Source organism: Hemiscyllium ocellatum, chromosome 4 (genome assembly GCF_020745735.1).
Source record: "Hemiscyllium ocellatum isolate sHemOce1 chromosome 4, sHemOce1.pat.X.cur, whole genome shotgun sequence".
Classification (NCBI taxonomy): Eukaryota; Metazoa; Chordata; class Chondrichthyes; order Orectolobiformes; family Hemiscylliidae; genus Hemiscyllium; species Hemiscyllium ocellatum.
The window spans coordinates 38552431-38661351 of record NC_083404.1 but is presented as its reverse complement, the minus strand read 5'-3'; the positions used below and the strand labels follow the sequence as shown (position 1 = coordinate 38661351).

The following is a 108921-nucleotide window of genomic DNA, read 5'->3' as shown; positions in this document are numbered from 1 at the left end:
AACTTTTAAAAAAAGTTTTGTGATGTACATACAAAAGAACTGAAACCAACATGGTCATTCTAAAAGATGAGAGACTTAACAAACAATCCAGGTCTTTTTCAATATATAATTTCACTTACATCACATTGTAAACTTTTGCTATACATTCTGTCTTACAATCTTATTCCTACAACCACCTGATGAAGGAGCAGCGCTCAGAAAGCTGGTGCTTCCAAATAAACCTGTTGGACTATAACCTAGTGTTGTGTGATTTTTAACTTCGTACACCCCAGTTCAACACCATAGTAAGCAAGGATTACTGCAGGTGCTGGAATCTGAAGTGAATACAAGAAATCCTGGAAATCCCAGCGGCTCAGGCAGCATCCATGGAGAGAAAACAAGCGTTTCGACATTCGTTGACTCTCCATTCCGTTTGCGATCTTAAGTGGGGTTCTCCAATAGTGAGAGTGACGTCACGGGGACCCCCGCTGTGGCGGTCTGAATGATAACATTGGGTCGAGCCGGATCAGCTGACCGTGCATTGTGACGTGCTGCGCGCGATCGTCTCTTCACGGGAGCGTGCACGCACGAATACTCGTCACCGTGGAGATTGGGCAGGGCCTACAACTTGAGGCCGGGGATCGAGGCCTAGCAGCTGTTTGAAAAGCAGTCAAGAGCGAGAAGGCTCTGCCGGGGATGTGAGGGCAGTGATGTTGCGGTCCCGGGAGTGAAGCAGCAAGTGCTGAGCCGAGGGTTGGGTTTGCCAGGGCTGGTGGACTGGACCGGGATCTGTCTGTAACAAGCATCACACGGAGTATGAGCTATGGAGCCGAGCTCCGCCGACAACCCGGTCACTCTGGTCATCAAAACTCCAAACCAGAAATATGATGATCAGACCGTCAGCTGCTTCCTCAACTGGACAGTGGAGAAGCTCAAGAGCCACTTGTCTCGGGTTTACCCAAGTCGGCCGGTAAGTGAAGCCCTATAACTAGAAGAGAAAGGAGTTGGGAAAATCCGGATTCAAAACACTCTTATCCCTACTCTCCGTTACCCCGTTATCAATCTTCTCATCGTCCCACGCGCGGGGACTCCTCTGCCCAGTCCTCTTTAGTGCTCTCCTTTTCCCCCTGTCCCAAGGTGCAACCTCTAACCTGCCTGCATGTGCTCCCCCACCGAGATGATTGTGCCTGATGAAGGAGCGTCGCTCCGAAAGCTAGTGTGCTTCCAATTAAACTTGTTGGACTATAACCTGGTGTTGTGTGATATTTTAACTAAGAATTGATTGGGTTGGGTGAGTATGTGGAATTAAGGCTACAATCAGATCAAGCTTGAGGGTCTGAATTGCCAATGCTTCCTTTATAATTTGTATGTTCATACCATGTTCTTCCATAAAGTTGAATTTTATGAACACTCAACTTTGTTCTTGAACTCTGGTGAGCCTCCCAGTATTATGTATGAAACACTATTGTAGTTATAATTTTTTTTCTGACACATTGAAACCAGTGCTGGTATATTTAGCAAAAGTGCTCACAAATACAAGTAACTGGACAAGGTGTAGTTGATGACCTTGATGTTTTCAGTCAAGTTTTGATATATTGAAGTCTTTGACCTGTGTAATAGTTATTTTGATCTTTGCTTGGAATTGAGTCAGGTAGTATGACCTTGAATGACTTTTGGGTTAGATCACTTAAAAACTTGTCACGGAAGATTGACTGTATATAAGAAACTAGGTCTTCAATAGCGAGTAGGATGTCCACAGACACCTGATTCAAAACTCTAGCAAGTTTTCCAAATAGTTGAATTTGACAGACCTTGTTCAGTTTTGACACTCTTTTGTTCTAGAATTTGATGAGTAATCTTTGATTTATACAGGTATGTTTCAAATTTCATAATTGGAAGGGTTCACAATTCTCACGTTAGTGGTTCTACTCTGCAGTGCTGTCAAGACCTTTGTGCAGAAAATATATTTATCATTGGAGTCAGTTCCTGAGGATTTGTTAAAATCATTTCTAGATTTATATGCAGTCTTAATATTTGCTTGGCTGTGAATATTATTAACTCTTTGAAAGCAAACCTTTAGTCGTTGGCTGTGTTTTCAACACAGCCCTATCTGTGAACATGTCCAGTACCGTGTAGTTACCAAGTTGCACAACTTTCAACAAATTGTTAGCACATATCCATTGAAAGAGAATTAATTTCTTCACTGCTTATGGTATAGGAGGATCTCAATATTTGAATAAGAGGGGGTGAAGATTGTTGTGACTGGACAGTTGTTGGCTAGGCTAATCATGTGGATATTTTAACAGTGGTTAACACTACTCCCTCACAGAACCAAGGACCCAGGTTCGATTCCAGCCCAGGACGACTGTGCAAACTCCACACAGACGTTCTCCCATGTCTGCATGGGTTTCCTTTGGATGCTCTGGCTTCCTCCCACACTCCAAAGGTGTGCAGATTATGGGGGTGTTGGCCATGCTAGATTGCCCAGAGTGTCCAGGATGTGCAGGCTGGGTGATTAGCCATGGGAAATACAGGATTACAAGAATATGGTCGGGGGTTGGATTCTGATGGGAGGCTGTTTGATGGGTCAGTGTGGACTCAATGGGCTGAATAGCTTGCTTCTGCACTGTAGGGATTTTGATTCTGTGATGATCTGATATTTCATCTGTTACAATTACCTCCAATAAAACATTGGGAAGCAATGAAGTTTTTGTTTTCTACAAACTCCATACTCTCATCATTTATTATGCCCTCCTCTCCAACTACTGTCTTACACTGAACCAAATTGTTCACAGCCTCATTATTTAATATGACCTGAGCATCCAACCCTAAATATTCTTCTTCACAAATGCCATCTACTCCTTTGCATAATATAATCCAGCTTCTACCCTATTATGAACCCACCTGTCCCTAAAATCCTTACTTAGCGTACCTGATGGGGGTTGACATTGACTCTTAGATACTCCAGCATCTCATTTGAAATTTTCACCTATTAGCTGCACATTGCATTAGAAACATCTTGGGTCCAGTGCTGATTCCTAGGATTGGGAAATAGGAATATTGAATGATAAAATGGTTCTGCTTTTATTACTATGATGTATTATGGCATGATATCACGGAAGCATTTCGTATTATGAAAGGATAAGCAGGGTTACTAAGTTTCCAGTACCGAAGATTCAAAACTGAGGATCTGTCATTATAAAATGTAATAGTTAGAGTACAAAGGAGATTTGTGAAGTTCAAAATCACAAATGGTTGAGGTACTTACAGCTTGATTGAATAGCTGGCTGAAAAAAATACCAAAACATTTCCTCAACCTTGCCACTGCTGTCCTTGAGATGCTCCTTCAAAATCATCTTGTTGACTAAGACTTTTACTTAAAAAGTTCCAAAATTAAATTTTTCAGTATAGCACCTGTGAAATGTCTTGTGATGCTAGTCCAGTCCTTCCAGATGAGGATTACTGCATCTCATTTGGGAAATTTCACTGATTTTTGAGCCTAAACTATTCCTCGACAAAAGTTAATGATTTAATCCAGGTTTGCAAACGTCCCCAGTTGACCTGTCCAGAGTTCGGGTAATAGAAAACACTGAGGTTGCTCTATTAATCAAGAACTACCGTTTGTATGAATAAACAAGGTCTAGCCACAAGTCAAGCAAAGTAGGAACAACCTATATATATAACTCTACTAGTTAAATCTCTGAACCCCTTACTGAACACCTACACAGACATAGGAATACAGTCACATTTTTTTAAAATGTTGACATGCAAGGGGAAAATATTGAAACAAAGTTCAATAACATCAGTCCCTTGGATTCAGTGTCATGTACCTTTTTGTTTTCCAAGATCACCTGTTTACCAATCTCCTTACCCAGATTTTTTTTCACTTTGCAGGAGGAACGAGACAATTGGTAGATTAACCCCATCTGAGCTTCCCCCCATCCCCCCCTCCCGGCTCCCATGCCCAGCATACAGTATCCTTGCTCTCTTCCTTCCCATCTGTAGACTGTCATTTTCCCCCATGCTCCCACGCTGCTGCGTACCGTTCTCCTCCTCACCCACATCCTCTCGCACCAGGTTGCTATGTAAAGAAATTGTTGATCTAGTTTAGTCGATTAACCTATTTTTCAGCTGTAATATCAGTAAGAAATTTTATATAAACTACCTTTTGGAAAAAAATTAATATGAATCAGTGCTTTGTTGCTGAAAATTGAATTGCTATTGGGTGTGTCAATGTTATAGCGAATTGTAAGTTTGATCAGAAGACATGACAATCTAAAGATTTTAGATTTTTATTGTGATGAAGTGACTATAATTTTATTCCAAAGTAGGTTGTACTATGAGATGATAGAGTATGGAATCCAAATTGCTTTGCAGTCTTTTGTGAATGAATGCTTAAAAGATCAAACTTCAAGTTCCTTTTCTTTGGTCTGGCCAATTTAACATGGTAATAACATTGTCAGAGTCTGTGCACAGACTTGAGGATACTCCTGATTCTAAATGTTCTGCTAATTTGCAAAGTCTAATTCTGTTGAACTTTAGTTATGTTCTGCCATCATTTGGGCAAAAATGAGATTTCATTACAGCCCAGTCTGAGAGCCCCATTCCTTACTGTGAAGCTGGTATTTTTAGTGCTGATTTTCATCTTTTACTCTTACTGACAGTTACTATGTTGTTCAGTCATATCTTGATAGTTAAATCTGAGAGAATAAGGTCCTGGAGACTGGGAAGGGAACATGGTATGTGGAAACCCCAGGGCTATCCCATCCTGCTGTAGGTAATTCCACAACCAATACCCCAGCAAGAAAGGAGGTCCTGACATCAATGTAAAAGTCTGTTTATTGCTTTGTTTCAAAATGGTCAGATTTCAACTGGTTAAACTCTTTACAAGTCTACATTTCAGATTTTGGGCAAATAAACTATATCCCCATGGAAGATCCTGTAGGTGGAATATGATTTTGTAACTGTTTGATTTGGTGACTTGTTGATAGATATTCTGAGTATCCGAGTAATTGGCTGTCCAAACAAAGGACTTTGAAATTAGTGTGTTGTATGCTGCTTTATGCAGCAGTACATTTAAATAACTGATTGTACAAAGGTACTTTACCATGCATACTACTGCACAGCTTTCTGGTTACTACTACATAATTACATACCTGAATTTGCCGAGGAACATTGGTGGTCTCTCTGCTAATTGAAGAATGATCTCTGCCTCATTTATGGACTTTTTTGTAATTAATGACTACAGTGCATCAGCAAGAGTGACTATAGTGGATTCTCATTGCTTCAGAATTGTGAATATGAGAGAACATGGTGAGTCTCTTGACCATGCAATACTTGATTTCCTTTGTGCTTACCAACTTGATTATTTACATCAAAGGAATGTTGTCAATTCTACAACAAAAATATGAAGTAATGAGATAAGTTAGTGTATTTGCACAGTTGGCTTAATTTCTTTTGGTTTTTTTTCTTCTTTCTCCACTCCACAGATGAGAACAGTTTATATTTTCTAAAGTATCACATCAAAACTGAAAATACGGTTAAGACTCAATTAAGACCATGGGAAGAGAAACTGTTTCCGCTGGTGAATGTTTTATCAGAGACCGGAAAAGAATGAAAGGGAAGTTTGGAAGGCACGAGAGATTAAGCTAAAGCAAAATGGTTCAAGGAAAAGGGGGTGAAAAATGGAACATATCAAACAAAAGATGTGTGGAGGAATTGGAAATAAGAACAGCTGTTGTTGTGAAGAATTAAGCATTAGCATTATATAGGAGTTGGTGAATGCCATGTGGTGTGTGTGTGTGTGTAAACAGAATGGTGTTCCTTGAGTTAATATTTATGTTGAATTTCATTGGCATAGTAAGAGATCAAAGAGAAAGTCAGAGTTGGAATTGTGGTAGAGACATCAAAATGGCATGCAGTTGAGAGCTCAAGGTCATGCTGATTGAATGGAAAGCAATCACCCCACCTGCATTTGGAAAAAAACCCTTTTGTAAGCAGCAAATGTAGTCATGGTAAAGTCACCATAGTCTTACTGAGCTATAAGGATGCTGTCTTGTTAAAGAGATGACTGGTCATTTCATCTGAGAGTCTTACACAAAGGGAGACGTTGAGAAGGAGAGTCCTTCGTGATAACCTCAGCTGGTGCAGGAATTGAACACATGCTGTTGGCACCACTCTGCATTGCAAATTAGTTGTCCAACCACCTGCAGCATACTAAATTGCCAGAAGTATAACTAAAGCAGTGTCTTACTTGGAAACTGTGTTGGGACCTTGGATGCCGAGAAAGGAAAAAAGTAAAAGGTTTGTACTCCTGTACTTAATTAAGAAGTTGCTGTGCAAAATGCATTAGATGTTGCAATGACCAATGAACAGACGAATGCGACACAGTAAGCAGTCAATCTTGGATATTGAAAATAGGAGAATAAAAGTGTTTGATGCTGGTAGTGGTAGAGGATGATTCCATTCAAAAATGGAAAAATTGGTTTGTGAGAAGAGCAACACTTTCATGGCTCAGTCTAGGAGGAAGGGGAATGGGTGTAATGATGCAATGGCTTCAAACGGTTATTTTGTTCTGATTTTTTTTGAGCGGGTTTAAGACAGAGGTGCAAAGCTGTTTGGTTGGAAAGCCAGTGAAGTAAACAGCTTGTGAGATCTTGAGGGTTTTTGTTTTGCGTTACAACAACAGAAGCAGCCTGAATGTGTGGTCAAGCTCCCAACCACACAATTTGGGTTTTTAGTTTTCATATTCAGCTATTGTTGCTGGGGTCTGAGCAGGTTGGAAGACAGTGAATCTCTCCGAGCTCTCCACTTCGTGTCTGAGTTTTCTCTGGATGTTTTTCCTTCTGGGCTGCTGGAATTGCATGTGAGACAGTTCTGTTTTATGAATTTGCCTGTTAGTAAGGATGTGTTTATGGGATGTTACTATATTGGAATAGTTACTGTTTAGGAGTAAAATCTATTGTTCTGTTAAGCTTTCCATGGAGTTAAGTTATTTCAAGTTCCTCCTTCATTTATATTTATGCTAAAGTGTTTAAATAAATTGTGTTCTGCTTAATTGTTTTATTGAGGATATGTCTCTTCATTAAACTTAAGAAAGTAAGGCAGGAGTTTTGTAGAGGAATACGACGGTGCTATTTTCTGGGTCTGTAGATTGGAAGAAGCAGCGAGATAGTAAGGAAAGAGATCAATCTGAGACTGGTACAGTTGAGAAAACGAACAAGTCAAACAGGGCAGACAGGGGCAGGGTAGGACTGATAAATTAAACTACACTTATTTCAATGTAAGAGGCTGAACAGGGAAGGCAGATGAACTCGGGGCATGGTTAGGAACATGTGACTGGGATATCGTAGCACTTATAGAAACTGGCTTAAGAGTGGACAGAACTGGCAGTTTAATGTTCCAGGATACAAATGCTACAGGAAGGACAGAAAGGGAGGCCAGAGAGGAGGGGGAATGGCGTTTTTGATCAGGGGTAGCATTACAGCTTTACTGAGGGAGGATATTTCTGGAGATACATCTAGGGAAGTTATTTGGTTTGAACTGAGAAATAAGAAAGGGGTGGTCACCTTATTGGGATTGTATTTTAGACTCCCTAATAGTTAGAGGGAAATTGGGAAACAAATTTGTAATGAGATCTCAGTTATCTGTAAGAATAATGGGGTGGTTATGGTGGGGGATTTTAACTTTCCAAACATAGACTGGGACAACCATAGCGTTAAGGGTTTAGATGGAGAGGAATTTAAGTGTGAACGAGAAATTTTTCTGATTCAGTATGTGGATGTACCTACTAGAGAAGGTGCAAAATTTGACCTACTCTTGGGAAGTAAGGCAGGGCAGGTGACTGAGGTGTCAGTGGGAGAGCACTTTGGGGCCAGTGACCATAATTCTATTAGTTTTAAAATAGTGACAGAAAAGGATAGACCAGATCTAAAAGTTGATGTTCTAGATTGAAGGAAGGCTAACTTTGACTGTTAGGCAAGAACTTTCTAAAGCTGATTTGGGGGCAGATGTTATCAGGTAAAGGGATGGCTGGAAAATGGGAAGCCATCAGAAATGAGATAACAAGAGTCCAGAGATAGTATATTCCTATTGGTGGGAAAGGAAAGACTGGTAGGTGTGGGGAATGCTGGATGACTAGTGAAATTGAGGGTTTGGTTAAGAAAAAGAGGGAAGCATATGCCAGGTATGGACAGCTCAGACTGAGTAAGTTCTCAGAAGAGTATAAAGGAAGTAGGAGTATACTTAAGAGGGAAGTCAGGAGGGCAAAAGGGGGACATGAGATAGCTTTGGCAAATAGAGTTAAGGACAATCCAAAGGGTTTTTACAAATACATTAAGGACAAAAGGGTAACTAGGGAGAGAATAAGGCCCCTCGAAGATCAGCAGGATGGCCTTTATATGGAGCCACAGGACATGGGGGAGATACTAAATGAGTATTTTGCATCAGTATTTACTGTGGAAAAGGCATGGAAGATATAGAATGTGGGGAGATAGATGGTGACATCTTGAAAAATGTCCATATTACAGAGGAGGAAGTGCTGGATGTCTTGAAATGGTTAAAAGTGGATAAATCCCCAGGACCTGATCAGTTGTACCCTAGAATTCGTGGGAAGCTAGAGAAGTGATTGCTTGGCCCCTTGCTAAGATATTTGTATCATCGATAGTCGCAGGTGAGGTGTCGGAAGACTGGAGGTTGGATAACATGGACAAGTGACAAGTGGAGTGCCACAAGTATCGGTGCTAGGTCCTCTACTTTTCTTCATTTACGCTCATGTCCAAATCGTTTATATATGAGGTATAGTTAGTAAGTTTGCTGATGACACCAAAATTGCAGATGTGATGGATAGCAAAGAAGGTTACCTCAGATTACAACAGGATTTTGATCAAATGGGCCGAGGAATGGCAGATGGAATTTAATTGAGATAAATGTGAGGTACTGCATTTTGGGAAAGCAAATCTTAGCAGGACGTATACACTTAATGGTAAGGTCCTAGGGAGTGTTGCTGAGCAAAGAGACCGTGGGGTGCAGGTTCATAGCTCCTTGAAAGTGGAGTCGCAGGTAGATAGGATAGCGAGGAAGGCATTTGGTATGTTTTCCTTTATTGGTCAGAGTATTGACTACAGGAGTTGGGAGGTCATGTTGTGTCTGTACAGGTCATTGGTTAGGCCATTGTTGGAGTATTGCGTGCAGTTTTGGTTTCCTTCCTATTGGAAAGTTGTTGTGAAACTTGGAAGGGTTTAGAAAAGATTTACAAGGATGTTGCCAGGGTTGGAGGATTTGAGCTATAAGTAGAGGTTTAATCGGCTGGGGCTGTTTTCCCTGGAGCGTCGGAGCTGAGGGATGACCTTACTGAAGTTTATAAAATTATGAGGGGCATGAATATGATTAATAGACAAAGCCTTTTCCCAGGAGTGGGGGAGTCCAAACTAGAGAGCATAGGTTAGGGTGAGAGGGGAAATATATTTTAAAAAAAAGGGACCGAAGGGGCAACTTTTTCACGCAGAGCATGGTGAGTGTATGGAATGAGCTGCCAGTGGAGGCTAGTACAATTGCAACATTTAAAAGGCATCTGGATGGGTATATGAATAGGAAGGGTTTGGAGGAATATGGGCCAGGGTGCTGGCAAGTGAGACTAGATTGGGTTGAGATAACTGGTCGGCACGGACAGGTTGGACCAAAGGGTCTGCTTCCATGCTGTACATCTCTATGACTCTAATGTCAAATAGTTTGACTAAATTGCACATGGAATACAGCACCTCACATTTACCTTTATTAAATAAGAAAATATTAGGATCCACGCTACCTTCTGATATACTTTGATGGCACCTGGTCTGACCCATAAACAGTGGTGGCAGCAGCTCTGTGAAAAATGGAACAAATATGTTCATGGGTCATGTCAGCCATGATGGAGCAATGAAGGAAGATAAATGGAAGGACTGGCTTGCACAATGGCATGATCACAATATGAGAAACTGGACAATTGGAATAGAATTCTCCCAAGAAATGACTAGAGACAATGTCATAGGGGCTATAGAAGTTTGATGGCTTGTATCTTCCACTTGGCACCCTATCTTGCCCTGGTTTCCAGCACTTTGTTCTGTGATTTCTTAGTGATAAGACAAATGGCCTTTTGAACCATTAAATCTTTAACTGTTTTAGAAGTGGTTTGTCAACAGAACTAATTTTACATAAATTTCATGAGGTGTAGTATAAAAATTGAACTGATAGAGATTACTGCTTCCAGTAATAATTCCCACAAAATTTCATGTTGCCTCCAATCTTCCAGTTGTTGGCAGCAATATTGCTCTAAATTTCTGAAGTAATTGTAAGGGATACTTGACTTTGAAATTACAGTAAGTCTTCAGGGTTGTTTTATTATTTATTTTATTATCATTCACTTTCAGGACTGCATTTTAAATTTCAAAATTCTCTACTTCTAACTGAACTTAATATCATTATATTGTCACTAAGTTTTATGTTAATGAGCTGTTTGTTTTTGCCCATATAAATATTGCTATGTAGCACCCATTGGTCATCAATAAGCATGCTACTAATAGACTACTTGCAGTCTTTTCACCTTTCCTCAGGGATGTGGCATCAGCTGAAAATTTGATTTGAAGTGCCCTTAATGCGGTAAAGCATCCCAAGGCACTTTGCAGGACCAATATTAAACAAAATGTGACTAAATTAGGTTTTAGCTCAGGTGACCTGAAGAAGGGCTTATGCCCGAAACGTTGATTCTCCTGCTTCTTGGCTGCTGCCTGACCTGCTGCACTTTTCCAGCAACACCTTTTTAAGCTCTGATCTCCAGCATCTGCAGTCCTCACTTTGTCCTGACCAAATGTTGAGTCTAGAAGCAAGATATTGAAGAGTATCTTAAAGGAGGGAAGAGGTATTCAGAGATTTGGAGTGAAAACTCCAGAATTTAAAGCATTTCCTGATGAAACAGCATATGCTGTTGAAAACGGAATGCTTTCCTGTGCAGACCAGCTTGTTTTAAATTGTAATTCCCAGGTTGAAAATAAGTTATTTGGGTGTATAGTAGATGTTTTATATAGAACTATAGAATCATAAAATTTTACAGTATACAAGAAGGCCATTCAGCCTGCATTGTCTGTACCAGCTCCTAAAAGAGTCACTCAGCTTCTCCTATTCTCCTACCCTATCTCCGTAGCCCTCAAAAGTCTTCACTTTCAAACATCCATCCATCTCTTTTTAGAAATTTCCTATGGAGTCCACCTCTGCTATTCTTCCAGGAAGTGCATGCCAAATCCTAAAAAACTCATTGTGTAAAGAGGTTTCTCCTCATCTCATGCCTAACTCTCCAGCTGGCAGTCATGAAATTGTGACAAGTGATTGGTATTCCAAATAGTGGAAACAGAATATCTTCCTTTACTCTGTCAAAATTGTACATAGATTTGAGCACCTCAGTAAGCCATCTCTTCATCTTCCCTGCTCCAAGACAGGAAGCCCGATTTCACTAATCTTCCCTTGTATCTAAAACTCCCCGTTCCTGATATAATTCTATTAGACATCCTTCCTTAACTGAAGTGCCAGAATTAAACACAGTACTTGGTAGTGTGGTCTCTGTATGGACCACTCAAAACATTCTGGAACAGGCACTCCAGACCACAACTTTGCAATTTGTTTCCGTAAGTGTACAGAGAAAATTACCCAGAGTAAGCTACTAGGTTTTAAAACAGAAATTTATTCACAAAATTACACAATAAAACACAAAGAACAGAATAAAGAATGCCTACGGAGCTCAGTCTATCCAAACCCAACTTAATTATGCTGTTCTGAATATACCCAACAGTCATAATAAACAACCCCCCTAAAACATAGTTTAAAAATGAACAGATGCTTACAGGTTGAAGTTAAGGGCAGAAAGGGAGAGAGTGAGTTTCCACACAGCTCACTGTCGAACTCCTAACTAGTTTTGGACTGAACTACTCAGCCAGAGAGCTGACCACTCCCTTTCCATTATACAGGTCACTTCTAAAACCTGACCACTTTGGCTTGAAGTCTCATCTGTTTACATATAAACAAAAAGCCTCTCAAAATCCTTTTCATCTCTGTGCCAAACTAGTCTAATCGGAACCTGGCCCATTTACGACTCCTCTGAAAAAAAATCAAGGACACAGTATCCTTGCGTAAAGGAACAGCTTTTAGGAAAAAGGGACTCGCTTTGTGACAGCTGACCAATAATATCAGAGGCATAGCATCGCATTCTTGCTTTTACACTATGAAAGTTTATTGATTTAAGATATATAAATATCATGTATATGTATCAATGAATCCTTTGGAACAACTGTTTCAACTTGCCTGGCTACCCTCAGAATTATGCACTTGAACCCAGAGGTGTCTCTATTCCTGTACTCTCCTCCAAGGTTGTACCAGTGAGCCTAAATGTTTCTTCTACCAAAATGTATCATCATTCATTCATCTACATTGAAATTTATCTGCTAGCTGTCTACCCATTTGGCTAACATGTCTGTGTCTCTCTGAAGTCACTCAGCATCATTCTCACAATTCACCATTGTCCCTAACTTAATATCTACTGCAAATTTAGAGATTCTGCCTTCCATACCCATTTATATAAATTGAAAAGGCAAGAGACTTAACACTAATCCCTGAGGAACTTTCAACTTGCCTCGAGTCTGAGGATTGCCCTTCATACCTATCCTGTTTTCTTTTTCTCTTTTTAGCTAACTTCTAATCTCTGCTGTCAAGGATCATAAATCTCAACTTTTTCAAACCAATCTGCCATGTAGCACAGTATCAAATGCTTTCTGAATGTCCAAATATTCAACATTCATAGCGTTACCCTCATCCACTACCTATGTCACCTCATCAAAGAACTCAATTAAATTTGAGACATGACCCCCTGGCCTTGACAAAGCCATATTGACTATCTAGTATTAATTTCTTTTCCTCCAAATAAATATTTATCTTATCCTGTATTATTATCTCCATCAGTTTTCCCAGTATTGATGTCAAACTGGTAGGTCTGTAGTTTCATGGGTTATCCTTTGCCACTTTCTTAAACAACGGAGTCACATTTGCAATTCTGCAGTCCCCAGAACTAATCCTGTGTTCAGAGACCTGGAAAATTTCTGTCAACTGCTCTGTGATCTGCTCCCATACATGTCTTAGCAATTTAGGATGTATCCCTACTCAATTGGCAACTTCTCTACCAAGAGTGCTCCCAGTCTTTTTGGCATCTCTTCTTTATCTATCTCTGTACCTCTAAGTTGCTCAACACCTGCAGTTTTAACTGGACCATTTTGGGAAGATTTGTACTTCAAATTTGATACAGTCAGAAATAAGGTATTCTTTTAATACCTTTGCAATACTCTTTGATTTAGTTAGCAGTTTAGCCTGCTTGTTCCATATGACCCCCACTCTATCTTTGACTAATCTTTAATGATTCATATAGAGTCATAGAGATGTACAGCATGGAAGTAGACCCTTCAGTCCAACCTGTCCATGCCGACCAGATATCCCAATCCAATCTGGTCCCATCTGCCAGCACCCAGCCCATATCCCTCCAAACCCTTCCTATTCATATGTCTATCCAAATGCCTCTTGAATGTTGCAATTGTCCCAGCTTCCACCACGTCCTCTGGTAGCTCATTCCATACACGTACCACCCTCTGCGTGAAAAGGTTGCCCCTTAGGTCTCTTTTATATCTTTCCCCTCTCACCCTAAACCTATGCCCTCTAGTGTGGACTCCCCGACCCCAGGGAAAAGACTTTGTCTATTTATCCTACCCATGCCCCTCATGATTTTGTAAACCTCTCTAAGTTCACCCCTCAGCCTCCGACGCTCCAGGGAAAACAGCCCCAGCCTGTTCAGCATCTCCCTTTGGCTCAAATCTCCAACCCTGGCAACATCCTTGTAAATCTTTCCTGAACCCTTTCAAGTTTCACAACATCCTTCCGATAGGAAGGAGACCAGAATTGCACGCAATGTTCCAACAGTGGCCTTACCAATGTCCTATACAGCCACAATATGACCTCCCAACTCCTGTCGTCAATATTCTGACCAATAAACGAAAGCATATCAAACGCCTTCCTCACTATCCTATCTACCTGCGACTCCACTTTCAAGGAGCTATGAACCTGCACTACAAAGTCTCTTTGTTCAGCAACACTCCCTAGGACCTTACCATTAAGTGTATAAGTCATGCTAAGATTTGCTTTCCCAAAATGCAGCACCTCACATTTATCTGAATTAAATTCCATCTGCCACTTCTCAGCCCATTGGCCCATCTGGTCCAGATCTTGTTGTAATCTGAGGTAACCCTCTTCACTGTGCACTACACCTGTAATTTTGGTGTCATCTGCAAACTTACTAATTTATGCTCGCATCCAAATCATTTATGTAAATGACAAAAAGTAGAGCACCCAGCACTGATCCTTGTGGCACTCCACTGGTCACAGGCCTCCAGTCTGAAAAACAACCCTCCACCACCACCCTCTGACTTCTACCTTTTGAGCCAGTTCTGTTTCCAAGTGGCTAGTTCTCCCCGTATTCCATGACATGAATAACTACCATTTTACTATTTTAAATGCAGTTTGCTGTCTTTTCCTCATGCTTCATCTTAGCTTCCTTATCTCAGCCTTTGCCTTTCTCCTGCATTTGAGATGCTCTTCCAGAGTTCTATTGTTATTATTCTGGTATGATGTCATCGATATCCCCAGTCATCCAGGGTACTCTAGGAGTTTGATACCGTTATATTTATTTCTCATGGGCATGGATGTAGCTTGCAGCCTGTTCATTTGTCTTTTGGAAATCTCCTATTTTCCCATCCACTATTTTATCTACGAAAATAGGTTTTTAATCAACTTGCACTCGTTCAATTAGATCCACAAAATCGGCCCTTTTCTGGTCTAGGATCATAATCCTTGCAAATTAATATTGAATGTTCTTATATTATGATTACTAATTCCCAAATATCCACTCTAATGTTCTCCTATTAGTCAGCAAACCAGTAAATGTTGGTCCTTGAATTCCATTGCCCATACAATAGGGTACAATACACAGTGAGGAGACAGTGAGTTCTGTAGATACTGGAGATCAAAGTTGAGTGGGTGTTGCTGGAAAAGCACAGCAGGTCAGGCAACATCCGAGGAGCCGGAAAATCGATGTTTCGGGCCGGAGCCTTAAATTACAGTTTATTTCTAGCAAATACTAATGAATTAGTACACCAGCACACTGTCAGCTTCTGTTTGCATTATGCAATGGGACAACTTCATAGAGGACACTTATGAGGCACAGATGATTTGTATTCCAGTAAATGAAAGGACCAATAAAGGCAGCTCGCTAGATGGCAAAAAAAATAGAAATTAAGATGAATATTTTAAAAGTAGAATAGGTATTCTTTGGACAGATGGCAGATAGAAAGTAAACTTAAGAACCAGGTTGAAAATAGAAGTTTCAGAGGAGAGGCACGAATGCAAATAAGAGGAGCATGAAAAGAGGCTTGCAACCAAAATAAAATGGATGTCTTCTACAGGAATATTAATTGTAAAAGGATACTGATTTGAGAAGAAAAAGTGGATTTACACATGGAGGCAGTGCATATGATACAAGTATTAATGGGGGATACATTACATCAGTCTTTACCAATGAAGAAAACATTGTCAATTTCGTTGTTCAAGAGAAGTTAGTTCAGACATTCAGGATTTAGTTGGTTAAGTGCAGGCATTGGTTAGGTTTACAGTACTTCGTGGTTAAGGCACCACGACTGAATGAGATGCATCCAGGGGTTCTGAGGAAAGTGACCAGTAGAGATTACGGAAACACTGGCCATAACTTTTCAGTCTCTCTTAGATTCTGGGGTGGAGGACTAGAGAATTGCAAATAATAATAAAGCCTTGGATACTGTATGCTTTATTAACCATGTTGTCAACTCGTTTTGCCACTTTTGTCAACCTATTCATATATACGTTCTTTCTTGAACAAAAATGGAAAGCAAGGTAAGCCCAAGAACAGCAGGGCAGTCAGTTGAACTTCAGTGATGGAGCAACCTCTATAATTTCAATACAAATTAACAGTCACACTGGAAAATGTAGGTTATTTAAATCAAGTCAGCATGGATTTCTTGAGGGAAAGTCCCCTTTAATTAGCTTACCTCTTCCAAAAAAAAAATAAGATGAGGATAATGCAGTTGATGTTGTTTATGTAGATTTACAAAAGGTGTTTGAAGTAGTGCCTTTTAACAAAGATCTGCACAAAATTCTAGCTCATGAAATATAGGAAATTGTAGCAGCAACATGAATCTTGAATTGGCTTGTTGATCGTAACCAGAACTTTGTGATTAATGGACATTTTTCACACTGGAGAAAAGTGCGTAGCAGAGTTCCCCAAGGTCGATGTTAGCACCCTTTCTTTTTCTGATCTATATTAATGATTGAGAGTTTGGTGCACTGAGCACGGTGTTGAAGTTTTGAGGATGGTAACATTGTAAATGTGAGGAGGATAGTGCAGAGCTTTTGAAATAGACAATGGTCATACAGGTAGCAAAATAAGCTCAATGTCGAGAAGTGAGGAGATTCATTATACCTGGAAGAACATGGAGAAATAAATAAAATTGAAGGAACAATTCTAAAGGAGGTGTGGGGTAGAGGAACCTCTCTATTTACTTGAAAGTGACAGGCAGGTCAGAGAGTTTGGTTAACAAAGGGTATATTTTGCTTGGCTTTATTAATAGGGGCACATAGCAAGAACTAAGAGGTTATGTTGAATTTGTAGAAAACATAGTTTCAACCTCAGCTGAAGTATTGAATCCATTCCTGTATGTCACACTTCAAAAGAATATGAAGATATTGGAGAAAAAGAGTTGCCCCTTCGGGTCCCCTTTAAACCTTTCCCCTCTCATGCTAAACCTATGCCCTCGAGTTCTGGACTCCTCCACCCCAAGGAAAATAGCATGTCTATTTACCCTATCCATGCCCCTCATGATCTGAGGTCACCCCTCAGCCTCCAACACTCCAGGGAAAATAGCCCCAGTTTATTCGGCCTCTCCCTGTAGGTCAAACCCTCCAAACCTGGCAATATCCTTGCGAATCTTTTCTGAACCCTTTTCAAGTTTCGATTTCTCAACTTTAGTCAGCAAACTCTGCCATTTGATTAGAGAAAACAAATACATTTTCAAGTTGTCTTCTGTATTTGCTGCTAAACTGCGATCACACTTCCTGTTCTAAATTTCTGAGTATCTACTTTTGTTAAGGATATATCCAAGGAAATGAAAATCTACACTTAACAGTCTGCACATTCTGATGAGCACTTTAGTGCCATAAGATGTCCCAAATAGCTTCACAGGCATTTTTTAAAAATTGCCATCACCCCATGAGAGGTATGATCAAGCGCTTCATGAAGTGGAAGGTCGTAAAGAGGGTCTCAAAGGAGAATACTGAGAAAGAGATGCAGGTGGGTATTAGGAGGATATTCCAGTGTTTGTGGCTGAGACAACTGAAGGTATGATCACCACTCATGAATTGGTTAAAATCAGGGAAGTTATGGAGGCCAGAATTAGAACCAATCACTGATAATTTTTAGGTTTTTCAGCTGAAGTAGATTATAGAGAAATTTGGGGGTAAAAATTAAGAGAAATTAAAAATTATTGTTTGATTAGGAGCCACGGTGGCACAGTGGTTAGCGCTGCTGCCTCACAGCGCCTGTAGACCTGGGTTCAATTCCCGACTCAGGCAACTGACTGTGTGGAGTTTGCACGTTCTCCCCGTGTCTGCGTGGGTTTCCTCCGGGTGCTCCGGTTTCCTCCCACAGTCACAAAGATGTGCGGGTCAGGTGAATTGGCCATGCTAAATTGCCCGTAGTGTTAGGTAAGGGGTAAATGTAGGGGTATGGGTGGGTTGTGCTTCGGCGGGTCGGTGTGGACTTGTTGGGCCGAAGGGCCTGTTTCCACACTGTAAGTCTAATCTAATCTAATCAATGTAGGTCAGCAAACACTGGAGATGGTTGAACTCGTCAACTGTAATTTTATGATCTTGCTATGGTTTCAATGGGACATAGTGGAAATTTGCAAGTAAGGACAAATTTTGACTTGAAAAGTTTGCCTGACTTGATCTTTGTTCCTTGCTCTAATTACTATCATACCTCTGACATCACCTAAAGTTGGTTTTGACTCTGTGTGCACTGCCTCAGGATATTGTGTTCGAAGTGAGTACGTTCTCTTTGAGTAGGTTTCTTGGTCAATTGGCTTTGGGATCAATATATTTACGGATTGTAAATGGTTTTCAGGAAGCTTTCAGGGTATTGTTTGTAAAAGTGAATTTGCCGAACATTGAATTAATATTAGAAAGTGCCTGGTTGCCGTAATAATTAAAGGTAGATAAAATATTTCATTTCCTTTGGACTTCCTGAAGCACTTCATGACCTAAAAATAATTTGTGAAGCCTGGTTACAGTTTTTTGTGAAAATTCAGTGGCTGATTTGTGCACAACAGTTCTTGCAGGCTGCAATGTGATCAGTAAGTGGAGTTTTAGCATCATGGTTGAGGAATAACTTAGAACTCGACACTGAGCTCCCTGCACATATTCAGATAGTACCATGGAATCTTTCATGGTGACCTTGTTGCCACATTTCCCCCCTCAGTGGAAGCAAAATGCTCAGAGACATGGCATCATTTTACCTCCTTCATCCTTGTTCCAGGCCTGGGCGGAGAGAGAATGATCGCCCATGTGCACAGAGACATGAGTTCACAGTGTTCTTTTGAACAACAGTTTCTCAATGTACTATATAGTCATTTTACAAGGAGGAGCATCCAGAGAAGGCAAAATACATATTAATTGGTTGACCATTACAATCGATGAGTATCAATAGCAGAGACCAAGCCTTTTACTGTTATACAATGAATGATCTTAACCTTGTTACAATGCATACTTTTCCCCTTGTTAGTTGACCTTGCATACTAAATGCTTCCATTGTTAAATGGCTGTACATGATGACTGCTTTTCCACCTTGTTAGCCCATTACACTTGCCTCCAGCACCCCATTGCTAACTGTAAGTTCTTATCTGATCTGAGTCATGTTCAGCCAAACCTCTTGTTTCACAAAACTGAGAACCTAACTCTTTCCCTGCCTGCCTACACTCTATATACATTCTCAACATGATCAGACAAACCTGGTTTCATGTGCCATCTGAAATGTGGACCCTCAGTGCAGTATCTTTGTAGTATTGAAATGTTACCCCACTTTTATTTAAGGGGTGTGGACTTTTGGTCGCATTTATTTCTCAGCCTTATTTGCCCTTGAAAAGGTTATGGTAAGCTACCACCTGGAACTGTTGCAATCCATTTGGTGGAGGTACATTCAGTGCTGTTCAGAATAGAGTTCCAAGATTTAGTGGTGATATTTCCAAGTATCTGATGCCCTTTTCCTTGTAGATTCTAACAGCTGTGAATTTGGAACATGGTGAGGGTCCTTTTGAGTTTCTGCAGTGCATCTCATAGATGGTGCATACTGCTGCTACTAAGTATCGCTGAAGGAAGGAGTGAATATATGTAAGTGTAGTTCATAATTTTTTAGTGAACATCTCCACTGCTAACCTTATGGTGGAAGGCATTGATGAAGCAGCAAAAGGTGGTTGGGCTTAGGGTATTACTCTGAGGGGTGACCCTGGGTTAGCAATGTGGCACAGTGGTTAGTAATGCTGCTTCACAGTTCCAGGGACCCAGGTTCAATTCCCCCTCTAGCGACTGTCTGTGTGGAAGTGTCTTGTTCTCTCCGTGTCTGCGTGGGTTTCCTCCCACAGTCCAAAGATAGGCAGGTTAGGTGGATTGGCCAAGTTTTAAAACAAAAATGTCCAAGGATGGGCAGGTTGAGTGGGTTAACCATGATAAAAACCCCATGGGGATAAGATGGGAGGGTGGATCATCGTGGGATGCTCTTTGAATCCTTATGGACAGAAGGAGACCATTTAGTGCATTAGGTCTGCACTGACTGTCCTGTGATTCTGACTACTGTAGTGATGCTCTAGAGTTGAGATGTCTGACCTGCAACACCCACAACCAAAATATAATTTTGCAACAAGGGTTGAACATCCGTTCTTCTGATGGGGCTGAACTCTTTCAGTCTCGGAATATTGTCACTTTGTAGTGGTTCTGTTCGCCGAGTCAGCGAACAGAACCACTACAACAAGCACCCGAGCTACAAATCTTCGCACAAACTTTGAATATTATCACTTTTTTTCCAGTTAATTTGTAGATCTTTAAGATGTTGTTCAGTTGCATTCCAATCCCCAAGTTGTACCACCATCCTGGAGATGGGGTTCCCATTGCTGATAAACTGAACTTAACTCGTCATATAATTACTAGAAGAGCAAGTTAGAGGCTTGAAATTCAGTGGTCAGCAACTCACTTGGTGTATCCCCAAATTCTACCATCCACAAGGCACACATCAGGAGCTTGATGGAATACTCTGCACATGCCTGGATGAGTGCAGCTGCAGCAACACTCAAGAAGCTCAACACCAGCCTGCCCAAAAGAATCCAGTTTGAAAGGCATCACACTTACCCCTACCTTAAATGTGCACTCCCTCCACTGCTGATGCACAATGACAGCAGCGTGTACAGTATACAGGATGCATTGCAGTAACTCACCGAGGCTTCTTTGACAGCATATAATCCACTCTAGCTGCAGAATCACTATGAAACAGACTGAATTATTTCTCTCTGCAGTAATGATGTCACAATGGGTAATTCTGGATTGTGAATGACACTGACACAGTGCACTGGGGCTAGGCACTCATTTGGTACCAGCACAAAAATTGAATGATCGTGAGTATTTTTCCACGCATGTTACAACTGCCCTTTTTAATGAGTGCAGATCTTAGGGTCGTAATTGAATCTCCGTGTTCAGGTGATAGTAATGGCTTTTCTGAGCTGTTGTATTTTTTATTCTTAAATGTTTTATTCCTTCCACTGTCCTGAAAAATATACAAGTTTATTATTTTGGTGTAATGCTACTGCAAAGGTGTTATGCCATGAAAAGTGTGTTGATGGAAATCATGTGGGTGATTGATTTTTCTCAGTTAGTTACAGACCAGGTATGTTGCTGTGTATGAGCAGGTCATGTAGCCAGTTGCCAAAGCCTTAGAACTATCTAGTCCAATCTTCCCAGCAGACTAAACAGTATTTTTTAAGTTGTGCCAATCTCTCTGATACAATTGATAGGTGCCACAGAGTATTTCATTTAACTCAGCTCGCCTTGATCCATTTGACAAGTTCAGTTGCAAAGCTACGCAGAGGCTCATATAAAATCCAGGCATTTGCATAGACCAGTTGGACCAAATGGTTTGTTTCAATGTTGTCGTCATTATTATTATGTTTGTTCTGCCGAAGGCAGGTTCTTGGCAGATGATAATCTTTCTGCACTTCATTGACTTATGCCAGTCTTTTAATTTAGCAATTACTTCTTTCAATTTTCTAGCTTTACACTATTGATATTCTCCTCTTTCCTCTCTAACTTTGAATCCTCCCTCTATTATCTCTTAGTATTTTTCTCTAAAGATGTGCCCTACCCAGATTCTGTGCCTTCTAATTATATTCAATAAATATCTTTATTCATTCACTCCCCACAACACTTTCTTTCATTTGTTACTTCTTGTATCAGCAGATTCTTTCCATTTGAGCCTCAACCCACATTTCAAAGCAATTTCAAAGGCCAGTCTCTCTCTTTATGCAATAAACATGTTTTGTATCCATACCAGCAACATTGCAATCAAAGTGTTGGCAAGTCTATTTTTGGGTTGTTTATTCTGTTATCCAGTTGAGAACAGCTTTTTAAGTCTCCCTTTCCATTGCTGTCCTTATTCTTATTTATTTGTTGCATCTTTCATCTGCAGATATTGCATTTGATGAATTTTTGTACCTGATATTCAGTTTCTCTTCCTCCTAAAAATGTTTCTGGGTGATTTTGAAATATGCATCATTTATTTAGGTTTTGTCAATGTTCATTTTTATTGACAAATTTATGTCTGCTGTTGAGTATTTTATCTTGTACACCACTGTAAGTGCTTTTATCAATTTAACTGAAGTTGTCATTTGTTTCCCTCGTACCTATACACCTTCAAATATTTCTTCAATCATTGTTTCTGCAGAGACATTGAAGAGGGCTGATGACAAACAACACCCTTGCTGAACTCCTTTAACTTTTTTAGTGTTATTTTGCTCATGTACAGGTTTCTCTCCAAACTACAGCGAAGTCTTTCAGACCTACCAGGATTTTGATCAAGTCAATCAGATCAGATGCTGTATGTTGTACATAAGCCACTGGTTTAAAACCTGTGTTGGAGTACCAGGGTTGATGATAGTCCTATTCCTGCTCTCACTGGTCTGTTCTAATTCAGTCTTGTTCTCTCAAATAACCAAGTAGACAAAATTGTGAACTAAGTACAAGTAAAGCTTTTTAAAAATCCATCTCTACATGATTGTTGTGTATGTGAAATAATGACAGAGATGTCGTCTCCCACCCTCCCTTTCATCTCCACCCCAGCAGTTTCAGTATCGAATATGGAAAACTCTATGGTGGGCTTTGAGAGAGATTTGGTGTTTGGTTCTTTGTCAAATGATTTGAAAATTTGCAGTCTTGCATTTTTTTGACATGTACAATATTCTAGAAGTTTTTCAATGGAATCATTTAGTGCCCTGAGTATACACCTGATTACAGCATGTATGTATTCTTTAAGAAGCTCTGCTTTTGCAGTTTGACTATCCAAGGGTTCAAATTGGCTTTGAACCCAATAATATGAAGATGCTGCAATTTTGATTCTCTGATAGGGCTGGCAACTGATTACTGATTTTAAAAAACACACACTAAAGAATTTTACGAACGCTATTGGTGTTACTAACATAACCCCCAGGTTGGAATCTCTTTCATTTAACAACACATTGGTCTTTGCTAATTTGGCAATGCCCATTTGAGTTGGGGGATTATAAACACTTGGTTGCAAAGAATGCAGACACTTTTACGCATTGGGTGTGCTGCAAGACCTTTATATTGCATGCTTTTGTTAGTCTAGCTTAAAATTCATAAACAATGTTATAAACCATGGTGTTCAGTTGTTCAAATCTCAAAAGCTCTCAGATGTATTGTTCAGTTGTTCTGCTTGTGTCAGTGTGAACACCGTGAAGGATGTTTAAAGTTCCATTTGCTTCTTTCTGTACTTGGTAGCATAAAAGTAATTCGTAGCTGCTTTCAAAGCCTGACTTTGAGTTAAGGAGGGGTAAGAGCACATTGTGAATACAATATTTAAAAAATATAACTTCAAAGAGCTGTTGGTCTTGCACTCAAGCTAATCAATTGGAAATGCAATGATAATTTTTTTCAATCATTTTGTATAAAACTTTAATTAGTGTAAAAAATGAGGTCTGCAGATGCTGGAGATCACAGCTGAAAATGTGTTGCTGGTTAAAGCACAGCAGGTTAGGCAGCATCTCAGGAATAGGGAATTCGACGTTTCGAGCATAAGCCCTTCATCAGGAAACTTTAATGCACACTTTACTTCCAGCCCATATGTAATACCTTGCAACTAACTGGTTTGAAGTAGAAAGGTTTAAAAAAGTGGTTTCAGCTTTTGAGATTTGACCTTGTCCTACTTTACTAGTGTTTAGAATAATTTAGAAGGTGAATCTAGCCCCCACAGCACAATTGCTTCCTTTAGAATGCATGTGTGTGTAATTGGCAACATCATTAAAGCTGTTTGCAAATCTGCAATGAAATGAGTCTGAAATAAAGTTCTTGCTAATTAATATACATGTATGACAACAGATTGATATGTTTAGCATTGTAATTAAATTACAACTTTGCTGTTATTTGTAGATTCGTTTTTCCTCTCCTTGTCTTGCTGTAGCCTATCTTCTCAGAAGGTGGTGTTATTAGGGACTATTGTCAGTCAATACTCAGAGGGGAGGTATCGTTGAAAGTCTTGGTGTGTGATGCTGTATTAAATGAGGTCTAGTAGCTACTTTGAGTGCCTCTATAACTTTGCATTCCTGCTCGTGAGCATCAAATTGCTCAATTTGATCAGATCTATTGTAGCTGAAAATGTGTTGCTGGAAAAGCGCAGCAGGTCAGGCAGCATCCAAGGAGCAGGAGAATCGACGTTTCGGGCATGAGCCCTTCTTCAGGAATGAGGAGGATGTGCCAAGCAGGCAAAGATAAAAGGTTGGGAGGAGGGACTTGGGGGAGGGGCGTTGGAAATGCGCTAGGTAGAAGGAGGTCAAGGTGAGGGTGATAGGCCAGAGTGGGGGTGGGGGCGGAGAGGTTAGGAAGAAGATTGCAGGTTAGGAAGGTGGTGCTGAGTTTGAGGGTTGGGACTGAGACAAGGTGGGGGGAGGGGAAATGAGGAAACTGGAGAAATCTGAGTTCATCCCTTGTGGTTGGAGGGTTCCTAGGTGGAAGATAAAGCGCTCTTCCTCCAGCCGTCGTGTTGCTATGGTCTGGCGATGGAGGAGTCCAAGGACCTACATGTCCTTGGTGGAGTGGGAGGGGGAGTTGAAGTGTTAAGCCACGGGGTGGTTGGGTTGGTTGGTCCGGGGTCCCAGAGGTGTTCTCTGAAACGTTCCGCAAGTAGGCGGCCTGTCTCCCCAGTATAGAGGAGGCCACATCGGGTGCAGCAGATGCAGTAAATGATGTGTGTGGAGGTGCAAGTGAATTTGTGGCGGATATGGAAAGATCCATTGGGGCCTTGGAGGGAAGTAAAGGGGGAGGTGTGAGTGCAAGTTTTGCATTTCTTGCGGTTGCAGGTGAAGGTGCCGGGAGTGGAGGTTGGGTTGGTGGGGGGTGTGGACCTGACGAGGGAGTGGTCTTTTGCCCAGAGTGCACACCCCAGGTCATCTCCTCTGCCCAGAAAGAAGCTCTCAGATCTATTGTAATCAAAATAAATTAAGTGCACGTAACTTTGAGATGTCAAAGAGAAATAGTCATATGGATGTACGGGGTTGAGACTGTGGCGCTGGAAAAGCACAGCAGGTCAGGCAGCATCCAAGGAGCTGGAGAATCGACATTTCGGACATAAACCCTTCATCACTCCAGCATCTGCAATCCTCACTTTCTCCTCAAGAGATACACAGCATGGAAACAGATCCTTCAGTCCAACTTGTCCATGCTGACTAGATATCCTAAATTTAATCCAGTCCCATTTACTAGCACTTGGCCCATATCACTGTCAACCCTCCCTATTCATATACCCAGCCAGATGCCTTTTAAATGTTGTAATTGTACCAGCCGCCTCCACTTCCTCTGGAAGCTCATTCCATACACGCACTACCCTTTGTGTGAAGAGGTTGCCCCTGAGCTCCCTTTTATATCATTCCCCTCTCACCCTAAACCTAAGCTGTCTTATTCTGGACTCCTCCACCCCAGGGAAATTTACCCCTATCCATGCCCCTCTTGATTTTATAAACCTCTACAAGGTCACCCCTCAGCCTCCAACACTGCAGGAAGAACAGCCCCAGCCTAGTCAGCCTCTCCCAATAGATCAAACCTCCCCCAACCCTGGCAATATCCTTGTAAATCTTTTCTGAACCGTTTCAAGATCCACAGCATCTTCTCTATTAGAGGGGGACCAGAATTGCACACAATATTCCAAAAATAACCTAACCAATGTCCTGTATAGCTGGAACATGACCTCCCAACTCGTATACTCAATTCTCTGACCAATAAAGGAAAATATACTGAACACCACCTTCACTATCTTATCTACCTGAGACTCCACTTCCAAGGACCTATGGACCTGTATTCCAAGATCTCTTTGTTCAGCAACACTTCCCAGCACCTTACTATTAAGTGTATAAATCCTGCTCTGATTTTCTTTTCCAAAATGCAGCACCTCACATTTATCTAAATTAAGCCCCATCTGCCACCTCTCAACCCATTGGTCAATCTGACCAAGATCCCATTGTACTCTGAGGTAACCTTCTTGGCTATCCACTACACCTCCAATTTTAGTTGCATCTGCAAATTTGTGAACTTTGCCTCCTAGGCTCATATCCAAATCATTTATATAAATAATAAAAAGTAGTGGACCCAGCACCAATGCTTATTGTACACCACTGATCATTGGCCTCAAATCTGAAAAGCAAGCCTCCATACCCACCCTCTGTCTTCTGCCTTCGAGCCAATTCTGTATCCAAATGGCGAGTTCTCACGCCTGTCTACTTGGATCTGCAGGGATTTTTTTTGTCTCTTCAGTGTGATCTAACCTTGCGAACCAGGAGAAAGGTGAGGATTGTAGATGCTGGAAATGAAAGTCAAAAAGTGTGGCGTTGGAAAAGCACAGCAGGTTAGGAGCAGGAGGCTCGACATTTCAGGCATAAGCCAGCCTACCATGAGGAACCTTGTCAAACGCCTTACTAATCCGTATCAATCATGTCCACTGCTCTGCTCTCATCAATCCTCTTTACTACTTCAAAAAACTCAAGTTAGTGAAGCATGACTTTCCACAAACAAAGCCATGTTGACTATCCCTAATCATTCCTTACCTGTCCAAACACCTGTCCATCAGGATTCCCTCCAACAAATTGCACACTACTGATATCATGCTCACCAGTCTATAGTTCCCTGGCTTGTCCTTACTGCCTTTCTTAAATAGTGGCACTACGTTTAGCCAACTTCCAGTCTTCCAGCACCTCACCTGTAACCATTGATCGAAATATCCCTGCAAGGGGCCCAGCAATCACTTCCTTAGCTTTCCACAGAGCTCTCGGGTACACCTGATCAAATTGTGGGGATTTATTCACTTTTATGCTTTTTAAGAAATCCACACCACTACCTCCTCTGTAACATTGACATTTTTCAAGATGTCACCGTGTATTTCCCCACATTCTGTGTCTTGCATATCCTACTCCACAGTAAACACTGATGTAAAATACTCATTTAGTATATACCCAATCTCCTGTGATTCCACACATAGGCTGCATTGCTAACCTTAAGGAATCTTGTTCTTTCCCTAGTTACCCTTTTGTCTCTCATGTATTTATAAAATCCCTTTGGATTCTCCTTAACCCTATTTGCCTAAGCTATCTCATGTCCCCTTTTTGCCCTCCAGATTTCCATCTCAAGTATACCCCTATCGCGTTTATACTTTTTTGAGAATTCACTTGATCTGTCCTGTTTATACCTGAGGTTTTTTTTTAACCAAAGCCTCAGTTTCTCTATGGTAGTCATGATTTGGAGACACTGGTGTTGGTCTTGGGTATGCAAAGTTAAAAATCATGCAACACCAGGTTATTGTCCAACAGGTGTATTTGAAAGCACCACAATCACCTGATGAAGGAGCAGCACTCCAAAAGCTAGTGCTTCCAAATACACCTGTTGGACTATAACCTGGTGTGATTTTTAACTTAATTTCTCTACGCATCCAGCATTCCCGACACCTACCAGCCTTGCTTTTCACTCTGACAGGAACATATTGTCTTTGAACTCTCGTTATCTCATTTTTGAAGGCTTCCTGTTTTCCAGCCATCCCTTTTCCTGCAAACATCTGCCGCCCAATCAGGTTTTGGAAGTTCTTGCCTAACACCGTCAAAATTGGCCTTTCAATTTAGCATTTTTGACTTTCCGGTCTAGTCTATACTTTTTCATCACTATTTTAAAACTAATAGAATTATGGTTGCTAGCCCCAGAGTGTTCCCCCAGTGATACCTCAGTCACTTGCCCTGCCTTATTTCCCAAGAGTAGGTCAAGCTTTGAACCTTCTCTAGTAGATACATCCATATACTGACTCAGAAAATTTTCTCTTGCACACTTAACAAATTCCTCTCCATCTAAACCCTTAACATGATGGCAGTCCCAGTCTATGCTTGGAAATCCCCTACCATTACCATCCTATTATTCTTACAGATAATCTCATGAATTTCTTTCTCAATTTCTTGCTTGCTACAGGGGGTCCATAGTACAATCCCAATAAGGTGATCGTGCCTTCCTTATTTCTCAGTTCCACCCAAATAACTTCCCTGGACGAATTCCCAGGAACATCTTCCTTCGGTATAGCCGTAATGTTATCCCTTATCAAAATTGTTACACCCCACTCCTCTTTTGCCCTACCTTTCTATCCTTCCAATAACATTTGTATCCTGGAAAATGAAGCTGCCAGTCCTATAGTAACAGTAAAAAATGAGGTCTGCAGATGCTGGAGATCACAGCTGAAAATGTGTTGCTGGTCAAAGCACAGCAGGCCAGGCAGCATCTCAGGAATAGAGAATTCGACGTTTTGAGCATAAGCCCTTCATCATTCCTGATGAAGGGCTTATGCTCGAAACGTCGAATTCTCTATTCCTGAGATGCTGCCTGGCCTGCTGTGCTTTGACCAGCAACACATTTTCAGCTCAGTCCTATAGTAACTCCAAGATATCCCAGTCCCATGTTCCTAGCCATGCCCTGAGTTCACCTCCTTCCCTGTTCGGCTTCTTGCATTGAAATAAATGCAGTTTGATTTATCAGTCCTACCTTCATTCTCTTCTTTGTTTCTGCCTGCCCTGACTGTTTGACTGCTCCTTTTCCCAATTGTACTGTGAGAAACAGAACTAACTCACAAATCAGCCTGAGTCAAAGCCTTGGAAACAAGAACAATTTATTATGGCCTTGCAAATACCGGACGCCTCTGCAATCGAGCAAAAATGCGCGCGTAACAAAACATGTAAACTTTCTTTGTTCAGTTTGCAAGTTGCTGAATCACGCCTCCCTTTGCTCATTAGTCTAATCTCATCCTATCATAAGCCGGTTACCTCACTGTTTTTTTTTCTCTCTAGTTATATTCTTATCTGGCCATCCTGCTGTCCTTGTATGTCTGCGTTCTTTGTTCCTTGTTTGTTACAGCTTGTTCTTTTATCCAGTTTCTCTTATCATATTAGAAGCTTTATTGTGAAATGCCTCTGCTGCTTCTTTTGTGGTCAGGTACAACCCTTCATAGTTATTTCCTAGCTTAAAACTATTTTCTTTAAAAGACCCTCTATATTCATTCAAGTCTTTAGCTTTAAGTATGCTACATGCTACAAGAATTCTGCGACCGTTTGTATAATGTCCCATCCCCACACCCCCTCACCTGCAGAAACTACATTTCTAACCTCCCACAGTACCAGTCTCAGACTGATTTCTTTCTTCACTATCTCCCTGGGTCCCACCCCTACACCTTAACTAGTGCAATTCTTCACGAGCAGCTCTAGCAAACCTCGCTGCCTGTATATTAGCCCCCAGCAATCCGCCCTTCTTGCACAGATCACATCTACCCCAGAACAGATTCTAATGATCCAAAAATATGAACCCTTCTTCATTGCGCCTGCTCCTCATCCATGCATTCATTTGCTCTGTCTTCCTATTCCTACCCTCATTAGTTCATAGCCTCAGGAGTAATCCAGATATTACTCGTTGATCTCCTTCTTAAATTCCTGCCTAACTTTCTACATTTTCCCCTCAGAATCTCATCATTTTTCCTTCCTATGTCATTAGTTCCAATGTGTGCAACAACCTCCTGCTGGTCACACTCTCCTTTTGAGAATATTCTGCACTCTACTCTGAGATATCCTTGATACTGCCAGCAGGGAGGCAACACATCATTCTGATATCTCACTGTCAGCTGCAGAAATATCTGTCTGTGCCTCTGACTAGAGTCCCCTATCACAATCGATCGCTTGGAACCTGATATATCCCTCATTAAATTAGAGCCAATCTCGGTATCAGAAACTTGCTGTTCGTGCTACATTCCCCTGAAAGTCCATTACCCCCTACATTTTCGAAAACAGCATACTCGTTTGAGATGGGGATAGCCACAAGGAGACTCCTGCAGTACTTCCCTCCCTCTCCTACCTTTCCTGGAGGTAACCCATCTACCTGAGTGGATCTGCGGTTTTTCTCCCTTCCTGTATTAGCTATGCATCACACCCCCTAGCTCTTGTAAATTGTTATTTCCTCTAACTGCTGCTCCAACTGATCCATGAAATCTGATGGGATTTGTAACCAAATGCATTTCCTGCAGACATAATCATCAGCAACATGGAAATTCTCACCCAGATCGACAAACGGAGCACATAACTCTAAGATTGATTTAGTATTTAGATAGCCCCTTCAGCCATGTTTTGAGGGAAGGTGTAAAGGAAGCTAATGCGTTCTTGTCTGGTTCTTATGTGAAACCTGACATCAATAAAATCCTTAGAATTGAAAGGCAGCTTCTGATCTGTGTTAAACAGTGAAATTAGGAACACACTGACTCACCAGCATTTGCAGTAAGTTGCTTTTACTTGAGGGTTTAGAAACGTTCTTGTTGAAGCTGCATGTAGCAATTTAGGTTAGTTATGGGAAAGGTCGAAGTAAACCCAATTATTTGGGTTCACGCTATTCTAGGTACAAGGACGCAGAAATTGTATTAAAATCCTGAAGGTATCAAGTTGAGTGAACATGCAACTACATTTTGTTTTATTGAGCTACAGGACAAATATTGGGAGTCAGGACACCAAGAACATCTTTGATCATATTCAAAATAGTACTGTGAGATGCATTTGAGAAAACAAGTTAAGTTTAATATTTACAAAAGAACTAAGTGCAGAACTCCGTCTCAGCTTTGCACTATATTGTTTGCTTTTGTTGGCAGGATGCAGTGCACAAATCACAGGGCTAAAAGAATAAATCTATTTTTGGAAAGACTGGTGTAGAGGATAGAAAAAATAATTGAACAGGTGATGTATTAATGCTTTTTGTGCAAATCCTCACCTTTAATATAATATTATTCCATATATGATACTTCGAAATTCCTTCAAGGTTTTGTTCTCTAAGAGCTGGGACTTCACCTTTCACTAGAACTGAAGGGAGATTGAAAGGAGATACTTTGTTGGCAAAGAGAGCATTGTTTACTTCCAAATCAACTCTTGACCTTCCATCTGTTAAGGTAGAAGGTTAATCTTTCTTCCAGCTGAAGAACTGAAAATTATTAACGAAAACAGATTGCTAGGAGAAACTCCGCAAGTGTGAAGAGAAAACGAAGTTAACAATTTGAGTCCAGTGACCATCTTCAGAACTGATAGTAGCAAGGAAAATATGCGAAATAAGTTCAAGGAGCTGAGGATTGACTAAATAGGGAAAGATGGAGCTCAGAGAGAAAGAGAGAGAATGACAAAGGGATGCTTAATAAAAATGCCAGAAGCTGATGGTGGATCCATCAAATAAGTGAAAAAGAGTTTGCAGTGCTGAAAGCAGGGTTTGACTGGGTAATGGACATGGAAGGTGGTATTCAAGCTCTAAAATTATCAAACTGTGTTGAATCCTGAAGGCTGCAGGGGCCCCAAATTGAAAATGTGCTTCCAGCTTGTGCTGAGCTTTGCCAAACTTATTGTTCTGCTCAAGGAAATCGATGCAGATATTAAAAGTCATTGATTTTGCACATGTGTGTTTGGTTCGTTAAGGCAGCAATATTCCTGGTGTCAAGTGATCATACAGGCATTGGGTGTACTAACTCCCAGGCCTAGATCTCAAGGCATACAAAGGCTTTGCGACACAAAGCTGTAGGTGAAGTCCAGAAGAATGTAAACAAAATATTTAACCTTTTTAAAATTATCATTGATCAAAAATTGGTGTATAATGGGAAATCCTCTTTTAAAGATTCTCTTTTAAAGATATATTTCCCTTGCTCACCAAATCCCCCTCATTCACCTTGACTGACCGATTGTAAATTGTTTAAATGATGACCACCGTGTGTGTATTCCCATTAAAAATTTATCTATCACTGTTTGTAATCGGAGGTGACTTTTTAAAAAAAGTTAACCTTTTTTTTTCTAATCAACCTGTTCAGAGATGTTTATATGCTTCTGGAGCAGCTGAGACTTGAACCCAAGTCTCTCAGTTCAGAGGTAAGGACAGGACCACTGCACCACAAGACGTCCAGTTCACAGGTGATGTTTGGGTGAGACATTTAACAGATTCCTGAAGAAAGGTTTATACCCGAAACGTCGATTCTCCTGCTCCTTGGATGCTGCCTGACCTGCTACGGTTTTCCAGCAACACATTTTTCAGCTCTGATCTCCAGCATCTGCAGTCCTCACTTTCTCCTGAGACATTTAACAAGCTTTGCCTATCTGTTCAGATGAGGATCATGTTCCATTATTCAACGAGGAAAGGGGTGTTTTCTTGATGTCCTAACTGATACTTGTTGGTTACACAAATTCTTTGTTTTTATTTTGTGAAGCCTGCAAAGAACTTAATTTTTTTATTATTTCTTCCACAGTCCACCAAGGATCAGAGACTTGTGTATTCTGGCAAACTTCTCCCTGACCACTTGCAGCTCAAGGACATTTTTAGAAAGGTAATTTAAAATTCCCTTAAATCTTGTCTGGTTACTGTTGCATGAATTAAAATAAATTTGCAATGGGATTGAAATTCAGATATGTCTTGTTTCTGTGCTCTTTCAAATGTGCTCCAGCACTTATACTCCTCTTGACTCCAAGTTGTTTTAAATTGAACTTCCGTATTAGAATCATTAACATGCTTGTCATATAGTATTCGCAGGTCTAAGTATTGTGATGTCTGATCATAATTGGGTAGTAATATGCATGGATGAGGATGTTGTCAAGTTCTGTCAGTGAGTTGGGGAATGGAATATATTTTCTGGGATCTAGTCAGGGTGAGTTGGAATGATTTGGGCTTGTGTATTTTAGCTGACAATTTTTTTTTTAAATCGCAGCAAGAGGGATTGTTGCTGGGCAATGTAACTCAGTACCCAGAGATGCTCAGAGTGTAATTATGAACACTCTGACAAACATCAATAACTGAAGATGAAGGGTCTAACAGAGAAGACTGTAAAGTAAAACTTACTCCATCTTGTTGCAATCTTGAAGGTTGACAGCTTTTTAAAATGTTTTGAACATGTCCACTCCCTTCACAGACCATGCCTGTATTGGCAATGAAAGTACTATCAGAGGCTTGCAAATCCTACACAAAGCTAATATCATAGTTCTGTCCTTGAGGATGTACTCAAAGTTTTTGGTCTTTTTTGAATTGACGTTGGTTAGGAGTCTCTTCTTCCTGTATTTAAGATGCTTAAGAGTTTACATTTTCCAAGTGCACCAAATCATCGTAGAGCACCTGAGTGGCACGGTGGCACAGTGGTTAGCACTGCTGCCTCACAGCGCCAGGGACCTGGGTTCAATTCCCGCCTCAGGCGACTGACTGTGTGGAGTTTGCACATTCTCCCCGTGTCTGCGTGGGTTTCCTCCGGGTGCTCCGGTTTCCTCCCACAGTCACAAAGATGTGCGGGTCAGGTGAATTGGCCATGCTAAATTGCCTGTAGTGTTGGGTAAGGGGTAGGTGTAGGGGTATGGGTGGGTTGCGCTTTGGCGGGTCGGTGTGGACTTGTTGGGCCGAAGGGCCTGTTTCCATACTGTAAGTAATCTAATATCCTTCTGAGTGATTAATTGTTTCCATATTCTTAGGGCCTATTCACTATTTATTTGCATGAAAATTTGTCTTTCCTTTGTGCATACAATCAATATTTATTATTAATTAATATTAATTACTAAAGTACTTATAGAACAATTAGAGAGTTTAATTTTTTTTTCCGATTTTGGAGGGGAGTGGCAATCTGGAGTTCCTTAACTGCAAGAGTCGTGGAGGATGAAACCTTACATTTAAAATGCACTTGGGTAATCATTTGAAGTGTTGCAGGTTACAAGACTAGAAACTGATAAGTGAGCTGAGGGTGGATAATTCATAATGGGCTGCATGATGTCCTCTGTACTATGAATTTCTGACACTTAAGATTCAATTAAATCTGTCACAAGGCCTCTTCCATGGGGAATTTGAGCTTCAGGAAACTTTCAGTTGGGCACTTGTGACAAGTGTGATGTAGCTTAAACTCATCATTTATCTCCCTGTTTTACCTCCTGACTTAGTCTGTCGTATTCCAAATTCATCAAATATGATCCTTGTCCTTGTTGTATAACTCAACTGGAGCTGTAGGTGCCTGAGTCAGAAGAGAACATTGGCCATATACTTTAGTGTCAAGGTTATTTAAAGTCTGGCTTACTTACCTGTGTTAAAGTAATACATGTCTTTTAATTGTTTTAAATTAGTATTCACAGATTTTTGCCATCAAAATAAAATAAGATTTGTCAATACCACTTTTACTTGTGAATTTCCTTCACTCTGTTCTGATATTGGTCCTCAAACGTGGTCATGGACCAGATGGACTGCAGGCTGATGCAAAAGACCAGTCATTTGGACTGGTCTTCGCTGCGAAAGGTTTGACACATGTTTAACTCCATGCATTGTTTCAAACCTGACTTCATTGATGAAGTACTTCCTGCCATTCATAACAGCATTAAAACCCAAATTTTCAACAGAAAGACAGAGGGATGGAAAAACTGAACACTGAGCCTGAACTCAGCTTGGAACCAATTCATCGTCTCATTGACAGCAGTGCCAGTTTTCACATTTGATTCTGATGCAAAGTTTTTTTTTTGCGATGATGTGCAAAAATGGGTTCGGTGGGATGTGGTGTCCATCAACTAAAATGTTTGAGAGTCAATGATCTGTAGAAATAATTGTGTCTTCGTTTGAAGTTTGGAGATTTTTTTGGGTAGTATTCATAAATACCTGTAGTATGTTTGAATTCCTTTCTTTTGTTTTTGTGTTCTAGTTTACTCTAAATTAGTTAATGTTTGTGTTAACTCATGCACAGCGATGTCTTGCAACAATTTTTGTCTCAAGTGCCACTGAGTAATTTCAGCATTACAGTGTGGTAGTGAGTACTGAATTTAGCTTTGGTATATCTGTGAATACAGTAGAATTGGAGTGAACCACAAAGTTAACTTTCAAACCAGGCAAATCAGAAAGATTGGACCAGATCATGGTGAGAATAATGAAGAAACCTGCCATGGTTGGGCCAAATTGAGTCACTATTCGGATATGTAGAATTCTGGGTAATCCAAGATGGAGGACGGGAAAAATTTCTGGCTGTAAGGGCTGGTTCCTTTTTTTTTTTGAGGTGATTTCCTCGATTTCCAGAAGCAGCAATTACTGTTTTATATGCTGATGCATTTTTTTTGGAACTTTGGAAAAAAAAAGTCAAAACAACAGCAGTTTAAAAGGGAGAAGAGCAGACAAAGAAAGCACATGGTGAGGACAGTGCAGGAGAGATAGAGAGAAAACCTGCACAGTTACCGCCTTTGCTGTTTGAATTCATGTATTGTTGGACATCGGAGTGCATCTGGGAAAATTAACAAACAGCAAAATTCACAACTAATCTTGGAGGAACTGTTGGGCGAAGTTCAAAGCACAGAATCAGATAAGTTAATTGTTGTTTTAAGTCTGTCCAAGAGAGAGGCTGCAGTAGTGGGTACAGTGGATTCTTGATTACATGTTTTTGGCGATAAGTCTCTTGATTAAACTTGAATTAATAGTTATGGCTTATATTTTAAACTGGGGCAATGTTTGTAGAGGAATAAGACGGGTGTTATTTTCTGGGTCTGTAGATTGTGAAGGAGCAAAAATGGCCTTTACGGTAATATTAACTTCTTGTCAGATGTGGGAGTTTAAAGAGAGTTCAAGGGTTACTGCGGAATATATCTGCCATAAATGCTGTTGGATGCGAATTAGATTAGATTACTTAGTGTGGAAACAGGCCCTTCGGCCCAACAAGTCCACACCGACCCGCCGAAGTGCAACCCACCCATACCCCTACATTTACCCCTTACCTAACACTATGGGCAATTTAGCATGGCCAATTCACCTGACCCGCACATCTTTGGACTGTGGGAGGAAACCGGAGCACCCGGAGGAAACCCACGCAGACACGGGGAGAACGTTCAAACTCCACACAGTCGCCTGAGGCGGGAATTGAACCCGGGTCTCTGGCGCTGTGAGGCAGCAGTGCTAACCACTGCCACCGTGCCTCCCGTTATCTTATCAGATCAAGTGGATTGGTTGGAGAGACAATAGAAGCGATGAGGAATTTGCACCAGCAACAGTATGTGATGGATGGCAGTTATAGGAAGGTGGGGGGAAATCTCAGATACAGTCACATAGATGGGTTAACTCCAGGGAAGGGTAAGAGAGGTGGGCAACTAGAGCAGAAATCTTTTGTGGATATACCCGTTTCAAACAGGTATGCTGTTTTGGAAAATGTAGGGGGTGGTGGATTCTCAGGGGTACGTAGCACAAACAGCCAAGTTTCTGGTATTGAGACTGGCTTGAATGCAACGAGGGTACGTCGGCTTCCAAGAGATTGATTGTGTCAGGGGATTCTGTAGTCAGAGGTACAAACAGACGTTTCTGTGGCTAGCAGAGAAAAAGCAGAATGGTGTGTTGTTTCCCTGGTGCCAGGATCAAGGATGTCTCAGAGACGGTGCAGAATGTTCTCACGGGGGAGAGGGGCCAGCAGGAGGTCATTGTCCACATTGGAACCAACAACATTGGAAGGGAAAAGGTTGAGACTCTGAAGGGAGATTACAGAGAGTTAGGTAGAAATTTATAAAGAACGTCCTCAAGGGTAGTAATATCTGGATTACTCCCGGTGCTTTGAGCGAATGAGGGCAGGAATAGGAGGATAGAGCAGATGAATGGCTGAGGAGCTGGTGTATGGGAGAAGGATTTACATTTTTGGATCATTGGAATCTCTTTTGGGGTAGAAGTGACCTGTACAAGAAGGACGGATTGCACCTAAATTGGAAGGGGACTAATATACTAGCAGGGAAATATGCTACAATTGCTTGGGAGGATTTGAACTAGTAAGGTGGGGGGGTGGGACCCAGGGAGATAGGAAAGAGATCGATTTGAGACGGGTACAGCTGAGAACAGAAGTGAGTCAGACAGTCAAGGCAGGCAGGGACAAGGTAGGACTAATAAATTAAACCGCATTTATTTCAATGCAAGGGGCCTAACAGGGAAGGCAGATGAACTCAGGGCATGGTTTGGAACATGGGATTGGGATATCATAGCAATTACGGAAACATGGCTCAGGGATGGGCAGGACTGGCAGCTGAATGTTCCAGGATACAAATGATACAGGAAGGATAGAAAAGGAGGCAAGAGGAGGGGGAGTGGCATTTTTGCCATTACAGCTGTGCTCAAGGAGGATATTCCTGGAAATACATCGAGGGAAGTTATTTCGGTGGAACTGAGAAATAAGAAAGGTATGATCACCTTATTGGTATTGTATTATGGACACACACACACACACACACACACACACACACACACACACACACACACACACACCCCCACCCAATAGTCAGAGGGAAATTGAGAAACAAATTTGTCAGGAGATCTCCGCTATCTGTAAGAATAATAGGGTGGTTATGGTAGGGAATTTTAACTTTCCAAACGTCGACTGGGACTGTCATAATGTTAAAGGTTTAGATGGAGAGGAATTTGTTAAGTGTGTACAAGACAATTTTCTGATTCAGTATGTGGATGTACTTACTAGAGAAGGTGCAAAACTTGACCTATTCTTGGGAAATAAGGCAGGGGCGGTGACTGAGGTGCAGTGGGGGAGCACTTTGGGGCCAGCGACCATAATTCTATTCGTTTTAAAATAGTGATGGAAAAGGATAGACCAGATTGAAAAGTTGAACTTCTAACTTGGAGAAAGGCCAATTTTGACTGTATATGGCAAAAACTTTCAAAAGCTGATTGGGGCGCAGATCTTTGCAGGTAAAGGGATGGCTGGAAAATGGGAAGCCTTCAGAAATGAGATAGCAAGAATCCAGAGAAAGGTATGATCACCTTATTCCTGTCAGGGTGAAAGGAAAGGCTGGTAGCTATAGGGAATGCTGGATGACTAAAGAAATTGAGGGTTTGGTTAAGAAAAAGAAGGAAGCATATGTCAGGCACAGACAGGATAGATCGAGTGAATCCTTAGAGTATAAAGAAAGTAGGAGTGTACTTAAGAAGGAAATCAGGAGGGCAAAATGGGGACATGAGATAGCTTTGGCAAATAGAATTAAGGAGAATCCAAAGACGTTTTACAAATATATTAAGGACAAAAGGGTACCTAGGGAGAGAATAGGGCCCCTCAAAGATCAGCAAGGCAGCCTTTGTGTGGAGCCACAGAAAATGGAGGAGATACTAAATGAATATTTTGCATCAGTATTTACTGTGGAAAAGGATATGGGAGATATAGACTGTAGGGAAATAGATGGTGACATCTTGCAAAATGTCCAGATTACAGAGGAGGAAGTGCTGGATGTCTTGAAACGGTTAAAGGTGGATAAATCCCCAAGACCTGATCAGCTGTACCTGAGAATTCTATGGGAAGCTAGAGAAGTGATTGCTGGGCCTCTTGCTTAGATATTTGTATCATCGATAGTCACAGGTGAGGTGCCGGAAGACTGGAGGTTGGCAAACGTTGTGCCACTGTTTAAGAAGGGTGGTAAGGACAAGCCAGGGAACTATAGACCGGTGAGCCTGACCTCGGTGTTGGGCAAGTTGTTGGAAGGAAAGCTGAGGGACAGGATGTACATGTATTTGGAAAGGCAAGGACTGATTAGGATAGTCATCATGGCTTTGTGCATGGGAAATCATGTCTCACAAACTTGATTGAGTTTTTTGAAGAAGTAACAAAGAAGATTGATGAGGACAGAGCAGTAGATGTGATCCATATGGAGTCCAGTAAGGCGTTCGACAAGGTTCCCCATGGGACACTGATTAGCAAGGTTAGATCTCATGGAATACAGGGAGAACTAGCCATTTGGATACAGACCTGCCTCAAAGGTAGAAGACAGAGGATGGTGGCGGAGGGTTGTTTTTCAGACTGGAGGCCTGTGACCAGTGGAGTGCCACAAGGATCGGTGCTGGGCCCTCTACTTTTTGTCATTTACATAAATGATTTGGATGCGAGCATAAGAGGTACAGTTAGTAAGTTTGCAGATGACACCAAAATTGGAGGTGTAGTGGACAGCGAAGAGGGTTACCTCCAGATTACAACAGGATCTGGACCAGATGGGCCAATGGGCTGAGAAGTGGCAGATGGAATTTAATTCGGATACATGTGAGGTGCTGTGTTTTGGGAAAGCAAATCTTAGCATGACTTATACACTTAATGGTATGGTCCAAGGGAGTGTTGCTGAACAAAGGGACCTTGGAGTGCAGGTTCATAGCTCCTTGAAAGTGGAATCACAGGTAGATAGGATAGTGAAGAAGGCGTTTGGTATGCTTTCCTTTATTGATCAGAGTATTGAGTACAGGAGTTGGGAGGTCATGTTGCGGCTGTACAGGACATTGGTTAGGCCACTGTTAGAATATTGCGTGCAATTCTGGTCTCCTTCCTATCGGAAAGATGTTGTGAAACTTGAAAGGGTTCAGAAAAGATTTATAAGGATGTTGCCAGGGTTGGAGGATCTGAGCTACAGGGAGAGGCTGAACAGGCTGGGGCTGTTTTCCCTGGAGCGTCGGAGGCTGAGGGGTGACATTGTAGAGGTTTACAAAGTTATGAGGGGCATGGATAGGATAAATAGGCAAAGTCTTTTCGCTGGGGTCGGGGATTCCAAAACTAGAGGGCATAGGTTTAGGGTGAGAGGGGAAAGATATAAAAGAGACCTAAGGGGCAACGTTTTCACGCAGAGGGTGGTAAGTGTATGGAATAAGCTGCCAGAGGATGTGGTGGAGGCTGGTACAATTGCAACATTTAAGAGGCATTTGGATAAGTATATGAATAGGAAGGGCTTGGAGGGATATGGGCCAGGTGCTGGCAGGTGGGACTAGATTAGGTTGGGATATCTGGTCAGCACTGACAGATTAGACTGAAAGGTCTGTTTCCATGCTGTACATCTCTATGACTCTACCCATCACTATTTCTTCTGGGAACATGGTAATAATCTTCCCCTACTGTAATTCTTAGATTGGTAGTACTTGTGAGGTGGTTCTATGCAGGGAATATTGAATGCAAACCAAGATAGTGTGCACATGTTCCCCAAACATTTTAGCCTGCCCTTTTCTTGAGATGAGATGGGAGTCTGGAGCTTATTCTTTGACAAATGTTTGTGCCAGCTCCCTGCCAAGCCTTTTTACATAATATTATTCAGTTGGTAATGTTACTTCTTCAAAAATGGTAAAGTCCTAGGGAGTGTTAGGGGCTGAACAAAGAAACCTTGGAGTGCAGGTTTATAGCACCTTGAAAGTGGAGTCACCGGTAGATAGGATAGTGAACATTTGGTATGTTTTCCTTTGTTGGTCAGAGTATTGAATACAAGATTTGGGAGGTCATGTTGCAGCTGTACAGGACATTGGTTAGGCCTCAGCTGGAATACTGCATGCAATTCTGGTCTCCTTCCTATCAGAAAGATGTTATAAAACTTGAAAGGGTTCAGAAAAGGTTTACAAGGGTAGGAGAATTTGAGTTGGAGGCTGAGGGGTGACCTGATAGAGGTATATAAAATTATGAGGGGCATGGATAGGATAAATAGGCAAAGTCTTTTCCCTGGAGTGGGGAGTGCAGAACTAGATTAGATAGATTAGATTTTTTTTTAGATTACTTACAGTATGGAAACAGGCCCTTCGGCCCAACAAGTCCACACCGACCCGCCGAAGCGCAACCCACCCATACCCCTACATTTACCCCTTACCTAACACTACGGGCAATTTAGCATGGCCAATTCACCTGACCCGCACATCTTTGTGACAGTGGGAGGAAACCGGAGCACCTGGAGGAAACCCACGCAAACACTGGGAGAATGTGCAAACTCCACACAGTCAGTCGCCTGAGGCGGGAATTGAACCCAGGTCTCTGGCGCTGTGAGGCAGCAGTGCTAACCACTGTGCCGCCGTGCCACCCCAAACTAGAGGGCATAGGTTTAGGGTGAGATGGGGAAAGATATAAAAGAGACCTAAGGGGCAACTTTTTCACGCAGAGAGTGGTACGTGTCTGGAATGAGCTACCAGAGGAAGTGGTGGAAGCTAGTACAATTGCAACATTTTAAAAGGTATCTGGATGGATGTATGAATATGAAAAGGTTTGGAGGGATATGGGCTAGGTCCTGGCAGGTGAGACTAGATTGGGTTGGGCTATCTGGGATATCGGGTCAGCATGGACAAGTTGGACCGAAGGGTCTGTTCCGTGCTGTACATCTCTATGACTCTGTGTGAGTTTCTTTTTAGCTTTCCTACAGTGTGGAAACAATCTCTTCGACCCAACAAGTCCACACGAACCCTCCGAAGAGCAGCCCACCCAGACCTACTACCCTACATTCACACCTGACTAACGCATCTAACACTACAGGCAATTTAGCATGGCCAATTCACCTCACCTGCGTATCTTTGAATTGTGGGAGAAAACTGGAGCACATGGAGGAAACCCACGCAAACACTGGGAGAATGTGCAAATTCCACACAGACAGTTGCTCAAGGTGGGAATTGAACCTGGGTCCCCGGTGCTGTGAGGCCGCAGTGCTAACCACTGAGCCACCGTGCCGCCCCAAATGTAACTGGAAGTTTTAACCGTACCATAAGAGCAAGGGAAAGCTATTCCACCTTCAAGCCTGCTCAGCTATTTGGTGAGTCTGTAGCTGACTTGCTTGTTACTTCAACTTCACTCTTATGCCTGCTGTGGAACGTTTCAGGGAACATCTCTAGGACACACACACCAAATAATCCCACCACCCTGTGGCCGACCACTTCAATTCCTCCTCCCACTCTGCCAAGGACGTGTAAGTCCTGGTCCATCTCCACTGCCAAATCTGAGCCACCCAATGCCTGGAGGAAGAACTCTTATTCTGCTTTGGGGCCCTCCAATCACACGGCATCAATGTCAATTTCACCAGTCTCCTCATCTCCCCTCCCTTTACCTCATCCTAGATCCAACATTCCAACTCGGCACCGCCCTCTTGAACTTTCTTACCATCCATCGTCCTTCACACCTATCCACTCCACCCTCACTCCAATGTATCACCATCACCTCCCACCTGCATCTATTGAGTTTCCAGCTACCTTCCACACCCGCACCCTCCTATTTATCCTCTCCATATTCCTGATGAAGAACTCATGTTCGAAACATCGATCCTCCTGGTCCTTGGATGTTGCCTGACTTGCTGTGTTTTTCCAGTGCCATACTTTTCGACTCTGATTTCCAGTATTTGCAGTCCTCCCTTTCTCCCTGCCTCCTATAACACAAACTCTCAGTTGATCGAACATCTCTGATTCATTGTTCAATATATTCAGTGGTCCAGTCAGCACTTTTCTCTGGAATATAGAATTTCATAAACTATCAATCCTCTTAAAGAAGGAATTCCTTGTATCCATCTTAAATGGGAGGCCCCTAGTCTATAACAGTATCTTCTCTTTCTAGATTTCTCCACTGTGGGGAAACATTCTCTCAGCACCTATCGTGTCAAATGCCCTCAGTGTCTTGCATGTTTCTGTCATTTCACCTCTTTCTTCTAAACCCCAATGTAGTTGCAGGGAGACATATGGAATGTTACTTTCAGGGGGATGTAATATAAAAATAGGGAGGTCACGCTAAAGATGTACAAGATACCACTTAGACCATGCATAACATACTGGGAACAGTTTAAAAATAGACTGATGGTTACAAGCAGTCCAGAGACTGCTTGGTTTATTCTGGCTATGAAGGGATTTTCCTGTGCGAAGAGGTTGAGTAGATTTGGAATGTAGAAGAATGAGAAGTGACCTTAATGAAAGGGTAGATGCAGAGAAGTTGTTTCCCCCGGAAGGTGAATCAAGGATCGGATGGGATGATCTCAGAGTAAGTGATTACCCACTTTGGATGAAGATGAGGAATTTCTTCTGTATATTCATTCAATATATTCAAGACTATATTAGGTCTTTAATCAGACAGGGGATAGAGGGTTATAGGCTCAATACAGGAAATTAAAGTTGAGGATTAACATGAGGCACGTTCTCATTGAATGCTGGTGCAGACTTGATGGGCTGTATGGCTTAAGGTTAGTAATGGTCCCATAAAGTTGTCATTGATTGTCATTAAAAAGCAAAGTTTTTTTCCGGATGCCACTGAAAGTTCTCAATATGCAGTACTCCTGCCAGTACATAGTGACTTCAGTGTGCGCTGATCGCTAATAAATATTGTGCTTACATGGTCACTCTCATTTTGTTTTTACTTGTGATCTTAAGTTCTTTTTCTTGAGATCCTTACACACTTGATGCAATCACAATACGCCAACTTCTGTGAACACCCAAAATTTTATTAAGCAAGCTCAAGCTTTCTGGAGGAACCCTTAATACACTTAACAGGGCTTGCAGAACCATGTCGAGAGGATTTGATTTACTGTCACTTGTACCTTGGTACAATGAAAAGTTTTGTTTTGCACACAGTACAAGCAGATCATACCATACAAGGTGCATAAGGTTAATATTGTAATTCATGTATAAAGGCATCCGAATCTGTCTCCACCTCTGTTTTCTGTTGTGTCTTGCATTTTCCTACACCATCATGATGTCACGGTGTTGGGACATGACTATATTTTAACATTTTTCACCTCCCTACAAACTAATGAATGGAAATCAATTATTTTTCATTGTATGGTTTGAAAAGCACAAATTCTTAATTACTTTTACATGAATTGTTTACAGAGCCATGTTTCCTTAATTTAGTTTTATATTTTGACTTTTTAAAAGCTAAATGATTTGTATGGAACTAATCTTTCTAGCACATTTTGTCTGATATGTACAATGAGCAAAAACAGTAGGTTAGGTTTAAAATGAAATTGTATATCTTAAGCTGTAGCTTAGTTATAGCAGTCACTACTTTTGCTTTCTTCTCTTTTGTTTATTCTCTCCATCACTCTCATTTGTTACACAGCAAGACGAGTATCATATGGTTCACTTAGTCTGCTCTTCAAGGACTCCTCCAGGATCACCCAAATCTGGTTATAAGAACAATGGAACTCTGGCAACCAACAATGGAACCATGGTAAATTTCTTTCTGTTTAAAGCTATTGCACCCATCATTTTTAAAAACATTTATTGATCAATGTTGCTATCCTCACATGTTAGGATTTAAAGCTGTCCTGAACTAGATTGATCTCTTAGCCTTTGCAGTGGAGCTGTGGGTTGCCATACTTTCTAGAAAAGAAAAAAAACCTGTTTAAAAATTGCTGTTTATGTATTATATCTGTAGTGAATAAGAGATGCTAATTTGTTTACAAAATCTGACTACTACTTTAATGTTTTTCAATGTCTACATTTGGTTTCTTCTCCTTATTTCACTGTTTTTAGGACAGGTTTACCACCTTAAAATTTCTGATACAAGTATTGGCAGTTTTTTACAACATGTTTGAAAACATTAATAAATAGGTCTTATTGTGTTATCATTTTGTGCAAACATTGAGCTAAAATGACTTGGTTTTAGACCCAGTGACTTTAGCTAAGCATATTTAGTGATTTTCTTTTGGGGGGACAACTTTATTCATTCACAGGCAGCCCATGATTATACAGCAGGATGATGGCATTGTGTTTTTGTGAATTTATGCATCTGCCAATAGGCTTAATGAAAAATGTAAGTGTGAAGAGTAAATACACATTCGTTTGCCGCAATTCAATATCAGAAGCACCAGATTTAAAACCCTTGAACGTAACTTCTATATTGAAACTGTGCAGTTATCTGATAATTTCATCTTGAGTTCTAGAGCAGTGTTTCCTTAATTTAGTTTTATATTTTGACTTTTAAAAAGTTAAATGATTTGTATGGAACTAATCTTTCGCACGTTTTGTCTGATGTGTAAAATGAGCAAATCAGTAGGTTAGGTTTAAAATAAAATTGTATATCTTGAGCTGTGGATTTTCTAGAGCATTTTGTCAGTCTTTTGTAGGTCATTGGGTTTTCTTGTTTGAGCTGGAGGGATATTTTAGGATGGATCTCAGACATGTTGCCATGTGCACAATGGTCAGTGTTAATGTTAAGGTGAATGAGGATGGTTGTATGATTGGAATTTGAAAAAAAACTTAATCTCTGTGTGGGTTCACACAACATCTTTGGCGAGAAAAGTAATTATCATTTCAGATTAATGCTCTGCCATTCATTGCATCTGTTCATTACTGGATGTTTCTCGTTACTTAATGAAAGCATTTACAATGGACTTTGATATCTTCTCAGAGTTCTGAAAATTCAAGTACCACAACACCCTCATCGTCTCCAAGCCAAGAAACCTTTATTGGATCCACAGGTTCTAATTCAGCTGATATTAGACACCGCAACTTTTCTCAGGTTCCTTTAAACCATGCACAAAGTCACGGATTCCAACACGTTATGCAAGGGTAAGTATAGGAAGTTGATGGTGGAACTTTTTGAACTAGTGCAGGGATCTGCAATTATGTCACTCCATCCAGGAGTTTAGGGAGGGAATTTCAAGGTTTTGGACCCAGTACACATCCAAGTCAGAATAATTTATGACTTGAAGATCCACTAAATCTGCAAAACACTGAATACTTCCCTCTTTGTAATGGCAACCTGTCTTTGACTCTTGTTACAACACTGATACAGCAGGTAAATCAAATAAGCCTCCCAGTCCCTGTATTTGGAGCACAGTAATATTAAAACATTGAATGATCCTTAAAGTTGCCCCAGTGGTTCCTAACCAGAGTTTAAGAATAACTGATAGCAGGCATCAAGTTTATCGCTTAAACAAAATTAGAAATGTATTCTTAACACAGTAAATAGTTAAGCAAAGTGGGATTGAATCTTTTATTTCTGAAGAGACTGATCAATGCAAACATCTTCCAGTAGGCTCTGAGGGGTATTCATTTTATTCCTTATTACTGGGTTTCTGTTGTCTGAACTTCCATTAAATTGATAATGAGAGGGAAATTAGAAAGCAACTAAAATACCTTCTAACAGCTTCTAGTAGCCACAGTCTTTCTCTTTACTAGTTGGGTCTAATAATAATGGCCTTGTAATGACCCCTTTTTAATATCAAAACATTTGCCAGCTTTTCAGCATAATGCGTCTTGGAGTCAAAATACCTAAAGTGCCCTTTAAACAATAATCAAGCAGCAATTAACTCATCAGACCATAACCTGATATCAATTTGTTGCTTTTTTTTAAACAAAGGTGACCTTCAGTTCACAAGTCTCAGTTCCAACCAAAAATAAGAAAAATAAAAATAAAATAATGTATGTCTCAACACTCTAACCTTGAAAGCCTTGTCCGTTTCCTTCCAAAAACCAGTCCATTGAAATTGCTGCACGTCACGCTGTAGAGAAAGTTATCATATCTGCCTATAGCCCTAGTCTCATAATCTGCAAATTTAACATGCTCATCTTGCACTTGAACTCCTCAATTATCTCACACCCTCCTATATTCAGACATTTCACCAATCATGACAACCCTTTCCCCAAGATCTCCGTTTCTGTCACTCTGGACACTTGCACGTCTTCTTCCTCAACAGCTCCAATGCTACCCACCTGCCCCAGCTTGTGTCAAAAGCTCTGATATTAATATTGGCCTTGGCTCAGACGGTAGTACTCTTACCTCTGAGTTAGAAGCTTCTGGGCTCAAGTCCAAGTTTACGACTTAAACATGAAAATCACAGTTCTTTCTTGAGTGCAATGCTGAAGAAATGCTGCACAGTTAGAGGTGGTGTCTTTCAAGTAATGTGTTAAACTGAGCCCTATCATTTGAATGTAAAATATCTGATCATTTCAAAGCTGAGTATGGGAGTTCTCTGTTGTGGATTGGCCAATATTTTATCCTTAAATCATCATCACTGAAACAAATGATCTCATCACTATCACATTCCTGCTTGTGGGAGCTTGATATTTATAACTTAACTGTGGTGTTTCTTTTATTACAATGGTAACTACATTTTTCAAAAAACACTTCTGTAGCTTCAAGTTACTTTGAAGCATCCTGTACATGTGAAATGCACGATCTCATTCCAAACATTTTCTCTGTGCTCCAAGTACTTTTTCACAAGTTGTTCATGTTCCTTTGATATTGGCACACTTAACGTCAATCATCAAGTTTACAGGATTGGCTATTCCTTTCAGGGGACCCAAGATAGCTGCCGTCTGAATAGATCAGCCTTTCTGAACTCTGCACCCCAACCCAAGGTGATATTATTTTTAGCCCCTCCCCTTAGGTTTTTTTGGATATTTCTTTTAAATAATCTTAAATGGCTTGGAGAAGTGCAGACAGATACTGTTTAGTGTACCTGAAATAAAGACAATATATATGGAATCTAGTAATAGCAGCAGGAGAATTGAATGAGCAAACACCTTGTTTTAGATAAGGTCAATCTGACCTCTATTTGGACTGGACTCCTTGTTGCCCTGATTTGTTGGTTATTGCCTTGATGTCTAGGTCAGTTTTCCTAACTTTTCCTGTGGCATTTGCAACCTCAATCTATTTTAGTCTCAAATCTTTGAGTAGCTTTGAAGCTGAGTGGGTCTTGTGGCACCCAAACTGAGTTTCAGCAAGCTGGATCTGAGCATCTAATGCTGTTCTCTTTTCTTAAAAAAAACTATTATAAGGTCCTTCATGCTGTGTGTTTGCTGGTTACTGAATAACAGTTCCTTGGTTGAATAGGATGAGTTTGTACTTATTGAAGTTCAAAAGAATGATCAGCAACCTTGTTGAAATGTGAAACAAACTTAGGGGTCTTGACAGGTTGGATTTGGAGAAGAAGTTACTCCTTGTGTGAGAACCTAGGACTGAAGGCATAATTTCAGGGTAAGGGATCACCAAGTAAGAACAGAAATAAGGAACTACTTCTGTGAGCAGTGAATTGATGGAGTTATTTACAACAGAGGGTGGTAGAGTTGGATTGTTAAGTATACTTATGACTGATTTAATCAGTGAGGGAATTGATAGTTATGGAGAAAAGCTCAGCGCGTCTGGCAGCGTCTGTGGAGAGAAATCAGAGTTGATGTTTCGGGTCAAGTGAGGAAGGGTCACTCGACCTGAAATGTCAACTCTGATTCTCTCCATTGTTGCTGCCAGATGTGCTGAACCTTTCCAGCCATTTCTGTTTGTGTTGCTGATTTACAGCATCCACAGTTGTTTTGATTCTTATGGAGAAAGGGCAGGAAAGTATAGTTGAGGATGATCATGCACTGACAATGTTAGAGCAGACCTGATGGGCTGAATGGGCTCCTTCTGCTCTTGCATCTTGTGCTTTTTTGGACAAAATGTTAAGTACGTTTGTGCCTTGTGCAGTAGACAGCAGAACGAATATAACCAAACACTGCCCTGTGGCCATTTCGACTCTGATCTCCGGTATCTGCAGTCCTCACTGTCTCCCAACATAACCAAACTGTCTGAGTTGCAAAGTTCCTCCAGTATCTCGGCCTTAAAAATTTGATATGTATATTTTCAGAAAATAGGTTTCACAATTGTTGTGAAGGCTGTTTTCAACTTTCTTCTCTCTACTGAACTCTTGTATCTCTTTCCTTTTAGACATGGAGTTGGTCAGGTTCCTATGCAGCCAGGAATCCCAGGCAACTTTCCAATATATTCAATGTACAGTCCACAGCATGTCCTCTGGTGGCAGCAGATGTATGCACGGCAGTACTACATGCAGTAGTAAGTATTTAGTTACTCACTCGGACCTGAGCAGTTGCATTTCTCAATTTTGAATGAATACTGAATCAGGTTACCAGGAAAATGGATACTGTATCTTTCTTTCGTTTGTGCTTCAGAACAATTTCCTACTTGCGTGTAATACTTTTGTCAAACAAAAAGTTGGTGGGTTAAAGTTTAAAAACTACAGCAATGTGATATATTTTAACCCTTGGACCTTGTTTATAGGATTGATGCACATTCACATTAGTTCACTGTAGATTATAACCCTGCAATTTTACCTAGTACTTAGTAGAACATAAACCATTACAGCACAGTACAGGTCCTTCAGCCCTTGATGTTGCGCAGATCTGTGAAACCAGTATGAATCCCATCTAGCCTACACTATTCCATTCTTGTCCATATGCCTATCCAATCACCATTTAAATGTCTTTAAAGTTGGCAAATCTACAACTGTTGCAGGCTGTGTGTTCCACGCCCCTACTACTGAGTAGAGAAACTACCTCTGATATCTGTCCTATATCTATCACTCCTCAATTTGAAGCTTTGTCCCCTCATGTTAGCCATCACCATCCTAGGAAAAAAGGCTCTCACTGTCCACCTGATCTAACCTTCTGATTACCTTCTGTGTCTCAATTAAGTTACCTCTCAATCTTCTCTCTAATGAAAACAGCCACAAGTCCCTCAGCCTTTCCCCGTAAGACCTTCCTGCCATTACCAGGCAACATCCTAGTAAATCTGAACCCTTTCCAAAGCTTCCACATCCTTCTATTAATGTGGTGACTAGAACTGCACACAGTATTCACAGGTGCAGCCTGAGATTTGTACAGCTGCAGCATGACCTCATGGTTCTGAAACCCAATCACTTTACTAATTAAAGCTAACACACTGTATGCCTTAACAGACCCATCAACCTGGGTGGCAACTTTTGAGGGATTCGTGTACATGGACACCAAGATTTCTCTGCTCATCTACACTACCAAGAATCTTACCATTCACCTAGTATCCTGCATTCCTGTTGCTCCTTCCAAACTGAATCACCTTCCACTTCTCTGCATTAAACTTATTTATCAACCCTCAGCCCAGATCTGCAGCATATCTATGTCCATCTGTAACCAACAACATCCTTCGGCATTACCCACAATTGTACCAACCTTGGTGTCATCCGCAAATTTACTAATCTACCCTTCTACGCCCTCATCCAGGTCGTTTATAAAAATGAATCCAAAACAATCCTTGCAGTACCCCTCTGGTAACTGAGCTCCACGATGAACATTTCCCATCAACCATCACTCTCTGTCTTCTTTCAGATAATTGATTTCTGATCCAAACCACTAAATCGCCATCAATCCTATACTTCCATATTTTGTGCAGTAGCCTACCATGGGGGACCTTATCAAACGCCTTACTGAAATCCATATGCGCCACATCAACAGCTTTACCCTCATCTGCCTGTTTGGTCATCTTCTCAAAGAACTCAATAAGGTTGTGAGGCACAACCTACCCTTCACAAAACTGTGTTGACTATCATTAATTAAATTATTCTTATCAAGGTGATTATAAATCCTATCTCTTATAACCTTTTCCACCACTTTATCCACAACCGAAGTAAGGCTGACTGGTCCATAATTACCAGGGTTGTCTCTACTCCCCTTCTTGAACAAGGGAACAACATTTGCTATCCTCAAGTTTCCAGGCACTATTCCTGCAGAGAATGATGACATAAAAATCAAAGCCATAGGGTGGGCAATCTCCTCCTTGTCTTCCCAGAGAATTCTAGGATAAATCCCATGTAGTCCAGGGATTTATCTATTTTCATACTGTCTAGAATTTCTAACACCTCCTCCTTGTGAACATCAGTCCCATCTAGTCTAGTAGCCTGTTTCTCCGTATTCTCCTTTTCAACATTGTCTTTTTCCAATGCGAATACTATGAAAAATATTCATTTAGCACTTCCCCATCTCCTCTGACTCCAAGCTCAACTTCACAGTGCTGCCCTTGATTGGCCCCAATCTTACTCTAGTCATTGATTTATCCCTTATATACCTATAGAAAGCTTTAGGGTTTTCCCTGATCCTATCCACCAACAACTTCTCATGTTCCCTCCTCACTCCTCTTAGCACTGTCTCTTTAGGTCTTTCCTGGCTACCTTGTAACTCTCAATTGCCCTAACTGAGCCTTCACATCTCATCCTAACATAAGCTGCCTTCTTCCTCTTGACAAAAGATTCAACTTCCTTCGTGAACCATGGGTTCTGCACTTAAACACTTCCTCCCTGCCTGACAGCTACATGCTTATCAAGGAGACACAGTAGCTGTTCCTTGAATAAGCTCTACATTTCTATTGTGCCCAGCCCCTGCAGTTTCCTTCCCCATGCTATGCATCCTAAATCTTGTCGAACCATATCATAATTGACTTTCCCCTAGCTGTAGCTATTACCCTCCAGTGTACACCTATCCCTTTCCATCACTAAAATAAATATGATTTGGAGATGCTGGTGTTGGACTGGGGTGTACACAGTTAAAAATCACGCAACACTAGGTTATAGTCCAACAGGTTTAATTGGAAGCACACTAGCTTTCGGAGCGACGCTTCTTCATCAGGTGATTGTGGAGGGTTCGATCGTAACACAGAATTTATAGCAAACATTTGCAGTGTGATGTAACTGAAATTATACATTGAAAAATTGATTGTCTATTAAGCCTTTCATCTGTTGAATACAGTGATACTTTCACTTCTTTCATGTGTAAATCACAAAACCCTTCTTTTTAAAGTTGCATTCTTGGGTTAGCTGCTAACAATGGTGATAGCTAGACAATATGTTGAAGGTGTTGGCCCCCTGTGTTCTCTGACTATGACCTGATGTTTAGATTGATTCTAATCTAATAAGTGAGATCAGTGTTTTACATAAATTCATGCAGTTTTTGAGCTTGGAGTTCTCCATGAATATATGCAGTTTTTGAGCAAAGTGCAATGTAACTCTGCAATAAAAATTCACCACACAAAATATATGTCTGCATGTGGGTCTTTGTCTGTCTGTGTGTGTGTGTGTGTGTGTATATAGAGGAATATCTGTGTCCGTGTGTGTGTGTATGTATATAGAGGAATATCTGTGTGCGTGTGTGTGTGTATGTATATAGAGGAATATCTGTGTGCGTGTGTAGTGCAATGGTGATCACCTGTAATGTGACATGAACCCAAGGTCCTGGTTGAGGCCCTCCCTATGGGTACCGAACTTAGCTATCAGCCTCTGCTCGGCCACTTTCCTCTGCTACCTGTCCCGAAGTCCACCTTGGAGGATGGTCACTCGAAGGTCCGAGGCTGAATGTCCTGGACCACTGAAGTGTTCCCCACCTGGGAGGGAACCCTCCTGTCTGTTAATTGTTGTGCGGTGCCCATTCATCCGTTGTCGTAGCCTTTGCTCGGTTTCCCCAATGTACCACGCAGGCACCCACACACACACTCCCACGTTCACACATGCACCCCCTTGCGGACTTAAGACACTCTGCACGCATAAGCACACTCGCGCGTGCACGAACACACTCTCTCTCACACGAACACACACACTCACAACCCCCACCCCAGACAGATAGACAAAGACCCACATGCAGACATATATTTTGTGAGGTGAATTTTTATTGCAGAGTTACATTGCACTTTGCTCAAAAACTGCATATATTCATGTAGAACTCTGAGCTCAAAAACTGCATGAATTTATGTAAAACACTGATCTCACTTATTAGATTAGAATCAATCTAAACATCAGGTCATAGTCAGAGAACACAGGGGGCCAACACCTTCAACATATTGTCTAGCTATCACCATTGTTAGCAGCTAACCCGAGAATGCAACTTTAAAAAGAAGGGTTTTGTGATTTACACATGAAAGAAGTGAAAGTATCACTGTATTCAACAGATGAAAGGCTTAATAGACAATCAATTTTTCAATGTATAATTTCAGTTACATCACACTGCAAATGTTTGCTATAAATTCTGTGTTACGATCGAACCCTCCACAATCACCTGATGAAGAAGCGTCGCTCCGAAAGCTAGTGTGCTTCCAATTAAACCTGTTGGACTATAACCTGGTGTTGTGTGATTTTTAACTAAACTAAATATAACTGAATTGTGGTCACTATCATCAAAGTGCTCACATACCTCCAAATCTAACACCTGGCCGGGTTCATTGCTCAGTACCAAATCTAATGTGGTCTCTCCCCTTGTTGGCCTTTCTAAATACTGTGTCAGAAAACCCTCCAGCACCCATTGGACAAAAACTGACCCATCTAAAGTATTTGAACTATAGTATTCCCAGTTAATATTTGGGAAGTTGAAGTCCCCCATAACAACTACCCTGTTATTCATGCTCCTATTGAGAATCACCTTTGCTATCCTTTCCTCTACATCTCTGGAACTATTCGGAGGCCTATAAAAAAACCCCAACAGGGTGACATCTCCTTTCCTGTTTCTAATCTCAGCCCATAAATCTCAATTGGCAAGTCTTCAGATGTCTTTTCTGCATCCATAACACTGTCCTTGACTAACAATGCCACACCCCCAACTCTTTTATCATATTCTCTGTTCTTAATGAAATATCTAAATCCTGGAACCTGCAACAACCATTCTTATCCCTGGTCCACCCATGTCTCTGAAACAACATCAAACTCCCAGGTACAGACCCATGCTGCAAGTTCACACACCTTATTCCAGATGCTCCTGGCCTTGAAATGGACACACTTCAAACCAACTTCTGGCTTGCCGGTGCTCTCGTGACCGTGAAATTTTATTTTGAACCTCCCTACACTTAACTTCCTCTATACTCAAACTACAACTTAGGTTCCGATCCCCCTGCTACATTAAGTTTCAGGTGAAGACCTCCTACCCCAGGAAGAGCCCCAATTATCCAGGAATCCAAAACCCTCCCTCCTGCACCATCCCTGTAGCCACGTGTTCAACCCCCTCTCTCCCTATTCCTCGCCTCACGAGCAGATGGCACAGGCAACAAACCAAAGATAACAAATCTGTTTGTCCTAGCTCTAAGCTTCCACCCTAGCTCCCTGAATTTCTGCCTTCAATCCCTATTTGTCCTTCTACCGATGTCATCTATGCCTATATGGACCACGGCTTGGGGCTACTCCCCCTCCCTGACAAGGATCCTGAAAACACGGTCAGAGACATTGGGAGGCAACACACCAACACTTGTTCCCACAGGGTCTCCTGGGAGTCCCCAGTGATGAATGCTCGGCTCCTCTTCCCCCTTCCCTTCTGAGCAACAGGGACAGACGCTGTGCCAGAAATCTGTGCCCCATTGCTTACCCCTGTGTTCTGAGTTCTGCTGTGTGAAATCATTTTACTTTGAAATTTGTGCAGTTATCAAATGTAGTTAATTTTTGTTTGCTGATGATGTTTATTTCACTTTTTTCTTTTTGAATAAATTAAACTACATTCATAATCCTCTCAAAAGAAATGGTTCTTACAGGAAAGTCTTAGCTCCTGATCAGGTCTAATGTGCATTTTAAGATTAATTTCGATGTAAGCTGTTATCCAGTTTGTCTCAATATTTTAATTGCTATCAAGTAGTAATCTGCTAATTGAAATAGGGAATTTATTATCTACAGTAGCGCCTCGACTTACGAACTTAATGCATTCTGGGACCCGGTTCGCAAACCGAAAAGTTCGTGAACTGAATCAATTTTTCCCACTATTCGAATAGTGTAAGAATGCTTGAATGTAGCAACGAACGCTGTTCACAGCGCGCGCACGCCAAAGGCGAACTGAATGAGATCACACGGGGTCCGAGAGCTTTTGCCTTCAACATGTGTGTAGCAAAGCAGAACAATGAAACCACGTGGTCGCACACGGGCTTTGTGTTCGTACCTTCAATTTCGTACGTATGTTGAAGCAAAATTTTACGTATAATCCTGTTCGTAAACCGTTTTGTTCGTGGACGGGTTCGTTCATATGTTGAGGCACTACTGTATTATTTCTTCTCCTTCCTCCTGCATTCTGTACTATTATGCAGGTACACAAGAATTGTTCAAAGCTTCGAATTTCTTTTTATCCTTTTTTATGAGATGTGGAGACTGACAAGCCATTCTTGCTTTTTTTTTTCAAGCCAATATTTTTGAAGGTTTTGAGGTAACCAAGTAACTTGCTAGGCCATTCAGAGGCAGCTAAGAGTCAATCACATAGCCACAGGGGTAATGTCATATATTGGCCAGACTGTCTGACATTCTGACAATCAGCAATCCTTTTATGCCAGACTGTGTGACACGAAGCCCACAGGTAGCACAGCCTCCCAATCATTCCTCTATTACTGAGATCTCGGTTGACAGCACAGGAGAGGCTGGACCAGCATTACCTGTGGATGAACAGGACAGTGCCCTCGAGGAAAGGATTAAAAACTCCCAGAAACGACAGCTGAGCAGGCTGAGTCCTATTCAGCTCTGTCTGACTTCATTGGCCAGGACCTGCTTAAGGTATATACAACATGGACCTTTCCTCATGGATTTGTATCATCACCCTCATCTGAAAGAGGGAGGAAATTAGAAATTGGTGACCAATTTTACTGCTGAATGTTGATCACAAAATCCTGTCTAAGGTCATTGCCAACCAGACCAAACCTGTGCTGTACTGGGCAGGGCAATCTCAGAGCTTCACACTTCTCAAGGATACAAAAGCCTACATGCAGGATAGCAGGACAGGGTGGACATCTGCCTCATTAGCCTGGACAAGGAGAAGGCCTTTGATATGATATAGCAAACCTACATGTGGGATGTGCTGTCCAAAATGGACTTTGGGGAGAGAATCTGCAATTGGATCCAGCTGCTCTATGCCAACATCAATAGTGCAGTCTCAATTAATGGATTTCCTGATCAGATCCAGAGTTAGGCAGGGCTGCACACTCTCTCCTGCCTTGTTTATGTTGTATAGGACCTCTTGCTGAAACCATTCGGAAGAATGCAAGCGTGAGAGGGGTGACGATTCCAGACAGCAGAAGCCTGCTGGTCTTTGGATGGTGTCATCATTTTCTGCTCAGGTGTGTTGTTAGTTCGCACACTCATGAGCATCTGCGACCAGTTCGAACTGGTCTCGGGAGCCAAGGTAAATGGAGGCATGAGCAAGGTCATGTTCTCTGGGAACTGGGCTGACTGAACCTTTATCCCTTTCACCATCATGGCAGATTATTTGAAGGTGCTAGGAATATGGTTCAGAGAGTCTGGGATGTGCCTAAAAACTTGGCTGGAGCGTGCTGCCGAGGTGAGGCAGAAACTAGGCTTTTGGGAGTACTGCTCCATTTCCATTCGGAGTAAAAGCTAGTCATCAGGTGTGAGATACTCTTGTTGCCCATTCCCAAAACCTGCACTGTTGCAGTCATCTAAGCCAACTTCCACTTCACCTAGGAACGTAAGATGGATCATTCTGCAGGATCATGTACAAAGTGTTGCCCCCTTTCCTGATGCCCACCTTTGTGTGTTGCTGCATCAAGCTGTGTGTAGACCCTCAGTATGCAAACACTCATTTTGTACAGACGTTCCATCTGTCCCCTGTGTTCCAGCTGTCCCCTGTGTTGCGAAGGATGGGACTGGTCTCATTGCTACAGAATGCTCCAAGTAGTTGGATCATTCCCTATCACCTGTCTTTTGTGGAAAAATTTGCAAAGAAACACATCTTTGAGTAAGTTCATCAAGCAGTGGTCAGCATGTAGCATCCTCACGACCCTGCAGCAAAAGGAGAGGACAGTGCATCCTGTCATATGGTTCCCTGAGTAGACTTTCAAAGTCATTTGGCAGAATGCCTCATTGTCAGAACTTCCCAGCAAGCATCAAGACATCACTTAGCTGGAGATGAGAAGTGAGATCCTTCATGTATGTCTGGACACTCTGCATCACCATATACTGCCCTTGAAGCAGCTGCAGGGGTTGGAGATTGTCGCAAACTTCTTTCTGGGATGAGCCCTTGCAAAGGAAATCTGGGGAAAAATGCACCGAGCTTTGTTGAGGTTTATCCGGAACAGTTCCATGATGCAGGACTCTGCTCTACGGGCTGTTCGCTGGGATATACACCAAGACAAGTACCAAGAATGCCTGGAAGACCATCTTCTCTGTGAAAGATGCTCTTTGGTCTGCCTAAAACCTGTTGGTCTTCCAGAACAACAAGTTGACCTTGACAAATGTTGCAGACTGGCACATTCCAAGGTCCAGGACTACATGTTAAATGACGCACTAAAGCTTGGGCAGCTGTCGCCAAAGTGCAATAGGAAATTACCATTGTCTAAGATCTTTCTGTTGAAGTTAAATGAGGGTCCATTCAGTTCTCGGATCCTCCCTCTGCTACAAATTTATGTAAATATAATCTTGTACAAGAAAGAAATGTCTTTGGTTTGTTTGTCAGACAATGTCAAGCTGCAATGTTTGTTTCTTTGTATGTTGCTGTACAGAACCAGATTGCTTCAGTGATTTTTATATATGAAAGATATTTTTATGAATAAAGTATGTTTTTGATATAAAATATTAGCAGACCGTAAGGGTGGCAGATTTTCGTCCCACAATGATATTAGTGAATCAAATGAACTTTTATTATAATCTGGTAGTTTCGTGATTATCACTTCTGAGACTAGCATTTGATTGCACATTTAGTTAACTGAATTTAAATTCCTCTCGTGTTATGGTAGGTTTTGAATTCCATCTGTAGGTTATTTATCTAAATTCCTGGATCAAAAAAGCTCCATAACATGACCACACCTCTGATCAGCCCTATCTATTTCTTAGTTATCTTCTTGCTTTTAATGTACTAATAAAATATATTTGTATTTTCCTTGATTTTACCAATCTGTATATTTTCTTTACTTCTAATTTAATTGTTTTATTTTACCCCCGTACTTTGTATACTTAAAATTTAGAATCCCTACAGTGTGAAAACAGGCTCTTCGGCCCTTCAAGTCCACACCAACCCTCCGAAGAGTAACCCACCCAGACCCATTCCCCTACCCAATATCCTATATTTACCCCTGCTGAAAACACCTAACCTATACATTCCTGAATACTATGGCAATTTAGCATAGCCAATCCACTTAAACTGCACATCTTTGGATTGGCCAAAATCTCTTTACAAAGAAAGAAAGAAGTGACTTCAACTTGCTACAATAATAAATTTTTATGGATTGTAATAACAGAATAATAAGAGTAGGCTATTCAACTCCTTGAGTCTGTTTGACAGTTCAAGGAGATAATGGCTGATCTGTGGCTTAACTCCATTTACTGACATTATTTATCTTCAATTTCAAAGTAACAACTGATCCCACGTTCATTGCCATTTGTGGAAAAGAGTTCCAAGCATCTACCATCCTTTGTGTGTAGAAGTGCTTCTAACATCTCTTCTGAACGGTCTGACCCTCATTTTCACCTATGTCCCATAGGTCTACAATCGCCACACAGTGGAAAGACAGTAGTCTTTCCTGATTAATATGTTGAAATCTTTGATCTGATCACCCATAACTTTCTTTATCCTGGGGAAAACAGACCTAATTTGTATAATCTCCACTCCTAACTTAACCCTGAAGTCCAAGCATCATTCTTGTAAACCTACATTGTACTCCCTCCGTGGCCAATATTACCTTCCTGAGATGTGGTGCCTAGATCTGCTCACAGTACTCCAAGTGGGGTCTAACCAGAATTTGGTATAATTGCAGTGCAACTTCTGCATCCTTGCACTCCAGCCCTCTAAACTTAAAGGCCAGCACTCCATTACTTTTCTTCATTATTTTCTGCACTTGTTTTAAATGGGTTTTTATGATGTAACTAGTGGGATGCCACAGAGTTCGGCCCTTGGACCCCAGCTACATTAACAACTTGCATAACGCGATAGGCTCTACAGCCAAATTTGCTGGTGACACAAAAGTAGGCAAGATGGTAAATTGCAATGAGGAAATAAGAACCCTACGAATAGATATAGATATATTAGGAGAATGGGCTAAAAATATGGAAAATGGAGTTTAGTGTAGATAAATAAGAGGTCATGCATTTAGGTCAAAAAAATGGCAAAGCAGCCTATTAATGCAGAGAGACTTCGGCCTGTTCCAGTGTAGAGGGATCTAGGTGTACTCGTTTGAGTCACAGTAACTAGTGCACAGGTACAGCAGATAATAAAGAAAGTGACTGGCATGTTGAATTTTATAGCTAAAGGAATAGAATATAAAGGTAAGGAAGTATTGTTGCATCTATACTAGATGTTGGTAAGACTGCACCTGGGGTATTGTACACAGTTTTGGTCCCCTTATTTTAGAAAAAATGCAGTGGCTGTGGAGGAGGTTCATGAGATTGATCTCAGAGGTAAGGTGTTTGTCATATAAAGAGAGATTGAAGAGTTTTTAGACCTATATTCTCTGGAATTTAGAAGAATATGGGGATATCAAATTGAGGTATTCAGGATGATAAAAGTTGTGGATAAAATAGATGTGGAGTGGAAGCTTCCTCTTGTGGAACATTTCAGGACAAGAGGTCATAGTCTTAGGATAAGGGGTAGCAAATTTGAAACAGAGTTGAAGGGAAACTATTTCTCCCAAAGGGTTGTGAATCTGTGGAATTTGCTACCCCAAAGTGCAGTGGATGCTGGGACAGTGAATAAATTTAAGGAGGAGTTATCTAAGTTTTTAATTGGTAATGAGTTGGAGAGATATGGAGAGAAGGCAAAAAGGTGGAGGTAGGGAGCATATCAGCTATGATCAAATGGCGGAGAGACTCAATGGGTCGACTGGCCTCATTCTGATCCTACATCTTATGAACTCTTATGAACTTAAAGACATTTTAAAGATCTATGCACCTGAACCCCCAAGTCACATTGGACATCCACTATATTTAACTTCATGCCATACAGAAAGTACCCTGATCTATCCTTCCTTGGCCCAAAGTGGAGGACCTCACATTTATTTACTTTGAACTCAGCTTTGCCCATTCATTTAGTCTATCAACATCCCTTTGTAATTTTATGCTATAATCTACACTGTCTACAATGCTACCAAACTTTGTCATCAGCAGTTTTGATAATATCACTTTCCATTCCATTTTCCAAGATTAATAATAAGCGATGTGAATAATTGAGGCCCTAATTCTTGTTGTACATCATCAGTCACATCCTTTTAATTTGAGTGTGCACTATCCATACTTTCTGTCACTTGCCACACCACCAATTTCCCAGCAATGTCAGTAATTTGCTCTCAATTCCATGGGTTTCTTCCTTAGTTAACAGTCTGTAATGTGGGAATTTATCAAATGCCTCTCTTGTCTACATAAACAGCATCTATCGACATTCCCCTGTTCACTATCTTTGGCACCGTTTTCAAAACATTGAGTGAGCTTTGTCTGGCATGACCTACCTGTCATGAATTCATGCTGACTACTCCCCCTGATTAACTGAAAATTTTCAAGGTATTCTTTTACCTATATGGATGATATATTTGTTACAACACTGGGTAAGCCCTCCTGCTTAATTTAATCCAGCAACACAGAAAAGATTTATCCCATGCAGTAATCTGTGAAAATTTGAGAAGCCAAGGGCGATTTAAATTAAAAATCAACAACTTTATTTCTTCAAGTATAACAGAGAATGATTAAATAACAACAATTTACAACTCCTTCCTCTAACCTGTCTTTTAGTTTCCCTTCTATAATATTAGTCCGATAAAACCCCCAATTTAAGATTTATCAAAAATTCAAGTTTTCAAAACCTGCCAGCTGTCCTGTCTTCTCTTTGCAGATTTGTTATCCAGGTCGATGTCAATGATTTCTTCTGTGTAGATACCTCTCTGACAAGTCTGACTAACAGTCTATATCTGTTGGTCTTGTGGCTGTTCCCTTCCAACTGTTCAGTTTTCCCTGGTCTTATACCCCCAAAGCATCAGATTGTGTCCTTGGCCTTTAAGGTTGTCAATATACTAAAGTCAAACTTGATTGGAATTTGATGTTTTTGGGGTATAATTTAAATTGATTGGCCTAATTCAAATTTGTTTTTGTCTCCAGACAAACAGCTATATTAACTGCTGGGAGCACATGCTACATTGTATCTTGTTGAAAACATTTGATGCTGTCAGGTAGTTCTGCTAGCTTTTAACTTTCTTAGAGGTACAGTATTTCTACATCTTCATTAACAGATATTAGGCTAATTGATCTGTATTTCCCTTGTGCAAGTTGTTTTGCCATGAAAAGCTGCCTCTAGTTCAGCATAGATTCTAGAGCAAAAACGAAAGTTGGGCTTTCCGAATATTGATGGAGAAAGAGGATCTTTGATTTCCATATGGCTCGTATTATCTTTTGTTTGGGAGTGTATGCTGCCAAAAACTGAGAACCTCTTTCTTCCCTACTCTCCATTCTGACATCTGACCTCTTAATGAGCACCAAACTTCATAATTTGTTTCTTTTTCCCTGTCTCTAGTCAAGCTGCAGCCAGGCTCTCAGGATCAACCAATACACAGTCCTCCAGTCCAGCATCTTCTGAGCCCGTGAACCCTGAGCCTAATCGCCCAGATGATGCCCCAGCCGCCCCCATTGCAGCTGTTCCAGACAACAGACCCATCAACCAGAATATTCAGATGAACGCACAGGGAGGCCCAGTCCTAAATGAGGAGGACTTAAATCGTGATTGGTTGGACTGGATGTACACAGTCTCCCGAGCAGGCATCCTGCTAAGTATTGTCTATTTCTACTCTTCTTTCAGCCGCTTTGTGATGGTGATGGGAGCAATTTTGCTGGTTTATCTGTAAGTAATTATTCTTTTTTTTCAATATTCGATTTGTAATTAAATTCGAAACTGGGCCTTAAAAAGAGTTTCCCATTACGATGAGTATTTTTTCCCAGTTAGGAAGACAGACATGAGAAATCTTTAGTAACTGCTTTATGTCCTTGTAATATTTTGAAAATATGTGATGTTTTCCATCAAACCTGATTATAAAATGTTGTTCAGTCATCCCATAAGATTTGAGTTGTCTTACTGAAACTAACAGGAATGGAATAATGAGTTCATAAAACTATGCATCTGATCCAATACTGGTACTAAGATTATGTCTTCAACTCACTGTTTCATGAATATTTTCAATCCTAACTCCTAGCAACAGTTTATTCTTTTGACAAAAGAGAGGAAAAAACTTTTTTGTTATTTTGCTTATTCATTCATGTTGATAATATGCAGTGTATAATTTTCAGGTTTTGTAAACATCAACTTTTTTGTAATTCTTATGACTTTTATTCTTGGGTTCTGATTTTGTAATTCGAAGTTATTGACAGTAGCCCAGTCAGTTTCTGTCATTTCTAGCTGGCTGTAACTCTGCTCGTATTAGGTACTTGGGGCATCCTGTAACTTTTTTATACATGAACTGTGCAACCTGTGTGTGATTTGGCTTGTGAAGTTCCTGGATTGTCAGCATGTAGCCATGTGCTAAGTAGATGTAAGTGCTTTGAACACAAACATTGAATATATTGTTGTTGTTGAGGTGTAGACGACATCAGCTTGACAACATGTCTAACGCATTCATAGTTGTAATGGGAGCAGAGTCATCAACCCTGAAGATTTGGATCAGGGATGCATGTAAAAGCTAAATCAAGTAAAACAGACAGATTTCTATGCCTTAAAGGACTTCGGTGATTCAGTTGGTAAGAGGCAAAATAAGAAGGAGAAATCAAAAGACGCCTCCAATCTTCATGGAAATGGATTTTCTGGTGGGTGATGAAGAATGAAAGGGAGAGGAGTAAGTAAAGGGGAATGGTAGGGGGCCAGTATCTGTGGTGTGTGACAATCAGTGACAGGTAATTGTCGGACTGAATGAGGTTTACAAATAAGTAGAGCAAGAACATGGTGTTCATATCTAAAGATGTGAATTGTAAATCTGAGGCGGGGGGTAGGTAACTGAGTTAGGCTAAACAACCAATATAGGTCAAGATCAGTAAAATAGACAAACCAGTTTCTGTGCTGGATTGGATATGGAATTTGGGTGAAATGTACTACTTATACAGAGTGTGTAGTGAAGAGCCAGCTAGCAAAGTGTTACAATAGTTAAATCTTGAGCTGATAAGATTTTCAATTGAGGTACTGGTGGAAATGAACAATTTTGTCCAGTTGGAAGATTGCACAAGATGCAAGGTTGTGAATAAACTAGTTAACAAGTCTGAGCCAATGGCATGGATACCAAATGGTAGTTAATAAGTTGGCCTAGTACTTAACTGAAGGAAATAGTGGCTGATCCAAGACTAGATCAGGGGTTCAAATGGAATTGCAAGAAACATGGGGCAAAAACCTCCTGAGGTCACAATGCAGTTGAGAACATCACAGAGGAAAGGGAAGTTGAAGGTGAAGGTGGTAGATTGTTAATCTCTCAGACATTCCCAGCTATAAAGTTTTGAATTAATGCAATTAAATGATTATTAATGCAGTTGTTTCTGCCACCTTAAGGACAACAACCTTTTAACACAAAGTGGAGTGAAAAGCTGAAACATTCTGCTTCCTGAATTCTGGAGGCGAATTGAAATTTTCACAATTCCAATGGATGCATGTTTGTCGGGTAATAACATTATGGTATATGGAGAAATGTTGGTAAATGGAGCTGTGCAGACTGGCAAGGATGTAGTTGAATGGCTGAAATAATTGAATAGGCAAAAACAATGACTGCAGGTGCTGGAAACCAGATTCTGGATTAGTGGTGCTAGAAAAGCACAGCAGTTCAGGCAGCATCCGAGGAGCAGTAAAATCGACGTTTCAGGCAAAAGTCCTTCATCAGGAATACAGGGAGAGTGCCTGAAGGGTGGAGAGATAAATGAGAGGAGGGTGGGGGTGGGGAGAAAGTAGCATAGAGTACAATAGGTGAGTGGGGGTGAGGATGAAGATGATGGGTCAGGGAAGGGGGTGGGGGAAGGTAGCAAAGAGTACAATGGGTGAATGGGGGTGGGATGAAGGTGACTTGCATTTGGCACAAATGGATATGTTTTCAATTTGTGTTTCATGATCTAGAATCCAGAGTCTAGATATTTGAAAGATGACCACCATCGCCTCCAATATTTCAAGGATCACTTCCTTTAGTATTCTGGGCTGTAGATTATTAGGCCCTCATTGTCAACCTTAACCCTATTAATTTCCCAGCACTACGTTCTTACTAATACTGATTTCTTCAATTCTGTCCCCTTACTAGACCCTTGGTTCCTTAACGTTTTGGGGGAGTTATTTGTGCTCTGCTTTGTGAAGGCAGAACCAAAGTATCTTCTCAGTTCTTATGCCATTTGTTTCTTCACTATTTGTAATGTCCCCAGCTACTGAATGTAAGGGCTGCAAATGTGTTGCTGGTCAAAGCACAGCAGGCCAGGCAGCATCTCAGGAACAGAGAATTCGACGTTTCGAGCATGAGCCCTTCATCAGGAATAAGAGAGAGAGAGAGCCAAGCAGGCTAAGATAAAGGGTAGGGAGGAGGGACCAGGGGGAGGGGCGATGGAGGTGGGATAGGTGGAAGGAGGTCAAGGTGAGGGTGATAGGCCGGAGTGGGGTGGGGGCGGAGAGGTCAGGAAGAGGATTGCAGGTTAGGAGGGCGGTGCTGAGTTGAGGGAACCGACTGAGACAAGGTGGGGGGAGGGGAAATGAGGAAACTGGAGAAATCTGAATTCATACCTTGTGGTTGGAGGGTTCCCAGGTGGAAGATGAGGCGCTCCTCCTCCAGCCATCGTGTTGTTATGTTCTGCCGGTGGAGGAGTCCAAGGACCTGCATGTCCTCGGTGGAGTGGGAGGGAGAGTTAAAGTGTTGAGCCACGGGGTGATTGGGTTGGTTGGTTCGGGCGGCCCGGAGGTGTTCTCTGAAGCGTTCCGCAAGTAAGCGGCCTGTTTCACCAATATAGAGGAGGCCACATCGGGTGCAGCGGATGCAATAGATGATGTGTGTGGAGGTACAGGTGAACTTGTGGCGGATATGGAAGGATCCCTTGGGGCCTTGGAGGGAAGTGAGTGTGGAGGTGTGGGCGCAAGTTTTACATTTCCTGCGGTTGCAGGGGAAGGTGCCGGGGGTGGAGGTTGGGTTGGTGGGGGGTGTGGATCTGACGAGGGAGTCACGAAGGGAGTGGTCCTTGCGGAACGCTGATAGGGGAGGGGAGGGAAATATATCCTTGGTGGTGGGGTCCGTTTGGAGGTGGTGGAAATGGCGGCGGATGATACGTTGTATGCGGAGGTTGGTGGGGTGGTAGGTGAGAACCAGTGGGGTTCTGTCTTGGTGGCGGTTGGAGGAGCGGGGCTCAAGGGCGGAGGAGCGGGAAGTGGAGGAGATGCGGTGGAGGGCATCGCCGATCACGTCGGGGATCTACATTTTGTCTTTGCTGAGCTTTTTCTCTTCAGATGACATATTGTAACTGCTCTTAAAGCCTTGAGTTGTGTTGTTTTATAAACAATTTTATTGCATGTGTATCAATTGTCAGAACATGAAATATGCTGCTCCTTTGATCCTGCATTGCTTCACTGATGCACCTTCTATAAACTGCCTCTGATAGCACTTGGCTAGATTTCACAACTCATCCTGTCTGTTTTCATGCCATAAATGTAATTTTAATAAAACAAAGAGGGCCTTCCTTTAATTAAACATTTTTTTGTCATGTAACTCTCTTGTCTAATCACATTTGATTGCTATTCTGTTTGTCATGATGTTACTTGGTTTTTAGCAGCAAAGCTGTTTTGGTGAATGAAGCAAAGTATCATACTTTTGTAGATGCTTATTGGATTAGAAAGTCTGACACTTTTTAGAAACCAGACAGTGTCACTGCTAAATACAAAGTGCATGTTGACAGTTATGAGACACATTCTTCACACTTTAATACAGACAATCCAGTGAAGCTGTAAAGTCATTTATATGTTTGCTGGGTTACTTTATGCTATCATAATTCACTGCAAAAAATTGAAACTCCTTTTAATACATCAGGCATCAGTTTGTTTCTCCACAATCTCAGAACAAAGAATAATTTGTTTCTGTCCCTAACGTACCACTATCTTAATTTTAAAATCAAAGTCAAAGAGCATTACTGTTCCAGCCATAATTCAGAAGATTTCTTTTTAGATTCCACATTGCTTTGGAACCCTTAATTTATCTCACGGAGGTGCTGTTTACCTCCAACATTGGAACAAAGAACTTGGCAATTCTGCTTTTATACTTCACTATGAAATAGACTTTTATTCTTACACAATATGTATTCCTGCTCAGGCTTGCAAATTATTACCTTGCCTTGGTTTTTATTTATTTTGTCTCCCTTCACTTGGAGCTCTTCATTGGCTCATGTTTCAGTTCCAATTTTATTTGTCCCTCTGCTGTTGTCTCTTAAAGAAGTGAATATACCTTTCTTCTGATTATGGTAATTACACTAAACATATCCCATTTTTGCCCACTCCTCCGCAAATCTGCTTTTGAGTCCTCTTCTTTCTGTTAGGTCACATCAAACAAACCTACCAGACTTACTGTTATGCAAAGCAAATCTTATCAAAATTTGAGTGAAGAAAATTTTTAAACTCTACTGCAAATCACTTGAAACTTTCTTCAGGATTATGTCTGCCAAAATTCAGCAACTAACAGTAAAGTATTAATGTAGAAACATAGAAAATAGGAGCAGTGGTGGACCATTCAGCCCTTCATGCCTGCTTCACAATTCATATGATCATGTCTGATCATCAAACTCAAATGTTTCTCCCTTAGAACCTTTTGATCCCTTAGCCACAAGTGCCCCAACTTCTTGTTGGAATCACGTGTTTTGGCTTTGACTGCTTTCTATGGTAGTGAATTTCTCCACAATTTCAGAACAAAGAATAATTTGTTTCCGTCCCTCCTCCTCTCATCTCAGTTCTAAATGGTTTACCCTGTTTCCTTAGGCAGTGAGCTGTGGACTCCTTTGCTATCAAGAACATCCAGCCTGTATCGATCCTGGCTAATCCTGTTAGGATCTAATAAGTTTGTATGAGATGTCTCTCCACCTGCACGTCCCACCCTCAACCTTCAATTCTTCTAAACTCCAGTGAATACAATCCTAACCAATTCAACTTCTCTTATGTCAGTCCCACCATCCTAGAAATCAGTCTGCAAACTTTTGTTGCACTCCCTCCTATAGCAAGAACAGTAGGTAATTTCAGTAGTCTTAATTGTGACTGAGTTGTGAAAGCAATTTGGAATCCATTTGAACATCTGGATTTTATGTTTTTAATCAAGAGTGTTCTTTGGAGCTCTTCTCTTAACAGTAAAAGGAAATCAAGTTAATTTGGCCTGCTGCATGCACTTTGCTATTGCATTTTCAAATGCATTAAATGCACATAACTTAATCCATGAGGAGAAGATTGGGTATAAACCGTTTTTATTGGAAGTTTACACATAGTATTTTACCCCTTTTTGGGAAATAATGGTGAATCAGTGATCATCAGCCCTTTAAAACCAGTCATAAATGCTGGTTTTGGACAGCACAGTGGCACAGTAGTTAGCACTGTTGCCTCACAGCACCAGAGACCCGGGTTCAATTCCCGCCTCAGGTGACTGACTGTGTGGAGTTTGCACATTCTCCCAATGTCTGTGTGGATTTCCTCCGAGTGTTCTGGTTTCCTCCCAAAGTCCAAAAATGTGCAGGTTAGGTGGATTGGCCATGCTAAATTGCCCATAGTGTTAGGTGAAGGGGTAAAATGTAGGGGAGTCGGTTTGGGTGGGTTGCGCTTCGGTGGATCGGTGTGGACTTCTTGAGCCGAAGGGCCTGTTTCCACACTGTAAGTGATCTAATCTACTTCATTCTGAATAATTTCTCACATGGGACTCAAACCCACAGAAACAGGGATGCTACCACTGCCCCACCAGACCACCTACAGCTAACATTGAGAAGTGAAGAATGCAGTAGGCTTCAGAAGAGTATTTGCATGATATATTAGGAGCAGGTTTGTCAAATGTACATTCTGTGCATCACATTTCAGAATGATCTTAATCCATTGGTGAGATTGCAGAAGTGGTTTATATAAATGGGCCCAGGGATGAGAAACATTAGTTATGCGGATAGGTTAGTGAAGAGGCTAAGAGGAGATATGATAGAGGTTTTCAAAATCTGGCTGGATATAGTAGAAACTGTTCCTGCTCCTAAAAAGGGTCAAGAACAAGAGGGTATAGATTTAAAATGATCTGCAAAAAAATATTTTCACTTTGCATGTAGTTTGTGTATGGAATGCAATGCCTGGAAATGTGGCGGAGTTAGGTTCATTTGAAGCATTCAAGAGAGCATTGGACATTTTATTCAGATAATGTGCAGTCGTATAAAGAGAAAGCAAAAGATTGACACTCGGAAATAATGTTCACTTAAGCTGGTATAGGCACGATGGGCCAAATGACTGCCTTCTGTACTGTGACATTGTGAAGTCCTGTGTGCTGCCATTTCAGATTTGAAAATTGTACTTGTCCAAAAACAGTCATGTATGCTGCTTTATCGTGTTCCAAAGATGTGCGGGTCAGGTGAACTGGCCATGCTAAATTGCCCGTAGTGTTAGGTAAGGGGTAAATGTAGGGGTATGGGTGGGTTGCGCTTCGGCGGGTCGGTGTGGACTTGTTAGACCGAAGGGCCTGTTTCCACACTGTAAGTAATCTAATCTAATCTAAAACTCTCCCATTTCCCCAGAATAGACTTGTTGCTGTACAGCACTCATCAATTGCCTTGTGTGAGAAGTGGTGATCTGATCCAGATAGCAATTGTATGTTTTTGGTGGAGCTGTTTAATGTGTTTATGAAAGAGTCAGACAGGCTATCTCGTGCTCCAATGATTGCAGCACACTTCACTGCTGTAGAATTCACAAGAGGCCTCAATTTTCTTTTCATTCTGGAGGCCTGTCTTTTCATGTGCTATATCAATGAAGAGCAGTTTGTCATCTTTTCCAACTGCTGATTACTATAGAGCTTTAGTTCCATTTTTGGATTCAATTGGTCAGTAGTTGAAATGCATTTAACTATTTCTAGAGCAGGAGTTCTCTCATCTGTTTTGTTTTTTAAAAAAAATTCACCATAGTGTGCTTTAAACTGTGTAAAACTATACTTGATACCAGCTATGTTCATTTGAAAACTCTAGGCATCAAGCTGGGTGGTTCCCATTCAGACAAGATGCACCAAATCGGCGACCAGCAAATCATCCCATGGAGTTCAACCAGGAAGGGCAAGAAGATAATGCCTTTGAAGTTCGTGAAATGGTGAGTTTGAACTTGCTCCAAATGTCATTCATCTATGTCTCCATGGTGACTGATGGAGTTGACGAAATAACAGAAGAGTTAATCTTCCAGAATCAAAAGGAATGGTGCAAGGAAAGAAATTCAGAAACATGACCTGAGGCAGGTGCACTGTTCATGGAGAGTAACAATGAAAATTAAAACTAAACCTGCAAAGAAAAGGAAGCACAATCAGGATCAGGTTAATGGATCCTTAAGCTTTGTTGGACTATGTTCCATAGAAGTGTCTGTCATATGCTTTGAGTCATTGCTTTACCTTCATTTCTAATACATTGATAAACTGAGAGTGCTCAGAATAAAATTTTTATTCTGCATGGTACTACTAAGTGAAGAGTTCTCAAAAGGGAATCAAAATGTCTTGGAAATCTAATTTGCTTGAGGCAAATGTTAGTCTGTAAATTCTTGGCCTGGGTTCTGAACCAAAGCACAAAGTGAAACACCTTGGATATCTTTGCTTTACACAGTTGTTGTGGACCAGGGCAGACCCCCTCACATTTCAAAAAAGTAGCCCAGAACTTAACTTTGCTAGTTGTTTTAAGCAGGTATAAAGTGGATATTCCAGGATAGATGCTGCTATTCAAATCACTTAGTTTGAAACAAAACATAACTTATCTACAAGATTACCGAATGAAACACAAACAAAAGAGAACAGAATACAGAATAACTTAATCTGTTGGTTTTTTCTATAGGTTATCCCAACTTAATGATGCAGTTCCAAATACTTGCAACAATCTTCATAAACACCCTTTGGCATAAAAGGTAAAATCAAACACCCTGTTTTATAGGAGAGATGTCAGAGAGAAAGCACCAACATGGACCTCCTTCTTTGGGTCCAGCACTGCTTTCAGTGAATAGGCAGACTAAAGAAAAACTGAGCTGGGAGTACTGGCCACTCCCTTTTGATTGTGCACGTGTTTTTTTTCAAAACTTAAAAACCTTTTGCCTGAGGCAGTATCTGTCAGCCACATTCAAATTGGCCCTAAAACCCTTCAACCCCAGACTTTTCAGAGTCTGTGACTTTTATGACCTCTCTGGAAAATAAAACAAAAACGACATAACCTTGTTAAAGGAGCAGCATTGTCTCTTTTTTTTTAAAATAGAAAGTAAATTGCATTTACCAGATAAAGCAGAGAAGCAGTGAGTGATCAGAGTGAAGGCAGAGATTAGCCCCAATGCTAACTAGGGAAAGAAGAATCTCAACAATGCAATCTTTACAGGTAGTGCACACTGCTATTTATTTCTAGTAAATGCTTTATACCTCCTGTTAATCCTCATAAAGCTACTACTTTTGGCTGATTTCTAACAGTAGCTTTCCTCGGGATGATATTAAAAAAATGTGCATTTGTTCATTGAATACACCAAGATTTACTTTTGGTGCAGGTAAGCAGTTTGAAATGTATACGAATGTGAACTAATTATAACAGGTTCTTTTTTCTTTTAGGAGCGGTTAATGGATGAAGGTCTGGACGATGATAGTGGAGAAAGTGGTGAAAGTGGTGATAGTGGTGATGATACCACTGAAAGCACAACAGGGACAGAGCCACCAGGTTTCATGGCTTCTGCATGGTCATTCATCACCACTTTCTTTACCTCACTCATCCCGGAAGGCCCCCCTCAAGTTGGCAACTAGGAAAAGCAGTAGACTTTTCATCTGACTGCTCACTACAGCTGTATATTTGAGTGGCATTTACTAAAAAACAAACCAAGACTGAAGTGTTGGGAGTATACTTAACCCTTTATTGTGTTGCCATTGTCTCTGCAATTTTCCATGCTGTTAAGTCTTTCTCCTGATGCTGGCATACATTTGAGTTTCACTGCTTTTATTGCACCCAAATTCTGGAGGGCACCAAATGAACATGTGCTTTCCTCCGTTTCATTATCACTGCTTTACATTAGCAAAGATAAAATATTATAAAAGTTACCAGTCTTCCGTGGTTTTGTTGTGATTGCCACTAGCTGTGATTTTAGTAACAACTGGGGGCTGGCAACAGAAAATACAGAGAGCTAAGTAAACTAGACTAGCCTTGTCAAGACCTGGAGAATTGAAGAATCCGTTTGCTTTAAAACTTCTTTTTAATCAAAGCAAAACTGCTAAAAGCAAGATCTCCTGTTTTTCTGACGTGCTGCAGTCAGTTACCAAATTAATGCTCTTTTTTCCCTCTGATTTTTCAGCAGCTGATAGCTTAATTTCTGATTTGTACAAACGCTGCCACCTGGTGGAAAATACCCTCCATAAAACGTGAATTTGAACTGAGTACTTGGGTGCTAACCAGGTGGAAGTGTAGAATGAAACACACTTAAACTTGTCCTGTTCTTCAGCCATATGACATTCTGGAGCATTCATGACATTGGTAATACTTCCAAGCAGTGTTTTGGGGTTTAAAAGGCTAAGAACAGAAATAAATAGATTTACTTTCTACTTGTTATATACTTTTTAAACAACTTTTACATTTTACAAACTCATTTTAGGATTATATATTTTACTGCCTTGATTTTATCAATGGCATTCAAAACTTGAAGGCATAAGTTTCAGGATCATTAGTAAGACTATTGCTGCCAGTTTTCAATTGGAAAGGACAATGTGATTTGTTAAGTGGCCTATGTTACTGATACAGTACAAGTGTAAGAACATAGACGTATAAATAATGTGATCTGTCTGAGAACATTACCAGCCTGAACAGCAATAAATGCTACATATAAAGAAAGCAGCACTATTTGGTACTTTACAGAAGAAAAGGACCAAATAAGGTCAGTGCCTGCAGCATGCTAATATATTTCACATTAAAATACTGTCACAATGTATCGCTGATTGTTAGAGAAAAAAATAAAGCAAATAATGATTATTTGAATAAGCATCGCCATGAACGTGTGCATTTAAAATGTGACATATTTGGACTATGTGGAATACTGCATTGTAATAGGTTTTTAAAGAAGTGATTTGGGTAGTTTCTGCACCAAGGCCTCTTAATGAAAATGTAAACACTTCCTCCTTGCACCCCATTGTGGGATATTGCACCTTGTAACCTGGCGCACACAGGTCAGTCTCATTACTTCTAATCTTATACACAATACCTTTGAAAGGAAAATAGTTATTAATGTCCCAACATTGACACCTGCAATATAATAATTAGGTTTGTTTAGCTGTTAAGGTCCTTTTCCAAACTATTGCTCAGTCAACATTCAGTTGATTCCCATTTCTAAAATTGTCAGAGGTACTGCACAAAAAAATCCCTTTTTTTAATTATTATTGAAATGCACAAGGACAAATTTCAGCCCTTAATGGACAAACTCCATCTTTGTGTTTTAAGTAATTCTAGTCGTACCCTGCTGCATTTCCATGTAATATTGTATTTATAAATAAATTTGACTTAATTTTAGTTTGTCGCACTGGTTTGGCATTGAGAATAATATCCATCCATATAGCCGCTGTTCTTAATTTTTGACTTTGTACTACATTATTACATTGGTGCCTTTCATCCAAGTTTCAGTTGATGAGAGATGAAATTCTAGTTGTTTTAAATTTACACTTCATAGCAAAATTGTTGGGAGAAAGTTTGAAATTTTTATTTCCTCTATTACTGAACACAAGCCTTGAAACTGTATGTCCTGATATAGTCTTTTGACATTAATGTCACGTTGAATGAATTGTGCTTTAATGCAGTAATTGAGCAAATTACTTTCCTTCCACAGGATATGAGCATCACTGGCTAGGCCAGCATGTTTTCCATCCCTAATCGCCCTTGAGAAAGTGGTTGTAAGCTTCCACCTTGATCTGCTGCAGTCCGTGTGTACTGTGTACTTGGACAATGTTGCTCTGAAGAGTGTGTTCCAGGATTTTGATCCAGTGACATTGAAGGAACAGAGATAGTGCTAAATCAGAATGATGTGTAAATTGGCAAGGAGCTTACAGATGGAGTTCCTATGCATCTGCTGCCCTTGTCCTTCTGGGTGGTCACTGGTTTGGCAGATGTTAAAAGAACCTTCAGTGAATTGCTGAGGTATATCTTGTAAATGGTATAAACTGCTGTCGCTGTGCATTGGTGGTGGACGATGTAAATGGCACCCATTCACCATCTTAAACAATCAGCATTAGCTTTAAGTATTTCATTGCACAACTGATTACACTTCAAAATTGTGAAGTGTTAAGATAGCTGAGATTGTGAAGTGGTTTGCATTTGTATAGCAACATCTTTAATTACAGGATGCCCTGTAACACTTCATAGCTAGTGTTATAATATGGGAAAAACAGCTGTCTATTTCTGCGTGGAAAGCCCTCCAAGCAGTGAAATAAACAAACTGGTAATCTGTTTTAGGTGTCATTCAAGGGATCATTATTGGTCAGGTAACAAGGGAGAACTCCAATACACATTCCTGGGATATTTTTGCTACATTTTGATAGGACAAATCAGGGCAGGATGTATGCACTTCATGGTAAGGTCCTGGGCAGTGTTGCTGAACAAAGGGACCTTGGAGTGCAGGTTCATAGCTCCTTAAAAGTAGGGTCGCAGATAAACAGGGTAGTGACAAAGACATTTGGAATGCTTACCTTTATTAGTCAGAGCATTGAGTATGGGAGTTGGGAGGTCATATTGTGGCTGTACAGGGCATTGGTTAGGTCACTTTTCAAATACTGTGTTGAATTCTGGTCTCCTTATTGTAGGAAAGATGTTGTGATACTTGAAAGGGTTCAGAAAAGATTTACAAACATGTTGCCAGGGTTTGAGCTATAGGGAGAAACTGAATAGACTGGGGCTAAGCGTTTGGAGGCTGAGGGGTGACCTTGCAGAAGTACATAAAATCGCAAAGGGGATGGATAGGATGAATAGTTAAGGTCTGTTCCCCAAGGTGGGGTTGGGGAGTCCAAAACTAGAGGCATAGGTCTAAGGTAAGCAGGGAAAGATTTAAAAGGGACATAACGGGCAGCAGCTTCACGCAAAGGGTGGTGCATGTATGGAATGAGCTGTCCAGAGGAAGTGGTGGAGGCTAGTACAACTACAACATTTAAAGGCATCTGGATGGGTATACGAATAAGAAGGGTTTAGAGGTATGTTGACCAAATGCGACTAGATTAATTCTGGTTGGCATGGACAAATTGGACTGAAGATTTTGTCACCATGAGAGGGATGAATGGATTTAGGGTTCAGGCAACTGAAAACCCACACTATCCAATAATTCAGCAATGAAATTGGGAATTTATAAAAAGCCATGTTTTGAGGTTTATGCGGCTGGAGGTGATTTATGCAGTGACCAGGAACCAATGAATACCTTTGTGATGGGTGAATAGAGCTTTGTGGTGACATAGGATGTAGGAGACAAGGTTTTGATGCAACGCTGGTCAAGGAAGATGTGGAATGATTGTATCTTGAAGTAATAAAGGCATGGATTATGATTTCAGCAGCTGGTAAACTGGAGCAGGGACAGAAGGAAAATGTGTTGGCATATGTTAATGCTGCATTTTCTGGAGTGGAATTTGAACCTGTGATGGTGCTACCAAGCTGTAGAATATGCCTATCTCAACTTGCCTTTAATGCAAATTGTATACAGTTTTCCATTGCACAACTATTTTTGACTATCTGCTGCATGGTGCTGGATAAAGCTGTTTGACTCCTTAGTTATTTGTTCAGACATTTGCATGACCCATGAATGCAAATATGATACAGAAATAGCCAGGTAATTTCTGACATTGTACTGTCAGTGAATAGAACAGAAGATAGTTAACAGTATTTGTGCTTACATAATGAAATATTTGCAAATCATTACCAGTAGAGGGAAGCATGGCCACAAAATTGATTTCTGAAGATGCCGTGGCTTCTCATACAAGATGGGGCACAAAAAAAACAAGGCTGAAGTATTTTCATCCATCTTCAGCCAGAAGTGCTGAGTGAGTGATCCATCTTGGCTTTTTCCTGAGGTCTCCAAAATTAGGGGGGGTGCGGCTTCAGTCAATCTAATTCACTCCATGTGATACAGTTGATGCCACTGAATACTGCAATGGCTATGGGTCTTGACAACATTCCAGCAATAGAACTGATGATTTGTGCTTCAGAACTAGCTGTTTCCCTGGCCTAGCTGCCTCAGTAGTTTTAAACCAATTCCCCACTTTCCTGCTGCAATTCATGGGCAAAAATAATTCAAATAAAAGCAAAATAGTGAGGCTGTTCAAAGTCTGTAGAATGGAGAATAGTGAAGCATAAACAAAGTGTTGGAGAAACTCAGCAGAAATGCTAACATCTCTTAGAAAGAAAAAGTTAATGTTTTAAGTCTAATAATCCTTCAAGGGGTCAAAAGATTGACCCTGTTATTTCTTTCTCTGTAGATGATGCAAAACATGCTAAGTTTCTCTAGGAACTTCCTTTGTTTTTGTTTCACATTTCCACCATTTGTAGTCCTTTGTTTTTCTTACAGAAAATGCTCAGTTCTGGAAGAGTCATGCTGGACTCGATGCTAGGTCTTTCTCTCTCCACAGATGCTGCCAGACCAGCTGAGTTTCCCCAGCATTCTCTCTTTGTAGCACAATTTTTTTTTTTGCAAGTCAATATGGGAAGATTTCAAAAGACAGGAAAAAAGCATTAACAATTTAAGTTTGTTTGACTTGCAACTGTGGTTAGGTTCCTGCTTTAAAGACAGCAGATAAGGGGGACAATTTTGAGAAGCAAGGGTAGTCGACTCAGGACTGAGGTCTTATTTAAATGCATGCAGTGTACAAAAAAAGGTAAATGAGCTTGTAGCACAGAATAAATTGGTGGATGTGACGTAGACATCATAAGACATGTCTGCAAGGAGATCATGGCTGGGAACTAAATATCCAAGGTTACATGTCCTACTGAAAGGATAGGCAGATGGACAGAAGGATCAGGGTTGCCGTCTTAATAAGAAATGTGTACAAGATGATTAGGGGTTTAGATAAGGTTGACAATGAGAACCTTTTTCCACGTATGAAGTCAGCTATTATGAGGGGGCATAGCTTTAAATTAAGGGGTGGTAGGTATAGGACAGATGTTAGGGGTAGATTCTTTACTCAGCGAGTCATGAGTTCATGGAATGCCATGCCAGTAGCAGTGTGGTGGCCTCTCCCTCTTTATGGGCATTTAAACGGGCATTGGATAGGCATATGGAGGATAGTGGACTAGTGTAGGTTAGGCGGGTTTGGATTAGTGCAACATCGAGGGCCAAAGGGCCTGTACTGCGCTGTATCTTTCTATGTTCTGTGTTCTAATCAGCAAGATGCGATAAAGGGTCAGGCGCCATAGAACTTGTGTGCACAATGTTGAGGAACTGCAAAAGGAAAAAGGACCCTGAAGAAGGCAAGTTGTTGGAGGGAATCCTGAGGGACAGGATTTATGAATATTTGGAAAGGCAAAGACTGATTAGGGGTAGTCAACATGGCTTCGTGCGTGGGAAATCATGTCTGTCAAACTTGATTGAGTTTTTTGAAAAAGCTACAAAGAGGATTGATGAGGGCAGAGTGTTGGATGTGACCTGTGTGGACTTCGGTAAGGCGTTCGACCATGGGAGATTGGTTAGCAAGGTTAGATCTCATGGAATAAATGGGAGAACTAGCCATTTGGATACAGAACTGGCTCAAAGGTAGAAGATAGAGAGTGGTGGTGGAGGGTTGTTTTTCAGACTGGAGGTCTGTGACCAGCAAAGTATCACAAGGATCGATGCTGGGTGCACTACTTTTCTTCATTTATGTAAATGATTTGGATATGAACATAGGAGGTATAGTTAGTAAGTTTGCAGATGACACAAAAATTAGAGGTGTAGTGAACAGCGAAGAAGGTTATCTCAGATTACAAATGATCAAATGGGCTGAGGAGTGGCAGATGGAGTTTAATTTAGATAAGTGTGAGATACTGCATTTTGGGAAAGCAAATCTTAGCAGGACTTATAAACTTAATGGTAATGTCCTAGAGAGTGTTGCTGAACAAAGAGACCTTGGAGTGCAGGTTCATAGCTCCTTGAAAGTAGAGTCACAGATAGGATAGTAAAAAAGGTGTTTTGTATGATTTCCTTTATTGGTGAGAGCATTGAGTACAAGATGTTAGACCACTTTTGGAATATTGTGTGCAATTCAAGTCTCCTTCCTATTGGAAGGATGTTGTGAAATTTGAAAGGGTTCAGAAAAGATTTACAAGGATGTTGCCAGAGTTGGAGGATTTGAGCTAAAGGGAGAGGCTGAATGAGCTGGGGCTGATTTCCCTGGAGCGTCGGAAGCTGAGGGGTGACCTTATAGAGGTTTACAAAATTATGAGGGGCATGGATAGGATGAATAGACAAAGTTTCTTTGCTGCAGTGGGGGAGTCCACAATACAGGGCAAAGGTTTAAGGTGAGAGGGGAAAGATATAAAAGGGACCTAAGGGACATCTTTTTCATGCAGAGGGTGGTGCGCGTGTGTATGGAATGAGCTGCCAGAGGAAGTGGTGGAGACTGGTACAATTGCAACATTTAAAAGGCATCTGGATGTGTATATGAATCGGAAGGGTTTCGAGGGATATGGGCCAAATGCTGGCAAATGGGACTAGATTGGGTTAGGATATCTAGTTGGCATGGATGAGTTGGATAAAAGGGTCTGTTTCCGTGCTGGATATCTCTGACTCTTAAGTTATGTACCAGCCTCCTAGCAGTAGTTAACATGTAGGAATCAAAATAAATCAGGAAACAGTGCCTTTCTTCCATGTCTTTTTGATCACAATAATCATGGAGGACTTCAATATGCAGGTGGACTGGGAAAATCACCTTGGTAGCGGATCCCAACAAGAAAGAAATTTGTGAAATGTCGACTATTTTATTTTTGGAGCAACTTAGGTAGAGCCCACTAGGGAATGGTCAATTCTGGATTCAATGTGTAATGAGACTAACTTGACTAGGGAGCTGAAGGTGAAGGAACGGCTGGGAGCCAATGATCATAATATGATAGAATTCACCCTGCAGTTTGAGAGGGAGAAGCTGGAACCAGATATAACGGTATGACAGTTGAGTAATTGAGCAAAGGCATGAGAGAGGAACTGCATGATTCTTCACATACCATACCAGAGATTAGAGTTGCTTGTAATCTTTTATATTATGAGCTAGCTTACTCACATATTTCATCTTATTGCTTTTGTTTTTGAGAGTTGGGGGCAGAGGTGAGCGTAGTGACCATCACTAAGGAGAAGGTGCTAAGAAAGTTTGGGGTGGATAAATCATCCAGAATATATTACACCCCAGGGATCTGAAGAAGAAAGCTTTGTGGAGATCGCGGAGGCATTGGTGGTGAGATTTTTTGGAATTCAAAGTTTTGTAGCTCGGGTGCTCGTTGCGGTTCTGTTCGCTGAGTTGGGAATTTGGGTTGCAGATGTTATGTCCCCTGTCTAGGTGACATCCTCAGTGCTTGGGAGCCTCCTGCTAAGCGCTTCTGTGTTGTTTCCTCCGGCATTTATAGTGGTTTGTCTCTGATGCTTCCAGTTGTCAGTTCCTGCTGTCTGTTGCAGTGGTCGGTATATTGGGTCCAGGTCGATGTGTTTGTTGATGGAATCTGTGGATGAGTGCCATGCCTCTAGGAATTCCCTGGCTGTTCTCTGTTTGGCTTGTCCTATAATAGTAGTGTTGTCCCAGTCGGACTCATGTTGCCTGTCATCTGCATGTGTGGATACTAAGGATAGCTGGTCGTGTCATTTCATGGCTAGTTGGTGTTCATGGATACGGATCCAGACACAACCAGACAGAACGGATTCAGGATGATCCAGGTAATGATTACAGACACACACAAGACTACACAAATACAGACAAGAAATTGCGCACCAAAAATCGTTAATTTCAAAAACCACCAATCAGGAATGGACCCCGACCATAGAACAGGCCGGAGTCATAGGACAGAACAGGGCCATGCACCGGAAAAAAAACAGCACTAAAAGAAAAAAATGGCCAAACTAACAGAGGGCACCACAATACATATCTGGGTTAGAAACCTCTCCCCCAGACAGCTCACAGAGACGGAAGGAACAACACTGGCCAAGGGACTCAACTATAACCACAGGGACGCCAAGACAGCAGACTTCCTAGCAGTGCTAGAATGCGCATTCAGAAACAATGGACTGACAGAAGAGACACAACAAAAAGTGAGACAAAGTATCATACCCCTGATAACAAGGAAAAGACAAACACACAACCTCAACATCAAGGAGAGGGAAGCACTAAAAACACTAAGAAATGATAAGAACATAATCATACTACCAGCTGACAAAGGCAGAATGATGGTCATCCTGGACAAAGCAGAGTACATCCAGAAAACGCCACTACTTGCAGATGCTAACACCTACCAAAAGAGGGAGTTTGACCCCATCCCACAGCTCACCAATAGCACAAACAACACCGAGGAACCTGCGAAAAAAAAAACGGACAGCTAACCAGGTTTGACCTACAAAGAATGAAACCTGAAAGCAACACCACGCCCAGATTCTATGGACTACTTGAGTGCACAAACCAGACATCCCACTCAGACCCATAGTATCACTACCAGGTACACCATCACACAAACTGGCTAAAGACCTACAGCAGAAACTGAAACACCTGATCAGCGGATTCAGGCACTCTATACAGTCAACACAGGAATTCTTGGACATCATCAGAAATATACACGTGGACAAAGAAGAAGCTATAGTCTCATTCGATGTAACGGCACTGTTCACCTCTATCAACAAACCCTAGCCAGAGAAACAATAGCCAACCTGCTGGACATACAGAACAGACAACAAGACGGGGAACCTATCAACAAAGACTGCATACTCAAACTTACTGGACCTTTGCCTCACAACACACTTCACATTCAACAGCCAAATATATGAGCAAATCAACGGCACACCCATGGGCTCACCCATCTCTGGACTCAGCAGAAGCTGTAATGCAAAGATTAGAACAGTCTTACCGCAAATTCAACCCAAACTCTGGATCTGATATGTAGATGACACCTTTGTAATCATTAAAAACACAGAAAAGAAACCAGACACCGGATCATCAACACCACACTCGCAGGAATCAGATTCACGAGAGAGGAAGAAAAGGGCAACCAACTCCCATTCCTAGATGTGATGGTACAGTGAACACCAAATGGAGAATTCACCACAAAGGTATACAGGAAAGCCACACACACAGACCAAGTCCTGAACTACGAAAGCAACCATCCCAATATACACAAAAAAAAGTTCCATCAAGACACTGTTCAATAGGGCCACAACACACTACAGCACGCCAGAACTGCAAAAAGAGGAAGAAGAACACCTCTGCAATGTGTTCGCCAAAATCGGATACCCCCACAATTTCATCAACAGTTGCCTAAGGGAAAGACAACGGAATGAGGACATGACACAACCCAAAGGACTAGCCACGTTACCATACATCTAGAACATTTTTGAACTGACAGCCAGACTATTACGACCACTAGGACTCATAACAGCACACAAACCAACAGCTACTCTCAGACAACAACTCACCAGGACAAAGGACCCGATACCCAGCATGAGCCAAACCAACGTAGTGTACAAAATCCCATGCAAGGACTGCACAAAACACTACATAGGACAAACAAGAAGACAGCTAACTATCCGTATCCATGAACACCAACTAGCCATGAAATGACATGACCAGCTATCCTTAGTCGCCACACACGCAGATGACCAGCAACATGAGTTTGACTGGGACAACACTACTATTATAGGACAAGCCAAACAGAGAACAACCAGGGAATTCCTAGAGGCATGGTACTCATCCACAGATACCATCAACAAACACATCGACCTGGACCCAATATACCGGCCACTGCAGCAGACAGCTGAACTGACATCTGGAAGCGGTAGAGACAAACCACTATAAATGCCAGAGGAAACAACACAGAAGTGCTTCACGGGAGGCTCCCAAGCATTGAGGATGTCACCTAGACAGGGGACGAAAAGTCTGCAACACAAATTCCCAGCTCGGCGAACAGAGCCACAACATTTTTAGGAATCACTGGAGTCAGGGTAGTTCTCAAAGGGCTGAAAAATGGTTAATATAACATAGATGGAGGCAGAAGGCAGGAAACTGTGGATCAGTTAGCCTGACTGCGGTTCATTGTTAAGAATTTAGAGTCCATTTTTAAGGCTGAGATTGCAAATACTTAGTGCATAGTAAAGTAGGGCTGAATAAGCTCAGTTTCATCGAAGGGAGGTCATGCCTGACAAATCTGTTAGAATTCTTTTTGAGGTGGTAATGAGTAAGTTGGACAAAGGAGAGCCAGTGTACGTGATCTATTTGGATTTCCTGAAGGCCTTTGACAAGGTGCTACACAGAAGCTGCTAAGTGTTCAGGACAAGCATGGATAGCTGAGCGGCAGAAGAAAGTGTGTGTGAATAAAGGGGTCTTTTTCAAGTTGGCAGCCAGTGACTAGTGGAGCTGACATGGGTCAACATAGGGACCATAACTATTCACGTTCTAAATTGACAACCTGGATGAAGGAACCGAGGTCATTGAGTCATCTGCAAGCGTAGCAACAAAGGTAGGTAGGAGAGACAAGTAGTTTTGAGGAACTCAAAGCTGCAGAAGGCCTTGCACAGGCTAAGAGAATGTGAAAAAGGGCCATACGTAATGCAACATGGCAAAGTATGATGTTATGCACTTTGGTAGGAAGAGTAGAGGCAAAACCTATATTCTAAATGGGGAAAGTTCTTGGTAAATCTGAAGTACAAAGTACAGGTCCTCTTTAAGGATTCTCTTAAGGTTCAATTGGCAGTTAGCAAATACGATGTTAGCATTCATTTCAAGAGGGCTGGACCAACAGCAGGGATCTACTGTTGAGATTGTATAAGGCTCTGGTCAGATTTCATTTGGAATATTGAGAGCATTTTTGGGCATAAAACTGCTCATAATATCTAAGGAAGGATGTGCTGGCTTGGAGGGGGTCCAGAAGAGGCCTAGCTTCATGAACCTTTCCAACATTTAGAATTTGCCTTTATTTAGGAACCGTCCAAGGGGGAAACAAGTGGAGGAAGTTGAGGAAACCAAAACTTGATAAATTAATCAAATAACTATACTTCCAAATCAGATACACGTATTTTCTTCATCAGAACTTGGCTCATTGTTTAACTCATTCATTTCATTGTCTTTGTCAGAATCTTTTTGAATGACTCTGTTCACTGAATCGTTGCTGTGGACTTCATTTTTTACAAACATTTCTGTGCAAAAGCTACACTATACGACAACATGTTAAAATAATGTTGAAATGTAAATAAATAAAGTAGTCTTTCTCCGCAGAGCCTTCCATAAAAGCTTTGGTCATAGATAATGACTTTTGTCTTAAAGTTCCTGTACCATCTCAAAGAAGAAGCTGTCCGAGAGCTCCTGTGCGTTTTAACATGACTTAAGATTCCTTACATTTAATGTAATTCATGAGTCTGAAGGTCTGCTGCCTGTGTCTTAACATCCACCTAGTTCTGTTCACCCATCCCGCCCGTGCTCACTGATGTACAGGGGCTCCCAATCAAACAACATGTTAATTTTAAAATTCTAATCCTTTTTTTTCAAATTCCAGTATGATCTTACTTATCCTTATCTCTGTATTTTCCTCTCACCCTGCAACACAGATATCTGGAGATATCCTCTCATCCTGGCTTATTGAGCATCCCCAATTTTAGTTACTCTGCCATGAGCAGTCATTCCGACACATCACACTTCCATTCTTGTACCATCACACATACATAAGCTCTTACTCTCTCCCTCTCTGTTTCTCACATACACGCACGTTCTCTCTCACACGTGCAGACTCTCTCACTCTCCCACAAATACATATACAGTACATAGTCTCACTCACACTCTCTCTCTCTCACATATACACATACTCTCCATACAGACATGCACACAGACCCTCTCACTCTCCTTTGCACACGTGTGCGTACACACACAGTCCCCCACATCTGCATATACTTTCTCAATCAAACTTGAACTCTTGATCTCATAAACATATAGTTATTCTCTCACTTCCTGTCTCTCTCTCACTCACGCTCACACACAAATGAAGGGATTAACTTTAAATAGAAATTAGGAAAGTGAACAGGAAGCTTGAACATGGTAGTAAAATAAAGGAAAATCTAAAGGTGTTTTAAAAGTACATTAGAGGCAAGAGGATAACCAGGAAAAGACTAGGGATTTACAGACCCAAGCAGCAAACTGGGAGTGATAGCAGAGAAGTAGATGAGGTGTTAAACACACACTAGCGAAGAACAATGTTGTTCAGGGAAGAGGAACAATTTGAACAACTTGCAATTCAAAGGGAGGAGGTATCAGCACTTAGCAGGCTTAACAGTGGGCAAATTCCTGGCTCTCAATGAGATGTGTCCCACATTGCTGTGGGAGGCAAGGAACTATGACCTGAAGTTCCAAATCCCCTCATGTGCGCGCACACTCTCACTCTCATGCTCTCTCTCTCACATGCATACTCTCAATTGCTCTCAAACACACACATACTCTTCCCTCAAAAACACACTCTCTACCAGTCCCACACATGGTCTTACATAAACATGCTCTGTTACTCCTATGCACGCTCACCTCCTCCCACATCCTCCTTTGACTTGGAAGGCTGCACTGACATTTTGACTGAAGACCTTCAGGGCACAAAGGAGGGAGAGACTTCTGTCAGCCTGCTTGCTCATTGTCACAGCCATAGACTGCTTCTCAGCTTTGCCGTCTGGTCACTCATCAACCTGGCCACCGAGTAGCTGGTAAACTCCCAGCCTTGACCCCATCCCTTATTCCTGATGAAGGGCTTATGCTCGAAACGTCGAATTCTCTATTCCTGAGATGCTGCCTAACCTGCTGTGCTTTGACCAGCAACACATTTGCAGCCCATCCCCCTATTATCCATCATTCCATCCATTGGGGTTCTCCCTACCAACAGACTTGTTGCTGTGACAGGGTTACAATTAGGTTGAATCTTCCACTTCTTCCTGCATTAGAAGCTCGGTCACAGGCTTAACAGGATCTCTTGGTGGATCTGTGAAGCTGTGACAGTGCCTGATTAAGTGTTTTGGGTGATTGCAGCAGAATGAATATTTCATCTTGTGGGAATAGAAAACTTCAGGGCCATCAATATAAGATAGTCACCTAAGAAATTCAGTTGGGAATTCAGTGGCAACTTCTTTAGCTAGCTTATGGTGAGAACGTAGTATTTACTGCCACAGGCAGCTGCCAAAATGAATAACATAGATACATCTAAGGGAAAGCTGCCCTTAGATGAGGAAAAAGGAAATTGAGGTGTGCAATACTGGATTTAGATGGAAGTAGACTCAAGTGAGGTATAAACATCAGCATGAACTGGTTGGATCAAACAGGCTGTTTCTATATTGTGTATCCTGTGTAATCTTAGGATTAATGTAAAATAGATCTACACAAGGTCAGACCTTCTATGCTTATGAGGAATAGGTGGAATAAATGAAGCAAGATTTAACATTTATATACCACCTTTTGCAATCTGGATCACTTGATGTCCTAAAGCTTACAGTCAATGAAGCACTTTTGAAGGGTAGTACTGTTGTAACATAGTGCAGCAGCCAGCACAGCAACTTCTCCCAAACAGCAAAATGATAATTACTTATTATCTGTGTGACGTTGTTTGAGGGATAAATAATAGTAGAGGATTATTGTGTCCAGCATTGGTTTAATGTCTTATCCAAAAAAATGGTGACATAGGTAATGCAACTAACTCAGAATTAGATCACAACTCCAGAGTGGGACTTGAACCCACAAGATTCTGACTCAAAGCTGACTTTGCTACTCAGGGAAGCACAGTTGGCATGCTGTGGATATTTTTTGGAGTCTTTCATGTGTGCGTGTTGCACTCAGCACATCAAGAAAGAATGACCACCTAACTGGTAGCTAAAGTAGAGAAACTTTGAAGAATAAGTCCCTATAATGGCCTTTGCTCAGTTTGTTCCTGGATTCAAATGACATTGTGAATTATAGCTCATTTTATGGCAGCTGGTTGTGGAGGGAAAAAGAACTATTACTTTGTAATATTTATTGCTCTAACATGGGTTACATTTACAAGTGTGTAACTCAGAAAAGATGAAATGTTAAAAGCTTGTTCTTTGTTCAGGCAAATTCACTTCATTTTGGATAAGACCCGTTCAGCAATATGATTGTTCCCAGGTTCACAGACTGCATGGTTAAAAAGAAACTGGGAAGATTGATGCTCCAAGAACAGCTGCCACAGCCACACACGAACACTGGAGAAGACACCACTAGATATCTTTCTTCTGGATAGATTCTCCTTGCCTGCACTGTACTTATGTGGGAGGTCAGGATGCAAACATCGTGGCTGCAATTTGAGAGCTTCCACTATTGAAGCCACTGGCCCCGTGACTCAACAACATCCTGCCTCTAGAGGAGATTTTTCTTAAACTGTATCTTGTCTTTTTCTGCTCCATCTTCATTCTGTTAACTGCAATCATCTTCACATTGACTAATCTTGTGGAAAGCCTACATAAAATGAGAGAATAAGAACCAGGGCATCAGGAAACATTGAGGGAGTGAACGAATCTTTAGGGTTGACATTGACTATCAATAGGGAGGCAGTAAAATGGTAGAAGGTTAACATGATATCCTATGTAGAATAGAGTGAACCAGCACAGATTCCACTTTGCTCTCTTGATGAATGCAAGAGAGTATGATTAGATTGCCAATGTACCATAATACTGAATATAAATCTGGCACTTCTGGGATATCATTAACAATGCAGAGATTATTAAAATCCAAATTCCTGTCTGTTTAAACCTGACCCCAAGGAGTTGAGAACCCACTGCGATAAGTCACCTAAAACAATGTTTAAAAGAGTGAGATTTTGCAGCCTCCTATTTGACAAAGCTTGTCCCCCTCTGATCCCCAGTAGAACGTTATTGCTAGAGAAACATGACAATCCGAGTACAGACTACCTTCTGCCTCATTCAAACCCACGTTCCACCTTGGGGCTTAAATAACACCAGTGCTGCTGTGGGAGCCTATGAGCTTCCAACCCTTTTTTTAAACTAAGAATTATTTTAGACATGGATGATAAGTTAAGCACTACACCAGTCTTTAACAACTGCTTTAAGTTTTTATATGGGATTAGTATTAAAAACCTTGTTTAGCCTGAAAGGTATGGTCTGTCTGTGTGGTACTTCATTACGTATCAGACTGACCTTGATATCACTGCAGACCACTCTAGTTAGAACTTCAGAAGTGGTTAATCATTAATTTTGCAGCACAATAATTTATTTGAGTAGTTTCTATGAAATATATTTAACTGTCACTTCATATCAGTTGTAGAACTACTTAAACTTCTTTCAATCCTGTGACCATGAATAAAGGGAAGGAGAATTTTGAGAAACTCAAGGAGGAGTTCATTCTTTCAATTGCAGGAGCATTCCAATTTTAATTGCTTCATGCTTTCAGGTGCCTGGGCTCTAAATTCTGGAAGTCTCTCCCCAAACCTCGCTGTCTCCCTACCTCTCTCCTCCATTAAGATGTCCTTTAAAATCTATTCAAGTCACCTTTTCAATTGCCTGTTTTTGTGGACTGATGGCAAATTTGATAATCATTCCTGAAGAGTACCTTGGTATGTTTAACTACATTAAAGAGGTTGCAAAAATACAAGTTGTTCTTAGTATTAAAAACATCAAACTCTTATTGTTTCTCAGATCAAGACCAACTTTCAGTTATGAAGTGTATACACTTAAAAATAAACCAATTGCTCCTGATTCTACAAGGTGTAAATTTGTCAAGGGTTTTACATTCAGAATAGCCCTGTTGTTTCATCCATTTACTTGAGTCTTTATTGATTACTGTCTGACAAGTACCTGAACAATGCAATCTAAGGCAAAACATAAAAACTCTGACAGCACGTTGTGGATTTCCATACTTTTCTGCACCTACAGAGGTTGCTGTTGGTTTTAGAGGATTAATAACGATGAATTCTGGCAGTTTTGCCATTATTCCCACTGAAAAATCTGGGTACGTGACACCCATTCATCTGAGACCTTAAATCACCAGTTGCAGCTTTGATGGAATGGGCCTTAATCTAGGATTGGTGATATACTGGATGCTGATCTGCTGTAATTCTCAATTGCTACTGTATGAAAAGTGAAAGTTTCTCCACAGATCCCAAGACTCAGATACACACTTTTTCCAGCTTTTTCCACTCACTCCTGTTTCTCACTGTGTTCAAGGGTCAGTACTGAGGGAGTGCTGCATAGTCAGAGGGTCAGTACTGAAAGAATTCTGCACTATTGGAAAGTCAGTACTGAGGGAGATTGAAAGGTAATTTACCCCTCTGCTGCTGGTTCGGTGGGGTGTTGGTTGAATTGCTGCACACCACTCCAATCCTAAACATAAGCTGCATGAGGATAACAACAGGATTTTATAAATAATTATTCAAATGGAAAATTATTACTGAAAATGGACAGTGTTCAATGACTCATTTTGAGACTTCTACAATTTGACTGTCGTTGGTGTAGTTGTTGAAATGAGATGAAGATAGGAGACTGTACAGAGCGTCTGTCTGTAACCAGGATCCCTGAAGCAAGCATAGAAGCATCAACCATGGGAGAGACTCAATTAGAGATTTAGAATTTGGGGCCAATTCAGTAGAGTCTGTCTTCTCGTGTTGTGAATGACTGTAAATTTGCTGAGTGCAAAATGATTCATGGAGCTTCTGGCTTGACCTAGATATTCTGACAATGAGCAAAAATAATTCTATGCAGCTGGAAGAGCTGAGCCTGGTAGAGGAAGATTTGAAGATATCTGTGGTTTTGTTTGCTTACTGGTTAGAAAGTAACAATATATTGCCAGAATATGGACTCCATTGCTGTCCCTGTTACATGTTCTATAATCCTGTCCCTCACACTGTGTGGCTGTATCATTGCAAATTCTGTGGAATGATTCCGATAACACTAGACTACAAAGATTACCAGGGTTCCTTTCTCCCACTTTCTTCGTATTGCAAAACTTATCCACCTGAAAACAAAGTGGAAGTTGTTAATCATAGATAATTATCTTTGCTTTAACTTGACTTCATAGTCCTCTCAGCCAATGCCAGAAGACAGTAAAAGATGACTAAGGAAGGTTACAAATGATCTATTATGTCATTTTGACCAGGTCCACAAAGCCTTTGTGGAACAGCTGCCACATGGGATTAGAAATGTTTTTTTTTCTCCTGTATACTAACTAGGATAAATCAGGAAACATGAGAGACAGAAAGCATGTTAAAAGGCCCATAATGAACTTCAGAGTCCAGAGATGCTCTAATCTAATGAGAATAGATCCTTTGCATTGCATGCCCAATTAATTATTCATGGCAGCAACATCAATAGGCTTTCATTTTGTTTTAGGGCCAGTAAGTATCTTAAAAAATTAGATTAATGTGTAAGTGTTGTCAGAAGCCTTTAGTTTGTTCAGACATCCTATAAAAAGTCAGCCCAAAAATAGTACAATTCAGACAAAAGATAAACCAATCATTTCCAGAAAAACTCCTTTTCAACTTTTCATACCACCCACTATAAATTGGTTGCAGGTGATGCCTTTAGAGAGAAAGAACTTGCATTTCTGTAGCACCTTCCACCTCCAGAGGATGTCTTAAAGTGCTTTATAGTTAATGGATTATTTTGAAATGTAGACCTTGTTGTAATTTAAGAGAATACAGCAGATTATGTTCACACAAGATGCCACAAAGAACGATGAGATAATTTATTCTAGGAATCTGAGCTGTGCTAAAGTAGTTGTGTCATGATGACATCAGATCACATGGAACTGGAACTTGGGTCTGTATTTTCCACATAAAATGTCCTCTCTTACCATCCTCTGTGTAGAGATCTGTTCAATAAAGTCTGCTGCTGTTCACTCTCAAGAGTTTACATCTCACTGTACTACATAGGGGCAATGGGGTCCAGACCCACTAAACCAACTGTGCAAATTGTCACAGGAAGCATTGAGCAATGGACTTCACTTATGTAGCAAATTTCAGAGGAATAACAAGTCCACAGCAAGGAATTATCAATACAAGCAGCAAGTAAAGGCCTGTAGAAACAAATAGATCTCTACCAACTAACGAAGAATGTAGAGAATGAGCGTGGCCTAGATGCATTATAAATAATGTCCTAATACACATATAAGGCTTTCGGCTGCAGAAGGTTTCCAGAGAAGACAATCAGTGGAAGGGCGGCAATTGAGAGCACAGAACTGAAAACAGGCCATTGCAAAATGATGAAAAACTATTCAGAAAGGACAGTGACTCCTATTTTTTAAAACAGCCCAAATAAACACTTTGAAACTTTTGAATTAGCAGGAAGAATGTTTCATGCACGCCACAGAAAGCTGGAGTTGCAATTTCAGCACTTCCTGTTCATCAAAGGACCTCATATTAAGAATAAACAAGGTGCACATTTTTAAAGGCACACCCACACAAAGCAAAACATCGCTCTTGGGGAAGTCAATACCACAAGGTGGAAATCACCCTCCATGGCCATTGCACACATTTTAAGTTGGATGCGGGAGCATCAGTCAGTGTTTTCTCAGATAGCCTTAGATGCCTGAGGGAATCAACAACCTTTATCTGTCTAACTATGCAATCCAGGAAGAAACAATTCCACAGTCAAAGGTCAGCTTCAGGCAACATTAAGACACAAAGATAAACAAATTGTTGAAACACTTCACGCCGTTTATGGTCACCTATTTTTGCTACACAGCAGGATAGCCTACACAATGCTTAACCTCTTCCTTATAATAGACACCGTTGTTAGCCAGGCACCAGCAAGTGAATTTAAACAACAGCTCACACAGCATTTTACAGGTCTAAGAAAGTTGAACACTGGCTATCACATCAATCCAAAGGCTCATGCCAAATCCATCTATTTGTTCATACCCAGAAAGGTACAACACTCACTTAGAATCAAGGTAAAGAGGAGATTGAGGTAATGCTCCACGATGGCACTATTTCAGAAGTCACACTTGGGTTTGGTGCTAATTCCTAAACTGAATGGTTCCTTAGAATTTGTATTGATTTATTATGTTTGTACAAGGCAGTGTAACATGAAACACATCCAATAATAGATGAGAATCTGACTGAACTGCCCAACAGCACAGCCATCACCAAGGTAATGTGAACAGTAGCTTCTGGCAAGTACCTCAACAGGGGAACTCCAAATTCTTTTTAACCACATTCCTAACACCTTCAATTGTCTTTCATTTGGCAACACATTTATACCTGAGATCTATCCAGAAATGATATCCAACATATTAGAAGATGTGGAAGGTGTTGTATTTTATGAATAATATTCTCATCATGGGTCCACAAAAGCCCAACATGATGGCAGAAACAGAAGAGTTCTGGATAAGTTGCAGAATGCTCAGTTGACACTCAATAACAAGGTTGAAATTATCAAAATAAATTATATTTTGCCCATGTTGTTAAGACAATAGGATTCACACAACAGTTCAGAGGCTGGGAATATTGCTCAAGTAGCTGATCTCTTGACTTTCCAAAGCCTGTCCGCCATCCACAAGGCACAAGTCAGAAGTCAGGAATTTGATGGAACACTCTCCACTTGCCTGGATGGGTGCAGCTCCAACAACACTCAAGCAGCTTGACACCATCAGGACAAAGCAGCCTACTTGACTGGCACCACATCCACAAACATCCACTCCCTCCATCACTAATGCTCAGTGGCAGCAGTGTGTTCTAGAACATGCATTTCAGAACTTAAACAAAGAACCTCAGACAGCGCCTTCCAAATGCACAATCACTTCCATCTAAGAGGACAAGGGTAGCTGATGCATGGGAACACCACCACCTACAAGTTCCCATTCAAACCATTCACCATGGTGACTTGGAAATATATTGCCATTTCTTCACTTTTGCTGAGTGAAAATCCTGGAATTCTTTCACTAAGGGCATTGTGGATCTACCTATAGCACATGAACTGCAACAGTTCAAGAAGACAGTTCACCATCATCTTCTCAAAGGCAACAAGGGACGGGCAATAAATGCTGGTCTGTCAGTAATGCCCACATATCACAAATGACCTGCATGAGAGAGAAACCATAAGGATATTTCTACCATTCAAGAATAATACAGAGCTCCATAGTTCATAGAATTGGTGAACTAGAGGAAATATTTTTACCTCACTTATCCCAGTTAGAGAAGCACTCAGACAATTGCTGGAGCAAGATTTGCTGTAGCATTGGTAACAATATCAGCAGCACTCACTTGTCCAATTCAAAGACATTTTTTTTGTCCGAGATTTTTACCATTATGATTCAGCCCTTCCCATTGTAGAAGTGCCAGAATCATTATCCTTAGGTGGAGGGGTAAATGTAGGAGTATGGGTCTGGGTGGTATACGCTTCGGCGGGTCGGTGTGGACTTGTTGGGCTGAAGGGCCTGCTTCCACACTGTAAGTAATCTAATCTAATCTAATCTAATCTAATCTATAGGTTTAGGAGTAGTCTTATTTCAAATTCAATGCCGTGTTTTCAGACAGCCAGATTAGTATTTTCCACATCTCATGCAGTTGTGGAACAAAGGAATGTCATTATGGAAAAAAAGAGGTGCTTGCAGAAATTTGGGTCTGTGAGAAATCCTGTGACTATACCCCATGGGCATACAGATCAGGATTGAAACTGCCTATAATCTATTACAGACTTGATAAACACAACAGAGTTTGCAAAGGTGTCCCCCAGGATCCAAAGATTTTGGCTGTAGCTGGTGCTGTATGTCTCAGTCATAGAACACATGCAGGGAAAGCATCAGACAGTCAATGCTCTATTCAGGATTCCCATCGACAGCCTAGGGAGACCAAAAACAAAATCCAAGCAACTGATACTTAACAGTGTTAATCACAAACTATTTGTCAAAGCAGTTGTAGGAATTTTGTGAGGCTCAGTTATATGTGACGAATATACAGGGTACTCAGATGGAGAAGCAAGTTCCAAAGAATTTTGTCCTGTAACTGAATTTTAAAGAGTGCAGTCACATAAGTATTATTGATGATCTTCTGGTATACAATGGTTGACTGTCCATTGAGCTTTTTGTCAAGAGATCCTGTGGTGACATATGAGTACTTTCAAGTTATGGGCCAGAGCACAGTAATCAATATTGTGGCCAGACATTTTCATTCCCTTGAGGAGGTGGTGAGCCACTGTCCCACAGCAAGTGATAGAGAGAGCTAAACAAACCCACGACAAATGGATCAGACCTAAGGTCTGGAGTCTTGTCCACAATGGTGTGGACAATTAAACAGCTCACTAGAGAAGGAGGCTCCATAAATATCCCCATCCTCAATGATGGGAGAGCATAGCAAATCAGTCCAAAAGGCAAGGCTGAAGTATTTGCAAGAATCATCAGCCAAAAGTGCAGAATGGATGATCCATCTAAGCCTCCTCCAGAAGATTTCAGTAGCACAGATATCTGTCTTCAGCCAATTTGATTTACTCCAGGTGATGTCAAGAGCTGGCTGAAAGCTATGGGCCCTGACAATTGTACTGAATTGTGCTGCAGAACTTACTACTCCCCTAGCCAAGCTCTTCCAGTACAGATACAATACTGGCATCTAATTAACATGTAGAAAATTGCCCAGGTATATCCTGCATACAAAAAGCAGGACAAATCCATCTTGGCCAATTACCGCCCCATGAATCTACTTTCGATCATTAATAAAATGATTGAAGTTATCATCAACAGTGCTATTAAGCAGCACCTACTCAGCAATAACCTGCTCAGTGATGCCCAGTTTGTGTTCTGCCAGGGCCACTCAGCTTATGACCTCATGACAGCCTTGGATCAAAAATGGTCAAAACAGCTGAATTTCAGAGGTGAGGTGAGAGGGACAGCTGTTGACATCAAGGCCACTTTTGAACAAATGTGACAAAAAGGAGCCCAGCAAAAGACAAATCAATAGGTGTCTCAGGGAGAAGTCTCTGGTGTTGGTGTCATACCTGGCACATAGGAAGATGGCCATGGTTGTTGGAGATCAGTCTTCTCAGCTCCAGGACATCTCTGCATGAGTTCCTCCAGGTAGTGTCCTAGGCTGAACTACCTTCACCTGTTTCATCAATGAATATCCATCCATCATAAGGTCCGAAGTGAGGATGTTGCTGATAATAGCACAATGTTCAACACAATTTGCAACACCTCCAGTAATGAAACATGTCCAAATGCAGCCAGTTTTGGCTTGGATTGTTAACTAGCCAGGAACATCCATACCACACAAGTGCCAAGAAATGCCTAATGTCCAACAAGAAAATCTAACCATCATCCTTTGATATTCAATGCTGTGACCACCACTAAATTCCTTCTTATCAACATCTTTTGACCAGAAACTGAACTGGACTAGCCATATAAATTCAGTGGCTAAAACAATTCTGTAGCTAATCCCAGACTTTTTCCATACATACAGACAACTACAGTGTTCTCACTGCCCCACAAGCCAGCCTCTGGAATAACCACACTGTTCATTATGATCTTTCCTTGGATTTGCCAGTGATATCCTGATCTTCCAAAGGATAAGGTGTTTCCAATAGGAGAAGAAATGCTAATGCATTTGCAGCCACTATGTTTGGACTTTATCCACAATTAGCCAATATCTGGTTTGGGGATGTGCAGGGAGACACACCTTGGCTGTCTCTGTTTCACTGAAATAAAAGGTTCTGACCCTTGAAGCTTAACCAGGGAGGGGACCTTCCCTAACATAAGCTATAAAAAAAACAGAATATAGGAGTAAAAGGCAGTTATTCTAATTGGAGTAAGGGAAAAACCAATGTTCTACAAGGATCAGAGCTGAGACCTCTGTAATTTATTATTAATGATTTGACATGCACAAGTAACTCAATATCAAAGTTTATAGATGAAATTGATTGAGAGGGATAACTAACACTGTGGAAGATTTCAAAACAACGCAAGACCTTAGAAAATTTGTAACCTGGACAGCAAGCTAACACAAGAACATTAACTCAGAAATGTGAGGTGAGGCACTTTGGGTATAGGCAATGTAGAAACATAACCCACACTAAGAAAATAAGTAACTTAATGGGTAGCAGATCAAAGGGATCTAGTGATACACATAAACAAATCATTAGAGGTAACATGACAGATTAGCAAAGTACTTATAAATGTTAATAAAGCAATGGGATTTATTTCTATGGTATAGATTTCAAAACGTCAATGTCATATTAGGTGGTCAGAGTCAAGAGTGTGATGCTGGAAAAGCACAGCAGGTCAAGCAGCATCCGAGGAGCAGGAAAATCGACATTTCGGGCATAAGTTCTTTGTTACTTTCTCCTTTCATAGGAGGTTGGCCTGATTACACTGAAGAGTTCTGGTCTCCATGTTATAAGAACATAAGAGCTAGGAGCAGGAGTAGGCCATCTGGCCCTTAAAGCCTGCTCCACCATTCAATAAGATCATGACTGATCTTTTTGCGGACTCAGCTCCACTTACCCACGCTCTCACCATATTCCTTAATTCCTCTATTGTTTTTTTAAAAAACTTCCTTAGCTTTAAAAACGTTTACTGAAGTAGTGTCAACTACTCCCCTTGGCAAGGAATTCCGTAGACTTACCACCCTCTGGGTGAAGACGTTCCTTCTCAATTCAGTTCTAAAGCTGCTGCCCCTAATTTTGAGGCTATGCCCTCTTGACCTAGTTTCACCTGCCTGTGGAAACATCCTCTTTACTTCTATTTTATCTATTCCCTTCATAATTTTATATGTTTCAATAAGATCTCCCCTCAATCTTCTGAATTCCAATGAATATAATCCCAACCCACTCCATCTCTGCTCATAAGGCAACCACCTCAACTCCGGAATCAAACTAGTGAACCGCCTCTGCACCCCCTCCAGTGACAGTACATCCTTTCTCAAGTAAGGAGACCAAAACTGCACACAGTACTCCAGGTGTGGCCTCAACAGCACCTTGTACAGCTGCAACATAACCTCTCTGTTTTTATACTCAATCCCTTTAACAACGAAATACTAAATTCTATTTGCCTTCCTAATTTCTTGTACCTGCAGACCTTCTGTGATTCATGCACAAGGACAACCAGGTCCCTCTGCATAGCAGCATGCTGCAACTTTTTACCATTCAAGTAATAATCCTTTTTACTATTACTCTTACCAAAATGGATGACTTCTCATTTATTTACATTGTATTCCATCTGCCAGACGTTTGTCCACTTGCTCAATGTATCTATGTGCCTCTGCAAAGTTTCACAGTCCTCTGAACACTTTGCTCTGCCACTCATCTTAGTATCGTCTGCAAACTTTGACACACTGCATGTGGTCCCCAACTCCAAATCATCGATATAAATTGTAAATAATTGTGGTTCCAGCACTGATCCCTGAGGCACACCACTAATCACTGATCGCAGCCAGAATAACACTCATTTATCCCCACTCTTTGCTTCCTGTTAGTCAACCAATCCTCTATCCATGCAAATGCCTTTTAATGTATATATTAATTGATCAAATTTTTCACTCTTTTACAAAAAATGTTATAAAAGTACAAAAGTACAGAAAAGTAGAAATAATAATGTTCTATTAGATTATATTACAGTAACGTTGACAATAAACTGCCTACTATTCTTCAAAATACAGTGGTCTCATATTTACTTAACTTAAATCAAATTAGCACAAACTTAAACTAAATAAAATAAGATTAAATTAAATTACAATTCACTAAAATGAAGTTACACCACATTGTACTATATTACATTAGTCCACTCACCTCACCTCCATCAGGGCTCCCATCCACAGGAGCAACAGTGATTATACCTGCATTTACTAGGCCCCTCCTCCCCGGGGTCCCTGGACCGCCATATATGGCCCTCATGGCTATATAAAGGCCCTAATCAGTACCGCTGACAGATCCATGTTTCTGAAGTTTAGAAAGGGCCGCCATGTCTTATAAAATTGCTCCGTTCCATGGTGCAACATACTTTTCAGGTAGTCTTGAGGATGTGCTCCATCACAAGTTTGTGCCACACTGCAAGACCTGGGGGCTTTTCCAATATCTAATTTATTAGTATATTCTTCCTCGCACAGTGTGTAAGAATGTTGAATAACCTCTTCCCGTGCTCACCCAGACAGGGAAGATTCAGTAGTCCCGAAAGGAAGAGCACCGGATCCTCCCTAACTTCCATTCCCAGAAATTTCCAGCTCATTCACTACGCCCCCGCCCCCTGGTGTAAGTGGATCTAGTAACAGGACCAAAAGCAAAGTGTAAGAGTGCCAATACTGTTTTTATATTTGGGACATTTCAGGGAAGATCCTTTCTTGAACTTTGCTAACCTCTCTGGCACCATATGGGCCCTGTGGAGGATCTTCAATTGCATCGCTTGTGCCTTATTGCATATTGAATTTTATTTTGCAATCCTCTCACATTTCCAATGAAATTTCTTCCACCAACTCCTCATTCCAAATCCCATGGGAGTCTCTCCATATCCCCCAAAGCATTCCCTCTCAGCAGATGATATATGGTACTAACTGAGAGAGCACCCCTGCATTGGAGCACTCTTTGTTCTATATCCGACTTGTAGGGCTGGGTCAACAGCGCGGTCTTCTTCTGAATGTAATCCCTAACCTGGAAATATTGGAAAAGGCCCCTAATAGGGATTCCGTATTTCTGACCTAATTGGCTAAAGACATCAAGCATTCTCCCTCAAATAAATCTCCCAGACAGGGGATTCCCTTACCCTCCCATGCTCTGAAGCCGGAATCCATTGACCCTGGCCTAAATCCTGGGGCTCCCACTAATGGGGTAAATGGCAAAGTCTTGAGCAAATTGCCCTCACCCTGCCATATTATCCTCCATTCTTTCGCCATGTTTATGATAAGCGGGCTTTCACAGTGCTCAAACTACCAATTTCATCTTATCCATGAACAGTGAGTTCATGAGGGGGCATCTTGCATGCGAGGCCTCTAAATCAAGCCATATCGACTTTGAGTCATTGCGCACTCATTCACCTACATAAGACAACTGGGCGCCTGTTTGTTATCTCTTCAGATCTGGGAGGTCCTCCCCCCACCCGTCCAACCCCATAGCCTGCTGAAGTTGAAACTTGGTAAGTTTAATTAACGGGCATCTATGGCACCAAACAAGTGAACCAAGCCATCCCGCAGTATCTGTATGGGTAATAACAGCAGGAACATCCTCATAGGTTATAACAACTGTGGAACACATTCATTTTAATCAAGGCTATACGGCCTAGTCATGATATGGGTAGTTCCTGCCATCGCTGCAAGCCCTGCTTTATCCTCTCAAACAGCTGCACAAAGTTAGCTCTGTAAATTGCTGGAAGTGAGGGGTAATAAAAATTCCCAGATAGAGAAAACCTTTCTGTGACAATCTAAAAAAAAACTCCAATCCATTTTCCAGCTTTGGTACCTGCACCAATTCCGTCCACGAGCATGACTTCCGATTTTGTAAAATTTATCCTGTATCCTGAAAAGATGCAGAATAATTTAATTTTTTGCATTAGCCGGGGTATGGACCTTTCGTGGTTAGCTAAAAACAGAAGGACATCATCCGCATAGAGAGTGATTTTGTATTCCCCAACTCCCACCTTCAGTGCTGTTATTTCCGGGTCTTTTCGGGTAGCCTCCACCAGTGGTTCAAGTGCCAAAGTGAACAGTAGTAGCGATAAGGGATATCCCTACTGCCCCTTCCCACACCCAAATTGCTCAATTTAACCCCATTCATGACAACTGCCGCCTTGGGGTCTTTATATAACACTGACACCCATCTGGCGAAGGCCCCTCCCAGACCAAAGCGATCTAGAACAGCAAAGAGATACGACCATTCCACCCAATCAAAAGCCTTTTCTGCATCCAGGGAGACCACCAAACCCGGAATCATTCTCTGCTGACATAGTTGCACTGTGTTCAATATCCACCTGATGTTGTTGGAGGAGCTGACGCCCTTGGTAAAACCCGTCTGGTCCTCTTTTATAATAATGAGCAGCACCTTCTCCAGTCTCAGAGCCAACACCTTTGACTGAATTTAATATTCACCTTCAACAACGAGATGGGTTTGTACGATGTGCATTCCTCGGGATCTTTCCCTTTCCTTAAAATAAGGGAAATATTGGCCTCCCTAAGAGAGGGTGGAAGACAGTCCTAGTTACACAAATGACAATACATCTCCAACAGTGGTTCAGCTAACATGTGTATGAACGCCTTGTAGAATTCACTTGGGAATCCGTCTGGACCATCCGTGAAGTACTTCTGTTTTTAGCTAACCACGAAAAGCCCATACCCCGGCTAATGCAAAAAATTAAATTATTCTGCAGCTTTTCAGGACACAGGATAAATTTTACAAAATCCATGCCACCTTGGAGCTGCCTTACTGCCTCCTGCATCTCCTGTACTGTCAGAGGTGCATTTAAACAGAGGCCTGCTCCGCGTTTATATTGGGGAGGTCCAGGTTTTCAAAAAAGGATTCCATTCTCACCTCTCCATCCCCACAGCCCTCCGACCGGTATAACTCTCCAAAGAACTCCCGAAATCTGGCATCGATCTTCCTCAGTTCATGAATGACATTGCCAGTTCTCTCCCTGATAGACACAATCAGGGAGCACCTTTCTTCCTAGCCAGGTAAGCCAGGTATCCACCTGGCTTATCCCCATATTCAAACAGCCTTTGCTTTGCAATGGAGATGCCTCTCTTTATCACTTGTGTGAGCACTGAGTCCAGAGCAGCCCGGAGAGCCATGACCAGTTGCAATTTGACCACGGATGGTCTGGTGTAATATGCCAATTCACTGCCTTCAGCCGGGCATCATGTATCTGCTGCTGCTCTCCTCTCTGCCTCCTTCTCGTTGTCGAGTATGAAATAATCATATCCTTTAAGAATGCTTTGGTGGTCTCCCAGAGCACTGATGGATTACTGGCCGTACCCCGACTGATGTCCTGACTGAACTCCCCTGTCTTATAGTATACAAAGTTGTCATCCTTCAACAGAAATGGATCCATGCGCCAGTGCCGCATGCCTACTCCACCATCTTTGGTCTTAACATCTAAATATACTGCCGCATAGTTCGAAATAATTATGCTCCCAATCCTGCAGGCTAACACCAAGTCCAAACAAACCAATGGAACATGGAACATCAATTCTTGTGTGGCACTTGTGCAGGTTGGAGTACAAGGTAAAGTCCCTCCCATTCAGACGGAGGCACCTCCAGACAACTACTAGCCCCAACTCCTCACACAAGTCCACTAGCTGTCTAGACTGCCGAGGTGTACCTGTCAGCCCTCTTGGCATCCTGTCTACCCCAGGGTCCGTAAGACAAATAAAGTCTCCTCCTACAAGTATATGGCACACTCCAACAGCCATTAATTTAGAGACTGCATCAACTAAAAATTTGTGAGGATGCGCCAGGGGACAGTAAACATTCAGGGTGTCATACTCTACTCCGTGTATTAACGCCTTGAGAATGATCCATAATCCATTCCATGATCTGATCTGTCACCTGAGATGGGAGGTTCTTTCATACCAGTATGGCCACTCCTCTGCTTTTGGAGCTAAAGGAGGAAAAGAATATCCTATTGTATTCCCCCTGCTGTAACTTTAGATGTTCCCCATAAGTCAAATATGTCTCTTGCAAGAGCGCAATGTCAAACTTTTCCTTCCTAAGATTTGAGAGCACTTTTTTCCTTTTAATGGAGAAGTGGCTCCCCTTTATATTCCAGATGCTAACCTTGACCGCACACTACAGCCCGAAGCCCCCCAAGAGGAAGAAGCCCATTCAATGTGTGACAAGTGGAGAAAAAACAGACTTTATCAAATCTAAAGACTATTCCTACAAAACACTACCAAAACTGCTAAAACTAAAAAAATTAACCTCTGCGCTGATCCAAGGCCCAAATCTCCTGCTCGTGCCTTGTCAGCGTGGCAGCAATTGGCTCCAGCGCTCCCTCAAATTTTTCACAGAGTTTTGCAAACTCCGTTATAAATTCTGTTGCCCCACTGAACTTAAGGGCGCCGCCATAGGAGTTGGTGTAATGGCTGCAGGTGTGCCTGACATAGTAGGTGAGTGCCCTGCCTGCTGCACTCCCCTAGCTGCTTTTCCTTTAGATGTCTTCATTTCAGCTCCAGATCTTCCCAATCCTAATTTCAAGGGGATCTAGGTGCTCCACCTACTTTATACTACAGACTTTCCTCATGGGTGACTAATGGGGGGATGGTAGGAGCCCACCTTGCCTGGGGTATGACACAGAGCCCAACACATCAGACTGTTCAGACTGCCGCCATCTTGAATCCCCACCCATGCTAATACTCTACCCCTAACTCCATGCATCCTTATCTTATGCAGCAGCCTCTTGTGCAGCAACTTGTCGAAGGTTTTTTGGAAATCTAAGTGCACCACATCCACTGGATCCCCATTGTCCACCTTGCTATAATTTCTTCATAGAATTCCAAAAGATTTGTCAAGCATGACCTGCCATTCATGAACCCATGCTGCAGCTGCCCAACAGGATAATTTCTATTGAGATGCCTTGCTGTTTCTTCCTTGATAGTAGACTCAAGCATCTTGCCCACTACAGAGGTTAAGCTAATCAGTCTATAATTCCCCATTTTGTGTCTACCTCCCTTTTTAAGCAGTGATGTCACATGTGCTGTTTTCCAATCTGCTGGGACTGCCCTATAGTCCAGCAAATTTTGGAAAATTACAACAAGTGCACCTGTTATTTCTCCCGTCATCTCTTTTAGTACCCTGGGATGCATTCCCTCAGGGCCAGGAGACTTGCCTATCCTTAGCTCCATTTGCTTGCCCAACATTACCTCTTCCATAATAATGATTGTTTCCAGGTCCTCATCTACCTTCATCTCTTTGTCAATCACTGACATGCTATTAGTATCCTCCACTCTGAAGACCAACACAAAATACTTGTTTAATGCCTTGACCATTTCATCATATCCCATAACTAAATACCCCTTCTCATTCTCTAAAGGGCAAATATCTACTTTAGCCACTCTTTTTTATTTTATATCTTTATAGAAACTTCTGTTATCTGTCTTTATATTCTGTTAGTTTTTTTTTCTCATCTTCTGTCTTACTTTTCTGTATAGAGCTTTTTGTGACTTTCTGTTGACCTTTAAAGTTTTCCCAATCTTTTAGATTCCTGCTGTTTTTGGCCACTGTGTATGCCTTCTCTTTCAATTTGATAGCCTCCCTTATTTCCTCAGACACACATGGCAGATTACCCCTTTTCTTACAGTCCTTCCTTTTCACTGGAATATACTTTTGCTGAGAGTTTTGAAAAATTGATTTGGAAGTCCTCCACTGCTCGTCAACTATCCCACCATAAAATCTTTGTTTTCAGGCTACTTTAGCCAAGTCCTCCCTCTTTCTATTGAGGTCTCCCTTTTTAAGCACAGGACCCTGATATTGGATTTTATCTTCACTCTCTGTATTCTAAATTCAACCATACTGTGATTGCTCCTTCCAAGAGGATGCCTAACTAGGAGGTCATTAATTATTACATAGAACCAGATCTAGGATAGCTTGCTCCCTCGTTGGTTCCACTACATACTGTTCAAGAAAACAGGGTACACTCAACCAACACCTCCTCAAGGTTACCCTGACCGAACTGGTTCGACCAATCTACATGTAAATTAATATACCCCATGATAATTGCTGGACCACTTTTACAGACATTAGTTATTTCTTTGTTTATTGCACACCCCAATGTGATGTTATTATTTGGTGGCCTATAGACTATGCCTATCAATGATGTTTTCCTCTTAGAATTTCTATTTTCTACCAAAATGTCTTCAACCTCATTCTCCATAGAACCTATATCATCGCTCAGCACCGCCCTGATGTCGCCCTTGAATATCAGAGCTACACCACCTCCCTTACTTTCTTGTCTGAATCTTGAATAGTCTGATACTCCTGGATATTTAACTCCCAGTTGTGACCATCCTGTAACCATGTCTCTGTAATGGCTACTAAATCACATTCATTTGTAATGATTTGTGCCATTAACTCATCAATCTTGTTACGAATGCTACAAGCATTCAGGTAAAGTTCCTTTATGCTAGTTTTCTTATCCTCATGATTGCCAACATCTCTAATAATATCTCCTGAATTATCCCTCATTTTTGCTTCTTTCATAGCCTGCCTTGAAAACTCTTGCTCACATGCTAACCTGCTGCTTACCTTTTTATTCATACTCCTTGTCGTTTTTCCTTTCCCTTCCCCCTCCGACTCACTAGCTTAAAGTCCTAATGACCACCCTATTTATCCTTTTTGCTTGAACACTGGTTCCACGTCAGTTCATGTGGAGACTGTCCCATCAGTAGAGATCTCCCCGGTTCCAAAACTGATGCCAATGCCCCATGAAATGGAACTCATTAAAAAAGCTGAATTGAATTTATTGTCACATATACCAAGGCACAGTGAAAAGCTTTGTCTTGCGAGTAAACAGGCAGATCACAGAGTTAAGTAGCGTAGGTAAGTAAATAATAGGTAAACAGCAGCAAAAACAAGAACCTAGGTACAGGTGAATATTAAGAGATTGTGAGTCCATTCAGTATTCTAACAACAGTAGGGCAGAAACTGTTACAAAACCAGCTAGTCTGTCTGTTCAAGCTTCTGTACCTTCTCCCCAATGGTAGAGGTTGTAGAAAAACATTGCCAGCGTGGGATGGATCTTTGAGAATGCTGGCAGCCTTTCCTTGGTAGTGGGCCTGGTAGATTGATTCTATAGATGGGAGGTTGGCCTTTGTGATTGTCTAGGCCGAGTTCACCACTCTCTGTAACCGTCTCCGATCTTGAATGGTACAGTCGCTATATCAGGTAGTGATACTTCCAAACAGAATGCTTTTGATGGCGCACCTATAAAAGTTGGCAAGAGTATTCGCGGTCATGCCAAATTTTCTCAGCTGCCTGAGGAAGGGAGATGTTGTTGGGCCTTTGTAACCAGTGTGTCCACATGAAGAGTCCAAGAAAGCTTGTTGTGGATGATCACTCCCATGAACTTGACATTCTCCACTTGTTCCATCTCTGTGCTGTAAATGTGTAGGGGGCATGAGTAACATTCAGCTGCAAGTCAATAATGAGTTCCTTGGTTTTGCCGGCAGTGAGAGCTAGATAGTTCTCAGTGACCATTTTTCCAGGTCTTCCACCTCCTGTCAGTAGTCTGTTTCGATGTCATCTGAGATTTGACCGACTATAGTGATGTCATCAGTGAACTTGTAAATGGCATTAGTCTGGTATTTGGTGACACAGTCATAGGTATAGTGAGTATAGTAGAGGGCTGAGTACGCACCCCTGTGGGGGTGGGGGTGGGGGTGGGGGGGAACTCCAGTGTTGAGTGTTGAGAATGACATAAGCACGAGAGGCAGTGGTGCTGAGAGAAGTCCTTAAAATTAAAAATGGATTGGATAGGTTGACGTGAAGAAAATGTTTTGATTTGTGGGAACATTTAAAGTCAGCAGTCATAAATATCAAATATTTGTGAATAAATCCATTAGGAAAACAATACATTTACACAGAGAATGGTCAGACTGTGGAACTCACTACCACAAGAAGTCATTGAGGTAAATAGTTTAGATAATTTTAAAAGGAAACTAGAAGTACATGAGATGAAAGCAGTGAAACAGTGTGTATTTTGACTGAAATTAAAAATCCCATCTCATATTATGGGTTAAAAGTGAGACCAAAGGTAATTGTACAGGCCATTCAGCCCATCTTGTCTCCAATGATATTAATATTTCACTCAACCTTCAGCCCACCTTACTTTATCTCACCCTATCATCACATCCTTCTATTCCCTCTCCCCAACCTTCCCCTCAAATATATCAATACCATCGCTCTAGGTCATTGCCCATGGTAACAAGTTCCACATTTTCACCAAACTCTGGAAAAAGAAACTTCTCCTGAATTTCTGATTGGATATACAAAAAGCTGAACAATAACACTCAAGAAACCAGCTACTACAAATCTCAAATTTTATGCAAACAGTCTGTTCTCATCCCTGAACGCATGGAGCCACAATTTGGCAGATATTTATCCGATTAAGAGCCAGCATAAACATTTCAACTTAAATCTTTAACAAATCTTTTCAATTCTCTTCCTAAAACCTGGATGGATTGCAAGGAATCTGGACAAAGTTTGCTAAAGCTGGACTTCACAGATTAAATCAAAGTGCTTGACAAGTGCAGGGATTATGTAAATTATGGAGCAGGAGAAAGGCAAAAGGAAAGAACACAAGATAAATGTGAAAGCTGGTCTCAAGATGGAGGGTCATGGAGCCCGATGTTCACTGCTGATTTACTGCTCAGAAACAGTTTGCATGCTCTGTGAAAAGAAAGCAAAGCCGAGCAGGCAGTTCCAACTTTCACAATTGTAAGTTATGAGCAGCCTGGAGCAACCAATTTAACTGCCTAATATGCAGCCCAACTTGCAAAACAAATTATTCTGCACATTCTCAATCAACCTTCTTGGCCTCAACGGAACCTCCAACCAAACCCGATACCCTGTTTACCTTCTTCATACATTCTTCATGTGTGGTACACACTTTGTTTATGCTAAGTACACACACTTGTAAACTCTTTGCACACACAGTATGCATTCCAAACCTTCAATAACCATGATGTACAGTCATTAACTCTCCATATACTTAGTATACTTGTACACTCATACACTTCTGGTACACCTGTATGTACTTGTAAACTCTGCATACACGACACACTCAATTGCTTTCTGTACACACAGTATACACTTGTACATTTTTTTCACTCAATATATACTGCTCTTTGTGTTCCCTGTACAGCCTCATATGATCATTTTATTGCTAGTATACATTCACACACTTTTTGTACACTGGCATACACTCATATACTCTATGTATATCCAGTGTATATTTGTATACCCTTTGTGTTCCCTGCGTACCCATGTATATTCACTATATACTTAGTGCACACTTGCACACTACATCCGGATACATTCAGATATCTCATCTACCCAGTATACACTTCTTTACTCAGTATATATTTGCACGTTCTATGTGCTCCTGTACCATCGATACTCTCTGTACACTTGATGTACACTTACTAACTCTCTGTATACCTACTGTAATAGGGTTTCTGTTAAGATAAACTCGAGATTCAGCAAGATGGCGGCGATTCTGTAGAACTGCTGTGGACAGCTCTGCATAACAGCCAAGGCATACTGGTGTTTTTTTGCCATCCCTGGCCAACTTATGTGGTTGAATTATTAGTTTAAAAGCTTACAGAACACATATTTGTTAATATTTGGGAGTGGGAAGAATGCCAAAGGGAAAAGGAGCAAGCAAACAGCAGCGGGGAGGACACACCCCTGCAGTACCTACAACACCAGAGACAGCAGCAGCAGCCTCACCTGAACTCCCGCCCGCCCCCATCAGAGACCTGACAGACTCACAGGAATTGGCTGCGGCAATGGAGAGACTTACCTTGAAGGTTGGGGCTGCGATTGAGGAAATCGTGGAAAGATTCGTGCCCATAAAGCCGGAGATCCAGGGCCTTGGGGAGAGGCTGGAGGAGGTGGAGGGTCGAGCTAAGGCCTCGGAAGCTGCGATAGAGTCCTCATCCTCTCAGATCTGGGTGCTGCAGGATCTCTGATCACGCGGCAGTATATTTGGAGGCTCAGGCCAAGAGTGATGGGCTAGGTTTGCAGCTCTGGCATTTGGGTCCTTTTCTTTTTAAAGATTCCAAATTTGTGGAATACTTTTTGAAGGAGTTTCAGGAATTCTTGACTATCAACTCAAGCACAGCTAGTAGTCCATCTATGTTATGGGAGACTGCTCAGGCCATTGCTAGGGGATTAGCTATTTCCGATCCAGCTAGCCGGAAACTACAGAAGGAGGAACAGCAGCGTCTACTTGAGACGTGGTTGAAAGCCGCCGAGGCGACACATTTTGTACGGCCTTCAATGACTAAGCTACAGCAGATCACAGCCCTCCGGGCTGCCGTGAATTCAATACTGACACAAAATGCAAAGAAAGAACTTGCTTTTGCTAGACAAAGGCTGTTCAAATATGGGGATAGGCCAGGGAAGTATTTAGCGTCTCTGACTAGGAAAAAGTGTGCTCCCCAATCCATTACTGCAATCAGAGACAGCACCGGGGTCCTTACATACGATGCTAAAAAGATTAGCGAGGCTTTCCAGAGCTTTCACACTGAATTATATCAGTCTGAAGGTTGCGAGGACAGGAAGGCTAAAATGGAGGCCTTTTTTAAGAACCTGGACCTCCCAAGGGTAACCTTGGAACAATCCTCTCTCCTTAATGCTACATTGACGGTTCAGGAAATACAGGAGGCAGCTAGGCAACTTCAGAGTGGGAAAGTGCCTGGCCCTGATGGTCTTCCAGGTGAGTTTTATAAGGAGTTTATAGGGATTCTGTCAGGGCCAATGTTGGAGATGTACAATCACTCCTATATGCATGAATGCCTACCACCATCTTTGAGAGAAGCTAATATTTCCCTAATTCTTAAGAAGGGGAGGGTTCCTGAGGATTGTGCCTCATACAGGCCCATTCCTCTATTAAATTCAGATTTCAAGATTCTGTCCAAGATCCTGGCGCTGAGATTGGAAAAGGTATTGCCCCATATTATTAAAGAGGACCAGACAGGCTTTATAAGGTGCCATAGGTCCTCTAATAATATTAGAAGGTTGCTGAATATAGTCCAAGCTTGTCAGCAACGATCGATTCAGGGGTTGGTGATTTCCTTAGATGCAGAGAAAGCATTTGACTGGGTGGAATGGCCATATCTTTATGTCTTAGAACAGTTTGGGTTGGGTGAGATCTTTGCTAGGTGGGTGGAGGTTTTATATCGCGACCCTCTGGCCATGGTCATCACCAATGGGGTGAAGTCTGGGAATTTTAGGATTGGTAGGGGTAGTTGGCAAGGCTGCCCCCCATCCCCCACCATTGTTGTTTACGTTGGTGATAGAGCTGCTGGCAGAGGCCATTCATCAGAACGTCCACATAACCGCTCCGGAAGTGGGATTGAGGGCACACAGATTACACTGTATGCGGATGATGTCCTGCTGTTTTTATCAAACCAGATGACCTACTTACCCCATTTGATACAATGTATCAATTCATTTGGGGCTATTTCAAGATAAAAGGTTAACTTTGCAAAATGTTATGCCTTTTATGAGACTATGCCTTTGGGGAACCTTAAGGATGTGCCAGAAGTTGAAGGTGGCCCTAAGTTCCCTTTAAGTAGTCACAGGCAGGGTTCCGATACCTAGGCATTTTTATTACTCCCAAGTTTGATCAGTTATTTCAGACTAACTTTGCTGACTTGCTCGGCAATATTAGGCGAGATCTCCAGAAATGGGAGGCTTTTCCAATTTCATGGCTGAGCTGAATATCTCTCATTAAGATGAATGTTCTTCCTCATTTGCTTTATCCCATGCGCATGCTCCCTATAATTTTCCCAGGTCAACACTGCGGAAGCTTATGGGATGGTTTGGTTCCTTTGTCTGGCATCGTGGGCGGCCCCTCATCAAACTTACTAAATTGCAGCTGCCTCAAGGAGGGGGAGGAGTTGGGTTCCCAGACATCAGGAGGTATCAATTGGGTTCCCTGCTGTCCTTTGTCTATGATTGGGTAGGTAACCGTCTAAACTCAATATGTCTGGATATTGCGGCCTCCCAGGCAAAGTGCCCTCTTATTAACCTGTTGTTCATGGATAAGATGAGGACAGTTATGGACTATTGCCAGAACCCCATTGTCATTAGTACAGTCAGGGCATGGAGGGCGATGCATCAGAGTGAGGGTTATTTATCCAAGACTTCACCACTTACACCTATAGTTGGCATGCCAGGGTTCCAACCAGGGATGATGGACTCAAGGTTCAAACTATGGGCAGTGAGAGGAGTTTCTAGTTTGGGAGACTTGCTTGATGGAGAGGTTATGATGTCTTTTGAGCAATCGAGCAACAAATACGGGTTACCCAGCAGAGATCTTTTCCATTTTTCTCAGGTTAGGGATTTCATCCAGAAGAAGACTACATTTCTCACTAAGCGCTATAAGCCTGATACAGAGAGGTTGTTGCTACGTTCCACAAGCACCCTCTCGGTTAGTGCCCTCTATCACCTACTTGGTGCCAGGGCCTGGCTGGATATTAACCGGATATGTGAGGTCTGGGAGCAAGAGCTGGGAGTGGAGATCTCTTCTATAACATGGGACAACATATGGGAGAATACTCAAAAGATCTCAATCTGTAATAGGACATGCGCTACGCAGTTAAAATTTCTGCACAGGGTTCATCTAGCACCAGACCGTCTGGCGAAGTTTAACAATGGGGCATCTCCAGTGTGCCCCAAATGTAAAATAAGTGTAGGTACTCTTACCCATTGCTTCTGGACATGCCACAGGCTCTGTGTTTACTGGAGCGCTGTGGCGGGAGAGATAGGGAGGGTATTGAGGACTGAAGTTAAAATAGACCCGATATCTCTCCTCTTAGGTCTTCCAAATTTACCATCTTTAGATGGGCATGGGAAGAAACTATTTAATATTCTTGCACACTGTGCATGGAAGAATATTCTGCTGAATTGGGTGTCTGAGAACCCGTCGGGCTTGCTGGGATGGCAGAAATTAATTATGGAGCACATTCCCTTGGATTTTTTTACAAACATGGTGCACCACACAACAGACCATTTTTATAAGACATGATTTGGAAATGCCAGTGTTGGACTGGGGTGTACAAAGTTAAAAATCACACAACACCAGGTTATAGTCCAACAAGTTTAATTGGAAGCACACTAGCTTTCGGAGCGACGCTCCTTCATCAGGTGATTGTGGAGGGCTGGATCGTAACACAGAATTTATAGCAAAAATTTGCAGTATGATGTAACTGAAATTATACATTGAAAAATTGATTGTCTGTTAAGCCTTTCATCTGTTAGAATACAGTGATAGTTTCACTTTTTTCATGTGTAAATCACAAAACCCTTTTGGACTATAACCTGGTATTGTGTGATTTTTAACTTGATAAGACATGGCAGCCCTACTTGTGTTATTTGGATATAGATTTGTCAGTTATCTTAACTGGGGTGTTTGTTGAACCAGGATGGTTAGGTTTGACAAGCCCTGGGCCCTGCAGGAGTTAATACGGGTATATATACAGTGCTCCTATTCCTTTGTTTGGGAGCTTTGCGCTGAGCATAGCTGCTCTGTAT

The 108921-nt window shown here is 41.4% G+C and overlaps 1 protein-coding gene across 1 annotated transcript; it reads left to right on the top strand.

The window, feature by feature from the left end:
* The first annotated feature begins 531 nt into the window (after positions 1–531).
* On the top strand, positions 532–72092 carry herpud2 (HERPUD family member 2). The gene is made up of 8 exons (XM_060822974.1): positions 532–949; positions 32222–32299; positions 43763–43873; positions 45056–45216; positions 48356–48481; positions 60907–61230; positions 68562–68679; positions 70157–72092. Exons 1-8 carry the CDS (start codon positions 803–805, stop codon positions 70343–70345), a joined length of 1254 nt encoding a protein of 417 aa, XP_060678957.1. The 5' UTR covers positions 532–802; the 3' UTR covers positions 70346–72092.
* The last annotated feature ends 36829 nt before the right edge of the window (positions 72093–108921 follow it).

What these genes read in the sequence shown, in the direction of transcription:
- herpud2 (XM_060822974.1), top strand. Translation starts at nt 803, where the DNA reads ATGGAGCCGAGCTCCGCCGACAACCCGGTCACTCTGGTCATCAAAACT. An exon ending in TTCCAACACGTTATGCAAGG is followed by an intron (nt 45,217 to 48,355) that starts GTAAGTATAGGA and finishes CTTTCCTTTTAG; the next exon opens with ACATGGAGTTGGTCAGGTTC. An exon ending in CCTTTGAAGTTCGTGAAATG is followed by an intron (nt 68,680 to 70,156) that starts GTGAGTTTGAAC and finishes TTTTTCTTTTAG; the next exon opens with GAGCGGTTAATGGATGAAGG.